This window comes from Schistocerca piceifrons, chromosome 10 (assembly GCF_021461385.2).
Source record: "Schistocerca piceifrons isolate TAMUIC-IGC-003096 chromosome 10, iqSchPice1.1, whole genome shotgun sequence".
Classification (NCBI taxonomy): domain Eukaryota; kingdom Metazoa; phylum Arthropoda; class Insecta; order Orthoptera; family Acrididae; genus Schistocerca; species Schistocerca piceifrons.
The window spans coordinates 94,710,256-94,854,434 of NC_060147.1; the positions used below are offsets into that span (position 1 = coordinate 94,710,256).

General features: G+C 44.5%; 1 protein-coding gene across 1 annotated transcript; it reads right to left on the reverse strand.

Annotated features, from left to right (window-relative positions):
* Positions 1-4,163: 4,163 nt before the first annotated feature.
* LOC124718949 (multiple epidermal growth factor-like domains protein 11) lies at positions 4,164-117,611 on the reverse strand. Its single transcript, XM_047244615.1, has 8 exons — positions 117,466-117,611; positions 77,308-77,434; positions 71,059-71,186; positions 62,122-62,252; positions 45,204-45,342; positions 35,935-38,231; positions 20,810-20,917; positions 4,164-4,489 (listed from the first exon to the last, which is right to left on the reverse strand). Exons 1-8 carry the CDS (start codon positions 117,558-117,560, stop codon positions 4,335-4,337), a joined length of 3,180 nt encoding a protein of 1,059 aa, XP_047100571.1. The 5' UTR covers positions 117,561-117,611; the 3' UTR covers positions 4,164-4,334.
* Positions 117,612-144,179: the final 26,568 nt, after the last annotated feature.

Consider the following 144,179-nt stretch of genomic DNA (forward strand, 5'->3'; position numbering starts at 1 on the left):
TACTTTAAAGAAGTAAAATGTCACTACTATAATATGTAAATAAAGTTTATAGCACCAAGATTACAGCCATATGTATCAATACCACAGTGCACTCACGTTTATAATAGAATCTCATCAACCATTAACAAATACTAGGATATTCCTACTCTTTATATTATGTTAAATTTAAATGTGCTGGTTAACATGAAATCTTTTGATTCCTTTATTTACTTAAATGTTTTTATGTACATGACATGTTTCACATACCTGTGTTACTTGCACTTATTCCTATATAATGTCCGAACACATGTAACAGGATTTACATGCCTGACAATACGTAGCCCTACATCATAAATATTACTTCAAACCTCACTCGTTATTTAATGAGTGAGTAGAATAAGTAATTGCACTGTATTGTATTAATTCTGAATTGACGCAAAATTACACAAATTATTGTTGGCTATGTGTTAATTTCATGTATAAAGCTGTATATTTACCAACTAAAATGTACTGTAAACAACATCAATGACTAGCTGGACTTTTATATTTATGGATGCAGCGAATATTATCGAGAGGTTTGTTACTATTTATGTTTATGAGCAGGCAACTACATTGTATACTAAGATACTGCAAAGATGTAACAACGACTAAAGAAAATAAATTGTTCCTAACTTTTCCTATCCTACCGGACACTGAGTCCATAGACTAAAAAAGGTCATCAGTTTTAACAGGAATTTGTTTGACAAAGACAATTTGACACTTAGCCAACTTTCATTCAGTCAGGATAGTGTACTCAGTAATGAAGCAAAGCAGTAGGCTCTGCCAGAAATATCGGCTCTTAGACAATGTGTCTAATAGCGTATTTTAATATGACAGGATTCCATCTTAGGCAATTTATAACACTTGTAAGTAAGCTTTACAAGTATGGATTGTTATGCAGTTATATCACTGGTTATGTATTTCACTGTTATTGTCTAACATGCTTCCAGAGAACTCTCGACAATGACACTTTGAAGTGAAATCATGGTTGTGTAAGTGTAAATGTGACACTGTAAATAAACAACAGTCTAATGGCGGTACTGGCTTTGTTATTTTTGACATATTGCACACATTCTAATGACCCTCTGTACTTTCCGTCGCAAATTAGAGAAGTGTCAATATGTTCGTAGCTTATAGGCACACTTAATGAGTCCAAAGTGGCCCAAATCCAGATGATCACAACTGCAGCAGCCACCATGCCCCCACTTGAGCCACGATAATTTTTAGAGCATGCTACTGCATGCTTTTCTTACCACAGTTTGTCACTGTCTTCATTGATGGACATTTTCATTGTTGCACACTGGTAGCAGTATTTAGACATAATTTCTACATCTAAAACTTTACCTTGCGCAAGGTGGAGGCATGTTCAGAAAACCACGAACTAACTTACCTCCTTCCCTGGCCTGTCTAAGGTATCTTAGAGCATATGCTAACCTAAAATTGCTTTCATCGGAACCAGTGTCAGTTTTATCTGGAAGAGGAAAATGAAAATTCATAGCCATACGGATTACAAACTAATTTAAATCACAAGCTATTCCCACTCTTCTTTCTTCAATAACAATCATGCATTCAATATTTTTATAGGTAACACATGAACATGAAAATTTTGTAGCCTGGCAGAGAAGCAGTAAATCATTAAGTCGAAATCCATAGCAACTTCATTCACTCACCTGACAATTCTCCTGTCCAAGGTTCGATGCTGAAGCTGAGAGCTTATGTTCTCCATTTCGAGCTGTTTCCTCTCTTTTGTTGGTAAAATGATTTCCATGAAACCACCGTTTCCTAAACAGTTTTCCATCATCCATTATGCATAAATTGTGACTTCCATGTAAAGGTTTGTGAATTCAACCTTCCACCTACTAATATGTGTTAGTATTGTGAAAACATAAATAAACCACATTCAAGAAAATTTTCAGGTATATGAATGTCAGCAAAGATATCGAAAGAAAATAACCTTCACACTGACAAAAATTCCGATGAAGCAAGCAGATTCCCAAATGTCGGAAAAGGTGGGAGTGGCCGCCAGTGCAGAGTTAATCAGTTTAAGAATTTAAAGGCATTTCTAAAGCTGCTATTGCGAAAAAATTCACACACAACATAGATTCAACTGTGTGGATCAATAAAATAATACTTCCGAAAAATCGATTTTTTGGACCAAACTCCATTACATTCCCCCCATTAATATTTAAATTAAGTTTGTTAGTTCATTTTTTCTTGTGGTCATATCCATCCATGTATACCTGTGCTAATTGAATATCTGTGTAATGAAAGTAGGCCGGCAGTTTAACCTCCATAACAACTTTAGATATCGCTTTATTCAGATTCTCTTTTCATTTGACGTCACTTTGGTGGCTTGCGTGTCGACGATGACTAAAATACTTTATGTATATATATATGAATAAAGCGATATCTAAAGTTGTTATGGAAGTTAAACTACCGGCCTACTTTCATTACATAGATATTCAATTAGCACAGGTATACATGGATGCACAGGCACACAAGAAAAAAATAACTAACAAACTAAATTTAAATATTAAAGGGGGCCATGTAATGGAGTTTGGTCCAAAAAATCATATATATATATATGATTTTTTGGACCAAACTCCATTACATGGCCCCCTTTAATATTTAAATTTAGTTTGTTAGTTGTTTTTTTCTTGTGTGCCTGTGCATCCATGTATACCTGTGCTAATTGAATATCTATGTAATGAAAGTAGGCCGGTAGTTTAACTTCCATAACAACTTTAGATATCGCTTTATTCATATATATATACATAAAGTATTTTAGTCATCGTCGACACGCAAGCCACCAAAGTATATATATATATACTTTACCATCTCGAGAGCAGAATGTCCCAGATCTGGCCGGGAATCGAACTTGGGACTCTGTAATAGTGTCAGCAAGGGCATGAGTTGCTGACACGACAGAGGAAAGAAGATTTTATAAAACAAATTTCTTATGAAGCAGTTAGTGAAGAAATTATTTCCAGAATGAGATTTTCACTCTGCAGCGGAGTGTGCGCTGATATGAAACTTCCAGGCAGATTAAAACTGTGTGCCCGACCGAGATTCGAACTCGGGACCTTCGCCTTTCGCGGGCAAGTGCTCTATTCACTAGATTCAACCGAAAAAATGACGTTGTGCCATTCGTGCACCCAGGTTCGTCGTCGAGTACACCGTCGCAGGCGCTCCTGTCTGTGATGCAGCGTCAAGAGTAACCGCAGGCATGTTCTCCGAGCTGATAGTCCATGCTGCTGCAAACGTCGTCGAACTGTTGGTGCAGATGGTTGTTGCCTTGCAAACGTCCCCATCTGTTGACTCAGGGATCGAGACGTGGCTGCGCGATCCGTTACAGCCATGCGGATAAGATGCCTGTCATCTCGACTGCTTGTGATACGAGCACGGCGTTCCGTATTACCCTCCTGAACTTCGCGGCCGAACTGCCCCGAATGGGGCCTCCCGGCCAACGATGCCATACTCTCATTTCATTTAAATCTGTGAAACGTAAACACCAACAGTTAAACTGAACACATCAGGCATATAGTATATGAACTCACAAGCAGCACTTGTCAGTCAGTATACGTAGAACTTAAAAGTATCTAGTTTTGAACAGCTCCAGCTGACCACCCAATAGAATCATCCGTGTATAATAGAAACCGATTTGACAACACTAAAATCTAGCCACAGACTATATCATAAACTTTAAATAAATTCTCTGCAGTACGCAAAGTCCCAACAGAAACACATATATAATTTCTTTTATGTAGCAGTTTCCACATATTTACTTAATTATATTTGCTACTCACTTAGGTTGTATTCTTAATACAATGTTGTCTTTTTTCGACTTATTTTACCACTGTATACTTCCGTATGCTCTTGCTGCTATAGACAAAAATTTACCTTTTACATGTAAAAATTTTATACTGTTTAACAGTTACCAACATTTTTATTACAATTACATAAGTACACTTGCAATTGACAATAATATGAATACACTACCGACCTCCAGTCGAGGGCCAGTTCGGCGGCGCTCTTGTATCAGTGATGTTCTCCGTGACTCGTAATATGGGACGGATGCATTTGGAGAAACACATTGTAAATAGTGGTATCATTACCCTTTATCGAGGTATGTGAATGACATTTATGGCATTTGACGCTATTCTTATAACGTAATTTGCTTTACACTTTCTGTACACTATTTACAGATTATATGATGGTAGCTCTGTTTACCGAAACCAGTTATCGTTAGTAAACAAGATCCACTGGCAACATTTATATTTCATTTTATTTACATTTAATTACAAAGCCTTCGATTTCTACAAAAACTCAAGCCGCCCGTCGGGTGATTGGCTCAGAATCCGGTGTCTGGTCTGTTCCTCGATTTCTTCCTTCCGCATATCGTCCAGTAGGTCGTCGACCTCTGATGCCGGCTCGAAAATACCGAAGGACGGATTCAGAAAAACACCGTCCCCTGGAACACAGACACGACCAAGTCATCAGTGTTGTTGGCAGACCAAATGCCATAGTGAAACATACACTAATATTTAGGGTTGCGTAAAACGACGTCGGTAGGGGCTCTGAATCGTCCTGTATAAAGACGTGGACTGTCACATACGAAGGCAAGGAAGCGTGCACGGGTAGGCGCACTGGTTAAGGCGACCGCTCGCTGTAAGTGTCGAAAATCGGGTTCGAGTCCCGATCCGGCACGTCACAAATTTTCACGTCACAATTGAGCAATACGACCGTACCCACTGCAGCTGATGTCATGAAATTCTCATTCGACGAATAGTATGGAACAGCTGCTGATCGTCAAATAATACACTACTGCCCATTAAAATTGATACATCAAGAAAATGTAATCATATGTCAGTTCTAATATAATATATTTGTCCAATGAATACCCGTTTATCACTTGCATTTATTCTTGATGTATCAATTTTAATGGGCAGTAGTGTATTATTTGACGATCAGCAGCTGTTCCATACTATTCGTCGAATGAGAATTTCATGACATCAGCTGCAGTGGGTACGGTCGTATTGCTCAATTGTGGCGTGAAAATTTGTGACGTGCCGGATCGGGACTCGAACCCGATTTTCGACACTTACAGCGAGCGGTCGCCTTAACCAGTGCGCCTACCCGTGCACGCTTCCTTGCCTTCGTATGTGACAGTCCACGTCTTTATACAGGACGATTCAGAGCCCCTACCGACGTCGTTTTAAGCAACCCTAAATATTACGTCGGTTGGAACTTAAATAGTGGCAACACTGCTGTGGAGACAATATGCAGTCGCTGACAGCACACGTTGTTGACACACCTACCTTACCTCCGAGCAAATGGACTCGCCCGTCCCACGTCACCGGCGTGCGCACAATCGAGGGAAACACAGTCAGTTGTGACCGAGCCTCTAGCGCAGCCGAGTCAGTACGTTTTCGAAACACGAACATCGGAGTTGGACATGATGGAAATGCAAGAATGGATGCGTTACGACGCTGCCCAAACGCACTTGGAGCGCTATGAGCGCGAATGAGGGGCTTTCTTACGCCGTATCTTGACACTGGATGAGACATGGGCCACATCGTACGAGCCAAAACTGAAACACCAATACAACGAATGGCGTCATTATGGATCGCCACGAAAGTCGAAAGTGCGTCAGAGCCCCAGTATGGTGAAAGTTACGGTGATTCTCGTGTACGACTGCGCCAGAGGTCGTACAGCACGACAGTCTCATCAAGGTCTTCAAGAGGCGGGCGGGGAATCGCCATTGCCGTACAGAACAGTGGCACGATGGGTAAAAGCCTTCAACGAAGGTCGGCAAACTGTGGCAGACATGCATCAGGCAGGTCGCCCTAGCGTCTCTGAAGAAGAAGTGCATGATGCTGCCGCGTTAGTGGACAGTGATCGACGCCATAAGATTCGTGAGCTCGCCCACTAAGAGGGCATATTAATACACAGCTGAAGGCCTGGCACAGTACCTGCGACCAAATAAAATGACAATCACAAACAACAAACAGTGGTGCTCAGAAGTATTCGAAGGGTCGGCCTGGGGAGGAAACTTCAACAATAGTTTAGGTGAGACGGGCAGCCAAGCGCAACGCTAAACAATCGGGTTGCATGACGACCTAGGGACGGCTGAAGAACAAACCAACAGCCTAATCAATTCCCTCTGTCGCAATCGACCAACTGCCTATTCCAGTACGCAGACAGCATTCATGTGCTCAGTGGAAATCGCAGAAGCTACACACAATTGGTCGTAAACACATTTGCACAAGAACTCGAACAATCGTACAAGCAATCACTGTGGAACAAGAAGGTCGAATCAATTCGACACACAGAGTGTTTCCACAAGCGGTCGGCGACCAAATACACGTCGTCCAATGAGACGACCGACCGAACGACCAACCCAGGTCGTTGCCACTCAAGTTACGTGTGTCGGCGACGGTCGGTCGAGTTTTGGTTGTCCGAAGTTGACTGCAGCTCCAACCTGAATCAACTAGATGTGCGTTGGGAACTCGGAGACACGGCGACCCGGGCACACTGGCTCGGACGCATCCATGCAGAGGTAACTCTTGCCCACTGGCCACGACATCTCTGCACAACCGACCCACGTCCGGCAAGATGACCAACTGACGAGGCCCTGAAACGGTCAAAAGATCAAATACACGAAGCCCGATGAGACGACCGAGCAACGGTTGTCCCGCTCGAATCTCCTTCCGTCGGACAGTTCATGTGTGTCGCCAGTGGTCGGCGAGCCCTGAATGTCAGCACCTCACTGGCGCTCCGTCCCCGACTTCATTGCTGCTGCGTCCCGACTGAACTCTCACAGACGACGACCCGGAAATACTAGCGGTCGCTCCAGAGATGGTATGACAGTGCAATTATCGATAAGCGCTACTACTACCACTCACGGCCAAGCAAACCAGTAACCAACTGACGTCAGTAAATCGACTTAAAAGAAAAAAAAAGAAAAAAAACGAGGCGACAGAACCCCAAAAACGAGATGACGAGCAATAAACGGCATGACCACGAGCCGCGCACGTCTCAAGCAGGTTTCACATTTGTAAAGGTTTATCTCGCGCTTGCATTAATCTGTGATCTTACAGTTTTGATCACTTATATATTTTACATAAACAAATGTATTTCTGAAATTTCGTTACATCAATTATTTTTTGGTGTTGCAATTTTTTTCCGTCTGTGTATTAGGAGCTCTAGACATTGTAGACATTAAAGCCATTTAGAGAATATTGTTAACTCTTCAGCCATACAATTTTATGGTGAAAAAATTTCAGTGATTTTTAAGACTAGTTATATAACGTGGGGGTGGTTAGTCCATACTTCGTTAGCCGTGCACCATCTTGTATCTTGAAATGGAAGGTCTTCTGCCATGACACATGTGATATTTATAGGTAAACGCTGTTTGCGTAATGTTTTAACAATTTTCTCTGTCTTGTAAATGGGAATGTGTATTAGTTTCCAATAGCTTCTATTTCAAATGCTTTCAACTTCTAACTGGTTTTTGGTAATACTTCTTAATTCGATTCCACTTAATGGTACTAAACGAGCCGGGCGGTGTGACTGAGCGGTTCTAGGCGCTTCAGTCCGGAACCGCGTGATTTCCTTAGTTAGGTTTAAGTACTTCTAAGTTCTAGGGGACTGATGACCTCAGATGTTAAGTCCCATAGTGCTCAGAGCCACTTGAACCCCTGGTACCGAACGAGGTGGCGCAGTGGTTAGCACACTGGACTCGCATTCGGGAGGACGACGGTTCAATTCCGCGACTGGCCATCCTGATCTGAGATTTTCCGTGATTTCCCTAAATCTCTCCAAGCAAATGCCGGGATGGTTCCTTTGAAAGGGTACGGCCGACTTCTTTCCCCATACCTCCCCCAATCCGATGAGACCGATGACCTCGCTGTTTGTCTCTTCCCCCGAACTACTCAACCCGACCCGGATTAGCTCATACGGCTGTGCTTCGCATCCTGAAGCAAGGCCTGGGCATGCGAAAAATTGCATCACGACGGGTTCCGGGTGACTTTACTGAAATGCAGAAATGCAGAAATGGATGCGTTACGAAGCTGCTCAGACGCACTTGGAGCGCCATGGGCGCCAAGGAGAGGCTTTCTTACGGCGTATCTTAACACTGGATGAGACATGGGCCACATCATTCGAGCCACAACTGAAACACCAATACAACGAATGGCGTCATTATGGATCGCCACGAAAGTCGAAAGTGCGTCAGAGCCCCAGTATGGTGATTCTCGTGTGCGACTGTGATAGTGTTATAATAACGCATTACGTTCTTCCACGGCAGACCATCAATGCACAGTATCACTGTTCGTTTTTGGAGCATCACCTGCGACGAGCTTTGAGAAAGAAGTGGCGACACTTTCTGCGCAACCCACCCATCATTTTGCACGACAATGCGCGGGCGCATACAGCGCAAGCTGTGGCTGCTCTGTTGGGTCGATGGGACTAGGTAGTACTGTACCATCTTAAATATTTTCCACATTTCGTGGCGCTGTCAGCAACTGTATAAATATTAATTTTAATTTTAAAAACCAGCAGCGTCAGTTGCATAGTTTACATAGATTTACCTAGGTTTCAGTCGGTATAGCCGAACCTTCTACAGAATAAAAGTAACTACCGTTTGTCCATATTGGACATCGTCAAGCTAAAACTACAAATCCATATTATCGTCAGACTGTAAAAACTGCCTCGGCCTCACTTCGGAACCGCGGTGCGAAAGCCACGAGTGCTGTACTTTTATTCTGAAAAATGGTGGGTTATCCCGACTGAAACCTAGGTAAATCTAGGTAAACTTTGCAACTGAGGCTGTTGGTTTTTAAAAGTCCTTGTGGCTTGATTTGATTCCGAAGATTAAGGAACCACTTCGTGGCATTCGCTTCAGAACTGTTCCAGAGATTCGACAGGCAGTAGACCGCGACATTCGCACCATCAACAGAACAGGCTCTGCTAACGGTGTGCCGGCCGAAGTGGCCGCGCGGTTCTGGCGCTGCAGTCTCGAACCGCGAGACCGCTACGGTCGCAGGTTCGAATCCTGCCTCGGGCATGGACGTGTGTGATGTCCTTAGGTTAGTTAGGTTTAACTAGTTCTAATTTCTAGGGGACTAATGACCTTAGCAGTTGAGTCCCATAGTGCTCAGAGCCATTTTTGAGCTAACGGTGTACTACGCGCTCCACATCGCTGACAATGGCTTCTGCACAACGCTGGTGACTACTCTGAAGGACAGTAACAGGTGCAAACATGTAATGCTTTTGTATCGGTTGTGAGTAAATAGTTGCCACTATTTAAGTTCCAATCCTCGTATATCTGTCCTTCAAATAGCACATGAGAGTGTTCCGTATTCTCTCGCTCGCTGTGCAAACTGTTCGTCCTATCGAAAAAAATTTACAGGACCTTTTTGTAGGAAATTTGATTTAGTTAGATTTTGCGCTGATAAACTTTTACGATAGAGGCCGTAGTTTTCGAGTTATTCAAGAAAAACGTAAAAAAGTGACCTTCAGACGCTCACCCCCCCCACAGGTGAGAATTTGTAGTATGTTGTTCGTGGCACTGTGCCCTACCACTGCACAAAAGTTTACTATTGTGCGAATTACTTACTACATTCGAACTTTTTTGCTCTTCATTGACTGGCATTATTACGTACCGGCGTAGTCGACAGCTTACAAACTGTAAAATTTGCGTTTGTGTGAATTTTGCTGAGCCGTGCGCGGCTCGTGTTCTTGCCCTTTATTGTTTGTCATTTTCTCTTTTCGATACTACCGCCTCGTTTTCTTATTCGATTTACTGGTGTCACTAAGTTCCTGTCTTACCTGCCCGAGAGTGTCAGCAGCAGCGCTTATCGATAAGAGCACTGTTGTATTATCTTTGGAGCGACCGCTAGTATTTCCGGCTCGTGGTGTGTCGGGAGTTCAGTCGGGATGGTGCTCTACTGAGGTCGCCGACCGCTGGCGACACACACGCACTGTCCGGCGGAAGGAGACTGGAGCGGGAACGACAATTAGTTGGTCGTTCGGTCGGTCGACGTCTATTTGATCTTTTGACCGTTTCTAGAGCTTGCACCCGTGGTCTAGGGGTACAGTCTTTGATTCGTAATCAAAACGTCTTCGGTCCCGGGTTCGATCCCCGCCACTGCCTAAATTTTGATAAATAATCAGCATTGGCGGCCGAAGACTTCCGGCATAAGAAGTCAGCCCCAACGGCCTTGTCAAAGAGGGCGGAGGAGCGGATAGAGTTTCAGGGCACTCTCTTGTCCTAGGGGTGGCAAATTGTCCCTAAAGGCGGAAGAATCAGCAATGATCAACGACATGAGGATGCAGAAGCCAATGGAAACCACTGCATTAAAGACACGTAACGTGTATCCACAGGACATGTGGCCTGTAGTTGAAGAAGTGTCATGATGATCTCTCCATTGGCAAAAGATTCCGGAATAGTCCCCCATTCGGATCTCCGGGAGGGGACTGCCAAGGGGGAGGTTACCATGAGAAAAAGATTGAATAATCAACGAAAGGATAACGTTCTACGAGTCAGGGCGTGGAATGTCAGAAACTTGAACATGGTAGGGAAACTAGAAAATCTGAAAAGGGAAATGCAAAGGCTCAATCTAGATATAGTAGGGGTCAGTGAAGTGAAGTGGAAGGAAGACAAGGATTTCTGGTCAGATGAGTATCGGGTAATATCAACAGCAGCAGAAAATGGTATAATGACGGACGGAGCAAGGAGGACGTCAAAAGCAGACTCGCTATGGCAAAAAAGGCATTTCTGGCCAAGAGAAGTCTACTAATATGAAATACCGGCCTTAATTTCAGGAAGAAATTTCTGAGGATGTACGTCTGGAGTGCAGCTTTGTATGGTAGTGAAACATGGACTGTGGGAAAACCGGAACAGAAGAGCATCGAAGCATTTGAGATGTGGTGCTATAGACGAATGTTGAAAATTAGGTGGACTGATAAGGTAAGGAATGAGGAGGTTCTACGCAGAATCGGAGGGGGAAAGGAATATGTGGAAAACACTGATAAGGAGAAGGGACAGGATGATAGGACATCTGCTAAGACATGAGGGAATGACTTCCATGGTACTAGATGGAGCTGTAGAGGGCAAAAACTGTAGAGGAAGACAGAGATTGGAATACGTCAAGCAAATAATTGAGGACGTAGGTTGCAAGTGCTACTCTGAGATGAAGAGGTTAGCACAGGAAAGGAATTCGTGGCGGGCCGCATCAAACCAGTCAGTAGATTGATGACCAAAAAAAAAGGGGTGGGAAGTTGGTCGGTTGCGGCGGAGCAGCAAGGAAGTGTCTGCGGGCGGCACGCGCGGTTGGAGTTGTGTAGCACTAGCTGCGAGATGTCAGTTCTTTCCTGGTGCAGGGATGTCGGTTAGCCAGTGGTCGTGTTCCCTCTGCATGGATGGGTCCTAGTTCAACAGCTTGGTGTTTCCAGAATGAGATTTTCACTTTGAAGCGGAGTGTCCACTGATATGAAACTTCCTGGCAGATTAAAACTGTGTGCCGGACCGAGACTCGAACTCGGGACCTTTGCCTTTTGCGGGCAAGTGCTCTACCAACTGAGCTACCTAAGCACGACTCACGCCCCGTCTTCACAGCTTTGTATCTGCCAGTACCTCGTCTCCTACCTTCGTGATTGGCTAGCTCAGTTGGTAGAGCACTTGCTCGCAAAAGGCAAAGGTCCCGAGTTCGAGTCTCGGTCCGGCACACAATTTTAATCTACCAGGAAGTTCCAGCTTAGTGTTGTTCTCCTTTTCTCATTGAGGCAATAAAGTTGTGTGTGTTCCTGTATAATTAACAGTAATTGACCTTGGCTCCTTTCCACAACCTGATCCCCTCTATCCTACGAAACCAGATTGCTTTTACCTATAATTATTTTTTTATTTTAACAGCAGAAAAAAAAGCAATTACATCATTGTGCCTTCTCTCTGTGCCACTACTGTGCTTGTAAGGGCTCAGTTTGATAGAACTATCAAGGTAAGTAGTTTTAGCGTAACGTTTACAAAAGTTGTTTTCTTTCATTATCCTTACGGACAAGTTTGATTTAACAACGAAACAGCGGACTATGCTGGTGTCAAACAGAAACGAAAACAGGTCGAATACTGGGAGTAAACCCGTGCAGTCGTCAGTTTTTGTACGAACGTAGGAGGGAGTACTACCAACAACATACTACAAATCCTGAGTGGTGAGGTATGAGTGTGGGGTGCAGGTGCGTTTGAAAGTCACTTTTGTGCGTTTTGCCCGAATAACTCGAAACCCTTGGCCTCTAGCGAAAGCATATCCCAGTATACAATTTTTCTACATTACATTTCTTTGTACTAATAATTTGCGTGTAGCGAGCGCGAGGGTATGAAAGTCCACCGTGTCGCTTTTGAAGGCCAGATATGGCATTGCGGGTTTGATGAAGCGACATGGGTAGGGGCAGCCGACTGACTCACTCAACCTATATAATATTCTTATGAAAGTATCTCATGAAATTCATATTCAACGAATAATTTCGAATTATATTTCATACATTGCTGGTGCAAGTATCATTAAGCCGAGACTTCCAATACGACGGCAAAAATTATATTTATTCCTTGTCGTGGTGTCTTTCTCCCTAAGCGGAAATAAAGTAGTGTTACGAGCTTAAAGGGAGACGTACATAACAAGGTCGTCCATAGTCAATAACGAGGGGGGGGGGCGGCGCCACGCCACCTCGCCCCCCCTCCTCCCACATCCCCCAGCTCTGAGGGAGAGGTAAATACAGTTCAGTCAAGTGTTTTTCTTTCAAGGAAGTTATTTAAAAGAAGATATTACGCTGGTTTTTTAACAGAGTAGTAACTTTTTTTATGGCTACTAACAAGTCTCATTTGTCTTCTCAAATATTAAAAGTACTCCATACCCTCAAGTCTAGCCTCCTCCTCCCCCCCCCCCCTCTCGTATGGGTGCTCTTGGTACCGAATAGTACTATATAAGGACACGCACTGTGACATGTTGAAGGTTTGGGTCAGGTTGGAAAGCGTCAACGTACAGCAGAAGTGGATCACGATAGGCGGGAAATGCGGATTCAAATCCAGGTCCGGCACAGGTTTCGTATGTCACAGGTAGGTAGTAGGAGGTGCATTCAAGTTCTAAGGCCTCCGATTTTTTTTCTAATTAACTACTCACCCGAAATCGATGAAACTGGCGTTACTTCTCGACGTAATCGCCCTGCAGACGTACACATTTTTCACAACGCTGACGCCATGATTCCATGGCAGCGGCGAAGGCTTCTTTAGGAGTCTGTTTTGACCACTGGAAAATCGCTGAGGCAATAGCAGCACGGCTGGAGAATGTGCGGCCACGGAGAGTGTCTTTCATTGTTGGAAAAAGCCAAAAGTCACTAGGAGCCAGGTCAGGTGAGTAGGGAGCATGAGGAATCACTTCAAAGTTGTTATCACGAAGAAACTGTTGCGTAACGTTAGCTCGATGTGCGGGTGCGTTGTCTTGGTGAAACAGCACACGCGCAGCCCTTCCCGGACGTTTTTGTTGCAGTGCAGGATGGAATTTGTTCTTCAAAACATTTTCGTAGGATGCACCTGTTACCGTAGTGACCTTTGGAACGCAATGGGTAAGGATTACGCCCTCTCTGATCCAGAACATGGACACCATCATTTTTTCAGCACCGGTTACCCGAAATTTTTTTGGTGGCTGTGAATCTGTGTGCTTCCATTGAGCTGACTAGCGCGTTGTTTCTGAATTGAAAAATGGCATCCACGTCTCATCCATTGTCAGAACCGACGAAAAGAAAGTCCCATTTGTGCTGTCGTTGCACGTCAACATTGCTCGGCAACATGCCACACAGGCAGCCATGTGGTCGTCCGTCAGCATTCGTGGCACCCACCTGGATGACACTTTTCGCATTTTGAGGTCGTCATGCAGGATTGTGTGCACAGAACCCACAGAAATGCCAACTCTGGAGGCGATCTGTTCAACAGTCATTCGGCGATCCCCCAAAACAATTCTCTCCACTTTCTCGATCATGTCGTCAGACCGGCTTGTGCGAGCCCGAGGTTGTTTCGGTTTGTTGTCACACGATGTTCTGCCTTCATTAAACTGTCGCACCCACGAACGCACTTTCGACACATCCATAACTCCATCACCACATGTCTCCTTCAACTGTCGATGAATTTCAATTGGTTTCACACCACGCAAATTCAGGAAACGAATGATTGCATGCTGTTCAAGTAAGGAAAACGTCACCATTTTAAGTATTTAAAACAGTTCTCATTCTCGCCGCTGGCGGTAAAATTCCATGTGCCGTACGGTGGTGCCATCTCTGGGACGTATTGACAATGAACGCGGCTTTATTTTAAAACAATGTGCATGTTTCTATCTCTTTCCAGTCTGGAGAAAAAAATCGGAGGCCTTAGAATTTGAATCTATGTCCTCTGTTCGTTTAACGACATGGGTGAGTGTAGTGTGAGCTCAAAAACAGAGGAGACTTTTCATAAGCGAACCATATTAAAAATCAGCCATCGCCAGGAGAGATCGCGCTGATACCGTATTAACGTCAACTGCAGCCGTATGCAGCTGAAGCGTCTCATTTACGATTACATCTCCTACAACTATGAAATTGACGTGGGGTCGATTGCCACGTTACAACTTCTGTTCGAAATAGTTGCAAACTTTTTCCGTGACATTAAGCTCGGATGATTAACCACATTGTGGAGAATTTCCAGAAATGCTGAAACACGTGGTTCTTCATTTCTGGACGAGGAATCATATACCAATTTTCATAGGTCTAGCTTCAAAAATTGCCCAAATAGCGACATTTTTTCAAAAAGCTTTTCATTTCGTTATAGGTGTATTTTCAAAAACATCCATTCTCTAACGACAGTACAAAATGAAGAGTCGCTGCAGCTTTCAAGTTTCTGTCCTTGGTGGTCTGGGCTGGGAGAGGATGGTAAGTGAACCAGTCGGAACATTCTCTTTTGTAGATAGTGAAGAAGATAACGTCAGAACTCGATGAGGCTTTCATACACAAAGCTGTCACAATGCAAGAAAACCAGCAGAGACTGCCAGGTGAAGATAAACATAAACTGATTTAACGTATTGCGATTAAACAGAAGGAAGACGTGGTATCATACGATTACTCGATTAAAGGACAAGAACGGGAAACATTCACATGCGTTACATGTCTCGAAGTATGAGTACGGAGCGATTTAATATGAAACGACCTCATAAACCTAGTCGTAGGAAAGGCATTTACCTAATCGACACCCATTCGAGGAATCCTCGGCAACTGCAGCCCATCCACGAACGGGGTAGCTCAGACAACCTAGGTCGATCGATGCTTCTGCATTCGTGTTGTCTTCGTCGTTTCTCGTAGTTGCGGACACAGAGGGTTCCTGTACTGGAGATGAACGAATCTAAAGTTATTAGCGAAAACCTGGATAAACTGAAACAACCAGAGGTTGTAGAGAGCTTCAGGGAGAGCATTGGGAATTAACAAGAATGGGGGAAAGACATACAGTAGAAGAAGAATGGGTAGCTTTGAGAGATGAAATAGTGAAGGTAGCAGAGGATCAGGTAGGTAAAAACACGAGGGCTAATAGAAATCCTTGGGTAACAGAAGAGATATTGAATTTAATTGATGAAAGGAGAAAATATAAAAATGGAGTAAATGAAGCAGGTAAAAAGGAATACAAATGTCTTAAAAATGAGATCGACAGGAAGTGCAAAATGGCTAAGAAGGGATGGCTAGAGGACTAATGTAAGGATGTAGAGGCGCATATCACTAGGGGTAAGATAGATAACGCGTACAGGAAAATTAAAGAAACCTTTGGAGAAAATAGAACCACTTGTATGAATATCAAGAGCTCAGATGGAAACCCAGTTCTAAGCAAAGAAGGGAAAGCAGAAAGGTGGAAGGAGTATATAGAGAGTCTATACAAGGGCGATATTCTTAAGGACAATATTATAGAAATGGAAGAGAATGTGGATGAAGATGGAATGGGAGATATAATACTGCGTGATGAGTTTGACAGAGCACTGAAAGACCTGAGTCGAAACAAGGCCCCGGGAGTAGACAACATTCCATTAGAACTACTGACAGCCTTGGGAGAGCCAGGCCTAGCAAAACTCTACCATCTAGTGAGCAAGATGTATGAGACAGGCGAAATACCCTCAGACTTCAAGAAGAATATAATAATTCCAATCCCAAAGAAAGCAGATGCTGACAGATGTGAAAATTACCGTACTATCAGTTTAATAAGCCACGGCTGCAAAATCCTAACACGAATTCTTTAGAGACGAATGGAAAAACTGGTACAAGCCGACCTCGGGGAAGATCAGTTTGTATTCCGTAGAAATGTTGGAACACGTGAGGCAATACTGACCCTACGACTTATCTTAGAAAATAGATTAAGGAAAGGCAAACCTATGTTTCTAGCATTTGTAGTCTTAGAGAAAGCTTTAGACAGTGCTGACTGGAATACTCTCTTTCAAATTCTGAAGGTGGCAGGTGTAAAATATAGGGAGGGAAAGGCTGTTTACAAATTGTACAGAAACCAGATGGCAGTTACAAGAGTCGAGGGGCATGAAAGGGAAGCAGTGTTTGGGAAGGGAGTGAGACAGGGTTGTAGCCTATCTCCGATGTTATTGAATCTGTGTATTAAGCAAGCAGTAAAGGAAACGAAAGAAAAATTCGGAGTAGGAATTAAAATCCATGGAGAAGAAATAAAAACTTTGAGGTTCGCCGATGACATTGTAATTCTTTTAGAGACAGCAAAGGACCTGAAAGTGCAGCTGAACAGAATGGACAGTGTCTTGAAAGGAGTATATAAGACGAACATCAACAAAAGCAAAACGAGGATAATGGAATGTAGTCTAATTAAGTCGGGTGATGCTGAGGGAATTAGATTAGGAAACGAGACACTTAAAGTAGTAAAGGAGTTTTGCTATTTGGGGAGCAAAATAAATGATGATGGTCAAAGCAGAGAGGATATAAAATGTAGACTGGCAATGGCAAGGAAAGCGTTTCTGAAGAAGAGAAATTTGTTAACATCGAGTATAGATGTAAGTGTCGGGAAGCCGTTTCTGAAAGTATTTGTATGGAGTCTAGCCATGTATGGAAGTGAAACGTGGATTACACATAATTTAGACAAGAAGAGAATAGCAGATTTAGAAATGTGGTGCTACAGAATAATGCTGAAGATTAGATAGGTAGATCACATAACTAATGAGGAGGTATTGAATAGAACTGGAGAGAAGAGAAATTTGTGGCACAACTTGAGTAGAAGAAGGGATCCGTTGGCAGGACATGTTCTGAGGCATCAAAAGATCACCAATTTAGTATTTGAGGGCAGCGTGGAGGGTAAAAATCGTAGAGGGAGACCAAGAGATGAGTACACTAAACAGATTCAGAAGGATGTAGGCTGCGGTAGGTACTGGGAGATGAAGAAGCTTGCACAGGATAGAATAGCATGGAGAGCTGCATCAAACCACAACAACAACAACAACCTCTGACAATAGATTACATGTACAACTACTACAGTTGTTAAGACTGTAGGGTAGGAAACTTTCAAAGATGGTAGTATGGACCAAAAAAATCTTAAAACGGTAAACATGGGCTCTAAAATGAGTACGTGAGTAGCTGCGAGGACTTGTTCAATACAGGTGAGGTGTTTCACACTAGTGGGGATGAACCGGTGATCGTGGCTCCTGAAGTATCCATTTTAGATTCCGCGTTGACCAGACTTTTTTCTTGGTTTGGTCCATGCTACCACCTCTGCAAGTTGTGTGCCCTACAGTCTTAGCAACAACAGTAGCAGTACATGTATTCCACTGTAAGAGGTATCAAAACGGTTTTCGCTTATAAGGTTCGACTTGTTCATTTCCGGAAATGGGTTCGCATGTAAAACTTTATCAACTAAATCCAATCTACACCCGCCAGCAATGTGCAACGCCCTGTGCAAGTTGTATAGATTGATTACCGTCTTTTGCAACTGTAATGAAAATCTCATTAAGACCACACGCGTTTCGCTTTATCCTGAAGCATCTTCAGTGGTCACTGTAACAATATGGTCTTTTGTTTCTTACAATTTTGTTTGCCGAGACCATGAGCAGTTTGCATGCTTTACTTACTGCTATAAACAGAGTTAATTCTTATCGTTACTTACGGTTTTTTTTCTTATTTACGTCATCCCTCCTGTTCTTCCACATGTAAGACTTAAGCGCACGGTACTTCGACTGCACTGAACATATTCACGATTCTATGTGTTGTGAAGAACCATTCTGAGACGTGTTTCGACTCGTGCTACACCTTGTGTTTAAATTGCGTTGGTTTTCCTTTTCTTCCCGACATGTTTGTTTGATATGTTGTCTGTTATTAAGTGGCTGCTTGGTTGTCTTTTCCCTCTGCTATCGATATCTGCGTTTTTGCTTCCGGGAAACTGCTATGGAGGAAGTGAGATCTTTGACCGATTGTAGCCTCGTGTGGTGGTGCAGAAGTAGGGGCGTTGTACGCAGAGAGTCTGGTGGACACGGGAGAGCAGTGTGGCTCTCCAGGGCGGACCAGAGGTGGTCGCCACGTGATGTATGTCGGTTGTTTGTAACGAGCGGGTCGAGGTGACGGAAGAGCTCCCCACGTGTTGGTTGTATACAGAATCGCCCCACGAGTAGTTGCTGTTCATTTCACCTTGGTGGGAGTTAAAAGGCTTCTTTAAATCCCCCATTTCAACACTGGAGTTTAAAAGGAGACACCTAACATGAAGGAGCGGTCACTACCCGTCAACGTTGCAGGGAAGACGTGAACTCCGCTGACAGCGTGTTGTCGCGTGACCGTGGCGTGTTGGGTACGCTGGCGACGCGTGCGCGGTCGGATGTGTGGAGGTCGTGTACTGCCTGTTCGAGCATAATTGCAAGTTAAGTTCGTGGAAAGTTTAATCATTAAGTAATAAGTTTGCGTAAGCAGTGTCTCTTCTGCCTTGTGGCCTCCAGCGATCGGATTTCCTGTCTCTGGCACTGGTGTAATTGAAGACAGTGATCTTTCCTCCACCTCTCGTTACTGCCCGATGGGAGGTGTAGTTTTGGCAGTTCAATTGTTTCGCTATTCTGTCGTGTGTTATGAGTAAAATCATGCTTCTTGTTGGTTGATCATGTGGTCGCTCATTCAGGACTGTGTGGTGTAATGTTTCCTTGCACGAGGTTAGCTCTAATTCTGTCGGCGAGTTAAGCCATCTTATAACAAGTTTTCGCTGGCTAAAAGTCGGTTCAGTGACCAGCCTGAGAGTGGCAATTGTGTTTACGGGCGTATTTAAATTGGTCAGTATTCTGCCTAGCCTGAGCATCCCTGAGTGGGTGTTTCGTGGCCGCCTTACACGGGTCCGTCATATCTGTTACGTTCTAATGATATTCCAGGACGCTTTTGTTTAAAAAATTTTAAATTCCTCAAAGTTTGTAAATTCCTTTAGTTGCCATTAATCGTGTGTTTGCTGAGACCTGTTTATTTTTTTTTTTTTTTTTAATGGCGGTGTTGGTAGCTTCACTACCTCACCGTACTTTATTAACAAAGTTCTGTGTTTACTTTAGTAGCCTGTTTACTAATGTTCGTTAAATTTTTTAAACTGTTGTATTGCTATAAATTACCTGATTGCCGCTAGCGGCGTGTTTTGAATGGTTGTTGATTGCCGTACTGCTAGTTTCTGTAAGATATGAATAAAACATTTGTGTGTGAAAATCTCAACTCGACAGTAAACTGCTAGAAGTTTGGCCCCGTTTCCCGACTTGTGGTGTGGCTTGTAGTAACCGTAACCACTGTGTGTGTGTGTGTGTGTGTGTGTGTGTGTGTGTGTGTGTGTGTGTGTGTGTGTGTGTGTGTCACATTCACACATCGCACTTTCGTGTGTTTTGTTTTGCTATTCTGGGATGCGTTCATCTATTGTTTGTTTTGGTAGTGGGCGAACGCAAACATACGAAATGGTGAGATGAGAAGAAAACTATATCGTTACCGTGGGCATTCAAGAGGATTTATAATAAAGCGAAACGTGTTTGCTCTTAGTAAAACCTTCATTGCAGTTGCAAAAAGACGGTAATAAAAGTACACGACTTCGGTATTGTTTGCCAGTCTGGGAAACCTACCAGACAGTGTTGTTAGAGGACACAGGGAAGATCCAAAGAAAAGCAGCACGTTTCGTTACAGTTCCATTCAACAAGTGCTACAGCATCACGCAGATGCTCAGCCAGCTGCAGTGGCAAACGCTGCAAGAGATGCTTGCTGCATCACGGTATGGTTTAGAGCTTTAAAATTCCGAGATCGTACGTTCCTAGAAGATTCGGCTAATTTATCGCCTCCTTTCCACCTAGGTCTCGCGAAAAGGCCATAGATCCCAAAGTAGGAATATTCCAGCCCACACGGTGGTGCGACGGCAATCATGCTTTCCGAGAACCATTCGCGACTGGAACAGGGTACAAAGTACCCTCCACCACACACCACAAGCTGGCTATGTAGATATAGAAACGCCCTCCACCACTCATCTTGCAGTGGCTAGCAGACTACAGTCGCAGATTTAGAGTGAACAGGAGATGAAGCACGAACATTGTTCTCACGGGTCGATAAGGAACAAAAAAGTAATTTTTTATCATAGTCGATTACAGCGCTGGTGTCACACACACTTCCTTCCTCGTGTAAAAAATCTGTTGACAACCATTGCTTCCTGGCGCGTCAGTGCTATTTAGGGAAAACCGGGAATAATTTCACAGTAACATCTGCGTGCAGAATGACTGAACCAGCGACCGTGACTCACCTTTGGCGACGTAGCTGCGTCTTCTCCGCAGGAAACAGCACACTACGATGGACGTAGTCGACATCAGGACCAGCAGCGCCGCTGCACCCGCCCCTCCTCCTATCATCCCTGAATGGAAAGTTTACTTAACATAGATGACACAAGCACTATCTCTATAAATACGAGGGTTAGTCAAATTAAAACCTTAAATTTGTTATACAAATCGAAATTTCCCGCTTTTATCCTTTTAAGTTGGTAATTGTGCTACAAACAGCGTGCAGATTGGCCTGCAGGTGACATCATAGTGCTGATGCACACATACCGTCGCAGTATCAGAATGGCCGCCCCACTTGTGACTTGCACCAGGGAAGAACAGCGTTCTGTTATTCAGGTTTTGCGTAGTGAAGGTGTGAAACCTATTGAAATTCGTCGATGAATGGAGGTTCTGTACGGTGATGCATGTTTGTCACCGCAGCAAGTCTACGAATGGAATTGGAAATTTCCAAATGGTGTGACTTCAGTGGAAGATGCTCCTCGTCCAGGTCAGTTGTGACTCCACAGAACATTGCAGCAGTTGAAGCCATAGTGAAGGAAAACCGTGGAGTGATACTGAATGACACTGCAGCATGTTTACAGATTAGTCATGGGTCAGCACACCACACTGTGCATGATGTGCTCCAGTTTCACAAAGCGTCTGCATGATGGGAGCCACGGCAGCTGACTCCTGAAACGAGAGAACGACGTGTTGATACTTGCGAAGAACTTCTTCGGTGCTTTGAACGAGAAGGTGATGGCTTCCTTGCAAGAATCGTTGCTGGCGGCGAAACCTGGGTTCACTTCCACCAACCGGAAACGAAGAGAGCGAGCAAGGAATGGCGCCATTCCTCATCACCAAAACCAAATAAGTCTCGAACAGCACCATCAGCAGGGAAGGTTATGCTGACTCTCCTTTGGGACGAAAAAGGTGTCATTTTGGAGCATTAGATGCCTAGAAGGGCCACTATCACCAATGCATCATACACAGATCTCTTAAAAAATTATCTACGGCCTGCAATCAAACCAAAGCGACGTAGATTGCTGTCAGCAGGTGTCCTTTTGCAACATGACAATGCTAGGCCCCACACTGCCCGTACAACAGTTGAAACAATCACAGACCTGCATTTTGAGTGTCTTCCTCATCCACCATACTCACCAGACCTTGCCCCAAGTGATTTCCATATGTTTTGACCACTCGAAGATGTTCCGTTCTGATGAAGAGGTACGCTACGCCGTGCATGAGTGGTTGCGTGGATTACCAAAAGAAATTTTTTCTAAAGGGATTTATGCACTTTGTAAGCGTTGGAGGACTTGCATTGAGCGTGGGGAAGATTATGTTGAAAAGTGATACAGCTTTGTACCACTAGTGCACAATAAATAATATTTTAAAAAATATTTAATGTTTTCATTTGACTCACTCTCGTATATAGACGTGGACTAATGAATTTGATAAACAAGAATACTATCATAGGTATCAATTTTCTTGCAAAAATCAAGTAATTTCAAGTTGTAACGTAATGTATTCAGATAAGTTATATAAGTATTTGTGGAAACTGGTGCATCTAGAAGGAGTCGTGTGATTACAAAGAAATTTATTCCACAAATTAGGAACATGACAGTACTGTACATGCGCACCGGCCGTGAGTATTCAGTACAGTGTGAAGCCGCCAAGCTCTGCGAACGTCGTAGCAAGGAAATGAAAGAAGGTGTGGTTATACTGTTTGGGAATACATGGTTTTCAGGTGGTTCCACAAGGCATCGGCAGTGGTCGGATTAGGATCAGAACGAACAAGTTGCCGACACACGATATCGCAGATACGCAGGCGGAACTTCTATAACATTATAGGTCGGGATTGATCTAGGAGGTCTTGAATATCTTATTTGTATCTGCCAATTGCTATGGAGAAATTGAGATTTGGGAGATTTCTTTATATAGTTTTGCGTGATTAAGTCCCGACGCAATGCAAAGCGATCTGTTATGTGTTACTTTCTGCTAATAAATCATATTTTTTTCTGATTACCGTTAAAATATAATGATGATAAATGTTTGAGATCATTTGGAATAATATTTTAATAACTATGTAGATGACGTGACGTTATTCGTTTACTTTTAGGAAAAAAAAGTGTGTTAATTGTGCGTTTATGGACGGCCAGTGTCGAGATTAGTGATTATTCCAGAAATAATTGATTTGACGAAGTTCAATTACACACAATCGTGTAGGGCGAATTACGAATTTGAAATTGGTTGTAGATGTATGCAGGTCAATTTCGTGACAGAGTGGTAAGCGTCGCGAATGTGTCAGGGTATCAAGACTGCTTTGGCGCCGCCGATGGTTTGCTTTGAACTCGCAAAAATGCAATTTATGCTCATTCTTAATCATCGCGAAAGGGTACAATATTTGATAAGCCATTGTGGAGAAAGTAAGTTTGGAGAGAAAGATCGTTTTCAAAATCCAATATAAATCCTGGTGGTCGAAGTAGCCTAGCAACCCAAAAGCTCATACATGGTTATCATCAGAAACAGTGTACTATATTTCGTGCACACGTTTACGCTCCATATCGAGGTGTGGATGATTTGTGTGCGTGAAATAAACATTTGAAAGCATTTGATTAAATAAAAAGGAAAAGTATAAAGAAGTTCATTCGTATATTTTGTTATTTCATGAACAGTGATACTTTCTTATAGTGGCGTAGAGCCTTACCTACTATTAATATTGTGACAGACAGGTCTTAAGTGCTCTCGTTATAAGTAGAGTTTTGGGCCTGATTAAGAGTAGCAGGTACTTAAAGTCTCAAAGATTAAATGAAGAATAATACACTACTGGCCATTAAAATTGCTGCAGACGCGAAATTTAACAGGCAGGAAGAAGATACTGTGGTATGCAAATGATTAGCTTCTCAGAGCATTCACACAAGGTTGGCGCCGGTGGCGACACCTACAACATGCTGACACGAGGAAAGTTTCAAACCGATTTCACATACACAAACAACAGTTGACTGGCGTTGCCTGGTGAAACGTTGATGTGATGCCTCGCGTAAGGAGGAGAAATGCGTACCATCACGTTTCCGACTTCGATAAAGGACCGATTGTAGCTTATCGCGATTGCGGTTTATCGTATCGCGACATTGCTGCTCGCGATGGTCGAGATCCAATGACTGTTAGCACAATATGGAATCGGTGGGTTCAGGAGGGTAATACGGAACGCCTTGCTGGATCACAACGGCCTCGTATCACTAGCAGTCGAGATGACAGGCATCTTATCCGCAGGGCTGTAACGAATCGTGCAGCCACGTCTCGATCCCTGAGTCAACAGATGGGGACGTTTGCAAGACACCAACGACCTGCACGAACAGTTCGACGTCGTTTGCAGCAGCATGGACTATCAGCTCGGAGACAGTGGCTGCGGTTACCCTTGACGCTGCATCACAGACAGGAGCGCCTGCGATGACGTAATCGACGACGAACCTGGGTGCACCAATGGCAAAACGTGATTTTTGCGGATGAATCCAGGTTCTGTTTACAGCATCATGATGGTCGCATCCGTGTTTGGCGACAGCGCAGTGAACGCACATTGGAAGCGAGTATTCGTCATCGCCATACTGGCGTTTCACCCAGCGTGATGGTATGGGGTGCCATTGGTTACACGTCTCGGTCACCTCTTGTTCGCATTGACGGCACTTTGAACAGTGGACGTTACATTTCAGATGTGTTACGACCCGTCGCTCTACCCTTCATTCGATCCCTGCGAAACCCTACATTTCAGCAGGATAATGCACGACCCCATGTTGCAGGTCCTGTACGGGCCTTTCTGGATACAGAAAATGTTCGAGTGCTGCCTTGGCAGCACATTCTCCAGATCTCTCACCAACTGAAAACGTCTGGTCAAAGGTGGCTGAGCAACTTGTCGCCACAATACGCCACTCACTACTCTTGATGAACTGTGGTATCGTCCTGAAGCAGCTGTACCTGTACACGCCATCCAAGCTCTGTTTGCATCAATGCCCAGGCGTATCAAGGCCGTTATTACGGCCAGAGGTGGTTGTTCTGGCTACTGATTTCTCAGGATCTATGGACCCAAATTGCGTGTAAATGTAATCACACGTTAGTTCTAGTATAATATATTTGTCCAATGAATACCCGTTTACCGTCTGTATTTCTTCTTGGTGTAGCAATTTTAGTGGCCAGTAGCGTATTACACTTAAATAACGCTGCATCGAAACCCACTGTCTTTATACTATATTAAGCTAGCTATTCAGGTGATAACGTGGCCGTGTAGTTGTGTGTTGTTGACATCAAATAGGTAAACACAAACAAACATTTCTCTTGCTCTGATGTCGACGAGGGAAAGAAGAGACGATAACGACGACATACGCGTATACATATACAAATGATAAAATATCGTGCTGCCTTACAATACGACAACACAGTGGACGTCACGGTAAACTTGCACACCAGAAAAGCGGTGGTACTCTTCGCTACATGGGGTCTGGCATTGTCCTATTGAAATTTGGTACGAGGAGCTGGTTGCGTAAAGGACACTTTTTCGGGTTCTAAACCTTCCTGATGTAGCAGATGCTGTTGAAATTGCTTTCAGAACGTAGAAGGCGTTACAGCCAATAAGGGCCCAGACTGTTACACTTTGTCCCCCGTGCCGCTTAACAATGCAAACTGCCCGACTGCATTCTCTATGGTAGCGTCTAACGCTTACCTCATTGGAGGTTGAGTTGACACGGACTCATCCAAAAACGCTATGTACAGTACGCCTGTGGCAAATTTTGCAGGCTGAGGCGTTCGCGCTTTCTAGTGAGTAGCACTGGACGAGTATTCGGAAGGAGAGCGGTTTAAATACGTGTCTGAACATTCACACTTTGATTTCTTCCAGTTTCCTTAAATCGCACCAGGAGAATCGCTGGAAGATTGTTTTTTTACAGCCGGCCGCGGTGGCCGAGCGCTACTAGGCGCTACAGTCTGGAAACGCGCGACCGCTACAGTCGCAGGTTCGAATCCTGCCTGGGGCAATGATGTGTGTGATGTCCTTACGTTAGTTAAGTTTAAGTAGTTCTAAGTTCTAGGGGACTGATGACCTCAGAAGTAAAGTCCCATAGTGCTTAGAGCCATTTTAACCATTTTTTTTGTTTAGTACAAGACACATCCCACAAGGCTTGGACAGAAATATGGAAAAGGCACAAGCAATGTGTGCCTGAAAATATATTTAAAAAAATAAAAGAAAACACTAACCACACGGATGAAACGGAAATCGCTAGATGCGCTGTAGATGTACAGACTAACAAATGTATGAAGATAGTAACTGTTTTCAAAAGAACAGGTACCATTGATGAGCGAGCAGCTTCTCTAGAATAAATTATAATTAATTGAAACCCTTAGCTGCCGCCAGGTGTTGTTGATAAACCTCGATGGGGACAAATGGCTCAAATGGCTATGAGCACTATGGGACTTAACATCTGAGGTCATCAGTCCCCTAGAACTTAGAACTACTTCAACCTAACTAACCTAAGGACATCCCACACATCCATGACCGAGGCAGGATTCGAACCTGCAACCGTAGCGGTCGCGCGGTTCCAGACTGTGGGGTCTAAAACCGCTTGGCCACTCCGGCTGGCTCGATGGGGACAGCTGAAATTCATCTGTTTAGTTGATGCAAGTTATGTTGACAATGATCTTCTACCCAGTGCTGTGGTGACTGACTGACTGTGTTAACATGCGGAGCAGCATGGTAGGCAATGTCTGCCGAACAGTGTCCTTTGAAACAATTGTGCCCACACCAGCACTGATCTCTGGTGTGAGATTTGTGTCCTCCGTGGCTCAGATGGATAGAGCGTCTGCCATGTAAGCAGGAGATCCCGGGTTCGAGTCCCGGTCGGGGCACACATTTTCAACTTTCTCCGTAGATGTATATCAACAACACCTGGCGGCAGCTCAGGGGTTCAATTAATTATCATTTAGACCAACAAATGTTTACAAGTTCAGAAAAACTGCAAGATTTATTCAGGGGAAAGAGCGTCACGAATTAAGCAAGTCAATAACGCGTTGGTCCACTTATGTCCCTGATGCAAGCAGTTATTCTGCTTGACGTTGACTGATAGAGTTGTTGGAGGGCCCTGTCTATAATGATCCAAACGTTCTCAATTGAGGAGAGATGCGGCAACCTTACTGGCCATCGTAGGGTTTGGTAAGCACGAAGACGAACAGTAGAAACCCCCGCCGTGTGTGGGCGGGCATTATCTTGCTGAAATGTAAGCCCAAACTGGCTTGCACAAAGGACAACAAAAGGGGGCGTAGAATATTGTCAACGAATCGCTGTGCTATAAGGGTACCGCGGACGGGAACCAAAGGGGTCCTAGTATGAAACGAAATGGCACTTCTGATTGTCAGGTCGTATGGGAGGGGGGGGGGGGAGGGAGTGGTAGGGGGGGGGGACACAGTCTGGTTGATATGACATCGCTGTCCGGGACGTCTCCATGCACGTCTTTGGGGCTCAGTTAGAAACGAAACTCATCGCTGAAGACAATTCTAGTACAAGCTGAAGACCTCAGATATAAAATTCCGAGAACAGGGAGCGTGGTGTTTGATATCCAAGGGGATAATAGAAAAGACTAAGGAAATCATGGGGGTACAAGTAGGGGATAAATATGCAATTAGGAGAAGGGGCGAAGAGTTATGGCAACAGCAATGGGAAAATGAGGAGACGGGAAGAAGGGTATATCAACTACTGTCAAACATCAGGGAAAGGTTACAGATGAGCTACTTTGAGCCGAGCAGGGGTCTGCTGCACTTTCTTACAGGACATGGGCCGTATCCAACATATCTACATATGTCGATTTGGAAAACGGGCAACACCAGCGTGCGACTGTGGTGCTCCGGACGGAACACCCGAACATGTCGTCTATGACTGCACGTGATACGACGATGTGGCGCTCGAACTCAGGAACCAATCACCGAACAGAGATACACATGGACTAATACGACGTGCCGAGACCTTTAATGTCCTAAACAGTTTGGCTTGTGAAATATCCCAAAAGATCAGGAGGGATTTTATTAGAGACCGACATGGTTAGAGACCAAAGATAACCCGATGAAGACAAAGGTACACCTGCAAATGCCGCCGAGCGCGGAACTGGTTGGCCGCTTCACGACCGGAATCCACCGCGCTGCAGGACTAGGAGGGCAGGTGTATCATTTCCGGACTTGACATTATGCACTAGACTCCTTAGAAAGTAGTTACGCTATAATAATGTAAAATTAGAACACTAACATTACTAACATAGGTAGGGACTGCAGCGATTTTCAAGTAGATGGCCATCCCAGTGCCAGCACACGCTCACTGGGATTAGCTCATTGAGCAGGCCTTGATGGTAGGTTTGTATATCATCTGGCACACCTGTAACGCTGCAGGGTAGATTAGTCTTAGAATAACCCAGTGTAATTAACTAGTAAGATCTACCCTGTCCATAGGCAGTGCCATTAACCAATTAGTATAAGCTGCTTTGATATGTATGATAAAAGGACCCACTAATTAAATAAGGTGACGGGTTATTGTGTGAAACCAATGTTGTTGTTTATGAATCATTTGTATCATAATATTTCTTTTCAATTGTACTAATATCTTGTGTTAAAAAAAAAAAAGAAAAAAAAAGCTTAAGACATGGCAGCCAAGCCGACTAACTGCTTGCGTAAGGGCCGGTCGCAGACCAACGCGTTATTGACTTGCTCAACTTGAGAAGCTTTTTCCCTTGAATAAATTCTCCAGTGTTTTTGAAATTGTTTGTCTGTACATGTACAGCACATCTACCGCTTTCATCCCATTCGGATACAGAAGGTGTTGCATCGACTTTTACGAAAACAATGCAGAAGCTAGACAAACATGCAGGTTGTACTGATGTATTTGACCAGGAAAGGCAGCTGCGCAGTGTCCTCAACACGCTACCGAAGAAGAATAAAGTCGTCTTCCGTTCTCTCCTATGGAAACGCTTGTTCACAGATACAAGCGAATAGTAGTGAACACTGGCGAATTGTGTGCTGAATGCGCATTGGCTCCGGGTTAAAGGTTGCTCAAAATCGAAAGTAACTTTTATAGAGAAAACGGATGTCAGCTCCCCGCCATATATGAGTATAAAAACCCACCTACGGAGTGCAAGGGATAATAAACAACTATTACTCGACCACAATATTATTGAAATTACAAATAAATCAATACCATTAGCTGCTGAAGGGCGTTGATATACATCAATGGGGACAGTTGAAAATGTCTGACCCGATCGGGGCTCGAACCCTGGATCTCCTGCTTACACGGCAGACGCTCTATCCATCTGAGCCACCGAGGGCACTGAGGATAGTGCGACTGCAGTGATTTGTCACCGGCACGCTTCCCGTGAGGTCCACATTCTCAACTTATAGTCTACACACTACATCCGTAGTGTCCCTGCCATTATACCCATTACACGCGGCACGCACCAAGTCCCGTAAGAGTTCAGGCAAATTGTGTGCACCCGCACTGAAGGAGGTCATCAGCCGGTTAGCCTTAAACGATATGAAGATGGCATCTGTTCTTTCGGACATATCATCTTCTTACAATATTATTGCACTTGGGAGTGAGGGCGATTCGGCTGGCTTGTCTCGAGTTTTCATCGTGATATTTCACGAGGACACGTTGAACCACTTAATAGTTGTGCATTTATTGTCTTGAAATCATTTACAACGCTATGCGCTTTCCTTAGTAACCAATGCACTTGTTTACTGTAACACCACCTCATGTTTACGATAACGATAACGGGAGGAGAAGTGCAAAGACAACATGGTCGGATAATACCAGGAAGCGACCAGTTGCCACGCCGTAATATGTTGGTAAACATTCTCGCTCTGACGAAATAAATCTCGGGTGAACAGCCTGGTATGAGTGTGCATAGGACACAATATTTCGGCAATCGACCACGTTGCCATCATCAGGTGCGCTGATGTACTGACCGGCGGTGGGCCGGCGCCTTGTATATATACCGGCTGATCAAAAAGTCAGTATAAATTTGAATAAATCACGGAATAATGTAGATAGAGAGGTACAAATTGTTGACTAGAACCAAAAAAAAATACGAAAGTTCAAAAAATGTCCGACAGATGGCGCTTCATCTGATCAGAATAGCAATAATTAGCATAACAAAGTAAGACAAAGCAAAGATGATGTTCTTTACAGGAAATGCTCAATATTTCCACCATCATTTGTCAACAATAGCTGTAGTCGAGGAATAATGTTGTGAACAGCACTGTAAAGCACGTCCGGAGTTACGGTGAGGCATTGGCGTCGGATGTCGTCTTTCAGCATCCCTAGAGATGTCGGTCGCCCACGATGCACTTGCGACTTCAGGTAACGCCAAAGTCTATAATCGCACCGACTGAGGTCTGGGGACCTGGGAGACCAAGCATGACGAAAGTGGCGGCTGAGCACACGATCATCACCAAACGACGCGGGCAAGAGATATATCACGCGTCTAGCAAGATGGGTTGGAGCGTCATCCTGCATAAACATCGTACGTTCCAGCAGGTGTTTATCAGCCAAGCTGGGGATGATGTGATCTGTAACATATCGGCGTACCTCTCACCCGTCACGGTAGCAGTTACAAAACCAGAATCACGCATTTCCTCGAAGAAAAAAGGCCCGATAACGGTAGATGTGGTAAATCTAATCCATAGCGTGACTTTCTCGTCGTGCACTGGAGTTTCCAAGACAGTTCTAAGATTTTCGGCAGCCCAAATTCTGCAGTTGTGGGCGTTGACAGACCCTCGGAGCGTGAAATGAGCTTCGTCGGTCCACAACACGTTACTCAACCAATCGTCATCTTCCGCCATCTTTTGAAACGCCCACACCGCAAATGCCCTCCGCTTCACTAAATCGCCAGGTAACAGTTCATGATGCCGATGGATTTTGTACGGATAGCATCGGAGGATACGCGTAAGTGCCAACCGAACAGTAGTGTAGGGAATGCCGGTGCGACGTGCGACTGCACGAGCGCTGACTTCCCCGTGCATAGACGAACCCGCTACAGTCTCCATTTCTTCCTGAACTGTCTCAGCAGCATTACGCGTTGTGCTCGGTCGGCCACTGCGGGGTCTATCGTCTAAAATTCAAATGTGTGTGAAATCTTATGGGACTTAACTGCTAAGGTCATCAGTCCCTAAGCTTACACACTACTTAACCTAAATTATCCCAAGGACAAACACACACACCCATGCCCAAGGGAAGACTCGAACCTGCGCCGGGATCAGCCGCACAGTCCATGACTGCAGCGCCTTAGACCGCTCGGCTAATCCCACGCGGCTATCGTCTAAACAACCCGTAGTTTCGAACTTCGAAATCATTCTCTCCAAAGCTGCATTTGTCAACGGACCTTTACCCGTTGGAATCCCCTTCCTATGGCGATAGGATCGTAACGCTGAAGTAGCACATTCCCCATTCTGATAATACAGCTTCACTAAAAGCGCCTTTTCAGGTAATGTCAACATGCTGCGACTGCTGGCACATCTCTCTCTCTCTCTCTCTCTCTCTCTCTCTCTCTCTCTCTCTCTCTCTCTCTCTCTCTCTCATTACAGCTCATTTTATACACGATTGTCATGCGCAGTCACTGACGTTTTGCTGTCCAGCGCCATGTGTCGGACATTTTGTGAACTTAGTTTTTTTTGTGATCTAATAAAACCCCATGTCATTCCAAGCATGTGTGTCAATTTTTACCTCTCTATCTACATTATTCCAGGTGATGTGTTGGTAAATGTGCCAACACCTTGTAGATAGAGGAGGCCGAAATGGAAGCTATCTAACGCAGACGGGCGTAAATTCTGGAACAGGATAATAAGTGAATGCTAATAAGAAAAGTATGCAGCTCCACGAATACTTAACTTTATATCGTCCTTTGGTTTACAACGTTCGTGATGAGACATTTCATACGATAACTATCAAAACTATGTAAGGCTAATGGCGCCTTGCTAGGTCGTATCCATGGACTTAGCAGAAGGCTATTCTGTCTCTCGGCAAATGAGAGAAAGGCTTCGTAAGTGTAGTCGCTAGCAAAGTCGTCGTACAACTGGGGCGAGTGCTAGTCCGTATCTCGAGACCTGCCTTGTGGTGGCGCTCGGTCTGCGATCACACAGTGGCGACACGCGGGTCCGACATGTACTAAATGGACCGCGGCCGATTTAAGCTACCACCTAGCAAGTGTGGTGTCCGGCGGTGACACCACACCAGGGTTTATTACGTTTTCAAATTTATACTGACTTTTTGATCACCCATTAGGACAATCCCCCTCCCGCTCCTCCCTCAGGCGCTTCCTATGAGCCGCTGCGGTCCAGGTACAGCGTCCATTCTCCCGCCGTCTGGGCGCTGCGTCCTAGGTCTTCTCCTTCAGGAGGGTCTGCCGGCGCCTCTCACGTTATTCTTCGCTCCTCCCCCGAAGTCGGTACACTCTGGGAAAAATTGGACGCATTTTACGTAAACACCAAGTGAAAACCATCTTCCGTCCTCCAAGCAAAACCAAGAGCCTTCTTGGTAGTGTCAAGGACAACCTTGGTCTACGTAAATCAGGGGTTTATCAGATACCTTGCCAATGCGGTAGTGTATACATAGGGCAGACCATTCGTACCACTGAGGACCGATGCCGAGAACATCAACGGCACACTCGGCTGCAACAGCCCAGTAAGTCGGCAATCGCTGAGCATTGCCTGTTGGAACTCCACAGCACGGATTATGACCAAAGTCCTGACACAGACTTCCAAATAGTGGGACTGTGTCATCAAAGAACCCTTAGAGATCAGAGTAAGGGAGCCACAACTAAATGGTGACAGTGGTTACATCCTTAGCAAGGCGTGGGAACCCGCGATCACCCGGATTAAGAAGAAAAAGAATATTTCCCAGTGTCCTATGCGCACTCATACCAGGCTGTTCACCCGAGATTTATTTCGTCATAAAATACTCCTGGAGAAATTGAAGAACCACATTCTCGCTCTGTTGCTCTACCTTTGGTCACCGGAAGGACTTCACCCGATAATCCCACTTCCTCAGAACAGTGCATCAAGAAATTGGAAATTTGTCGTAAGGTCTAATGGGACTAAACTGCTGAGGTCATCGGTCCCTAAGCTTACGCACTACTTAATCTATCTAAAACTAACTTACGCTAAGGACAACACACACACATTTATGCCCGAGGGAGGACTCGAACCTCCGATGGAGGGAACCGAGCGGACCATGACAAAGCGCCCTACACCGCGTGGCCACTTTTTATAAGCGTTCAGTTAACTTGGAATGCCAGAAGATGCTGAAGAAGATCACAGCAGAACGATCGAAAAGTCGGTTGAGTAACAAGAAACTGGGGAGACCTGAAAGCTTTTACCTTCAACGACAATGCACACGAGAGCCTGCACACTTACGTAAGAAGCAGAGTGCAGAATGAGATTTTCACTCTGCAGCAGAGTGCGCGCTCATATGAAACTTCCTGGTAGATTAAAACTGCGTGCCGGACCGATACTTGAACTCGGGACCTTTGAATTCCCGCAGGCAAGTGCTCTACCACCTGAGCTACCCAAGCACGACTCACGACCCGCACTCACAGATTCAATTCTGCCAGTACTTCGTCTCCTACCATCTACATCTACATCCATACTCCGCAAGCCACCTGACGGTGTGTGGCAGAGGGTACCGTGAGTACCTCTATCGGTTCTCCCTTCTATTCCAGTCTCGTATTGTTCGTGGAAAGAAGGATTGTCGGTATGCCTCTGTGTGGGCTCTAATCTCTCTGATTTTATCCTCATGGTCTCTTCGCGAGATATACGTAGGAGGGAGCAATATACTGCTTGACTCTTCGGTGAAGGTATGTTCTCGAAACTTTGACAAAAGCCCGTACCGAGCCACTGAGCGTCTCTCCTGCAGAGTCTTCCACTGGAGTTTATCTATCATCTCCGTAACGCTTTCGCGATTACTAAATGATCCTGTAACGATGCGCGCTGCTCTCCGTTGGATCTTCTCTATCTCTTCTATCAACCCAATCTGGTATGGATCCCACACTGCTGAGCAGTATTAAAGCAGTGGGCGAACAAGCGTACTGTAACCTACTTCCTTTGTTTTCGGATTGCATTTCCTTAGGATTCTTCCAATGAATCTCAGTCTTTACCGACGATCAACTTTATATGATCATTCCATTTTAAATCACTCCAAATGCGTACTCCCAGATAATTTATGGTATTAACTGCTTCCAGTTGCTGACCTGCTATTTGTAGCTAAATGATAAGGGATCTATCTTTCTGTGTATTCGCAGCACATTACACTTGTCTACATTGAGATTCAATTGCCATTCCCTGCACCATACGTCAATTCGCTGCAGATCCTCCTGCATTTCAGTACAATTTTCCATTGTTACAACTTCTCGATACACCACAGCATCATCCGCAAAAAGCCTCAGTGAACTTCCGATGTCATCCACAAGGTCATTTATGTATATTGTGAATAGCAACGGTCCTATGACACTCCCCTGCGGCACACCTGAAATCACTCTTACTTCGGAAGACTTCTCTCCATTGAGACCTTCCAAACTACATAGAATCTCTCCTGCGAACTAGCATTCCTGGGGGAAAGGATATAGTGGAGACAGCCTGGGGATGTTTCCAGTTTGGAAGGTAGGAGACGAGGTACTGGTAGAATTGAATCTGTGAGGGCGGGTCGTGAGTCGTGCTTGGGTAGCTCAGATGGTAGAGCACTTGCCCGCGGGAAGACAGAGGTGCCGAGTTCGAGTCTGGGTCCGGCACACAGTTTTGATCTATATCTACATCTACATCCATACTTTGCAAGCCACCTGACGGTGTGTGGCGGAGGGTACATTGAGCACCTCTATCGGTTCTCCCTTCTATCCCAGTCTCGTATTGTTCGTGGAAAGAAAGATTGTCGGTATGTCTAAAAAAATGGCTCTGAGCACTATGGGACTTAACATCTGTGGTCATCAGTCTCCTAGAACTTAGAACTACTTAAACCTAACTAACCTAAGGACATCACACACATCCATGCCCGAGGCAGGATTCGAACCTGCGACCGTAGCGGTCACGCGGTGCCAGACTGAAGCGCTTAGAACCGCACGGCCACACCGGCCGGCGTCGGTATGTCTCTGTGTGGGCTCGAATCTCTCTGATTTTATCCTCATGGTCTCTTCGCGAGATATACGTAGGAGGGAGCAACATACTGCTTGACTCCTCAGTGAAGGTATGTTCTCGAAATATCAACAAAAGCCCGTACCGAGCTACTGAGCGTCTCTCCTTTAGAGTCTTCCATTGGAGTTTATCATCTCCGTAACGCTTTCGCGATTACTAAATGATCCTGTAACGAAGCGCGCTGCTCGCCGTTGGATCTTCTCTATCTCTTCTATCAACCCTATCAGGTACGGATCCCAAACTGGTGAGCAATATGCAAGCTGTGGGCGAACAAGCGTACTTTAACCTACTTCCTTTGTTCTCGGATTTCATTTCCTTAGGATACTTCCAATGAATCTCAGTCTGACATCTGCTTTACCGACGATCAACTTTATATGACCATTCCATATCAAATCACTCCTAATGCCTACTCCCAGATAATTAATGGAATTAACTGCTTCCACTTGCTGACCTGCTATATTGTAACTAAATGATAAAGGATCTATGTTTCTGTGTATTCGCAGCACATTACACTTGTCTACATTGAGATTCAATTGCCATTCCCCGCACCATGCGTCAATTCGTTGCAGATCCTCCTGCATTTCGGACAATTTTCCATTGTTACAACCTTTCGATATACCACAGCATCATCCGCAAAAAGCCTCAGTAAACTTACGATGTTATCCACAAGGTGATTTATGTATATTGTGAATAGCAACGGTCCTACGACATTCCCCTGCTGCACACCTGAAATCACTCTTACTTCTCTTACCTAGGAACTCTTCAATCCAATCACACCATTGGTCTGATAGTCCATATGCTGTTACTTTGTTCATTAAACGACTATGGGGAACTGTATCGAACGCCTTGCGGAAGTCAAGAAAAACGGCATCTACCTGGGAGCCCAGGAAGTTTCAAGAATTACAGTGTTACTCACATGACATGTGTGCGATGTTGTAGCAAACGGACTTGGTCTCATCGCCTGGAAGCATTCTGAAGCCATCGAAGCACGTGCAAACCCCCGGCTTGGTGCAGTTGCCGTTGACGCAGCCGTTGGAGCAGACAGGAAGACACGTGGAATTTGTCTCGTCACCAGGGTCCATCTCGTACCCTTCCAGACACGTGCACGTCCACGGCGCAGAGCAGTTGGCGTTGGTGCAGCCGTCGGGGCACAAGGGTACGCATGTAGAGTTGAAAGAGTCGTCCGGATCGGCTTCATAGCCGTCCCAGCAGGTGCACGTTTCCGGTTCCGTGCAGTTTGCGTTCACGCAGGGAAACGAGCAAACGGGCAGGCACGTGGACGCGGTCGCATCTTCCAGATCCAGCTCGTAGCCCTCGAAGCAGGTACAAATCTCGGGCTCTGTACAGTTGGCGTTGGTGCACGGATTGGAGCAAATGGGGAGGCAGGTGGAACCGGACAGGTCCTCGATGTCCACCTCGTAGCCGTCGAAACAAGTGCAGATGTCAGGGTCTGTACAGTTGGCGTTAGTGCACGGAGTGGAGCAAATGGGAGTGCAGGTGGAGTTGGTCGCGTCGTCGGGATCTTTCTGGTAGCCGTCCAAACAAGTGCAAGTCGCCGGAGCCGTGCACTCGGCATTCACACAGGGGTCCGGGCAGATGGGGATGCAGGTAGCCCCCGACAGGTCTTCGGGGTCCCTCTCGTAGCCAGCGAGGCAGCTGCAGGTGTCTGGGGCTGTGCAGTTGGCGTTAGTGCAAGGATTGAAGCAAATGGGAGTGCAGGTGGTCGCTTCCTCGGGATCCTTCTGGTAGCCTTCTAAACAAGTGCAGGTCGCCGGGGCCATGCATTCGGCATTCACACAGGGGTCCGGGCAGACGGGGACACAGGTAGCCCCAGACAGGTCTTCGAGATCCCTCTCGTAGCCAGCGAAACAGGTGCAGGTGTCTGGGGCTGTGCAGTTGGCGTTAGTGCACGGATTGGAGCAAATGGGAGTGCAGATGTAGTTGGTCGCGCCCTCGGGATCCTTCTGGTAGCCGTCCAAACAAGTACACGTCGCGGGGGCAGTGCACTCGGCATTCACACAGGGGTCTGGGCAGACAGGGACGCAGGTAGACCCAGACGGGTCTTCGGGGTCCCTCTCGTAGCCAACGAAACAGGTGCAGGTGTCTGGGGCTGTACAGTTGGCGTTAGTGCACGGATTGGAGCAAATGGGAGTGCAGATGTAGTTGGTCGCGCCCTCGGGATCCTTCTGGTAGCCGTCCAAACAAGTACACGTCGCGGGGGCAGTGCACTCGGCATTCACACAGGGGTCTGGGCAGACAGGGACGCAGGTAGCCCCAGAGAGGTCTTTGGGGTCCCTCTCGTAGCCAACGAAACAGGTGCAGGTGTCTGGGGCTGTACAGTTGGCGTTAGTGCACGGATTGGAGCAAATGGGAGTGCAGATGTAGTTGGTCGCGCCCTCGGGATCCTTCTGGTAGCCGTCCAAACAAGTACACGTCGCGGGGGCAGTGCACTCGGCATTCACACAGGGGTCCGGGCAGACAGGGACGCAGGTAGCCCCAGAGAGGTCTTCGGGGTCCCTCTCGTAGCCAACGAAACAGGTGCAGGTGTCTGGGGCTGTACAGTTGGCGTTAGTGCACGGATTGGAGCAAATGGGAGTGCAGATGTAGTTGGTCGCGCCCTCGGGATCCTTCTGGTAGCCGTCCAAACAAGTACACGTCGCGGGGGCAGTGCACTCGGCATTCACACAGGGGTCTGGGCAGACAGGGACGCAGGTAGCCCCAGAGAGGTCTTTGGGGTCCCTCTCGTAGCCAACGAAACAGGTGCAGGTGTCTGGGGCTGTACAGTTGGCGTTAGTGCACGGATTGGAGCAAATGGGAGTGCAGATGTAGTTGGTCGCGCCCTCGGGATCCTTCTGGTAGCCGTCCAAACAAGTACACGTCGCGGGGGCAGTGCACTCGGCATTCACACAGGGGTCTGGGCAGACAGGGACGCAGGTAGCCCCAGAGAGGTCTTCGGGGTCCCTCTCGTAGCCAACGAAACAGGTGCAGGTGTCTGGGGCTGTACAGTTGGCGTTGGTACACGGCGTCGAGCAGACTGGGAGGCACCTGGAACGGGTACCGTCTCCCGGGACCATTTCGTAACCGTCCAGACAGGTGCAGGTCTCCGGCAGGACACAGTAGCCATTCTGGCAACCGTGGTGACACGTTGGCCAGCAAGTGTTCTTGTACGGCGCCTTCGGTGAGAGCTGGTAACTGGCTTCTAGTGGTGACCCCCTGGTAAGAAACGAAGACTCGTCTGTTAATCTGCTCCTTATGTCATAATGAAAGTTTCTTAAATAATTTAATGTTAAACTTTGTGCACAACAACCATTATGATAAAGCGTGGCACAGTAATTCAGAAGGAAACAGGGATAAAATGTGAGCACCCAAAGAATCACAAAGTACTATACATTTCTGGTTATTTGGGACATTTTGATCAACGAGGTTGACGAAAAAGAATTTTACATGGCCTTTTGACATTTTCCCACGTGTGTCAGCCTATGAATGTTTGTTTGATGGAAGATCTTTTTTTTTGTTAGTTTTCCATACATTAGGATTCCAACATCTAGTGTTTAGCTAGCAGCTGGATTGAATGCAGACTGGGTCAAGGCAACTGTTGATTGTTTTCCTGTTTTCTCGATAGTATCGTACTAGAACCTAGTACATAATTAAATCCACTTTGATCAGTGTTCCAAACGCAGTGTTGCTGTGCATAGACACTTGCAGTTTACTTCTTCGGTGCAATGGATCCAAACCTAAAAAAAAAAAAAAAAACTGGAAGCTCATACTCTCCAGGACAGTTAGCTTATTTCTGAGGGATACCTACTCTTCCTGCCACTAGATATTCAAGCTTCTGAATAATCAGATCAACTACAAACATTGCGAAAGTGTCATCATTCTGTCCTATGCCTTCTTAATTTGGGTGGCACAATATTTAAATTATATAAACAATATAAATTAATGATTTTGTTCATTTTTTCTGTATGTGTATGACAATATTAAACCAGTCAACTGCTTGCTGAGGTAACACAGGTGTGTAAACCCCCCCTCCCCCACTGTTGTGTTCAAACCAAAAGCTACACAATCACACCCCACTGCACATTAGAAATGTGAGATGGGTCCGTGTTTAAATACAACCAACCTGTAGTCTCATTGTAAGGTGGCAGATGTAATGAAGGTCAATTTCGCACATTTCATAAGAGTTTTATACATGTAACGAAAAGGTGAATATGACACCTAACTTACTTCGCTGGTAATGAGCAGATTTGCCTGTAAGTATGTAATGCAAAATGGATGACACTCAATTGACGGTATTAACACACTGCTCCTATATAATGCATTTCAATGAGCAGAAGGTGAAAGAAGCAGCGGGAGGAAACGTTTTTTTTATGGAAGCAGAGGTCGCACCACGAAAACCTCTTAGGGGGTGTCCCATGGCGGAAATCAGCGACCGGACAAGTGACGCATACTGGAGAGCAAGTAATGGGTCACCAGTAGCAGGACAGAAAGAAGCTTTAGAAAACTGCATTTTGGAATTGCAAATGAATACGAACAAAACCAGTGATGCAGCTGATCACGTTATGTACGCATTTAACTTCTAGGTGTCTGGAGCGGGCGGAAACGAATTAGGAAGGACTAAAGAGCAGAGATTTCGACGCAGTTTAGTGGTAGGGCCCTTGCGATTGGCAGAGAGTGTTTCCACAAAAATAAGAGGAACGCTCCTATTGGTCGAAAAAGGCTGTGACGTGGAGAATTAAAGAAGACAGGTGGGAAGACAGTTCGGCTACGAGAAAGACAAGAGCGAAATTTTCTGGTGGTACTCTTCTCTGAACTGACAAAGTGCAGAACGGGGCGCATAACGCTCTGTACTAATAGGAGATATTTGTGCGGCTCACATTCAGCTAGATATTAGCTGTAGCGTCATTGAGCCCCAACTGTGCAAAAACGAACCAGCCAGTTAGTTAATTGTTCTTGCGAGGATTGAGAGGGCATTTTAATATGCACGCTGCTCCAGCCATGCACATGCATATTTCCATATTCCAAGAATAGGGATGAGTACATGTTTTCTCGCATAACCAGAAACAGGGAGTTTCTGCAGCAAAGGCTTAATTAGTTTTTCTCGGAATTTGGAATTTCAGAGGACGACAGCAGCCATGCAGACGACAGCTCATCGCAGCTAAGGTAAATACTGTGAACAATGGTGTAAACTATTTGGGTCACCAGCTTGCATCCCCTGTAAACTCGAGCGAGCTTGTGTAATCTTTTGCTCAACTTGTCACAAAACTAACCATCCTCCACAGACTTGATTGTCCTCCTAAATAAAACCAAACTTTGATCCGGAATCAGGTGATTTATCGTAGTACTGTCCAACATCATAACATACTAACAAGGGAACCTCCCCATCGCACCCCCCTCAGATTTAGTTATACGTCGGCACAGTGGATAGGCCTTGACAAACTGAACACAGATCAATCGAGAAAACAGGAAGAAGTTGTATGAAAGTATGAAAAAAAAGCAAAATACACAAACTGAGTAGTCCATGTGCAAGATAGGCAACATCAAGGAGAACGGAATCTGAGGTGCGCCGTGGTCCCGTGGTTAGCGTGAGCAGCTGCGGAACGAGAGGTCCATGGTTCAAGTTATCCCTCGAATGAAAAAATTGTTATTTTCAGACAATTATCAAAGTTCAGGCACTCACACATAATCAACTTCGCTCTCCAAAATTCCAGGACATGTTCATATTTGCTTGGACATATGCAGGATTTGACGGTCTACACATGGAAAAATTTGAAAACGTTAAAAACATATGTTTTGACAGAGCACAGGGAAAACTGTGCGACTGTGAAACTGTTGCATTCATTTGTTGCAGTTTATGTGACAAACTCTTATGTTTTCATCACTTTTTGGGAGTGATTATCACATCCACAAGAAAACCTAAATCGGGCAAGGTAGAAGAATCTTTTTACCAATTCGCCAAGTGAACAAGTTAGGTGGGTCGACAACATACTCCTGTCATGTGACGCACATGCCGTCACCAGTGTCGTATAGAATATATCAGATCTGTTTTCCTGTGGAGAAATCGGTTGACCTATGACCTTGCGATCCAATGTTTTCGGTTACCATTGGAGAGGCACATCTTTTCGTCTACTAATCGCACGGTTTTGCGGTGCGGTCGCAAAACACAGACACTAAACTTATTACAATGAACAGAGACGTCAATGAACGAAGGGACAGATCATAACTCTGCGAAAATAAAGAAAGTAAACTTTTCACTCGAGGGAAGACTTGAACCAACGACCTCTCGATCCGCAGCTGCTCACGCTAACCCCGGGACCACGGCGCTCCTGAGCTCACGTTATCCTTGATATTGCCTATCTTGCACATGGACTACTCAGTTTGTATATTTTGCTTATTTTTTCATAGTTCCATACAACTTCTTCCGGTTTTCTCGATTGGTCTGTGTTCAGTCTTTCAAGGCCTATCCATTGTGCCAACTTATAACTAAATCTGAGGGGGGTGCGATGGGGAGGTTCCCTTGTAAGAATAATTTCGTAAAGAAACTTCTAGTTAAAATTTACCATTGTTCCGTTAACTTTCGGGTGTGCAGCCGCAAGAATTCTCCTTCTGCTTCCAATATTTCGGCCGTATAACGTTCAGCCATCTTCAGAGTGAGCCCCAAGACTGTTGTCCAGTGCTCGTTTCGTCCCTTTATACTCGTGTACGGCGCCACTGCGCATGAGCATACCGAGCGAGGTGGCGCAGTGGTTAGACACTGGACTCGCATTCGGGAGGACGACGGTTCAATCCCGCGTCCGGCCATCCTGATTTAGGTTTTCCGTGATTTCCCTAAATCTTTCCAGGCAAATGCCGGGATGGTTCCTCTGAAAGGGCACGGCCGACTTCCTTCCCCATCCTTCCCTAATCCGATGAGACCGATGACCAAGCTGTCTGGTCTCCTTCCCCAAAACAACCAACCAACCAACCGCATGAGCATGAAAGAAGGTTGTATACATGGAAGAACCCTGGAGATACTAAAAGGTATCAGATAGATTATATAATGGTAAGACAGAGATTTAGGAACCAGGTTTTAAATTGTAAGACATTTCCAGGGGCAGATGTGGACTCTGACTACAATCTATTGGTTATGACCTGTAGATTAAAACTGAAGAAACTGCAAAAAGGTGGGAATTTAAGGAGATGGGACCTGGATAAGCTGAAAGAACCAGAGGTTGTACAGAGTTTCAGGGAGAGCATAAGGGAACAATTGACAGGAATGGGGGAAAGAAATACAGTAGAAGAAGAATGGGTAGCTTTGAGGGATGAAGTAGCGAAGGCAGCAGAGGGTCAAGTAGGTAAAAAGACGAGGGCTAGTAGAAATCCTTGGGTAACAGAAGAAATATTGAATTTAACTGATGGAAGGAGAAAGTATAAAAATGCAGTAAATAAAGCAGGCAAAAAGGAATACAAACGTCTCAAAAATGAGATCGACAGGAAGTGCAAAATGGCTAAGCAGGGATACCTAGAGGACAAATGTAAGATTGTAGAGGTGCATATCACTAGGGGTAAGATAGATACAGCCTACAGGAAAATTAAAGAGACCTTTGGAGAAAAGAGAACCACTTGTATGAATATCAAGAGCTCAGATGGAAACCCAGTTCTAAGCAAAGAAGGGAAAGCAGAAAGGTGGAAGGAGTATATAGAGGGTCTATACAAGGGCGATGTACTTGAGGACAATATTATGGAAATGGAAGAGGATGTAGATGAAGATGAAATGGGAGATATGATACTGCGTGAAGAGTTTGACAGAGCACTGAAAGACCTGAGTCAAAACAAGGCCCCCGGAGTAGACAACATTCCATTGGAACTACTGACGGCCTTGGGAGAGCCAGTCCTGACAAAACTCTACCATCTGGTGAGCAAGATGTATGAAACAGGCGAAATACCCTCAGACTTCAAGAAGAATATAATAATTCCAATCCCAAAGAAAGCAGGTGTTGACGGATGTGAAAATTACCGAACTATCAGTTTCGTAAGTCACAGCTGCAAAATACTAACACGAATTCTTTACAGACGAATGGAAAAACTAGTAGAAGCCAACCTCGGGGAAGATCAGTTTGGATTCCGTAGAAATATCGGAACACGTGAGGCAATACTGACACTATGACTTATCTTAGAAGATAGATTAAGGAAAGGCAAACCTACGTTTCTAGCATTTGTAGACTTAGAGAAAGCTTTTGACAATGTTGACTGGAATACTCTCTTTCAAATTCTAAAGGTGGCAGGGGTAAAATACAGGGAGCGAAAGGCTATTTACAATTTATACAGAAACCAGACGGCGGTTATAAGAGTTGACGAACATGAAAGGGAAGCAGTGGTTGGGAAGGGAGTAAGACAGGGTTGTAGCCTCTCCCCGATGTTGTTCAATCTGTATATTGACCAAGCAGTAAAGGAAATAAAAGAAAAATTCGGAGTAGGTATTAAAATTCATGGAGAAGAAATAAAAACTTTGAGGTTCGCCGATGACATTGTAATTCTGTCAGAGACAGCAAAGGACTTGGAAGAGCAGTTGAATGGAATGGACAGTATCTTGAAAGGAGGATATAAGATGAACATCAACAAAAGCAAAACAAGGATAATAGAATGTAGTCTAATTAAGTCGGGTGATGCTGAGGGTATTAGATTAGGAAATGAGACACTTATAGTAGTAAAGGAGTTTTGCTATTTGGGGAGCAAGATAACTGATGATGGTCGAAGTAGAGAGGATATAAAATGTAGACTGGCAATGGCAAGGAGAGCGTTTCTGAAGAAGAGAAATTTGTTAACATCGAGTATAGATTTAAGTGTTAGGAAGTCATTTCTGAAAGTATTTGTATGGAGTGTAGCCATGTATGGAAGTGAAACATGGACGATAAATAGTTTGGACAAGAAGAGAATAGAAGCTTTCGAAATTTGGTGCTACAGAATAATGCTGAAGATTAGATGGGTAGATCACATAACTAATGAGGAAGTATTGAATAGAATTGGGGAGAAGAGAAGTTTGTGGCTCAACTTGACCAGAAGAAGGGATCGGTAGGACATGTTCTGAGGCATCAAGGGATCACCAATTTAGTATTGGAGGGCAGCGTGGAGGGTAAAAATCGTAGAGGGAGAGCAAGAGATGAATACACTAAGCAGATTCAGAAGGATGTAGGTTGCAGTAGGCACTGGGAGATGAAAAAGCTTGCACAGGTTAGAGTAGCATGGAGAGCTGCATCAAACCAGTCTAAGGACTGAAGACCACAACAACAACAACAACAACAACAACAACCTTGGTCAGCGGCAGAGACGTTGGTCGGCGGCAGAGACGTTGGTCAGCGGCAGAGACGTGTACAATGCGCGAGTTGCATCTATGACTCCGCAGTCGATCTGTGTTGGCATATCGATGTATCCTTCTGAGCTGCACTGTGACGACGTCTTTGTGAGTTTATTACACCAAGTGCCGGATTCCATGATTTATCAAGGTTGACACTACCATCTCTATTAATGACGTTCGTCGTCAAGCGAATCTTAATTGCCTCCTTCACTATCGAGTCCCAAAAAGACGATGTAGTTGCCAAAATTTCGACGTTGTCATACAACATAGATGGCTGAACGCTATACGGCCGAAATATAAGAAGAAGAAGAAGGAGATTTCTTGCGGCTGCACACCCGAAACTCAAAGGAACAGTCTTTGCGCCACCAAAACCTGAAGATTCAAAAATTTACCATTGTTGTGTTTAGGATTATTTCACTTTCTGAGGACGAGATGCGTTCGTTTGACAACTGTCGTAACATTGTCACATTGTTAACTGTGTAAATGAGTGTATTTCTGTGATAAGATGGCAACAACATTAAAACAAAAATATTTACGGCTTACACAGTTGTTCTGTCCTCAAAACTTCACATCATCATGAACCTAATTTGGTTTTATGATAATTTAATCTTGTTGTGCAATGGCCTTGCCCCAGTTGATATATCAGTTCCCGTCAGATCACCGAAGTTGAGCGCTCTCGGGTATGGCTGGCACTTGGATGGGTGACCATCCGGGCTGCCACGCACTTTCCATTACCAAATTGAAGGCTTCCTTGAGGCCTTAGGGTGTTTTCTAGCGACCGACTTCTTCTTTTTGTCAAGCTATGCTACAAATAATACAATAAACGCAATGTACATACCAGAGTCCTGGCCTACCTGTGCGATGGTAGTGGCCCATGGTCACTGTATCCGGGCAGGCAGCTACAGGTGTCCGGCGCAACGCAGTCTGCGTTCACACATCCCGAGCTGCAGACCGGCCGACACACAACAGGTTTGTTCTCAGCTTCTGCCTCACCTGGAAATACAGATGCATGGCTGTCATCAAGTCATTCTACTTTCTACACACTACTGTGTAGTCAATGACCGGCCCAGAGGACCCACTCCATTCCATGCAAACACAGCAGCACCATTATGGGGCCACCACCATCTTACACAGTGCCTAATTGGGTCCATGGCTTCATGAGCTACACTCGATCCTATCATCAGCTCTTACCAACTCATATCGGGACTCATCTGACCAATCGTCTAGTGTCCATCCGATATGGTCGTAAGCCCAGCAGAGGAGCTGCAGGCAATATTATGCTCTTAGCAAAGGCACCGCATCGGTCGCCAAATTTCGCTGCCCTGTCCTAACGGACACGTTCGTCGTCCGGCCCACACTGATTTCTGCGGTTATTTCCAGCAGTGTTGCTTGTTTGTTAGCACTGATAACTCTATCCAAACACCACCACCCTCGGTCGTTACGTGATGGCCGTCGACCACTGTGTTGTACGTGCTGGAATGGGGTGGGGGATAATGCCTCAAATTTGGTATATTCGGTATACTCTTGACACTGTAGGATAGGATAGGAATATTGAATTCCCTTAAGATTTCTGAAACGGAATGTCCTGTGCGTCCAAGTACAACTACCATTCCGTGTTCGAAGTCCGTTAATGCCCATAGTACGGTCATAATCACGCTGGAAACCTGTTCAAATGAATCATCTGTGTACGAATGTCATCTTCGCCAACGCACTGCTCTGTTATACCTTGTTCAAATGGCTCTGAGCGCTATGGGACTTAACTACTGTGGTCATCAGTCCCCTAGTACTTAGAACTACTTAAACCTAACTAACCTAAGGACATCACACACATCCATGCCCGAGGCAGGATTCGAACCTGCGACCGTAGCAGTCGCGCGGTTCCGGACTGCGCGCCTAGAACCGCTAGACCACCGCGGCCGGCTGTTATACCTTGTGTACGCGATACTACCGCCATCTGAATACGTGGATATCGCTATCCTACGACTTTTGTCACGCTGCACGAGTACTTTAGCAGCTCATTTTATATCTCTCACTACATTTTTAACTTTTGGTAAGCTCTACTTTCATTCATGTGTGATAAGAGTTTAGGATACGAACCAGCTACGCTGTGTTTATGTTTTAGTATACTTTAATTAATTGTCTTCTTATGCCGGCCGAAGTGGCCGTGCGGTTAAAGGCGCTGCAGTCTGGAACCGCAAGACCGCTACGGTCGCAGGTTCGAATCCTGCCTCGGGCATGGATGTTTGTGATGTCCTTAGGTTAGTTAGGTTTAACTAGTTCTAAGTTCTAGGGGACTAATGACCTCAGCAGTTGAGTCCCATAGTGCTCAGTGCCATTTGAACCATTTTTTTTGTCTTCTTATGACGTGTTAATAGGGCAATACCTCAGCCTCCGAATCTGACTGACTGATAGATTTAGAGGGGTTATTTGACTAACAGCGAGGTCATCAGTCCCACAATCCAAAATGTACGTGTGTAAGAGGCGTCCGCGAAAAGTTGACGAGTTCGAACTACAAAGTAAGGAATAAAAGGAATGTCAAATCTAAGAACTGGAAAAACAGAGGGATAAAAGAGTGGTCCTTGCCGGGGGGAGTGGTTGTGGGTTCCAAACCCAGAAAACAAGAAGAGAGGCCCCCGACCACAACCACGCTGTCTCTGATCCAGAAGGAAAGCAAAACCTTATAACTGAAAATAAAAAAAAAAAACTTTCCGTGAATCGTCCGCTAATATTAAAGACAAGGAATTCATACGTCCATACTTACTACGAAGGGGCATTCCACTAGTATATGGGATACCCTCCGAAGCTGAGTGATCAGTACGGCTGACTGGCGTGCAGAGGATCCGAATTCGAATACCGGTACTGCGAATGATTTTTCCTTGGTGGAAGGACTGGTACGGGATGCATTCATCCTCCTGAGCCCAACTGAGGAACTGCTTGACCAAGCAGTAGCGGCTTAGGTCAGGAAAAACGAGCGCGGTGTGCTGACAACATCCAGTGAAGCCATCGGTAAAGGATGATATGGCGGTTGGGCGGGCTATAATGCTCCATGTCGGACCACAACGCGGTGAAGGGGGAGCGGTCGAAAAACACTGACATTTTTTTATTGCGGAATATGAATGTATATATATTGAAGAATTATTTGACAAAACGTTATGCGCGAAATCCTAAAAGTAACGATTCTTTGTGCGTTTGAAGCCCTCCCTTCGTTGCGTGAGATGTTTATTGCCGATTGTAATGGTGAAAATGTTTAGCAAGGTCTCGAACACATAGCAAACTTTCACCCGTTGGTAGACGCTCAGTCAGCTGTTTCATGGCTGGGTTAGCGTCAGCCGACGTCATTCGCAGACGAGTGTTTTTATTTCCGATTTGAAATATGGAACAGTAGCAGTTCGCCTGGAATTATGATATCTGCAACTAAAATGTTACGGCCCTATAATTTGCAGTATTCTCAGAAAAATGTGTTATACATAATGCGGATATTTTATGAAATTACGCCATTACTAGACCTTCCATAAGAAATGTGACTTCACAAACGTTCCACTGCTTAAGTCTCTCAAAACTTTTTTCCCAAGGTAATGATCTCAATGACAGCCATCCATTTGTGTAATACTGACATGCTCGGTCAATTACAGTTTTGATCTGGAAAGGGCTGGTCTTCGGAGACAGCTATTTATACATTCACTGAGCCATAATCAAAATGTGAAGGTGACAAAATATCATGAACTGGAACATGTCCTGAGTTACGGAACGCGTTTGACTAAGTCAGTGATTACTAACATATTGTATCACAGAAATTTTTATAGGATGTACATTCCACGGATTAGTTCCAGATTAAGAAAGAAGAAGCACAAAGACTTTATAAAAGACATATTTACGCCAGTGACTGTAACACGTTCTTTATTCCACGATTTCAATTTCGGCTTTAGGCCATTATCAAGCGAAGATGTTATGGCTGTTAGGCCACGTCAATCTAAAATGAGCTGACACATTTATATGGCCTAAGGCTGAAATTGCAATCGTGAAAAAAGGAAGTGTTACAGTCACTGACGTAAATATGATGTCTTTTATAAAGTTCTACATGACTGCCAATCCCAGTGTAAAAAGTTAATTAAGAAGCACAAGGAGATCCAGTATCGCGAAAGGTGAGTCACATCTTCTGCAAAGTGAGAGATCAGAATGTGCGTTCGGCAGGTTTCCATCAAAGGTCCAATACTGTACCGTCTCTTAACGATTTATCATTTTGTTTGTTTCACGAGAGCAAAATAGTGCTTTCCTTCGGATGCTCCAGAAATCAAACTGCAAAATATCAGAGCAGCCAAAATCAGTCATTCAGCTCTGATGGCCAAAATGTAGAGCACAAGTGAATACAATTCAAAAGCATTGTACAATACTCCGTAACCAAATATCTGCCCAGTTAAAGTTGTGAGCAGTGAGAAAGAGTTAATGTGGTTCTTTATACGCGTTGAGAACGTTCCTACAAAAGGAAAGAGACTCTTGCCACAGATTTAAGCGATTGGCAGTGCATAGTTAAGATAAAAACTGAACAAGACAAACTGAGCGTAGGAAGAGCAAAATATTTCCAACTGATCTGACTAAAATTCCTAAGAGTTTCTGGTCCTACATAAAGTCAGTAAACTGATCGAAACCAGCTATTTAGTCCTCTGATTAACTTACCGACCAATGGGAACGTATAGTGTGGTTCTTCCGTACTGTCCCTCATGCTGAAGAACGGCGGGATAGAGAACAGCCACGCGATTGGTTAGAAGCGCCATGTCACGGATTGCACGGCCCCTCCCACCGGAGGTTAGTTATGTGTGTGTGTGTGTGTGTGTGTGTGTGTGTGTGTGTGTGTGTGTGTTGTTGTTGTTGTTGTAGCGTAAGTTAGTTTAAGTAGTGTGTAAATCTAGGGACCGATGACCTCCAGTTTGGTCCTTTGGGAATTAAAAGACTGTAAGTAAGCTGATTCGGTTTCAATGTTAGTAACGCCACGTAGTGCTCTGTATGAAAATCACTGACTGTGCCGTGTGCAGTCTGTGGCTGGTTGGACTCATCGTTAGAATATTCGCTTGTGTAGTGTTGGGCAGTTGGAGGTGAGCCGCCAGCAGTGGTGGATGTGGACAGAGAGATGCCAGAGTTTTGAGAGGTTACTATAAGCGTACGATCTGGACGTGTGTCCGTCAGAAAAAGGAAATTTGTAAGATTGGATGTGATGAACTGATATATATATATATATATACAATGACTTTTGAACACTATTAAGGGCCGGCCGGTGTGGCCGAGCGGTTCTAGGCGCTTTAGTCTGGAACCGCGCCACCGCTACGGTCGCAGGTTCGAATCCTGCCTCGGACATCGATGTGTGTGATGTCTTTAGGTTAGTTAGGTTTAAGCATTTCTAAGTTCTGGGGGACTGATGACCTCAGATGTTAAGTCCCATAGTGCTCAGAGCTATTTCAACCATTTTTGAACACTATTAAGGTAAAATACATTGATTGTTCTCTGTCAAAATCTTTCATTTGCTAACTATGGCTATCAGTAGTTAGTGCCTTCAGTACTTAGAATCTTTTATTCAGCTGGCAGTATTCGCGCTCGCTGTATTGCAGTGGTTCGAGTAACGAAGATTTTTGTGAGGTAAGCGATTCGTGAAAGGTATAGGTTCTTGTTAGTCAGGGCCATTCCTTTGTAGGGATTATTGAAAGTCAGATTGAATTGCGATAAAAAATATAGTGTGTCAGTTCAGTGATGATCAGAATAAGTAAAGAGAGAACTGTCTGAGTACGTTCAGTTTTGCTCAGCTGTTTGGAAATCAAGGTTCAACATTTGAACACTTGATAGAGAACAATTCTGGCAATGTTTTTCCAACAATGAAGTATGGTGTGAATGGGGCCTATGGTTAGAGACAAAAGAAGTGTACCGGAGAAAGTCTATGAAATAATATTAATTTACCAAATTCGTGGAGACATAAGAATGGATGTGTAAGTCTCCAAATTGATATGCCCTAAAGAAAATAAAATAATGCAACATTGAAGATCAAATTTTCTCAGGTGTTTTGTCGTGTTGCTGATCCTTCACAGGTCCTATAGTTGCAAGGAAAAAGACAAGAATCTGATGTCTATGAACTCATTTTGTGTAACGAATTGGCGGGGTTATCAGCTAGGGACTGTCGCCTAACGAAAGACTATAAAGAGTAACGAAGGACCGTCTGTGCGGATTTGATTGCACTTTACGAGGCTGACTGTCTCATTTTTTGTCGAACTACGTCCGAGGGGAAGAAAGATTCGGTTCATCACTTCGCATCGGAAACGGAACTGGAATCCGTGGAGTAACGCCACACCACATGTACTCCGAAGAAAAAGTTCGAAACCGCACCGTCAAACGTTAAAGTTATGGCGGCGGTCTTCTGGGACTCTGAGGGCCTTATTCTGTTTGACGTGCTCCCTCACGGTGCAACATTCAAGTCGTAAGTATTTTGCTACCTTCAGGAACCGCCTTCAGCGCGTTCGTCGATACAAAAATGCAAAGGAACTTCTCAGTGACACCGGAAGTCCGCACCCACGGGGAGCTCACAAAACTTCACTCGACTTTTCTTATTCATCCACCCTACAGCCATTTGTTTGGCCCCAATGAAGAATGCACTTGTAACACCAATATCGATCGTGAGTAGTTTATACTGTGTAATTATGTGTATGTGACTGTGAAGTGTTTATTCTTTACTAATGAAGGTCGTTGAATTGAAGTTTGTAATATATGTATTATGAAAACTAAAATAATATTTAAAATCTTTGTGAAGTAAGTATGTTCAGTATGAGAAATTGTACTTTGAATGCTAGTTCATGCTTAGGGAACCTGTATAGTATAAAAGGTGTAGGGAACCCCCTCCGTTACGGAAGTGGCTTGGCGAGCATTAAAAGGTGGATTTGGTGGTCGATCTGGGCAGCTACGGGGCGAGCATGCTACTTAGTCAGTGGCTAGCCGTTGTACGGTTGACATCGACGGTGCCAAGTGAGGCATTTGGAAGCTAATCTACACTACTGGCCATTAAAATTGCCACACAACGAAGATGACGTGCTACAGACGCGAAATTTAACCGACAGGAAGAAGATGCTGTGATATTCAAATCATTAGCTTTTCAGAGCATTCACACGAGGTTGGCGCCGGTGGCGACACCTACAACGTGCTGACATGAGGAAAGTTTCCAACCGATTTCTCACACACAAACAGCAGTTGACCGGCGTTGCCTGGTGAAACGTTGTTGTGATGCATCGTGTAAGGAGGAGAAATGCGTAACATCACGTTTCCGACTTTGATAAAGGTCGGATTGTAGCCTATCGCGATTGCGGTATACCGTATCGCGACATTGCTGCTCGCGTTGGTCAGCGTCCAATGACTGTTAGCAGAATATGGAATCGGTGGGTTCAGGAGGGTAATACGGAACGCCGTGCTGGATCCCAACGGTCTCGTATCACTAGCAGTCGAAATGACGGGCATCTTATCCGCATGGCTGTAACGGATCGTGCAACCACGTCTCGATCCATGAGTCAAAATATGGGGACGTTTACAAGACAACAACCATCTGCACGAACAGTTCGACGATGTTTGCAGCAGCACCGACTATCAGCTTGGAGACCATGGCTGCGGTTACCCTTGACGCTGTATCACAGACAGGAGCGCCTGCGATGGTGTACTCGACGACGAACCTGGGAGCACGAATGACAAAAAGGAATTTTTTCGGTTGAAACTAGGTTCTGAGTACAGCATCATGATGGTCGCTTCCGTGTTTGGCGACATGTCGGTGAACGCACATTGTAAGCGTGTATTCGTCATCGCCATACTGGCGTATCACCCGGCGTAATGGTATGGGGTGCCATTGGTTACACGTCTCGGCCACGTCTTGTTCGCATTGACGGCACTTTTAACAGTGGACGTTACATTCCAGATGTGTTACGACCCGTGGCTCTACCCTTCATTCGATCCGCATGTTGCACGCCCTGTACTGGCCTTTCTGGACACAGAAAATGTTCGACTGCTGCCCTGGCCAGTACATTCTACATCCACATCTACATTTATACTCCGCAAGCCACCAAACGGTGTGTGGCGGAGGGCACTTTACATGCCACTGTCATTACCTCCGTTTCCTACTCGCGTATGGCTCGCGGGAAGAACGACTGTCGGAAAGCCTCCGTGCGCGCTCGAATCTCTCTAATTTTACATTCATGATCTCCTCGGGAGGCATAAGTAGGGGGAAGCAATATATTCGATACCTCATCCAGAAACGCACCCTCTCGATACCTGGCGAGCAAACTACACCGCGATGCAGAGCGCCTCTCTTGCAGAGTCTGCCACTTGAGTTTGCTAAACATCTCCGTAACGCTATCACGCTTACCAAATAGCCCTGTGACGAAACGCGCCGTTCTTCTTTGGATCTTCTCTATCTCCTCCATCAACCCGATCTGGTACGGATCCCACACTGATGAGCAATACTCAAGTATAGGTCGAACGAGTGTTTAGTAAGCTACCTCCTTTGTTGATGGACTACATTTTCTAAGGACTCTCCCAATGAATCTCAACCTGGCACCCGCCTTACCAACAATTAATTTTATATGATCATTCCACTTCAAATCGTTCCGTATCCATACTCCCAGATATTTTACAGAAGTAACTGTTACCAGTGTTTGTTCCGCAATCATATAATCATACAATAAAGGATCCTTCTTTCTATGTATTCGCAATACATTACATTTGTATATGTTAAGGGTCAGTTGCCACTCGCTGCACCAAGTGGCTATCCGCTGCAGATCTTCCTGCATTTCGCTACAATTTTCTAATGCTGCAACTTCTCTGTATACTACAGCATCGTCCGCGAAAAGCCGCATGGAACTTCCGACACTATCTACTAGGTCATTTATATATATTGTGAAAAGCAATGGTCCCGTAAAACTGCCCTGTAGCACGCCAGATCTCTCATCAATTAAAACGTCTGGTCAATGGTGGCCGAGCAACTGGCTCGTCACAATACGCCAGTCACTACTCTTGATGTACTGGGGTATCGTGTTGAAGCTGCATGGGCAGCTGTACCAGTACACGCCATCCAAACTCTGACTATATGCCCAGGCGTATCAAAGCCGTTATTACGGCCAGAGGTGGTTGTTCTGGGTACTGATTTCTGAGAATCTATGCACCCAAATTGCGTGAATATGTAATCACATGTCAGTTGTAGTATAATATATTTGTCTAAAATGTGAAGACATCGAAAAAGATATGATTGTCGGAAGGACAGACTCAGCATACAGGAAAGTCTAAACAACCTTTGGTGGCATTAAAAGCAACGGCGGTAACATTCAGAGTGCAACGGGAATTCCACTGTTAAATGCAGAGGAGAGAGCAGATAGGTGGAAAGAATACATTGAAAGCCTCTATGAGGGTGAAGATTTGTCTGATGTGATAGAAGAAGGAACAGGAGTCGATTTAGAAAAGACAGGGGATGCAGTATTAGAATCGGAATTTAAAAGAGCTTTGCAGGACTTACGCTCAAATAAGGCAGAAGGGATAGATAACATTCCATCAGAATTTCTAAAATCATTGGGGGAAGTGGCAACAAAACGACTATTCACGTTGGTGTGTAGAATACATGAGTCTGGCGATATACCATCTGACTTTCGGAAAAGCATCATCCACACAATTCCGAAGTCGGTAAGAGCTGACAAGTGCGGGAATTATCACACAATCAGCTTAACAGCTCATGCATCGAAGCTGCTTATAAGAATAATATACAGAAGAATGGAAATGAAAATTGAGAATGCGCTAGGTGACGATCAGTTTGGCTTTAGGAAAAGTAAAGGGACGAGAGAGGCAATTCCGACGTTACAGCTAATAATGGAAGCAAGGCTAAAGAAAAACCAAGACACTTTCATAGGATTTGTCGACCTGGAAAAAGCGTTCGACAATATAAAATGGTGCAAACTGTTCGAGATTCTGAAAAAAGTACGGGTAAGCTATAGGGAGAGACGGGTCATATACAATATGTACAACAACCAAGAGGGAATAATAAGAGTAGACGATCAAGAACGAAGTGCTCGTATTAAGAAGGGTGTAAGACAAGGCTGTAGCCTTTCGCCCCTACTCTTCAATCTGTACATCGAGGAAGCAATGATGGAAATAAAAGAAAGGTTCAGAAGTGGAATTAAAATACAAGGTGAAAGGATATCAATGATACGATTCGCTGATGACATTGCTATCCTGAGTGAAAGTGAAGAAGAATTAAATGATCTGCTGAACGGAATGGTCTAATGAGTACACAGTATGGTTTCAGAGTAAATCGGAGAAAGACGAAGGTAATGAGAAGTAGTAGAAATGAGAACAGCGGGAACTTAACATCAGGATTGGTGGTCACGAAGTCAATGACGTTAAGGAATTCTGCTACCTAGACAGTAAAATAACCAATGGCGAACGGAGCAAGGAGGACATCAAAAGCAGACTCGCTATGGAAAAAAGGCATTTCTGGCCAAATGAAGTCTACTAATATCAAATACCGGCCTTAATTTGAGGAAGAAAGTTCTGAGGATGTACGTCTGGAGTACAGCATTGTATGGTAGTGAAACATGGACTGTGGGAAAACCGGAACAGAAGAGAATCGAAGCATCTGAGATGTGGTGCTATAGACGAATGTTGAAAATTAGGTGGACTGATAAGGTAAGGAATGAGAAGGTTCTACGCAGAATAGGAGGGGAAAGGAATATGTGGATTGGTTGGTTGGTTGGTTTGGGGAAGGAGACCAGACAGCGAGGTCATCGCTCTCATCGGATTAGGGAAGGACGGGGAAGGAAGTCGGCCGTGCCCTTTGAAAGGAACCATCCCGGCATTTGCCTGGAGGGGATTTAGGGAAATCACGGAAAACCTAAATCAGGATGGCCGGACGCGGGATTGAACCGTCGTCCTCCCGAATGCGAGTCCAGTGTCTAACCACTGCGCCACCTCGCTCGGTGAATATGTGGAAAACACTGATAAGAAGAAGGGACAGAATGATAGGACATCTGCTAAGACATGAGGGAATGACTTCCATGGTACTAGAGGAAGCTGTAGAGGGCAAAAACTGTAGAGGAAGACAGAGATTGGAATACGTCAAGCAAATAATTGAGGACGTAGGTTGCAAGTGCTACTCTGAGATGAAGAGGTTAGCACATTAGCACAGGAAAGGAATTCGTGGCGGGCCGTATCAAACCAGTCGGTAGACTGATGACAAAAAAAAAAAAAAAAAAATGGATACCCGTTTATATTCTGCATTTCTTCTTGGTGTAGCAATTTTAATGGCGAGTAGTGTATATTGAAAACTTGCATCGGATGTGGATTTGTCTGTCGAATGGTATTACGGAATGCCTCTAAAACGAGAAAAATACGTCGCCTAGAAGAATTCCTAAAGAGCATGGGACCAGTCAGCCGCCTCATTTCTTGCCACCCCTATTGCGCCACTGCTCCGCCAACTTCAGGAACACAGATATGTAATATAGCATGGACCAGTATATTTGTGTGAGTGTTTGCAATAATAATCGAAGTGCTATAAACTTGTGTTTTGAACCCTAACTTTATTCAGATCATGAACCGATGCAGGATGCTTTCCTAAGTGCGCAGAAAACCGAGTACCCTGTGTCTAATCAAACGATGATTTGTTTGTGTGTGTTAAATGTGCAATAATTCAGTGCCAAAGTGTATAAAATACCTGCTTCACAGGTGATGAAAAGGCACACAGAACTAAACTTATTTGAAAAGTAATGTAGCCTTGATTGCTGTCATGAATGTTTTTGTTGAGATTAATCGAGTACAGCGTTGAGTAATTAGCTTTGAAGGATGAAAATTTAAACTATTCGAAGTAGGACTAATAATTAATTATGACAGAACTGAACTTAACTGCAGAAATTATCGTAGAGTTTGCCTAATGAGACAGTATCAGTTTATGGGTCCACAATTATATTCTTCTCATACCAAAAAGATATTTGGAATATTAGCTTTACTAAAGAAATCAGATATTTGCATATTAATGAGAATATAAAAATTGTATATGTGGTATTGTTTAATTATATTTGTAATATTTCTAGGCCAGTTAAGTCAGAACTCTTTCCATACCCAAATTTAGTTCAGTGTCCCGTACAGTTTCATCTTAATACTGTGTTACGTAATGATTGTGATTACGACTGTTACTATGAGGGCTGAAGGAAAATCTTTCATTCTATGATTACTAGCTGGTGCATTAATAGTAACTATTGCTACCCACCACTTAGATCGTCCTGTATTCTTGTGTATCCAATGCACTGTTCAAAGGGAGTGTTAATGAAAGTTACTTTAGCTGCGCATGTTCAATTTCCTTGAACATAATGTTTCTAATTATTATGCCAAGTAGGCTGGCGACCGTTTGTTATTTCATTTTTATGCACTTCTCAACTCTCATTAACCCCAAAGTAATGTTTTCTATTAATTGCCAATGATACGAAATTACTGTTTGATACCCTCTCTCCATTAGGTAAAAACACGGTCAAACATCAAATTCCTCCCAGAAGGTAACGCTAGTTTGTGAGCATATTGTTACACTTGGCGCAAACTTGCAATATAGTGTTATACACTCTGTGGGAAGCAGTACGTAGATGATGCAAGGTTATTGATGCAGTTGACCAGTAGAATGGCACCGTGCGGTCATACAGGCCCAATAAAGTGGCGCAAGGCCGTCGCATTGAACGGAGATTAGGTTGAAAAGTGGCTTTTTGTAGCCAAAAGAGTGGGGACTGAGGTGGTGTAGTGGAATGGTCAATAAAACCAATCTTCTTTTGGGAAAAAAAGTATTACATTACTTACTAAACGCCGATGGTATGATGCCGGTGGATATAGTACAGTACTTTTAAACTGCAGATTGTGTACAGTAAAGGCAACCTTTCTTTCAAAAAAAATGGTTCAAATGGCTCTGAGCACTATGGGACTCAACTGCTGAGGTCATTAGTCCCCTAGAACTTAGAACTAGTTAAACCTAACTAACCTAAGGGCATCACACACATCCATGCCCGAGGCAGGATTCGAACCTGCGACCGTAGCGGTCTCGTGGTTCCAGACTGCAGCGCCAGAACCGCGCGGCCACTTCGGCCGGCCAACCTTTCTTTAAAAACTGTCGAATCGTCATTGCTTTTCTTTTATTGTGGTCTAAGAGAAGCGAAACGGTGCCCTGGTAGAGGATGTCTGCAGAGAGCTATGCCATGACAGGAACTCTTTTCGTGCTTCAGGGAACTGGAAGCTTCAACCCAAGGACACTCAGTCCTCGTATACTGAGCCGTGCTGCAGCTCGCGTTGGTACTGTTTGTAGGTTTCGTTCCTTCGTTGGAGGCCAGACCACATCGTTTGGTTGACGTGGTTGCGGTTTTTGTCTACGTCTCGTGTTTACTGGCGCCACTTGGTTTCACAAGCAGTGCCTATCTGCTAGTGGCAGCAGCGGCGGTTATCTGTATGTAGTAACTGTTGCCCTATCTTTGGGGCGACGTCGTGGTTCTTCCGGGTCGTGTCAGTGTGAAAGTTCGGTTGGGGACTCAGGAGGAGCCAGGTCCGCGCTGTGCCAGAACACGCCGGGACCGCTGGCGGGCACGCATGGACTGCCGGATGGAAGGGCTGTGGTCACGAGGGTGCATGACCTCGTCGTAAACCGGATCCTGCAAGCTTCAAGCTGAGTGCATTTGGATTCAAGTAGAGAAACCTCCTCCATTGTGAGATTCTCCAGTGACTTGGGTTCATGTTGCTGCTCGTAGTGTCGCTGAAGCGAAGAGCAGCGAGTGGAGTGCTTGGGGAACGAGGATCTGATTGGTTTACCTCGACTTCTTGTTACTACTTATTGCGTTCAGTTTGTTACTATTTGTTTAGTTCAACCAGCGGTATTTTTCCTGCCTCATGGCCGCTAACGCCCCATTTACCCCCCCATGGGGTTGTGTATGTAACGGCAGTGTACGTTTCCTCGCTTTGCCGCTGCTGTCTGGTGAGGCGTGTAGTTTTGCTTTCTTGATTGTAGGCCGGTTCGCGATTCTTCTACCTTGGTGGTAGTGGTTCCTTTCTCGTTCCGGGCGCTCTAAGCACAGTATTATGCAGGCGGAGTCCAGACCGCCGGTCCCGGCTTTGGCGTATTGTTCCATCGTTGCATTTGGTTTTTCGGACGTCAGGTAGCTTCAGCAAGATTATTATTACTCACTCGTTAGACTGCCACTAGTCTGAGTTACCATCTTGCGAAGTGAATGCGACTCTTGGCTGCCTATATCATCGCTCGAAACCTACTCAGAGGTCGATTCCTGGAGCACCGTCTGTGATTGGCCCTTGTGTGTTTTATTATTGTATTATTTATTGCAATATTTCTAAATTTTGTAATATAATTGCCATTCTTGGCGTTACAGCAGGTTTAAATGGTTGTGCTACCAAGTTTACTATCCTTTTGTCTCACCCGTTTGGTGATCAGTTGCCTATCTTTTTAAATTAACCTTACTATTGGATTGCTGTTTTACACTATGTTCGTTAATTTTTTTTTGTAATTGCCATTCTTGGCGTTGAAGGCCTTCAGCCGTGACTGTGGTTACTTGCCTGAAAATTCTAAATGCTTCTTTCTAATACATTATTTGCTGAGTCTGTATTTTATGCTCGTTCGATAAATTGTAACTCACTGAAAGCACTATTAATTACACAGTTGTTTATTCCTTCATTAATAAAGCGTGTTATCTCTATTTATTGCTGAGTCTGGAATTACCGTTTTAAAATAAAGGTGCGTAATTGCAAAAAGGGGAACCAATAGTAACTGATTACAGCGTCGTCCACACTCGTAACCGAATCCAGCCTTCCTTGACTACCAGATTTCATAGACTTTTCATAGACAAAGCCGCAGACGTTAGTGGTGTCGCTTCTATTCCAGTGGAACAGAGTTTCAAGTCAAGGCGGCTCACTGAACGGTATGCATTTTCCTTGTGTCTTAACTTGTTTACTGCTGGCTCCAAGAAGAGTACGACTTACGCTTCACTGGGTATTTGCAGTGTGTCCTAGAAGTGGAGAGGAGGAGGAGGAGATTAGTGTTTAACGTCCCATCGACAACGAGGTCATTAGAGACGGAGCGCAAGCTCGGGTGAGGGAAGGATGGGGAAGGAAATCGGCCGTGCCCTTTCAAAGGAACCATCCCGGCATTTGCCTGAAGCGATTTAGGGAAATCACGGAAAACCTAAATCAGGATGGCCGGAGACGGGATTGAACCGTCGTCCTCCCGAATGCGAGTAGAAGTGGAGAGACACAGTCAGCTTCGTCTTACGGTTTGAATAATGTCGTGTTTACGTGAATAGTACACTGTAATATACCGTCGAACAGACCTTGACGAGACAATATGGAATAAAAACACACACACACACACACACACACACACACACACACACACACACACACACACACACACACACAAAAAAAAAAAAAAAAAAAAAAAAAAGCGTGTGCGGCTCACGTTGATGCCGTTCATAGCTTCGTGTATTGTAATAGCGATAGTGGCGTCTCGTTTCCTTAGTGTGTTCACTGGCGCCACTACATTTTCTGACCTTGTCTGTCCGCGAGTGGCAACAGCTGCGCTTATCGATAGCGCGTACTGTAGTACCATCTTTGGAGCGGCCTCTAGTATTCGCGGCTCGTCGTGTGTCGGGGGGAGTTGAGTTGGGGCGGACCAGCAGTGAGGGCCGGACAGCCAGTACTCGCACGACTGCTGGCAGCACACATGGACCGTTCGGCGGAAGCATGTAGTCACGAGAGTTTTAGCTGAATGGACCGTGATATTACAGGGAAACTTTCACCTGTGTGTTTGTCTGCCTGTCGAAGTGCCCGCATGGCAATGAGTTGTCAGTCGACGGTTTATACTGGGATCTTTCCCGTGCCTGACATGAGTGGGGACGACCGTTGGTTGTTCCTTCAGTCGGTCGTCACAGGGCACAACGTGCATTTGGTTTTCCGACCGCTTCTGGCTTCTCTGTGTTTGTGACAACTTATAATTCTTCCATGGTGTTTCACAGTGACTTTTAGTATTGTTTGAGGCATTGTGGAATTGTCTTCGCGGATGCGTGTGTATCTTGTGTGTTTTTTTAATGTCCAGTTATTTAAATGATGCCTGCTTTCTGGTGTCGGTAGTGAGGCTTCGGACGGAGCAGCGAGGAGGTCCACAGCGCGAGGGCAGGCCGGGGCCGCTGGCGGCGTGAGGGCACTGTCGGACCGAGGGGCTGTAGCCGAGCACAGAACCCAGGACGTTTGAAGTTGAGTGAACCGTGTCCAGTACTGAGACTTCCATTGTTTGAGATCTCGCTGTTGTTCGCATGTTGCTGCTCCTGGGGTCAGTGAGACCAACCGCAACAAGTGGAGTCTGATAGGTTGGTGGAAGCTATTAGCCGCCTTCTACTGCCTGATGTTAGTTTGCATTTAGTGTTATTATGGCCGAAGTGCAACCATCGGTATCTTACTGCCTAGTTGCCGTTAACGCCCCAGTTACCTGCCCTGGAGGTTAGCGTATTTTGCAGCAGCATACTTTCCTCGTCTTGCCGATGCTGTCCGGCATGGCGTGTAGTTTGACAGCTTCCTTGATTGAGGGTATGGATAACTGTTTTCTTTGTCCACCTTGGTTATAGTGGTTCCTTCTGCCTTTTGGTGTTTCAGACACCGGACTCTGGAGACACAGAACTGTCTGTCACTTCGCTTTCGCCTGAATTATTCCATCGTTGGAATGGTTATCTGGTGTTAGGTGGATTTGCTAAGAAGGTTGGTTGGCTTTTAAACCGTCTCCACTTTGAGTTGCCATCCTTAGGTGAACATAACTCTTGACTGCCTGTCTCACTGCTTACACAGCTGTAGTCACCTTCCTCAGGTCGATCCAGGGACCACTGTCTGTGGATCACTCCGTCTTACGTGCTCAAATTATCACAATTGTTTAAAATTTGCCGTAATGGTTTAATTTGTAACTGCCTTCCTCACTTGTAATTCAGGCCTTCAGCCGTTGTGTATTCCGAAATTGCTTGTGGCTTTCAGCCGAGAAATAGTTTTAAATTGTGTCTTACTAAGGCCGGCAGCAGTGGCCGAGCGGTTCTGGGCGCTTTAGTCTGGAACCGCGCGACCGCTACGGTCGCAGGTTCGAATCCTGCCTCTGACATGGATGCTTCTGATGTCCTTAGGTTAGTTAGTTCTAAGTTCTAGGGTACTGATGACCTCAGATGTCGACTGCCATAGTGCTCAGAGCCATTTGAACCATTTGTCTTAGTAAGGCCTTCAGCTGTCACTGTAACTTGTTACAGTTTATTAACGTTGTTTAAAAAAGGGTTTTAGTATTTTAACGTCTAATTGTCAACCTTATTAGTAATTCAGGCCTTCAGCCGTTGAGTATTCTGAAATTGCTTCCTAGTAAGGTCTGCGACCGTCAGTGTAGTAAAATTTCTTAAAATGATTTTTGAGAGTTATTTTTTAAAGAAAGTGTGTTTTCTGTGCGACCAACGGTAACTGATTAGGCCCCGTCCACACTTTTCCTGCTTTCCTTAAATCCAACGTCTTAAAAAAAAAAAAAAAAAAAAAAAAAAAAAAAAAAAAATGCAGCGTGCTATTTAAAAAGCATGTATAAAGCACAGTAATGCTTTAACCAACTTTCGGGTGGACTTACACTGTACTAATTGGCTGCTGCCAGGGATTTCCGTGTTCCTGTAGTGCTGCACCGTGAAGAGAGAGAGAGAGAGAGAGAGAGAGACCACCTGTACACTCACTCACCTGGCTTCTCGTATCCCGCGTCGCACGTGCAGGTGTTCAGGTCGGTACACGAGCCGTGTTCGCAGCCGCGGACTTCGCAGGGTGACCGGCACGTCCCGTTGGTTCGCGCGTAGCCAGCCTTGCACGTGCAACTGAAGAATACGAGGCCGTTTAGCGCCACTTACAGTGAAGGCAGGTGTAACTCAAGCAGCAGATTTCGATCAAATAATTCGAAATTGTATCGCGAAAGGGAAGCCGTTACCTTGTGCCTCAGCTAAAATCGCATTCGGGAGGACGACGGTTCAATCCGATCTCCGGCCATCCTGATTTAGGTTTTCCGTGATTTCCCTAAATCGTTTCAGGCAAATGCTGCGGTGGTTCCTTTGAAAGGGCACGGCCGATTTCCTTCCCAACCCTTCCCTAACCTGAGCTTGCGCTCCGTCTCTAATGACCTCGTTGTCGACGGGACGTTAAACACTAACCACCACCACCACCACCACCACCTCAGCTAAAAAGTGTGCGTATCTTTCCTGAATACAGACATCTCATCTCAAGATGTAAACCCGACACAGATCTACATTTCTAATCCCTTCACAAAGTACACTACTGGCCATTAAAATTGCTACACATCGAAGATGACGTGCCACAGACGCCAAATTTAACCGACAGGAAGAAGATACTGCGATATGAAAATGAGTAGCTTTTCAAAGCATTCACACGAGGTTGGCGCCGGTGGCGACACCTACAACGTGCTGACATGAGGAAAGTTTCCAACCGATTTCTCATACACAAACAGCAGTTGACCGGCGTTGAATGGTGAAACGTTGTTGTTATGCCTCGTGTAAGGAGGAGGAACCCGTACCATCACGTTTCCGACTTTTGATAAACGTCGGATTGTAGCCTATCGCGATTGCGGTTTACCGTATCGCGACATTGCTGCTCGCGTTGGTCAGCGTCCAATGACTGTTAGCAGAATATGCAATCGGTGGGTTCGGGAGTGTAATACGGAACGCCGTGCTGGATCCCAACGGCCTCTTATCACTAGCAGTCGAAATGACGGGCATCTTATCCACATGGATGTAACGGATCGTGCAACCACGTCTCGATCCCTGAGTCAACAGATGGGGACGTTTACAAGACAACAACGATCTGCACGAACAGTTCGACGATGTTTGCAGCAGCACCGACTATCAGCTTGGCGACCATGGCTGCGGTTACCCTTGACGCTGTATCACAGACAGGAGCGCCTGCAATGGTGTACTCGACGACGAACCTGGGTGCACGAATGGCAAAACGCCATTTTTTCGGTTGAATCTAGGTTCTGTATGCAGCATCATGATGGTCGCATCAGTGTTTGGCGACATCGCGGTGAACGCACATTGTAAGCGTGTAATCGTCATCGCCATACTGGCGTATCACCCAGCGTGATGGTATGGGGTGCCATTGGTTACACGTTTCAGTCACCTCTTGTTCGCACTGACGGCACTTTGAACAGTGGACGTTATATTTCAGATGTGTTACGACCCGTGGCTCTACCCTTCATTCGATCGCTGCGAAACCCTACATTTCAGCAGGATAATGCACGACCGCATGTTGCGCGTCCTCTACGGGCCTTTCTGGATACAGAAAATGTTGGACTACTGCCCTGGCCAGCACATTCTCCAAATCTCTTACCAACTGAAAACGTCTGGTCAATGTTGGCCGAGCAACTGGCTCGTCACAATACGCCAGTCACTACTCTTGATGAACTATGCTATCGTGTTGCAGCTGCATGTGCAGCTGTACCTGTACACGCCATCCAAGCTCTGTTTGACTCAATGCCCAGGCGTATCGAGGCCGTTATTACGGCCAGAGGTGGTTGTTCTGGGTACTGATTTCTCAGGATCTATGCACCCAAATTGAATGAAAATGTAATCACATGTCAGTTCTAGTATAATATATTTGTCCAATGAATACCCGTTTGTCATCTGCATTTCTTCTTGGTGTAGCAATTTTAATGGCCAGTAGTGTATTTTCAATAAAGGATTATTTAGTAATAAATTTTTTATGTAATTAATGATTTTGGTGATGGCATCAAGAAAATTTCGCGCTTTTTTTAACCGAAATGGGACGAGAAAAACCATGCGTTGTCATTTTAATTGTATCAACTATGGGTTCTTCGTGAAACATTGTAAATTACCTAAACAATGTCGTTCACCCTTGTTTCACAAATTTGTGAAACAAGGCAAAAACAGTATTTGTTTGGTTAAAAATGTGTTTCATTACTTATTGAACGCCTCTCGCACATCATCTCACTGAAAGCCATAACCAACTCTGAGCGAAACTTTTGTTTCTTACTTTCATTCTATTATGTCATACGGGATGATATTGTGGCGGTAACTCGTCAGACCGGGTAAAAGTTTTTAACGTGTAATAAGACTGATTTTTGGCGTAAATTCAAGAGCATCATCTAGGAATCTGTTGAAGCAAATTTGTATTCTAACCACTGCTTCTCAGGATATTTATTCCTTAATGAAATTTGCTGCAAGTGATATGTCTCTATTTACAGCCAATAGCTCAATACATAGTATCAATACTAGGAATACGAACAATCTATAACGCGTAAAGCCCGCATCTCGTGGTCGTGCGGTAGCGTTCTCGCTTCCCACGCCCGGGTTCCCGGGTTCGATTCCCGGCGGGGTCAGGGATTTTCTCTGCCTGGTGATGGCTGGGTGTTGTGAGATGTCCTTAGGTTAGTTAGGTTTAAGTAGTTCTAAGTTCTAGGGGACTGATGACCACAGATGTTAAGTCCCATAGTGCTCAGAGCCATTTTTTTATAACGCGTAAAACTTTGCTTCCACCGTTTGCCTATAGGTGGCGACAATGGTGAGTAGCGGTCGAAAGAAACAGATCTCAGACGTCAGGCAGTTAGCTTGGACCTCGATCAACGTAACTTCATTTAAACATTAGTCGATTTGTGTCGGCATCATAAAGTTGTCCTTCATTGAAAATGTCAGTATACTAGCCTAATTATCGGCATTTGCGGGACGTGTTACTGTTTTGTTTCAGTACGAAGAAAACAGCGGCTGAATCTCATCGAATGCTCTCAGGTACGTATGGTAAGGACGCTGTTAGTGAGAGAACGTGTCGTGAGTGGTTTCATCGCCTCAAGAACGGTGATTTTAACGTCGTAGACCGGCATAGTGGTGGAAGAGAGAATGTTTTCGAAGATGCAGAATTGGAGACATTGCTGAGTGAAGACCCGCGTCAGACTCAAGAAGAATTGGCAGGATTAGTGCGAGTGACACAGCAAGCCATTTTAAAACGTCTCACGGCTATGCGCATGATTCAGAAAGAAGAAACTTGGGTCTCGGGTGAGCTGAAACCAAGAGACGTTGTACGGCGTCTTTGTGTTTGTGAACAGTTGCTTCAGAGGCAGAAACTGAAGGGATTTCTGCATCGCATTGTGACCAGCGACGAAGAATGGGTTCATTATGATAACCCTAAACGCAAAAAAATCATGAGGATAACGGTTCAAATGGCTGTGAGCACTATGCGACTTAACTTCTGAGGTCATCAGTCGCCTAGAACTTAGAACTAATTAAACCTAACTAACCTAAGGACATCACACACATCCATGCCCGAGGCAGGATTCGAACCTGCGACCGTAGCGGTCGCTCGGCTCCAAACTGTAGCGCCTAGAACCGCACGGCCACTCCGGCCGGCTCATGGTGATATACCGGCCATGCTTCCACGTCGACGGCCAAACCGAATATTCACGGCTCCAAGGTCATGCTCTGCATTTGGTGGGACCGGCTCGGCGTCGTGTACTACGAGGTGTTAAAACCAAGTGAAACAATCACAGGTGTTCGTTATCGAACGCAATTAATGCGTCTGAGTAGAATATTAAAAGACAAACGGTCGCAATACAGGGAGAGGCACGATAAAGTCATTTTGTGGCATGGCAAAGTTCGACCCCACGTTACAAAAGAGCTCAAAACGTACTTGGAAACGTTAAAATTGGAAGTGCTAACCCACCCGCCGAATTCTCCAGCTATTGCTCCCTCTGACTATCACCTGTTTAGATCAATGGTGCATGGCCTGGCAGACCAACACTTCCGATCTCTCAGAAATTGGATCGATTCGTAGATCGCTTCAGAAGATGAACAATTTTTTTCGATGCGGGATTCGTACACTGCCCGAAATATGGGAGAAAGTAGTGGACAGCGATGGAAAATTCTTTGAACGATAGATGTGTACGCAATTTGTTTTATTCAAGCCTCAAATGTTGGGGAAAAAACGGCGGAAGCAAAGTTGTACATCTTGTACATAAAGTCTCTTATCTTGGTCCAATACAAAGGAAGACACATTTTCGCCGGCCGGTGTGGCCGTGCGGTTCTAGGCGCTTCAGTTTGGAACCGCGTGACTACTACGGTCGCAGATTCGAATCCCGCCTCGGGCATGGATGTGTCTGATGTCCTTAGGTTGGTTGTTGTTGGTTGTTTTTGGGGAAGGAGACCAGACAGCGAGGTCATCGGTCTCATCGGATTAGGGAAGGACGGGGAAGGAAGTCGGCCGTGCCCTTTGAAAGGAATCATCCCGGGATTTGCCTGGAGCGATTTAGGGAAATCACGGAAAACCTAAATCAGGATGGCCGGACGCGGGATTGAACCGTCGTCCTCCCGAATGCGAGTCCAGTGTCTAAGCACTGCGCGATGTCCTTAGGTTAGTTAGGTTTAAGTAGTTCTAAGTTCTAGGGGACTGATGACCTCATATGTTAAGTCTCATAGTGCTCAGAGCCATTTGAACCATTTGAACACACATTTTCAATAAAATTAAACCATTGAAAAGTTCGTTTCAGATAAAGCACAGTTTAAACAGAGTTCGAAAGACTTTTTGACAGACAACTCCTTCTATTCAATAGATGAATACCTCGAAAGTGATTGTTTGACCAGTTGAAGTAGAAATCAGATAGATTTCATTTTTGATAGCACTTGGTCACAACAGTGAATATTAGGTATTTTTTGTATGATAAGTTTATTGAAAGTGCATAACTACTGTATATTTAATTCTGACAGCGTATTAATTCTGTAAATATTAGCAGTTCCCGTTTACTGTAATTACAGTGGTGTCCAAAATTAAAGGAGCAAATTGCTATTTCCCCATTCTGTGTTTATTTCGCGGTATAATCATACAAACTGTCAACAGACGATCATGTTCTGCACGGAACGTGGCACACCCGGCCAACGGACAACCACGGCAACAATGATGTCAGGGGATCTATCAAACTGGTTGGTGTTTGCGGGAAGTCCCTCTTCCACAACTACAGTGCACACAGTACCACTATCGCACAGAGAAGGCGCCTAACCAGAACTCTGCAGTGAAGGGCCTGCAAGGTGTCAGCCAAATCCAACACCTTCCATGAAAACCCTGGCATGATAAGCAAATCCAGTAGTATGTCAACTAGCTCCGAATAAATCGTGACATTAAATTAACCAAAGTGACACGAGTAACGAGTGAGCAAATGGAATACCACAGACTAACACATGAATGCCTAAATGCATTTCATACCTTCCCACCGTGAGACACGCAGTTCCGAGGGGAGAAACGAGAACAGAAGCCGAGAGCAGAACCGTGTTAAGCTAGAAGGCCCTACGATAAGGAACGGACACCCACGTTGCCAGCTAACCACCAGGACCACCCCCCAGCCCATGTTAAAAGCTAGAGCCCTCCAGAAGAACAGTATAGATCTTACGATAACACTAAAAGGGCCACACCAGCCGCAAGTTTTACCGTGAGACTTTTTCGCGTCTCTGTTACGTTGCGAACTTTAAAAACATTGCCCCACCACGAAAAGTGTAACGTTTCTCATTGGATAGACAGAATTTTTGTAGGTGGAGCTTAAGGTTAACATTGAGACCCTAACTGGTCAGATGAAAACACAGCCAGACAGTTTTTTTTTAAACCAACTTCGGTAAATTGTAGTAAGGAGAAGTTCAGAAACAGTTGCTTCCGAGACGGCGAGCTGGATGGAGCTGCGTCGTCCGCCGCCCTCTGACGCTGCATAACCAACGACAAGGTAATGAACGCACGCGATGCCGAATCTTTCAGCGCATAAGGCTTCACTCAGAACTGCAGAAGTCTCATCTGTTACATCCCCGTTTTGCATAATACTAGTGTCGATCGTCAATTAAAGCTCATGGTATTCACATTTGCTACGTAAGTTAAAATCTGAAACGCGATGATTTTTCGGTTATATAATTATTGAGAATCCACATCAGCCATTGTAATTTACGACAAGTTAGATAAATAATTAAAGATAATTGAGGGTCACTGTAGACCATTTTGATAGTTTTCTCTTTTGTGAAACTTAATTTAAACCTAGATTATAGATGTGATATGGCAAAGGTCATCCTTCGATCCATTGTAGAACTTGGAAACCCACTCAGGGAATATTCGTTCACATTTTTGTTGAACGCAGTTGGTTTCTATGATCCTGTATTAAAACATTTCCTTTTATCAATAGTGCAATTTTTAAACAATGTTTTGTGAGTAGAATAAAATTTCCAGTGGTAAACTTAACTGCTTTTTCGACGTGATTTTACCAGATAACTAAAAATAGGAAGGCCTCGAACCCCTTCCACTAAAAATTTAGTTAATATTAAGATTCTTTTACAGGGAGTGCAGTGGAACTGACGCTGGAATCATTAAGTATTTGGTTATATCATCGCTAGTCTCACTGAACTCTTCTGAACTCTACATATCATGTGTGGTCTGGCGTCTCCTTACCAGCAACAGGTCCCAGGTTCAAAGTAGTCAATTCCCCTAAAAAACACGCTCAGAGCGTCGTTGCGCAAAAGTGGTATGGAGACACGACATAGAACAACAGACACCACGCAGAATGTTAGAGGCCGTAGGAAGAATGGAAGTAGGACAGTGGCAAACTGGTGTAGCCCTATGGTTGAATGTGAATCGTTGTGTTGTTTCTCGGATGTGGCGACAGTTTATAGAGACAGGAACTGTATCGCAAAGGCCACGGCGTGGCCGACTATTTGTAACGTCAGAGAGAGTCGACCGTTATTTGACCGTAAGGGCAGGACGGTACCGCCTTAGTACTCCACAGCAACTAGCATGTGATCCCGCAGCATCCACTGGACGTGTTGTATCGAGGTAAACGGTGTAGAGAAGTGTTCGGCAGACAGGCCTTTACTATCTCACACGTCTTCACGGAAGGGAACGTCTAGAATGAAGTCGTCAACATGCTACCTGAACGATGCAACAATTGGCCAACATTCTTTTCACGTATGTCCCGATTTGGTCTGGAGTGATTCTTGACGGATTCGAATCTGGATGGAATTTGGAACACTATTTCGGGACACAAAAGTTGTGGACTGAGACCGATATCGAGGAGAATCCCTAATGGTGTGGGCAGGGATTATGTTAGCCACTGTAACACCTTTTCACGAAATTGTATAGGGGGAACTGGCAAGTTTTAATATCTCTCAGTTATCGTGACGAGATCTTGGGGCCTCATGTGTGGCTGTTGTGAGCTGCTTTGGGCCCAGACTTCCTACTGATGGGCAATAATGCTCGACCTCAGAGCACAGATCACTGACGTTTTCTTTGAATCGTAAGATATTGCACATATGGCGTGGCCTGTTCGATCTCCCGATTTGAATCCCGTAGAGCATGTCTGAGATGCACTAGGGAGACGAGTTGCATCACGTGATGTTCCACAAATCACTCTCCAAGGCTTCTGAGCGACTCTGCAGGTAAAATGTTCGCCAGTACATCAACATGAGATTGATGACAACATTCAAAGCATGCATCGTCGTTGTCACGCGAGTATCGCTGCCAGAGCTAGTCAAACGTGATACGGAGCACATTAACCAGATGTCTGTGAAAATCTGTTAAGTTGGAAAAAGCGAACATTATTGTCTACCATTACCGATGCTGCAGCCATTTACGTTCTGTGTTGATTACATTATTTCTACTTTACAATCATCTGTTCACATTGTTTTGTTGCAAAATTTCCATTTGTTGCTTGAATTTTGGACACGAGTGCAGTCGCCTATTTTAATAGTCTCCTAACAAATGGTTCAAATGACTCTGAGCACTATGGGACTTAACTTCTGAGGTCATCAGTCCCCTAGAACTACTTAAACCTAACTAACCTAAGGACATCACACACATCCATGCCCGAGGCAGGATTCGAACCTGCGACCGTAGTGGTCGCGCGGTTCCAGACTGCAGCACCTAGAACCACTCGGCCACTCCGGCCGGCGGTCTAACAAATGACCAGTGTAGTGAGTATTATATTCATATGTTTTACGTTATACTGTAACCCGCCAGGGTAGCCGCGAGCGCTAATGCGCTGCTTCCTGGACTCGGGTAGGCGCGCCGTCCCCGGATCGAATCCGACAGGCGGATTAACGACGAGGGCCGGTATGCTGGCCAGTCTGGATCTAATTTCTAGGCGGTTTTCCACATCCCGATAGGTGAATACCGGGCTGGTCCCCACGTTCCGCCTGAGTTACACGACTCGCAGACATTTGAAAACGTTCACACTATTTCACGATCTACACTAGACGCAGACAGCTAGGGGACACTACTTCCGTCCCGGGGGGGGGGGGGGGAGGGGGGGGAGGGGAGGGGTTCGGGGTGGCGGCAGGAAGGGCATCCGACCACCCTCTGCAATTAACACTGCCAAATCCGCACTAACAAGGTCGACCCCGCGTTGGAGCGGGACAAAGGACCCGAGAAAAATAAAGAAAGTTTTACGTTATACTTTCTGACTTGTTCCACACTCACTAGAATCATCTCATTTTTGGGTCTATGGAACGAAAGCTTAAGCTGATCTAATCTTAAAAAGAACACGACGGCTCTATCACATACCAGGCAGTGTTTTATGGAAGGTGTTTGGCGAAGCCTTGGCGCGCATAGTTTTAATGCTGGGACACAAGTCAGCGAGCGGCTTACCTGTATGGTTGGCTGCACTCCTCCCTGGGCCCACAGCCTCCTGGACAGACGGGGTCGCAGCCCCACAGGTCGGGGTTCCCCTCGTAGCCGGAACAGCAGAAGCTCTTCTCCGAGTACACCAAGTAGTTCTGCGGACACAGAGCGCCAACTGAATATCTGCTCACCAACTGGAACTCTCGCCCTAACCAAAAAGTACCGCAGAGCCCTTAAAACACAACTGGCAAGACCACAGCAAATTATGAACAGTACAGTTCCTACGCCTAATCCGCATACACAAAAAAGAAGCGAGCGGAGGACTTTGGTTTATGGATCTAGATATACAAGACTTAAACAAATATTTTATTATTTACAGGGTTCCTCACTCTTACAATTACACGAGGGTTGGAACTTTAATAGTGGCAACAATTTACTTACAGCTCTTACAAAATACATACGTGTTTCAAAGTTTTACTGGCCTTCACAGTAGTCACCAGCATTGTGTATAACCCGTTGCCAGCGATGTGGGAGTCGTAGGATACTCTTAGCAGTGCCAGTTGTGTTGACAGTTCGAGCGGCGCGGTCTATTGCCTGGTGAATTTGTAGCAGTTCTGAAGCGAGTGCCGTGAAGTGTTTCCTTCAGTTTAGAAGTCGAGTTGAACTTACGAGGGCTTAAGCCAGGGGAGTGCAGTAGGTGGTATAGTTCTTAGCAGCCCCATCAGTCAAACAAATCAGTAACAGCTTGCACCGTACGTGCTTGAACATTGTCCTGCAAAATGATGGTCAGGTCTTGGAGAGAGTGTCATCATTTCTCTCTCTAAGTTGGTCGCAGGTTGTGTTCCAAAAATGAACAGCATAGACACAGAAATGATGACACTTTCCGCAGGATCTGACCGTCATTTTGCAGGACGATGCTCAAGCACGTACAGTGCAAGCTGTTACTGATTTGACAGATGGGGCTGCTAAGTGCTGTACCACCTACTGCACTCCCCTGACTTAAGCCCTCGTGAGTTCAACTCGATTTCTAAACTGAAGGAAACACTTCACGGCATTCACTTCAGAACTGCTGCAAATCCTTCGGGCAACAGGCAGCGCCGCTCGAACTGTCAACACAATGGCACTGCTAAGAATATCCTACGACTTCCAAATCGCTGGAAACGGGTTATACACAATGCTGGAGACTATTTTGAAGGTCAGTAAAACTTTGAAACACGTATCTATTTTGTAAGAGCTGTAATTAAATAGTTGCCACTATTAAAGTTCCAACCCTAGAACTCGGTGTTGACCTCAATCTACCCTCGATATGCTGGAAAAATTATACGCTTAAAGCCGGCGTTAGGCATAAATCATCAATCGAAACTGTACTGAAAGCCTTCTAAGAAAATTATTTTGAAGAGTTAGTTCATGAGGCCACTCTAAGCTTAAATGGTTGGGAAAGCATACTTGACCTCTTAGCAACAAATAATCCTGGATAAATAGGGAGTATCGTGACGAATACAGGGATTAGCGACCACAAAGCAGTTGCCGCTAGGCTGCATACCGCAACACCTACAACCATCAAAAGAAAAGCAAAGTATATCTATTAAATAAAAAAATAAAAAAAACCAGCTGATGAACATGCTCTTAACGCGATTTTAAGAGAGAGTTCTCACTCCTTCCAATCGGATAATGTAAACGTAGAAAACTTGTGGAATGATTTCAAACACTTAGTATCGACGGGAACTGAGAGATATACAGGGTGTTACAAAAAGGTACGGCCAAGCTTTCAGGAAACATTCCTCACACACAAAGAGAGAAAATATGTTATGTGGACATGTGTCCGGAAACGCTTACTTTCCATGTTAGAGCTCATTTTATTACTTCTCTTCAAATCACATTAATCATGGAATGGAAACACACAGCAACAGAAAGTACCAGCGTGACTTCAAACACTTTGTTACAGGAAATGTTCAAAATGTCCTCCGTTAGCGAGGATTCATGCATCCACCCTCCGTCGCATGGAATCCCTGATGCGCTGATGCAGCCCTGGAGAACGGCGTATTGTATCACAGCCGTCCACAATACGAGCACGAAGAGTCTCTACATTTGGTACCGGGGTTGCGTAGACAAGAGCTTTCAAATGCCCCCATGAATGAAAGTAAAGAGGCTTGAGGTCAAGAGAGCGTGGAGGCCATGGAATTGGTCCGCCTGTATCAATCCATCGGTCACCGAATCTGTTGTTGAGAAGCGTACGGGCACTTCGACTGAAATGTGCAGGAGCTCCATCGTGCATGAACCACATGTTGTGTCGTACTTGTAAAGGCACATGTTCTAGCAGCACAGGTAGAGTATCCCGTATGAAATCATGATAACGTGCTCCATTGAGCGTAGGTGAAAGAACATGGGGCCCAATCGAGACATCAACAACAATGCCTGGCCAAACGTTCACAGAAAATCTGTGTTGATGACGTGATTGCACAATTGCGTGCGGATTCTCGTCAGCCCACACATGTTGATTGTGAAAATTTACAATTTGATCACGTTGGAATGAAGCCTCATCCGTAAAGAGAACATTTGCACTGAAATGAGGATTGACACATTGTTGGATGAACCATTCGCAGAAGTGTATCCGTGCAGGCCAATCAACTGCTGATAGTGCCTGCACACGCTGTACATGATACGGAAACAACTGGTTCTCCCGTAGCACTCTCCATACAGTGATGTGGTCAACGTTACCTTGCACAGCGGCAACTTGTCTGACGCTGACATTAGGGTTATCGTCAACTGCACGAAGAATTGCCTCGTCCATTGCAGGTGTCCTCGTCGTTCTAGGTCTTTCACAGTCGCGAGTCGTAGGCTGGAATGTTCCGTGCTCCCTAAGACGCCGATCAATTGCTTCGAACGTCTTCGTGTTGGGACACCTTCATTCTGGAAATCTGTCTCGATACAAACGTACCGCGCCACGGCTATTGCCCCGCGCTAATCCATATACAATTGGGAATCTGCCAACTCCGCATTTGTAAACATTGCACTGACTGCAAAACCACGTTGATGCTACGTACTGATGTGCTTGATGCTAGTACCGTAGAGCAATGAATCGCATGTCAACACAAGCACCGAAGTCAACATTACCTTCTTTCAATTGGGCCAACTGGCGGTGAATCGAGGAAGTACAGTACATACTGACGAAACTAAAATGAGCTCTAACATGGTAATTAAGCGTTTCCGGACACATGTCCACATAACATCTTTTCTTTATTTGTGTGTGAGGAATGTTTCCTGAAAGTTTGGCCGTACCTTTTTGTAACACCCTGTATAACACACAAAGTAATAAGTGATGTTACTGATCCCCCATGGTACACAAAACTGGTCAGATTGCCGTTGCGGAAGCAGCGGAAAAGGCATGCCAAACCTAAAACAACGCAAAATCTCCAAGACTGGCAAAGTTTTGCAGAAGTTCGAAATATAGCGTGCACTTCAGTGAGAAAAGCTTTTAATAATTTCCACAACTAAACTCTATCTTGGAATCTGGCAGAAAACCCAAAGAGATTCTGGTCACACGTAAAGCACACCAGTGGCAACACGTAATCGACACCTTCACTGTGCGATAACAGCGGTGAAGCCACAGATGGCAGTGCCACTAAAGCAGAGTTATTAAACACGGCTTTCCGAAACTCCTTCACCAATGTAGACGAAGTAAATATTCCAATCAAGAACAACTGCCACGATGAGAAACTTAGAAGTATATATCCTCGGTGTAACAAAGCAGCTTAAATCACTTAATAAAGGCAAGGTCTCCGGTCCAGATTGTATACCAGTCAGGTTCCTCTCAGAGTACGCTGATGCAATGGCTCCATATTTAGCAACTGTATACAACCGCTCACTCATAGAAAGATCCATACCTAAAGACTGGAAAAATTCTCAAGACGCACCAATACCCATATCACGTCGATTTGCAATAGGCTTCTGGAACATATGCTGTATTCGATCATTGTCAAGTACCTCGAAGAAAATGATTTATTGACACATAGTCAGCACGAATTCACAAAATATCGTTCTTGCGAAACACAACTAGCTCTTTATACTTATGAAGTAAGAAGTGCTATGGATAGGGGTGCCAAATTGATTCTATATTTTTATATTTCCAGAAGGCTTTCGACACCGTTCCTCACAAGCAATCTCTAACCAAACGGCGTGCCTACGGAATATCGCCTCAGCTGTGCGACTGGATTCGTGATTTCCTGTCAGAAAGGTCAGATTTTCGTAGTAATAGGTCATCGAGTAAAACAGAAGTAATATCCGGTGTTACCCAAGGAAGTGTTATAGGCCCTCTATTGTTCCTGATCTATATTAACGACATAGGAGACAATCTGAGTAACCTTCTTAGATTGTTTGCATATGATGCTCTCATTTACCGTCTTGTAAACTCATCAGATGACGAAAACGAATCGCAAAATGATATCTATATGTTGCGAAACGTGGCAATTAACCTTGAATAGCCAGTCGGTGTGGCCGAGCGGTTCTAGCCGCTTCAGTCCGGAACCGCGCCGCGATACTGCTACGGTCGCAGGTTAGAATCCTGCCTCGGGTATTAATGTGTGTGATGTCCTTAGGATAGTTAGGTTTAAGTAGTTCTAAGTTCTAGGGGACTGATGACCTGTGTGCTCAGAGCCATTTGGACAATTTTTTTACGCCTCGCCTAGGCACGACAAAACAGACATTTGACTGTCGATGACTGGAAACATGGTGCCTTTTCGGACGTCTCTCGTTTCAAATTGTTTGGACCTCGCCATGGACGTCGGGAGTGAAGTTGCGTATCATGCAGCCTTTTGCTCTCAGTTTGAGTCGTAACACGACGTCCTGTGGCTGCACGGGAAGCATTATTCAACATGGTGGCGTTGCTGTCAGGATTCCTCCGAGCCATAATCCGTAGGTAGCGGTCATCCACTGCAGTAGTAGCCCTTGAGCGGCCTGAGCGAGGCATATCATAGACAGTTCCTGTCTATCTGTATGTCGTCCATGTCCGAACAACATCGCTTTGGTTCACTCCGAGACGCCTGGACACTTCCCTTTTTGAGAGTCCTTCTTGGCACAAAGTAACAATGCGGACGCGATCGAAATGCGGTATTCACCGTTTAGGCATGGTTGAACTACAGACAACACGAGCCGTGTGATATGTCTGCGTAAGCAGAAGAAACTAACGATCAAAGTCCGAAAACAATTTATTGGACTGTTCAATTAACCAAAACAAATTCTCCAAGTATAACATCAACAGAAAACAGTGATCCGTCTTCGAATCACAACTACATACAAGAATAAGATAGAAAACAACTGAAATAATTTCCCAGTAGGCTCTGCCAGAGACTTCTTCGATATACCAAGCCTAATCCAGAGATCAGCGAGAAGATCCAAGCTGGGCTGCCGGGGCGGCAGCTATCCAAGTCTGCTGGCGGTCGATGAACTGCCCATGTGCGGCCGAGCGCCGGCCTTTCTAGCGCTTCGGCGGACGAGTACTTCGGAACTATTTTCCATCACGTGGTTTGACGTGTGAAAATAGTTCCGGGATCTGCAGCGACCTCTTCCTTATGTTTATGTGGGTTGGTAGTGGCCCCTGGTGGCCGCTGGTGTCTTTGCTGTGGTGTTGTTGCTGTGGCCGTTCATCAATATTGCCTGTCGGTTGTGTAGTGCTTCGGTGTGCCTGCGAGGCGGGCAACCCGCGGCTGCAAGCTGTCAGTTTGGTTGCTGATCCTATAGGTGCCGTGATGTCTGGTGGAGAAGGCCACAGCACCTTGTACTTCCTTCCTGGTGGAATGACTGGAAGTGATCAACTGTCGGACCTCTCCGTCAAAGAGGCGCTGCTCATGGATGGTTGTTTACATCTTTGGGCGGGTTTAGTGACATCTCTGAACAGTGAAAGGGACTGTGTCTGTGATACAATATCAACAGTCAACGTCTATTTTTAGGAATTCTGGAATCTGTGGTGATGCAAAACATTTTTTGAAGTGTGTAAACCGAAACGAAACGTGTCTGGTCTAATTCTTTTAATTAAATTACAGTCAGCTCAAGATAGATAACTAATATTAAGACATTGACAATAAATCACTATGCAACATTTATTTTGACATCCGTACGTGATTCACCTGCATGTCGATGTCACTGAGCTTTATACTAACCTAGAAAAGTGCAATATACTATCGGTTACGCTGCAGCTGGCATACCTGTTGGGTAAACTTGGACCCATCACGTACGATGGTCGAGTGTGCAGAGATGCCGATAACAGGCGAGTCTACTCACCGCGTAGCGCGTGTAGGAGTACGTGCGGTAGCCGTACTTTGTGCACGACCCGAACACCCACCAGCACTTCTCGTAATACACGTAGGTCCGTCCTGAGTACCCGGTGTACGTGTAGGGCACTTGTCGCCTGCAACAGAAAATGAATGTTACCAGGTCACCTGCTCTTGTTCCGCTTGATGATTCCAGTGTAAGACTGCACCACTATACAAGGTGGTCCATTGATAGTAACCGGGCCACATACCTCACGAAATTAGCGTCAAACGAAAAAAACTACAAAGAACGAAACTCGTCTGTCTTGAAGGGGGAAACCAGATGGCGCTATGGTTGGCCCGCTAGATGGCGCTGCCATAGGTCAAAAGGATATCAATTGCGTTTTTTTTAAACAGGAACCCCCAGTTTTATTACATATTCGTGTAGTACGTAAAGAAATATGAATGTCTTAGTTCGACCACTTTTTTCACTTTGTGATAGATGGCGCTGTAGTAGTCACAAACATATGGCTCACAATTTTAGACGAACAGTTGATAACAGGTAGGTTTTTTAAATTAAAATACAGAACGTAGGCACGTTTGAACATTTTATTTCGGTTGTTCCAATGTGATACATGTACCTTTGTGAACTTATCATTTCTGAGAACGCATGCTGTTACAGCGTGATTACCTGTAAATACGACATTATTGCAATAAATGCTCAAAATGATGTCCGTCGACCTCAATGCATTTGGCAATGCGTGTAACGACATTTCTCTCAACAGCGAGTAGTTCGCCTTCCGTAACGTTCGCACATGCATTGGCAATGCGCTGACGCATGTTGTCAGGCTTTGTCGGTGGATCACAATAGCAAATATCCGTCAACTTTCACCACAGAAAGAAATCCGGGGACGTCAGATCCGGTGAACGTGTGGGCACGGTATGGTGCTTCGACGACCAATCCACCTGTCATGAAATACGCCATTCAATATCGCTTCAACCGCATGCGAGCTATGTGCCGGACATCCAGTATGTCGGAAGTACCTCGCCATTCTGCCATGCAGTGAAACATCTTGTAGTAACATCGGTAGAACATTACATAGGAAATCGGCATACATTGCACCTTTTAGATTGCCATCGATAAAATGGGGGCCAATTATCTTTCCTCCCATAATGCCGCACCATCCATTAATCCGCCAAGGTCGCTGATGTTCCACTTGTCGCAGCCATCGTAAATTTTCCGCTGCCCAATAGTGCATATTATGCCGGTTTACGTTACAGCTGTTGGTGAACGACGCTTAGTCGCTAAACAGAACTCTTGCAATAAATCTGTCGTCGTCCCGGACTTTCTCTTGTGCCCAGTGGCAGAACTGTACACGACGTTCAAAGTCGTCGCCATGCAATTCCTGGTGCATACAATTATGGTACGGGTGCAACCGTTGTTGATGTAGCATTCTCAACACCGACGTTTTTGAGATTCTCCATTTCCGCGCAATTTGTCTGCTACTGATGTGCGGATTAGCCGCGACAGCAGCTAAATCACCTACTTGAGCATCATCATTTGTTGCATGTCGTGGTTGACGTCTCACATGTGGCTGAACACTTCCTGCTTCCTTAAATAACGTAACTATCCGGCGAACAGTCCGAACACTTGGATGATGTCGTCCAGGATACCGAGCAGCATACGTAGCACACGCCCGTTGGGCATTTTGAACACAATATCCATACATCAACACGATACCGATCTTTTGCGTAATTGATAAACGGTCCATTTTAACAGGGGTAATGTATCACGAAGCAAATACCGTCCGCACTGACGGAATGTTACGTGATACGACGTACTTATACGTTTGTGACTATTACAGCGCCATCTATCACAAAGCGAAGGAAGTGGTCCAAATAAACATTCATATTTCTTTACGCGCGACACGAATATGTAATAAAAATGGGGGTTCCTGTTTAAAAAAAAAGCAGTTGATATCCGTTTGACCTATCTCAGCGCCATCTAGCGGGCCGACCGTAGCGCCATCTGGTTTCCCCCTTCAAGCTAGACAAGTTTCGTTCTTTGCAGTTGATTCGTTTGACGCTTATTTCGTGAGATATTTGCCCCGGTCACTATCAATGAACCACCCTGTATACTGGGCGGTTATAATTAAACTTTCATTATTTAACACATTATAACACGTAAACTCATTACTGTACGAGTATCATACCAGGTAGTATTTATGTCAAGGACCTTGGGAAGAGAAATAATGCAGAATAAATTCAACTGAAACACTTTTACTGTGCTGCTACAGTACATCATAGCATTAAATACCGGTACCATTACTGCTACAAGAGATGCTCAATATGGAACCCATCAATGTCCAGAAGAATCAAAGCGCAGGACAGCATTGTATACAGGAGAACGAATCATGTCTGTATATATGCTGGCTACCTCTGTCGACATGCAGCGCTTCAGCACACGTGAGAAAGTTTACCTGGAAAAACCCTGTTTTTCACCTGTGATCAGGTGATCGTGTCGGCCAATCATTTGGAATCGATCGGCTAATAATTCGATTATTTCCAAATATATTTCGAGAGGCAGGTGAACTTCACAAGTGACGTACAATGGGGCTCCAGCTTTCATGAAACTGCCCAGTTCGATGCTGGCGATGTTTGGTTTGCGGGGCTCTCAACTGCGCGGATGTCAGCGCCCGTATAAATTCCCAACATTTGCTCAGTCCAATCTCGCCATTTTCATGAATAAAGATGAAATGATAAGGACAGCACAAACACCTAGTCATCTCGAGTCGGATGAGAATCCCTGCCCGCATCTCGTGGTCGTGCGGTAGCGTTCTCGCTTCCCACGCCCGGGTTCCCGGGTTCGATTCCCGGCGGGGTCAGGGATTTTCTCTGCCTCGTGATGGCTGGGTGTTGTGTGCTGTCCGTAGGTTAGTTAGGTTTAAGTAGTTCTAAGTTCTAGGGGACTTATGACCACAGCAGTTGAGTCCCATAGTGCTCAGAGCGACTTGAACTTGAACTTGAGAATCCCTGACCCCGCCGGGAATCGAACCCGGCACCCCGTGCTCGGTAAACGAGAACGCGACCGCGAGACCACGAGCTGAGGACGTCCAATTCGATGGATCTCTCTCCTGTAGGGCAGATATGACATGCTGGCGAAGCATATCGCGGTTCAAATGGTTCAAATGGCTCTGAGCACTATGGGACTTAACGTCTATGGTCATCAGTCCCCTAGAACTTAGAACTACTTAAACCTAACTAACCTGAGGACAGCACACAACACCCAGCCATCACGAGGCAGAGAAAATCCCTGACCCCGCCGGGAATCGAACCCGGGAACCCGGGCGTGGGAAGCGAGAACGCTACCGCACGACCACGAGATGCGGGCGCATATCGCAGTAACTCTGGCCAGTCACACTGCAAGTCTTTGGTCATTGAGCGGCAACCTGAGCAAAAACGAATAGGCCAATGATGAACAGAACCGTGAAGGCACACCGTACAGTGACACATTCACCATACCGAGGAATTTCATGCACAGTGACTGGAGGTGAAGACCCCCCACACTCAGCAATTATGTGTTTTCACCTCACCCGTCAGAGAACAATTAGCTTCGTCTGACCATAAGATGGTCCAGGGCTAGCCCTCGTATATTTGAATCATTTCGAGAAACTAGCGAAGCCAACACGTCGTTGTGCGTCCTGTGGTGGAAGATGCTGAACGATATGGATCTTGTAAGGATACCATTTGAGAGTGGTTCGAAGCACCTTCCGTACAGTGGACCACGGGATGATCGACTGTCGTGACACGGCACGCGCATTACCTGACGACCGGGAATTGCGCTTAGCGTTGTCAGCCATAGCAACAACGATTTCATCAACCACCGGTGGTGCAACCGGTCGTCGGCCTCTTCCCAAAGTGATTCCCAGTTTTCCATTTGATTCGAACTACTGCATCACGCTCAGCACAGGAAGTGGAGAAAGAGGACCCTTCCGTAATCCTTTCAGTCGGTGATGTCCTTGAATTGCAGCTGCTGCATTACTGTTTTGATAATAGAGCTTCATCAGTAGTACTCCGCTCCTCTAGTCCAAGCTCGTGTTGACACGCCAGGAAGTGCACTGCGACTGGACAGGCTGTGAGACTATGAATCACGATGACTGATCACGGCACCTGGTAGCCATGGTTGAAACTGGATGGTGGCTCTGTGACGCATGGAAGTCATGCACCCCATACTCTGGACGTTAATGCTACCACGTTTGCTACTGGTAAAGCAATTAGATTCCGTGTTGTAACGTGTCGAATAGCGAAAGTTTAATTATAACCACCCAGCACATTTACACCAGTACTCCGTAAGTTACCACACGTATACATAAATAATCTGTAAGCTACTGTAAAGAGTGTGGAATAATATCATAATCGACTACCGAAGTCGTAATGGCTAAAGACAAACTTTTTGAACCCAGCCAAAAATGTACACTCCTGGAAATTGAAATAAGAACACCGTGAATTCATTGTCCCAGGAAGGGGAAACTTTATTGACACATTCCTGGGGTCAGATACATCACATGATCACACTGACAGAACCACAGGCACATAGACACAGGCAACAGAGCATGCACAATGTCGGCACTAGTACAGTGTATATCCACCTTTCGCAGCAATGCAGGCTGCTATTCTCCCATGGAGACGATCGTAGAGATGATGGATGCAGTCCTGTGGAACGGCTTGCCATGCCATTTCCACCTGGCGCCTCAGTTGGACCAGCGTTCGTGCTGGACGTGCAGACCGCGTGAGACGACGCTTCATCCAGTCCCAAACATGCTCAATGGGGGACAGATCCGGAGATCTTGCTGGCCAGGGTAGTTGACTTACACCTTCTAGAGCACGCTGGGTGGCACGGGATACATGCGGACGTGCATTGTCCTGTTGGAACAGCAAGTTCCCTTGCCGGTCTAGGAATGGTAGAACGATGGGTTCGATGACGGTTTGGATGTACCGTGCACTATTCAGTGTCCCCTCGACGATCACCAGTGGTGTACGGCCAGTGTAGGAGATCGCTCCCCACACCATGATGCCGGGTGTTGGCCCTGTGTGCCTCGGTCGTATGCAGTCCTGATTGTGGCGCTCACCTGCACGGCGCCAAACACGCATACGACCATCATTGGCACCAAGGCAGAAGCGACTCTCATCGCTGAAGACGACACGTCTCCATTCGTCCCTCCATTCACGCCTGTCGCGACACCACTGGAGGCGGGCTGCACGATGTTGGGGCGTGAGCGGAAGACGGCCTAACGGTGTGCGGGGCCGTAGCCCAGCTTCATGGAGACGGTTGCGAATGGTCCTCGCCGATACCCCAGGAGCAACAGTGTCCCTAATTTGCTGGGAAGTGGCGGTGCGGTCCCCTACGGCACTGCGTAGGATCCTACGGTCTTGGCGTGCATCCGTGCGTCGCTGCGGTCCGGTCCCAGGTCGACGGGCACGTGCACCTTCCGCCGACCACTGGCGACAATATCGATGTACTGTGGAGACCTCACGCCCCACGTGTTGAGCAATTCGGCGGTACGTCCACCCGGCCTCCCGCATGCCCACTATACGCCCTCGCTCAAAGTCCGTCAACTGCACATACGGTTCACGTCCACGCTGTCGCGGCATGCTACCAGTGTTAAAGACTGCGATGGAGCTCCGTATGCCACGGCAAACTGGCTGACACTGACGGCGGCGGTGCACAAATGCTGCGCAGCTAGCGCCATTCGACGGCCAACACCGCGGTTCCTGGTGTGTCCGCTGTGCCGTGCGTGTGATCATTGCTTGTACAGCCCTCTCGCAGTGTCCGGAGCAAGTATGGTGGGTCTGACACACCGGCGTCAATGTGTTCTTTTTTCCAGTTCCAGGAGTGTATATCAGATTATTCCATTTTTTCCTTCTTCACGAAACACAGAACAGTACTGCTGATTGAGGATGTCGAATTAAACACCTTTCAGCGGTCTGTTTTCCAAACTTATTTTATATGGCTACCAGTTCCTGCGTTTTACTACGCCATCTTCAGGCTCCTGACCGACTTGTAGGAATATTCTGCCTCGGTTCTGAGCAAAACAGAGGGCAGCAATACTGGTATTAGTAGATTTTTGCTATAACGATCACTTCAACCATTATCTGCCGCTGAAGCTGGCAGCCAAATAAAATGTTTGGAAACTACACTATGTGATCAAAAGTATCCGGAGTTTTTCATATTAGGTGCATTATGTTGCCACCTACTACCAGGTAATCCATATGAGCGACCTCATTAGTCATTAGACATAGTGACAGAGCAGAATGGGGCGCTCCGCGGAACTCACGGACTTCGAACGTGGTCAGGTGATTGGGGGTCACTTGTGTCACACGTCTGTACGCGAGATTTCCACACTCCTCAACGTCCCTAGGTCCACTGTTTCCGATGTGACAGTGAAGTGGAAACGTGAAGGGACACGTACAACACAAAAGCGTACAGGCTAACCCCGTCTGTTGACTGACAGAGACCGCCGACAGTTGAAGAGCGTCGTAATTTGTAATAGGCAGATGTCTATCCAGACCATCATACAGGAATTGCAAACTACATCGGGATCCACTGCAGCTACTATGACAGTTAGGCGGGAAGTGAAAAAACATTGACTTCATGGTCGAGCGGCTGCTCATAAGCCAAACTTCACGCCAGTAAATCTCAAACGACGGCTCGCATGGTGTAAGGAGCTTAAACAGTGTGTAACGCCGGAAGTGCATATCCTCCTATTTCCATCTATTGCACTGCAAATTTTTTTCCTTATTTTGTTACTTGAAGATATAACATTTCTGTGTCTTTGTATATTGTAATTGTTTTTGTATATATATGCATTTATGTCGATGTGTAATTGGTTTGTTTTGTGAATATTATTTGTATTTATACGCTGGGTCTGGCCTAGGGAAAACTATGCTATCGAACGAATACATCAATAGGTCGTGTGGAGAACCAAAGTGTTTAGGATCTTTGGTAGTGTGAACTCTGCCGCGTGGAGCGCGGGCAGAGAGGGAGTCTGGCTGGTGTGGTGCAGTGGAGCAGGTGTGTTGTGTGACGCTACCGCGAGTTGCCGCGCTTTCGGGGTTTGGCAGCATGTAATTGCGCTCGACTTGCTATGATAGTTTCTGACACGGTGTCGCGGACGGGAAGCATTAGCTGGTGCACATCAAGAGCCCATTTCGCCTGGTGACCGTGTCGAGAAGAAGGCGCGCCAACACCCAGCTTCTGCAACAGCGACGGCCGACAATGAGTGACTGTCGCCACCTCCTCGATCGACGGCTTCAAACCTTCAATCAACCGACAAGGAAGACTGGAAGCACGTGAAGTTTTAGAACTGTATGGCAGACCTCAGCTTTTCAAACTGTTCCATTTTGATAACTAAAATTACAGCAACTTAGCATGAACATTTTTTGCTCATTATCCCAATTGCATTACCAAGCAAGGTCCCTTCCTTTTCCGGAATGAACCCGAGTGTCGTTGAAATTCAAACGCCAGCATTGAAGTAATATCAATCCATTTCACTGTGTTAATTTCAAAGTTCAGTTAAGTATTCATAGCTGGCTACAATATTTAGATTACACAAGCACAAATTAAGAGTGCGAGTTTTGTTACCATATTTTAGCTTACCTGTGACTGCAGCTCAGCTTGGTACGTACTAAATTTTACTATTGTTAATTGTTCAGAATCATTTAATTCAAGTTAAAAGTTAAATCTCTTATTTCTAAATTGCGTAGATTCAAGTAGCTTTTGAAATGATTGTTGAGGTAGCCCAAGACTAACCTTATTTTACTGAATTTCGTAGTGCTTCAGAAACAAAGCTCACTATTAATTTCAGTCACTAAATTAACTTTCAATTTTCCGGTTTTATTAATTCTTTTGCTAAATTAAGTCTGAGAGTAGCGAAATTTATTACTTCTGACAAACTTTCAGTTTTCACACAACACGTGTCAACCTTCAGTTTCCACGCTTTTAGTGCTAATTATATGTGCAATAACCTTTCTTTTTCAGTTATTACAGTAGTTGTCCATAGGACTGGCGACCGTAATTTTCCCCAAATCTCAAATATCTAATTAACGCCAATTAATTGTTAACGTGACGACCGCACATTTACTTTCTTTATTAATTTTACGCTTTTCTCAAAATTAATTTCCACTAATTTCATTTGCATTTTTCCTTTCATTTAAATGTAACCCTTTCCTCCCTCTTTACCGACAGATTAACTACGGTGACGATTGCTTTTCCCAAATTTCCATTAGGTACACGCGGTTTAATTTTTCACTGTCATTAAGGTCGATAAGTGAGGGGGAGGTTACAAGTGGGCGATTGAACAGTGGAAAAATGTTGTGTAGAGTGACGGTACACAATGTGGCGATCCGATGGCAGTGTGTGGGTATGGCGAATGCCCGGTGAACGTCATCTGCCAGCGTGTGTAGTGCCAACAGTAAAATTCGGATGCGGTGGTGTTATGGTGTGGTGGTGTTTTTTATGGAGGGTGCTTGCACCTATTGCTGTGTTGCGTGGCACTATCACAGCACAGGGCTACATTGATGTTTTAAGCATCTTGCTTCCCACTTGCAATTCGGGTAAGGCGACTGATTCTTTCAACACGATCTAGCACCTGTTCATAATGCACGGCCTGTGGTGGAGTGGTTGCACGACAATAACATCCCTGTAATGGACGCGTGCACAAACTCCTACCCTGAATCCTACAGAACACCTTTGGGACGTTTTGGAACGCCGAATTGGTGCCAGGCCCCACCGACCGACGTCGATACCTCTCCTCAGTGCAGCACTGCTTGAAAAATGGGCTGCCATTCCCCAAGAAACCTTCCAGCACCTGATTGAACTTATATCTCAGACAGTGGAAGCTGTCATCAAGACTAAGGGTGGACCGACTGCATTACTTGATGGAGGGCGCCACGAACTTGTCATTTTTAGCCAGGTGTCCGGATAATTTTGATCACATTGAGTAGCTGGCTGAAAGGTGTTTAATTTGACATCCTGTACGGAACAGTCGCGTCCCGCAACCATCTCTAAAAATATGGACAGACAGAATACTGCTGATTGTTCACTGAATCCATTGACAGTTTACAGTTCTTCCAAAATTGTATTTTGGGATCCGTGTAAGAAATTCATGTTTGAAATGTTGAAATCAGTAGAATACTTCACCCGATTGTTTGCCACCACGAACTTGCGGTCTACGACAAGTAAAGACCATAGGCTTCGAGGCATACGAACTCAGTTGTTTAATTCCAGAATTGCATCACATATGAACAAAGGAAATTGATGTGTAATACTCCGATTCAGTTACATGACTGTTTTGAAATACAACATTTTTTCAAGAAACACAAGAATGGAAATAGAAGTAATACGCTGAATCATAGGCCAATATAATTGACACACATTCACAGTAGTATTTAGCGTAGTATAGCGAAATGTGAAATGATTTGGGTGAAGGTCACGGTTAAAGCAGGCTCAGACATGGTAATTGTATGTCTCTATAGGCCCCCTGGCTCAGCAGCTGTTGTGGCTGAGCACCTGAAGGATAATTTGGAAAATATTTCGATTAGATTTCCCCACCATGTTATAGTTCTGGGTGGAGATTTTAATTTGCCGGATATAGACTGGGAGACTCAAACGTTCATAACGGGTGGCAGGGACAAAGAACGCAGTGAAATTTTTTTAAGTGCTTTATCTGAAAACTACCTTCAGCAGTTAAACAGAGAACCGACTCGTGGCGATCGCATATTAGACCTTCTAGTGACAAACAGACCCGAACTATTTGAAACAGTTAACGCAGAACAGGGAATCAGCGATCACAAAGCGGTTACGCCATCGATGATTTCAGGCGTAAATAGAAATATTAGAAAGGGTAGGAAGATTTTTCTGTTTAGCAAAAGTGACAAAAAGCAGATTTCAAAGTACCTGACGGCTCAACACAGTACAGATAGTGTTGAGGATCTGTAGACAAAGTTCAAAACCATCGTACAATATGCGTTAGATGAGTATGTGCCAAGCAAGATCGTGAGAGATGGAAAAGAGCCACCGTGGTACAACAACCGAGTTAGAAAACTGCTGCAGAAGCAAAGGGAACTTCACAGCAAACATAAACATAGCCAAAGCCTTGCAGACAAACAAAAATTACGCGAAGCGAAATGTAGTGTGAGGAGGGCTATGCGAGAGGCGTTCAATGAATTCGAAAGTAAAGTTCTATGTACTGACTTGGCAGAAAATCCTAAGAAATTTTGGTCTTATGTCAAAGCGGTAGGTGGATCAAAACAAAATGTCCAGACACTCTGTGACCAAAATGGTACTGAAACAGAGGATGACAGACTAAATGCCGAAATACTAAATGTCTTTTTCCAAAGTTGTTTCACAGAGGAAGACTGCACTGTAGTTCCGTCTCTAGATCGTCGCACAGATGACAAAATGGTAGATATCGAAATAGACGACAGAGGAATAGAGAAACAATTAAAATCGCTCAAAAGAGGAAAGGCCGCTGGACCTGATGGAATACCAGTTCGATTTTACACAGAGTACGCGAAGGAACTTGCCCCCCTTCTTGCTGCGGTGTACTGTAGGTCTCTAGAAGAGCGTAGCGTTCCCAAGGATTGGAAAAGGGCACAGGTCATCCCCGTTTTCAAGAAGGGACGTCGAACAGATGTGCAGAACTATAGACCTATATCTCTAACGTCGATCAGTTGTAGAATTTTGGAACACGTATTATGTTCGAGTATAATGACTTTTCTGGAGACTAGAAATCTACTCTGTAGGAATCAGCCTGGGTTTCGAAAAAGACGGTCATGTGAAACCCAGCTCGCGCTATTCGTCCACGAGAGTCAGAGGGCCATAGACACGGGTTCCCAGGTAGATGCCGTGTTTCTTGACTTTCGCAAGGCGTTCGATACAGTTCCCCACAGTCGTTTAATGAACAAAGTAAGAGCATATGGACTATCAGACCAATTGTGTGATTGGATTGAGGAGTTCCTAGATAACAGAACGCAGCATGTCATTCTCAATGGAGTGAAGTCTTCCGAAGTAAGAGTGATTTCAGGTGTGCCGCAGGGGATTGTCATAGGACCGTTTCTATTCACAATACACATAAATGACCTGGTGGATGACATCGGAAGTTCACTGAGGCTTTATGCAGATGATGCTGCGGTGTATCAAGAGGTTGTAACAATGGAAAATTGTACTGAAATGCAGGAGGATCTGCAGCGAATTGGCGCGTGGTGCAGGGAATGGCAATTGAATCTCAATGTAGACAAGTGTAATGTGCTGCGAATACATAGAAAGAAAGATCCCTTATCATTTAGCTACGAAATAGCAGGTCAGCAACTGGAAGTAGTTAATTCCATAAATTATCTGGGAGTACGCATTAGGAGTGATTTAAAATGGAATGATCATATAAAGTTGATCGTCGGTAAAGCAGATGCCAGACTGAGATTCATTGGAAGAATCCTAAGGAAATGCAATCCGAAAACAAAGGAAGTAGGTTACAGTACGCTTGTTCGCCCACTGCTTGAATACTGCTCAGCAGTGTGGGATCCTTACCAGATATGGTTGATAGAAGAGATAGAGAAGATCCAACGGAGAGCAGCGCGCTTCGTTACAGGATCATTTAGTAATAGCGTAAGCGTTACGGAGATGATAGATAAACACTAGTGGAAGACTCTGCGGGAGAGACGCTCAGTATCTCGGTACGGTCTTTTGTTAAAGTTTCGAGAACATACCTGCACCGAAGAGTCAAGCAGTATATCGCTCCCTCCTACGTATATCTCGGGAAGAGACCATGAGGATAAAATCAGAGAGATCAGAGCCCACACAGAAGCATACCGACAATCCATCTTTCCACGAACAATACGAGACTGGAATAGAAGGGAGAACCGATAGAGGTACTCAGGGTACCCCTCGCCACACACTGTCAGGTGGCTTGCGGAGTATGGATGTAGATGTAGATGTAGTAGATATTCTGTTAGAACATTATGAAAGAGCCGACGACTGGCGGTGGTAAGTTCCTATGAGACCAAACTGCTGAGGTCATCGGTCCCTAGGTTTACACACTACTTAAACTAACTTATGCTAAAGACACCCATGCCCGAGGGATGGTGGCGGCCGCGCGAACCATAGCAAGGCGCCGAAGACCCCTCGTGGCTGCTGCAGCGTGTATGCAAAGTTGCGCGACTCCGATGCGGGTATGTAAGCACTGACTGTAAGCAAACTATTAGTGTGGCATTCGTGTCTTTCCGACGTGCGTTCGGCTAATGCGGAAACGTCACATATGGCGATTGTTACGTCTGCCACAGACGGCCCCTGCCAGTCAGACTACACTCAAGACACCCCTGTGTACCATGTAACAAACAGAAGCACTTGCAGGCGCAACCAAGAGGAAAACAATTCTTCAAAACAAACAGAACTTGCTGGAGACTAATGCGTACCTTTTTCTGCAGAGGTCGCCTCACAGACACAGGGAAAGTTGGAGTACTCCGCCGACCTCCGCCGGCTTTATAAGGTCAGCGCAGCAGCAGTACAGCCAGTTCCTCGCCGAGCTAGGATCAGCTACGACGGACCTCACCGACGCTCTTGATGAATGGTCGTCTACAAGTTATTTGATTTCTTTGTGTGTATATAGTGATTGTTCGAGAAGTTTAGTTCAATTTCAATAAACGACATTATACTGAGTGTTCTACAATACTGAGTATTCTTCAGCGATGTTGTTATCAAATGCGTAAAAATCGACCAACGTGCTGTTACTCTCCCTTTGGCTGCCGAAGAACAAACACTGGTAGACATTTATCGGACAGTGAAGAAGGTGTATGTGGCAGCATGTCTGTGGAGAACAACAGTTTTGGAATACTGCGCTAAGTCCCGTGCTGCTTCGTGAGAAGTCATCTCCCCATGTCAAAAATGTCGTGACGCGGAAGTTAGAGCCAACTCAGGTGGGAGACACTAGACCACTTGCCCAATAGTCCTGATCCCCATCTCCATCCTATAACCACGCCTTCGGTCCCTTGAGAATGGGCGTTGAAGGGTTACTGATTCATGTCGGTCGAGGTTGTGTTGCAGGGAGATACGGACTTCTTCACGCAACAGGGCACGACGTTTTTACCAAACGGATATTTTCAACCTGGTGTGTCGATGAAATAATGCGTGATTGGCATACCGATGCTGGAGCGTACAGCCTGCGAAGGGGAACTTCTCGATCGCATTTCATAAACACATACATGGTGATTCAGTAGCGCCTACTTATCGCTTTTATGCAACCTGCAACGCCTTCAAACAATATGTGTGAGATTTTCACATTCTTTTGGTCGCAAGGTGCCAACTATTAGAACCACTGAAAAAATGAATGGGACCTTTTTGTTAGAAATTTGATGTAGTTAAATTTTGTGCTGGGATAAGTTTCCGTCAGAGGCAGCAGTTCTCAAATGACCTTGAAACGCGTTTTTCTTGAATAACTCTAATACCGTGACCTCCAGCAGAAACGTGCCCCAGCACAAAATTTATCTGCATTAAATTTGCTACAGTAAGGTTCTGCTCATTTTTTCTGTAGAATTAAGAGTTTCTGCACAGCGAGGGGGAGAACATCAATATTTTGTGCGTGGTTTTTGAAGGAGTTGCGGGTTGTATAAAACTCATAGGTGGCGTCAGTTAATTTATTGTATAAACAACATTAAATCCTCCATGTCTTTGGAAATATTACAGAATCATTACAACTATTCCTTTAAAATTAGTCATTTACACGAAAAATTCCCAGTTGTTAAAAATTCCGTGGAAAAGTCTTATTTATTTCTGCTAAACTAGCACACAGGTTTCCTCGATGTAATAGTGACACGGGCGACACCACAATAATATGCACTCAGACAAATTTAAGTTACTGCTGAGGTAAAAGAAATTTGAGCTAGTCTTACTACTACGATGTGAACAGGCCCAGTGGACTGCACGCATCTACAAGTTTCCTCCTCCACTGTATTCTGTACATTGCTGCTATCCGCCATCCGTCCACATCTATTGACACTTGGTTTAAATCTTCATGGAGTCCATCCCTCCAACGCTTCTTGGGTCTCCCTGGCGGTCTCTTTCCTGTAGGTGTGAAATCCAGGAGCTTCCGAGGCCATCTGTGATCCTCCATCCGGGCCACATGGCCAGCCCACTGCATTCGTTTGGCTTTGACAGTTTCTGCTATGCTGGGTTGCTGGTATATTTCCTCAAGCTCTTGGTTGTACCTGATCCTCCATTCCCTTGTATCTGCATCCAGAACCGGGCCGAAGATCTTCCGAAGCACTTTTCTCTAAAAAACAAGGAGCTTATGGAAGTCCTGTTTCCGGATACTCCATGTCTCACAGCCATATAGAACAACAGGCTGGATCAGCGTTTTGTACAGTCGAATCTTGAACTGTCTGGAGAGATATCTGGACCGAAGCAGTTGCGCTAGGCTGTGGTAAGATCGGTTTTCAGCTTGTATTCTGGCATTGATCTCTGCTTCACATGACGAGTTCTCAGTGAAAATTGCCCATAGGTATTTGGATTCATGCACTCTCTTGTAGGACTGGTCCCCAACCTGCAGTGATTGTAGATGACCTGCAGTCTGACAATGACCACGCGTCATAACGAGGTACTCTGTCTTGGCTTCTTTTATGTTTAGCCAAAATTTGCTGGCAGCCTCCTTTAGTGCTTTGGTCATTTGCTAGTTTTACAGTAGCATAATATAATTATCAATTATATAGTCATACTTCGTTTCGTGCTATCACACATTTAAATTGCTGGGGAGAGGAATTCTTTAAACAGATTTTTCGTAGACGCGAAGCGTCACTTGGACTGAGTTGATCTCAGTCATTAGCGACTTCTGTCATTGACTTACAAAATAAATGCTGAGCTTCAAAGCCATGTTTTGATTTAGCAACATTTACATTCACATTTTTGGAGCACTTGTGTTATATTGCATAGGGATTTAGGGTTCTTTTTTAACCACTGCAAGTGTAGGTAGCGCTAGAATGCATAGTGGAAGAAATATCAAACCAACAATGCCTACTTCCTTTCATATTCTATTACTTTATTGAGTGAGGGGAAGACGACTGCCTGAATGTGTCTTCACCCACTTTAATTCCTCTTGGGTGTTCAATAAGGAATGCAACACGCTATTTTATCGAAAGTCGAGATGTTGAGAAACGTGGCTGTTGTACTTAAGGTTTATAATTTATGTAAAAAACAGCTACCAGCCACATGTATGGTTTGAAAAGGTTGGCCAAACAGGTAGAGCTTTTGAAACAAGATTCAAGGAACACCTTGATGCCCTACGTCTGAAAAAGCTAAGCAAATCTGCTTTTGCCACCCATCTTGCAGAGAACAATCACACAGTTGAGAATATAGAAAACAATCTGCAGATATTACACCTCAAAGACAAAGGTTTCACATTGAATCTCCTAGAGGAGATTGAGATTCACACACATAAAAATAGGTTCCCTGATCTCATTTTGAATGAACAGACAGAGTCACTTAACACCTCCTTCCTAAATAACTTTGAAGAAGCTTTCACTTTTTTAAAATAACTTAAGCCCAATATTCCATCAAAATTAATTTCATACAATAGCAAAGAGATATTTTACTGTACCGATATCGACTATACAGCATCTGTAAGTTAACATCGTTTTGACTGTAAGCTCTTTGCAAATATTGTTCTCGTTTGTAATGTGAAGCTGGGCCACGTTTTGCAAACGTTATTCGTGTGTGCTGCGTGTGTAATTAAGATGATGAGGTTGAAATTGACGTCCATTGACTGGAATAGCACTCACATAGTGCATATTGAAAAGTGTATTAAGCTTGCGATGGAAAACATAAACGCACGAATATTTTGTCAGGCAGAACTACACAACTCGTAAGTACACTAACCTGCAGGTTTACTAATGTTTATAAAAACCATCTCATGAGCAATTACATCTTGTAAAAGAAGTAAATCTTTCGTAAAAATACCATTACTGATATGACAACAAAAATATTTCTTTCCTTTCCCAGTGCAGCAAACGAATAACACAAACAAAACTAGGTCCAACTAAGAATGCTTGTAATCTGCCATCTGAAGCTGGATTTGTAAAGAAAAATCCGAAACCGGTCATTGTCTGAAGATAATAAACCTTTTTAAACCATACATGTGGCTGGTAGCTGTTTTTTATATAAATTATAAACCTTTAGTAATGGAACAGTTTTCTTTTCTGAAAGCACGTAGGTTTTATTTCAGGGTTTCAATACATCATATTATTCCCTAGTCTTTTGGCCATAAAACCCTGTATTTCAGCATAGTATCCGTTCAATGCGATGGCCTTGCGCCGCCTTACTGGGTGGGTCTGTTTCCCCACATGGTGTCACTCTATCCGGTAAACATCGGGGCCACCTCATCTGCGTACTGCTTCCCGCGGATTGCATCCTTCATTGCGCCAAACAGATGCAAGTAGGAAGCTGCGAGATCCGGGATGTTGGATGAGGAAGAGCGGCCCAGCGAAATTCTGCGAGCTGTGTCAGTGTTCGACAAAAAACTGTCTCGATCAGCCTCGTAACGCGCAATCAACTCCGCGATGGTGGTCCTTTGTCGCCTTTTTTGGTCTTCTGTTTGGGAACCCAGCGGGGGCACACCTTTGAGTACTCCAACTGGTGGACGAGTTTGTCAGCACCACCAACAGAGACGTCCAGTTGTGCAGAGAGGTGTTTGTTAGTGATCCGTCAATCACGTTTGGACAGTTTTGCGCTTCATTGTTGCGATGATTCACACACCACGCCCAACGATTCACCATAGTTTTGTTGACTGCCAGGTCTCTGAAGACATTCTGCAGCGCCTTTGAGTAGCTGCGATGCTCTAGTTTCCCGTCAAGCCGGCCGTGGTGGCCGAGTGGTTCTAGGCGCTACAGTCTGGAACTGCGCGACCGCTACGGTCGCAGGTTCGAATCCCGCCTCGGGAATGGGTGTCTGTGATGTCCTTAGGTTCGTTGGGGATAAGTAGTTCTAAGTTCTAGAGGACTGATGACCTCAGAAGTTAAGTCCCATAGTGGTCAGAGCCATTTTTTTCCCGTCAAAAGTAACTGAATGACAGCTCTCTACTAGCAACACACCCTGCTTACAGACACCATTTTGGGGACTACGTATAGCGTGCTACGAATCGGATACGAAACTATGTGGAGGAAAGCGAAAATATTCCGCGATGTCGCACAACAAATGCCTCATTCTTTTTCAACCGAAACTGACCCTGGAAAGAGTGTTGCATTACTTATTGAGCACCCCATTTAATAAGCAAATGCGACACAAATGCAAATGAAATATTTCTTTGATGATTTGCTAAGGGACAAATGGTTCTCCACATGTGTGGACCTCTAGTCTCACTTGGTGACGTACTAGACTCTATATTTTCTTTCTCCTTTCTTCAATAAAAACGGTTTATTAAGCAATATATACACATGCGGATAAAGATCACAACATCAAGGAGGAATTGTGCGACATAAACGTAAGTTGGTAGGCGTGTCTCTTCATCTGAAAAATGACGTCTCTTCAAATTTCGCGCCAGTCGCGTAAGAGTGGCGTTAGTAGCACCTATGCCTTGGCCTGCTCGATCGTCAGACATGTCTCCAGGTGAGCACATACGGGACACCACCCGAAGACACCTCCACTGTCATTCACAAACAGCATTGGTTCAAATGGCTCTGAGCACTATGGGACTTAACATCTGAGGTGATCAGTCCCCTAGTCTTAGAACTGCGCAAACCTAACTAATCTAAGGACATGACACACATCCGTGCCCGAGGAAGGATTCGAACCTGCGACCGTAGCAGCAGCGCGGTTCTAGACAGTAGCGTCTAGAACCGCTCGGCCACACCGGCCGGCAAACAACATTACCCGTCTTTGTATTGACCGAGCAAGTGCAATAGGCATGGACCTCCATCGCACAAACTGACATCTGCCTCCTGTAAGACAAAACGCACGCACGTTTGCATGCTTGCATTCAACATTCTGGCGGTTACATCCGTTATTAATGTACCACGATTTCACATTTGCAGTGGCTTATTTCGCACTGACATTAGGCTGTCATCGTGCAACGCCGATCACTCAAATATGTTACCCAGACAAATGAATTCCCGAAATTTATTGATTGGCGACTCAGTAGAGTGCTGTGTGCACAACGACCATATGATAGATAAAATTAGAAGGTAGGTGAGCGTTAGCCGTAATTTTGATGATTTGTCAACAGCGAAATCGATTTTCGATCACATAATGGTCATCTTCAGTGCTTTAGCGAACAAATTAAAGCTCTTAGGCACTGGTGTCTATTTATTAGCAGTAACAGAAGCTATGAAACGATCGCAGTAATTAAATAGGTTCTGTTACTGCTAATAAATAGACACCAGTGCCTGCGAGCTTTAATTTGTTCGCTAAAGCACTGAAGATGATCATTATGTGATCAAAAATCGATTTCGCTGTTGACAAATCATCAAAATTACAGCCAACGCTGACCTTCCTTCTAATTTTATTCCCAAAATTTAATTAATCTACATTAATTACTTTTTGATGTTGTCTTTTGTTGCATCAGTGTATATATTTTATTTGAAGCAACAAACTTTAAAAATTAATGTTTAGAGAAAACAGGATTCTTAATGTTAACATTTTTGAAATTTCCAATACAGGTGTTCTAAAACAACTTCATAAACGCAAGAAAATAATAGTCATACAATAATTTATTGCAAGTAATAATTTGCTATTTCCAGTCACTAAATCTTTACAGTACGCTTTATGGAAAGTTTAAAAACAACTACTTATTACAATACATAAACACATTTCACATTCGACACATAAGTCCCTAATCTTGGAGCTGCAGTCAGGTTTCCTGCATTTTGAGGCATTCCTTATCTCAACAGATTTTGGTAGTTGGCCAACATTGTAAAATCTAACTTCTGAAAGTGGATGGAAAACATGTCGTCTCGGCTTTTTGTTCACATTTTCTACATAATCTATATCTTCACTTTCTGAGGAATTCTCTGTACAAGCAAGGCCTCTTCTCCCCGCTACTGGCACGTTCGTCTTGTTTACCTGTCAGTTTCATCAAGCGGAGCAGGACAATCCTCAGACAAAAAACGAGAATTGTCATTTTCTCAATCAGATAATTCTGTATTGCTGTCATTAAGAAGAGCTTCTAATTTCTCATCAGTTCATATTTTATGCATTGCTGCAGGTTAATACATTATTCCATTATGGAAGACCAGACTGAAATAAGGAAACATGCATTATGGCGTGAGGTCCATATACGAAAACCTTCAGAAGGCCGGTTGTCTCATACTAACGAACAAAATTTATACACACCTGAACTAATTATGAACGTTAGGTAAAAACACATTCTCAGTCTAATATTTAAGCTTAATACTTATTTCTATACCTTTACGAGTTAAAGAAACATAAATCGTAAAGGTAACAAACATAAATAGTAAATGTATAGATATGTTTGAAAGGGACTTTGATTCGATCTGTCACCTAGCCATCTTTGAGGCTCTAAAAGAATAAGGAGTACAACAGGGCTATATCAAAATCCTACATAACATTTACAAAACCTCCACAGCCTTTGTGATGGTTGGTGAAGATATTGATGAATTTCCCTTTGAAAAGGGTGTAAAGTAGCGTGATTCTATATCTCCCAAACTATTTTCAGCGGTCTTAGAAAAGGTCATGTCTAAATTGAATTGGGTAGAACCGGAAAATCAAGTTCTCGGCAAAAGGCGAAACCACTCAAGGTTTGCGGATGATATTGTCCTATTTGCAAATGACATAGAAGAACTTCAAGTATTAGTTAACGAACTTGCATTACTTTGCTATGAAGTTGGGCCAAAACTGAACATTGATAAAACCAAGATAATCATAAATGAGGGAAGTATATCAATTGGAAGTACACAACTCCAAAAAGTCACTGAATATATCTGTCTGAGTCAACTGATAAACATAAAAAGAAATTTAAAACTAGAAATATTGCGACTAATTAAACAGGGCTGGCAAATTTATGGGAGGCATTCTTCAATTTTAAAATCTGAGATGTCGGTTGAGCTGAAGAAATCTATTTTTGACCAATGTATATTGCCAGTAACAACTTACGGCTGCTAAACATGAACATTAAATAAGTTCATTGTTAGGAAGCTAACAGCAGCCCAAAGAGGAATGGAAAGATCAATGTCGGGGTACACGAAAAAAGACTGGAAGAGAGCAGTTGAAATAAGACGAACAGTGAAGGTCACCAACATAATGGAAAGAGTGAATACATTGAAATGTCAGTGGGCTGGTCACATTGCTCGAACAAAAGACTGGAGCCCAATTCATCCAAAAAGACCTAGAGGAAGACCAACAGACATATGGGACACAGATATAAGGAAGACAGAGGGATTCAATTGGCAGCGGGAAGCTCCGGATCGCAAGATATGGAAGATCTTACTGGGATGCTTTGTTGCACATCGACTCAAAGAGGCCACATCATTGATAGAATTGGCTGATGATGATGATGATGATGACGATTTAAAGAAATTACCGTTTTCTGTACGTGACCAACTGTAAAGTAACACACAAATCGTTCCTTGCAACGTGTTGCGCCCTGGGATAAAAAGTAAGAATTAGGTGGTCCACTCTCGCGGACTATGAGTCGATAAGCGTGAAAATACGCCAGTTTATGGAAGGAAAACAAAGGAACGACGGTCCACGAGATGCTTAACTATATGATAAGCTGTTCCTGTTGGCTAACAATCATCGTCAGGTCATGCTTTCACAATGATTATTTCCTATGTCGCCATGCAGCATTAACCGTTTACAAAATCGATACTACTAGTAACTTCCAAAAATGTTGTAAGTCTAGTTAGAGGATGTCAGTCGGCACATAAAACAAAACGACTGCTATTATTCACTATTGCAAATAATTTTATGTTCACCACATGATACCACCTCATGCATTGTCCGCAGGTTGAATTCCAAAATGTGATCCTGTAATTGACGTCTAAAGATGAGATTGCTAAGTTCGAAACTAGGCGTGATGCCCCCGATGTTAGCCGTAAATTTCCTTATAATAAACAAACTACCAACTTTGCCAATAAACATGCAGTCAACTCTTTCAACTTACGAATATTTAATTTTCACGCCTCAAAAGCGTATTTAGCGCCGAGATCTCAATTTTCTTGTCCCTAACTTGAACCTAACTTCTACATAATTTCACAGTATTTCCACTCTCAGCGCCGTACAAAGTAGAAATAATATGCTACTGGCCATTTGCTACACCAAGAAGAAATGGAGATGATAAACGGGTATTCATTGGACAAATATATTATTCTAGAACTCACATGTGACTACAGTTTCACGCAATTTGGCTGTACAGATTCTGAGAAATCAGTACCCAGAACAACCACCTCAGGCCGTAATAACGGCCTTGATACGCCTGGGAATTGAGTCAAACAGAGCTTGGATGGCGTGTAAAGGTACAGTTGCCCATGCAGCTTCAACACGATACCGCACTTCATCAAGAGTAGTGAATGGCGTATTGTGACGAGCCAGTTGCTCGGCCACCATTCACCAGACTTTTCAACTGGTGAGAGATCTGGAGAACGTACTGGCCAGGGCAGCAGTCGAACATTTTCTGTATCCAGAAAGGCCCGTACAGGACCTGCAACATGGAGTCGTGCATTATCCTGCTGAAATGTAGGGTTTCGCAGGGATCGAATGAAGTGTAGGACCACGGGCCGTAACACATCTGAAATGTAACGTCCACTGTTCAAAGTGCCGTCAATGCGAACAAAAGGTGACCGTGACGTGTAACCGATGGCACCCAATTCCATATCGCCGGGTGATACGCCAGTATGGCGGTGACCAATACACGCTTCCAATGTGCGTTCACCGCGATGTCGCCAAACACGGATTCGACCATCGTGATGCTGTAAACAGAACCTGGATTCATCCGAAAAAGTGACGTTTTGCCATTCGTGCACCCAGGTTCGTCGTTGAGTACACCATCGCAGGCATTCCTGTCTGTGATGCAGCGTCAAGGGTAACCGCAGCCAAGGTCTCCGAGGTGATAGTCCACGCTGCTGCAAACGTCGTCGAACTGTTCGTGCAGATGGTTGTTGTCTTGCAAACGTCCCCATCTGTTGACTCAGGGATCGAGACGTGGCAGCTCGATCAGTTACAGCCATGCGAATAAGATGCCTGTCACCTCGACTGCTAGTGATACGGGGCCGTTGGGATCCAGCACGGCCTTCCGTATTACCCTCCTGAACCCATCGATTCCACACTCTGCTAACAGTCATTGGATCTCGACCAACACGAGCAGCAATGTCGGGATACAATAAACCGCAATCGTGAGAGGCTACAATTCGACCCTTATCAACGTCGGAAACGTTATGGTACGCATTTATCCTCCTTACACGAGGCATCACAACAATGTTTCACCAGGCAACGCCGGTCAACTGCTGTTTGTGTATGAGAAATCGGTTGGAAACTTTCCTCATGTCAGCACGTTGTAGGTGTCACCACCGGCGCCGACCTTGTATGAATGCTCTGAAAAGCTAATCATTTGCATATCACAGTATCTTCTTCCTGTCGGTTAAATTTCGCGTCTGTAGCACGTCATCTTCGTGGTGTAGCATTTTTAATGGCCAATAGTGTAGGTCTACTCCCTGAGTGTGAATATGTGCTGTTTGACAGTATTCGCCCACTGTTTTACGTGAAGAAGACTGTATCGTACACACGCAATAAATAAAATTTGCATGGTTTCTCGGAACAGTTTTCCTTAACAACAGTTCCAATCATGCAGCTCTGACCAATGTTTTCGTGAGGTTTTCCTTCGTTGTAAGACAATTTCAGTAACGGGGAACATTTCCTGTTAGCAATTACACTCCATCTTAGTGTCATGTTGTTGTTGTGGTTTTCAGTCCAGAGACTGGTTTGATGCAGCTCTCCATGCTACTCTATCGTATGCAAGCTTCTTCATCTGCCAGAACCTACTGCAACCTACATCCTTCTGAATCTGCTTAGTGTCTTCATCTCTTGGTCTCCCTCTACGATTTCTGCCCTCCACGCTGCCGCGCAATACTAAACTGGTGATCCCTTGATGCCTCAGAATATGCCCTACCAACCGATCCCTTCTTCTAGTCAAGTTGTACCATAAATTTCTCTTCTCCCCAATTCTATTCAATACCCCCTCATTAGTTGCATGATCTACCCAGCTAATCTTCAGCATTCTTCTGTAGCACCACATTTCGAAAGCTTCTATTCTCTTCTTGTCCAAACTATTTATCGTCCACGTTTCACTTCCATACATGGCTACACCCCATATAAATACTTTCAGAAACGACTTCCTGACACTTAAATCTATACTCGATGTTAACCAATTTCTCTTCTTCAGAAACGCTTTCCTTGCGATTGCCATTCTTCATTTTATATCCTCTCTACTTCGACCATCATCAGTTATTTTGCTCCCCAAATAGCAAAACTCATTTACTACTTTAAGCGTCTCATTTCCTAATCTAATACCCGCAGCATCACCCGACGTAATTCGACTACATTCCATTATACCTACTTTGCTTATGTTGATGTTCATCTAATATCCTCCTTTCAAGACACTGTCTATTCCGTTCAGCTGCTCTTCCAAGTCCTTTGCTGTCTCTGACAATTACAATGTCATCGGCGAACCACAAAGTTTTTATTTCTTCTCCTTGGATTTTAATACCTACTCCGAATTTTTCTTTTGTTTCGTTTACTGCTTAGTGCCATATTGCCAGGTATTTGGCCCAGAAGTCCCTGAGTCCACATTTGTCTTTACTCTTTGAGCCATGGTAAAAATTGCTGTTTTGAAGAGCGCGCCGCAGCGCATAGTGTGAAGCAGTCGCCCTCCGTTTCTGGCGGTGGCGCCGCTGTGACAATCGCAGCTTTGGTGTCTCCCTCTGGTGGGAAAGGGGAAAAGGTAGCCTGTTCACGTGCATGAGCTCGCTAATCGATCAGTCTGGGTCAGTCTCTCGTCCCCAGCTTGCTAGTCTGTCTTTTGTCCGAATTTGTGAGGCAGTTGGTGTCTGTCTGTCGTTCGGAGTGCTAGTATGTCTTTCGTTCGGATCAATCTTTAAAGCCGGATAAATGACTTTCCACTCCGCCCGTAAGAGAACTCAGCGAGTGGTCGCCCGGTCGGGGCTTAGTTCCTGCATCTGAGTCTGCGCGTTAAGCCGCCAGTCTGCTCGAGTTGCTCAGACAATGGTCATTCGTGGTTAGATCGATCGGTTGGTCGGTCGCGCATTGAGACACAAGACGACTTGTCCGCCTTGAGCGTCGGCGCATGTGAGGTCGCCACGTGAGTCCAGTGGGCCGCGCCGTATAGCGAGGGGTAGTGGCTTCGCGGCCGACACGAGAGCAACAGGAGTCAAACCACGACATCGGTCTGGCCGGTGCGAGCTGCGACGCCGTGAGACGGGAGATCGGCGTGCCTTCCTGCGTCCGTTGAAACGGCTGGCAGCGGACGGTTCGGGAGAGCGATTTGGGGGTGCTGCGCCAGATCTTCACCAGAAATCGCAGTTTATTAGAAGTTAAGTGATTGGTGATATGTTGTTTCATTTACTCTTGTTAAATTCGGCTTGTTTTCTTGGTGAGGCCACCAGCCGTTTTGCTTTGGGGTCGTCGCACCATTCTTCTCCCCCCCCCCGCGGGAAGGTGGTTATTTATGAATTGGGTGGTCCGTTTTTCCCTTGTGGAGTAGGGGCGGGTTAGAGCAACCTGCGGTTCGGGTTGTTCGGTAATCTCGCTATCAATCTGCCATTCGTTAGTAGCTGCCTCTGTCATGTTTGTCGGATTCGGCGTGTTAACGAATTTATTGCTTGGAGTGTAACGGCCTAGTTCCTGAAATATGTTTTGATCTTGCCTATCATCTTGATAGGCGGTATCTGTGTACTGTAGAGCATGTTAACGTGTTTGGCCAACCTTGTATAATTTTATATAAGATTGCATTTCATGGGTTTTTATTTAAATGGTCATTTTAGTATATTAAGTTGCCACCCTTCCACCGTAAGACTTTTCTTAGGAGTTGCCTTCGGTGGCAAAGTTAAATATTTTAATTTTAGTGTTTCATACCATATTCATCACTTCTATGGGGTGCATAGTTTGTGTGCTTGTGTGAATTGTTAAAACGTTTAGTTTAAAGTAATCTGGTGTGTTGCAGATTTGCAGCAGTGTAGTCTTTCAGAGATTAATGTGAGCGGTCGTAACTACGGCCGTGTCAAAATGTAGCGGCAAGGTTCTCAGCCCGAAAGCTCATACAGTCAAAAGTTTGTTTCTTTCTGCCTCTGAATAAATTGTAACTTGATATTTAGAGGGTGCTTTCTGATTATAATTTTAAATCTGTTTCTTTTAAAAAACTCTTTAGGCATCATTAAAGTGAATAAATTACCGTTTGTTAAAAGGGAGTTTACTTACGATTTCATCAGTTACTCCCTGGCAACTACTTCCATGCTCACATAGTGTGATTAAATGTGTTAATGTTCTTGATGAATCGCTAGTAAGTAAATTCTCAAGAAAGTTCCTTGATAATAAATGGCGGTTCACTCTTACAGACATGTTTACCCTGAGAATGAAGACAGTATTTCGCAGACTGGTTGCAGCGACTATACGTAACAACCACAACAAACGGAAGTTTGTGTTTGTTAATGAAACGGTTCGTGTAGAGAACGAAGAGCCGCATTCGAACGCAGGTTAATCAGATTCACTTGTGTGTTTACGTGCTGTTTATAATGGAACGTGTAGCACGGTTCCCCTGTTGTTTATGCAACCAACAAAACACCTTTGTGCAGTGGGTGGCTTCCGGAACGATGGTAGGCTTAGTTAGTAGCATATACGTGCTAAGAGAGGGAACCTGATGTCAAAAGTTTAACACAGAAAGTTAATTATCGAGGTAAGTAATAGTTTATTCCTCTTGAGACAGGGTAACCCACGCCGCACAAACCCGGACTATATTCATGCAGCATTTGAATGAGAGCATCAGCAACTTCTAAAAGCCAAACACATTGAGGTGCGTGAAACACCAGCTTTTACTTCAAATGGGGCATAAAGTACCTAGATTATTTTCATCCTGTGTTTGATAATGAGAGCACCTAGCGGCTCCCGACAACCTTTAAACGTAATTTCAAACCTTATGTAAGCTCTTCCTCGCTTACATGCTTAACGGCAAATATTTAACGCATTAACTAATTTGTAAAGTAATCAAAATGTGTGAAAGTATTTTATACATGGTGATTTACCAGTTGCCACGCATTTGGCAATGGTTCGTGTCAATACCAGATCTGCATTCCAACACTGGTTAGGTTGAAATACTTGTAGGGCAACGTACTGCCTTGAAATGAGGGGGCAGCATTAGTTAACCTGCTGTGTAGGCAACCCACCAAACACAATTGTGCGGCTGGTTGGTTACAGAACCTTGGTAGGCGTAGACTAACAGGGGCAACGAAACTCCGTGTATCGAAATATGGGATCTTTGGCTGAAAACGAGAAGAAAAAAATAGAGTTTTAATGATTGCCAAATGATTCTCAAAAAGACCCCTGAAGACATAACTTCTACACTAGGCCTGTAGCCTTTTATAAATAAAATGTACATTTCTATACTAGAAAGAACTTTCCTTGTCAACAGCGCTGTAATTCCTTGTCTGGCCGACAAGCACGACAGTTCGTAATTAAAAAGTGTGCCAGGGGAGAAAACTAACTTTCCTCTCATTTTCTACAGGTTTCTTTTTTTCCATTTTTAGTCCATTTCAATATTGGATTAAAATAGCACGCCATTCATATTCCACAGAGTCACGTTTGTTTTACATTAATACTCTAACGTAATTTAATTTAATTTGGATTATATGTCCGCAATTTCGCGCAAACTGGTAGACACACACACACACACACACACACACACACACACACACACACACGAGAGAGAGAGAGAGAGAGAGAGAGAGAGAGAGAGAGAGAGAGAGAGAGAGAGAGAGAAGTAAAATTATTCTTTTAAACTTGAGATTCCACGAGGCTGTTCGTCAGGAAGTGAGAAAGAAACATAGGCTTTAATGATCTACAACGAAAATGTCATTACTGCCACCACAGAAGATTTTCTTTTTAAATTAAGATAGAAACGTTTTCTGGGTTTATTATAAGTAAAGTATGCATAATTATAAAATACTCTGTGACCAAAATGGTACTGAAACAGAGGATGACAGACTAAAGGCCGAAATACTACATGTCTTTTTCCAAAGCTGTTTCACAGAGGAAGACTGCACTGTAGTTCCTTCTCTAGATTGTCGCACAGTTCACAAAATGGTAGATATCGAAATAGATGACAGAGGGATAGAAAAACAATTAAAACCGCTCGAAAGAGGAAAGACAGCTGGACCTGATGGGATACCAGTTCGATTTGACACAAAGTACGCGAAGGAACTTGCCCCCCTTCTTGCAGCGGTGTACCGTAGGTCTCTAGAAGAGCGTAGTGTTCCAAAAGATTGGAAAAGGGCACAGGTCACTCCGGTTTTCAAGAAGGGATGTCGAACAGATGTGCAGAACTATGGACCTATATCTCTAACTTCTATCAGTTATATAATTTTGGACCACCTATTATGTTCGAGTATAATGACTTTTCTGGAGACTAGAAATCTACTCTGTAGGAATCAGCGTGGGTTTCGAAAGAGACGATCGTGTGAAACCCAGCTCGGGCTATTCGTCCACGAGACTCAGAGGGCCATAGACACGGGTTCACAGGTAGATGCCATGTTTCTTGACTTCCGCAAGGCGTTTGATTCAGTTCCCTACAGTCGTTTAATGAACAAAGTAAGAGCATATGGACTATCAGACCAATTGTGTAATTGGATTGAAGAGTTCCTAGATAACAGAACACAGCGTGTCATTCTCAATGGAGAGAAACCTTCAGAAGTAAGAGTGATTTCAGGTGTGCCGCAGGGGAGTGTCGTAGGACCGTTGCTATTAAACGACCTTGTGGATAACATACGAAGTTCACTGAGGCTTTTTGACGATGTTGCTGTAGTATATCGAGAGGTTGTAACAATGGAAAATTATACTAAAATGCAGGAGCAACTGCAACGAATTGACGCATGGTGCAGGGAATGGCAACTGAATCTCAATGTAGACAAGTGTAACGTGCTGCGAATACATGGAAAGATCCCTTATCATTTAGCTACAATAAAGCAGGTCAGCAACTGGAAGCAGTTAATTCCATAAATTATCTGGGAGTAGGCATTAGGAGTGATTTAAAATCGAATGACCATATAAAATTAATCGTCGGTAAAGCAGATGCCAGACAGATTCATTGGAAGAATCCTAAGGAAACACAGTCTTAAAACAAAAGAAGTAGGTTAAAGTACACTTGTTCGCCCACTGCTTGAATACTGCTCACCAGTGTGGGATCCGTACCAGATAGGGTTGACAGAAGAGAGAGAGATCCAATGGAGAGCAGCACGCTTCGTTACAGGATCATTCAGTAATCGTGAAAGCGTTACAGAGATGATAGATAAACCCCAGTGGAAGACTCTACAAGAAAGACGCTCAGTAGATCGGTACGGGCTTTTGTTGAAGTTTCGAGAACACACCTTCACCGAGGAGTCAAATAATATATTGCTCCCTCCTACGTATATCTCGCGAAGAGACCATGAGGGTAAAATCAGAGCCCACGCATAGGCTTACCGACAATCTTTCTTTTCACAAACAATACGAGACTGGAATAGAAGGGAGAACCGATAGAGGTACTCAGCGTACCCTCCGCCACACACCGTCAAGTGGCTTGCGGAGTATGGATGTAGATGTAGATAACAAATCCAATACACATTTGAATAAAATAAACGTGTGCAACTATGAGGGTTATTCGGAAAGTAAGGAACGATCGGTCGCGAAATGGAAAAGACAGCGGAAATCTGATGAAGCTTCGTAGAGATGCGTTAGGCACAGTGCCTAGAACGCCCGTCGATCGCATCATGTCGCTCTTTTCTGTTCAGAACTCACAGTGAGAACGAAAAAGATGGCTAGAAATTGGCGTCTCCTGCCAAGTATGAGGACTGGGCGAGAGAATTCGCCTGAAGCTACGCAATCCACATAGCTGTCATGCGGTTCGTTCTACACGACAATTCTCGACCGCACTTTGCAGGGGCAATGAAGATGCTCCTGCAGCATTTTCGATGGGAAGTGTTTGATCACCCACAATACAGCTCGTAATTGGCTACCCCTGAGGTTCATCTCTGCTCAAATGTACCGCAGGCTATGTAGACAGTATTTTGACACAAACAACGAGCTGCAGTCCAGAGGGTATTGAAAAGTTGGTACAACGCTACGACAGATGTCTAAGCGGCGACTGCGTAGAGAAGTAGCTGGAAGGTGTAGCTAACCGCTGGAAATAAAATAGTTTTGATTTTCACTGTAGTTTCCATTTCGGGATCTTTCGTTCCATACTTTCCGAATAGCCCTCGTATTTACACTTCATAAATATTAAACGGCCCAAAGCAAACACGAATGTCAGAAGAAACAAACCACTGGAGCGCCTTGTTGGATGCATCGTGTAGCTGCAGACTCTTGATGGTCCCCACTCACTCATCCACCATGGGGCTCATTCATCTACTTCTACATCGAAATGGTTACTCTGAAATTCACCCTTAAGTGCCTGGCAGAGGGTTCATCGAACCATTTTCATACTACTTCACCATTCCACTCTCGAATGGCGCGTGGGAAAAAGGAACATCTAAATCTTTTTGTTCGAGCTCTGATTTCTCTTATTTTATTATGATGATCATTTCTCCCTGCGTAGGTGGGTGTCAACAAAATTGTGTGAATGTCGCCACAATCACACGTACTGTAAGTGCAAAAGCCCCCTTTCTGCATGTTGTATTTGCTCATGCCCTCTACAGTCCGGTATTTGTTAAGCTAGACCCACCTCTGATGATGAAAGCCTGGAACATTGACGGGTTGTCAATAACTCAGAGGTTCCGGTTTTCCATGGCTTACTACTCACATTTCGACTGAGCGTCGCCGTTGAATCCAGTGAAGTGCATTTTAACTAGTCCATCATTTGCTGATGTCCTCGATTTGAGGCGTTTCCTAGATAATGGAATGTAGTCGAATTAAGTAGGATGATGCTGAGCGAATTAGATTAGGAAACGAGACACTTAAAGTAGTAAAGGAGTTTTGCTATTTGGGGAGCAAAATAACTGATGATGGTCGAAGTAGAGAGGATATAAAATCTAGACTGGCAACGGCAAGGATGGCGTTCCTGAAGAAGAGAAATTTGTGAACATAAAGTACAGATTTATGTGTCAGGAAGTCGTTTCTGAAAGTACTCGTATGGAGTGCAGCCATGTATGGAAGTGAAACATGGACGATAAATAGTTTGGACAAGAAGAGAATAGAAGCTTTCGAAATGTGGTGCTACAGAAGAATGCTGAAGATTAGATGGGTAGATCACATAACTAATGAGGAAGTATTGAATAGGATTGGGGAGAAGAGGAGTTTGTGGCACAACGTGACATGAAGAAGGGTCCGGTTGGTAGGACATATTCTGAGGCATCAAGCGATCACAAATTTAGCATTGGAGGGCAGCGTGGAGGGTAAAAATCGTAGAGGAAACCAAGAGATGAATATACTAAGCAGATTCAGAAGGACGTAGATTGCAGTAAGTACTGGGAGATGAAGCTTGCATAGGATAGAGTAGCATGGAGAGCTGCATCAAACCAGCCTCTAGACTGAAGACAACAACAACAACAGCACCTAGACAGCGAGAGTAAATCTTCCTTGAGAGGATTTGCTTAATTTTTAGAAGCCTGCTGACAAAGGTTGTAGACACTCATCTTTCGAAGAAGATGAGCTGGACAGGTGTTTGACAGTACTGGTAGCCAGCATGTAGGTATACATCTGACTGTGCCGGTAATAGTTATCGTAGCTGCGTTCAAATGAACATCAATTTGCTTCATAGGAGCGCTTCAGTGCCGAACTGGTGCGCAGTATTCTCCTGCAGAGTCTGTCAGAGCAAGGCAGGCTCCACGGACAAGTGTTGTATTTGGTCCACATGTGCTACCTGCCAGGTATTTATGAGGAGTCAGCGTTGCTTTTGTGACACCAAGGTAGTTTGGCTTATCGTTGTACTAGGCTATGCCAAGTGGGCCACACTGTGGGGTGATCTATGCCGATGCTATAAGATTACAGAGGTACCAAAGACACGTCTCTGTTTTAGAAATATTAGGTCTGAGTCGCCATGTCTGAAAATATTGATGAAGTTTAGGGAGGGTATTTCTCAGCTGTTCTTCAGATTCCGAAAGATCTTCACCCTGATATGACATTGCAAGGTGATCTGCATATTGGAATTTGCGGCAGGTTTGCTATGTACAGATCGAATAACATCAGAGCAGACATAGAGCCTTGAGGCAAACCATCATTGAGTACATGCCATCTGATCATCTTTTCACCTTGGTGTACTTTAAACTGCTAAACATTTTGCTTAAGAGGTTACCTAATGTTTTACAAGGTACTGATTTAAGACATTTCAATATTACGCCCTCTTGCCACAGCCTGTCATAAGCCGCTGACAGGTCAGCGAGAAGTACCCCAGTCTTTCTTCTGGTAGCCACTTCCTGTGTCAATAGTCAAGGAGAGCTCTTGTTCACACCTCCTATGAGGTCTAAATAGAGCTTGTTCAAATACTACCACAGAATTAATCTGCTCTTGTATTCGGTTTAGTGTCGTTCTTTCCAGGCGTTTCTAAAGACATCTAAGCAGAGATAATAGGCCGACTAGCTCTGTATATGTCCATTCTTTTCCTGTCTTTTCGATAACAATAAATTTAGGTCTCTTAAATCTTTCTTGTAATGTTCCTGAGGGAAGAAATTTCGTTAAAAAGGAGAACTTCCCACATTCGCGTTGTAAGTCCACTTTGCACTAAAAAATTATGGGTGCAGCCCATCTACTCCTCCAGATTATCTACATTTACTGGGTGAAAATATTCGTTACATGATTATACGCGAAAAATCTGTTTGATTGATCATAAAGAGATAAAGACTTAGCCTTACACATACTTACGAATTCGAGCCAAAGCTTATTCTGGACTAGGTTTTGAGTATTTTGGTGTAATGGACGAGCTTCCTCTCATAGTTACAGGGTAATAATGTAATTGTCAGTTATTCAGTCTGTTGCATTAGTTACCTTCGTTCTCTGTATAAAACCCCTTCGCAGCAGTATGTCTGTAAGACGCACCGAAATTACAGCACGAAAGCCAGAGCAATGCAAAGACCCTCAACCAGATGCAAATAAAGGTGCAAGTGTTGTACCTTGAGGACAGTGGATCTAGCAACGCGTAAATGTTTCACACATTATGTTTCAATCTAGTGACTGACTTTAGAAGCACCTGGTAATCAAGGACGGCAGGATTCGGCTACGATTGTGGACGGGGCCATAATCAGTTACTGTTGGTTCCCTTTGCACTTATACACATTTATTTCAAAACGGTAATTCCAGACTCAGCAACAGAGAAAGATATCACACGTTGTTAATGAAAGAATAAACAACTGTATAATTAGTAGTGCTTTCAGAGCATTACAATTTACTAAATGAGCATAAAATACAGACACAACAAATAATCAGAATGAGATTTTCACTCTGCAGCGGAGTGTGCGCTGATATGAAATTTCCTGGCAGATTAAAACTGTGTGCCCAACCGAGACTCGAACTCGGGACCTTTGCCTTTCGCGGGCAAGTGCTCTACCATCTGAGCTACCGAAGCACGACTCACGCCCGGTCCTCACAGCTTTACTTCTGCCAGTACCTCGTCTCCTACCTTCCAAACCTTACAGAAGCTCTCCTGAGAGCGTGTTGGTTTAGCAGGAGGCCAGTTGAGGACTTTATGCTAGACACACTGGACCTACACCTGGAGTTCGCAGAACGATTTCGTGTGACACTAGGAGCACTCTCGTGGTTATACCACGCTCCCTGAATGCATGTTTCTATATCAGTTAGGTTGTGGTGCCATTCGTCAACAGCATTCCAGGGGGTGTTTTCCAACAGGATAACGCTCACCCACACACCGCTGTTGCAACCCAGCATGCTCTACAGAGTGTCGACATGCTTCCTTGCCCTGCTCGACCAACAGATCTACCTCCAGTCGAGCACGTTTGGGCCGGCCGGTGTGGCCGAGGGGTTCTAGGCGCTTCAGTCCGGAACCGCGCGACTGCTACGGTCGCAGCTTCGGATCCTGCCTCGGGCATGTCTTTAGGTGTGGTGTCCTTAGGTTAGTTCGTTTTAAGTAGTTCTAAGGGGACTGTTGACCTCAGATGTTAAGTCCCATAGTGCTCAGAGACATTTGAACCATTTAGAGCACGTCTGGGACATCATCAATAATAAGCGTTATCCACAACCAGCGATTATTAGTGTACCAGCATTTCACATTTGCAAAGGTATATTTCGCGCTTACAGTAATCTGTTATCGTACAGTGTTAATCACTTATATATTTTACATGAACAAATATCACGGTATATTTATAATTTTTACTTATGGACCGTTTGACAGGAACTGAATAAAACACAATTTTAGTGCCATACGCGTTTCGCCTTTATTTTCTACAAGGCATCATCAGTGACAGATTGCGTGGACAATTTCGTACATATTACGTTCCTGTTCAAATGGTTCAAATGGCTCTGAGCACTATACGACTTAACTTCTCAGGTCATCAGTCGCCTAGAAGTTACAACTAATTAAACCTAACTAACATAAGGACATCACACACATACATGCCCGAGGCAGCATTCGAACCTGCGACCGTAGCGACTGTAGCGCCTAGAACCGCACGGCCACCATGGCCGGCTACGGTTCTGTTGCATTTTCGGTGTTGTTGTTCTTCTTCTTATGAATGCCAATTTGCGGTTTTTTTCCCACATTCCACACCACTATGAACTGAACGCTTGTTTCAATGTCAAACGGTCCATAAGTAAAAATCATCAATACACCGTTGTATTACACGCAACTGAGGAAGAAAGGACTACAAAAGTTGATGAACAAATAAATATATTCCCGAAATTTCATTACATTAATTATATTTTGGTATTGCGATTTTTTTCCCTCAGTGTATTACGAGCTCTAGACATTCAAGTGCTGTATAATATATTAAAGCCATTTATTGTTAACTTCAGCTATAGAGTTTTGTGGTAAGTTTCAGTGGTTTTTAAGACTAGTTACATAACGTGGTGGGCAACAGCCTTGCCTCAGTGGATACACCGGTCCCCGTCAGATCAGCGAAGTTAAGCGCTGTCGGGTGTGGCCGGCACTTGGACGGGTGACCATCTGGTCCACCATGCGCTGTTGCCATGTTTCGGGGTGCCCTCAGCCTCCTCATGCCAATTGAGGAGCTACTCGACCGAATAGTAGCGGCTCCGGTCAAAGAAAACCATCGTAACGACCGGGAGAGCGGTGTGCTGACCACACGCCCCTTCTATACGCATTCTGATCTGAGGATTACACGGCGGCCGGATGGTCCCGATGGGCCACTTGTGGCCTGGTGACGGAGTGCTATATAACGTGGTGGTAGTTAGTCCATACTTCGTCAGTCGTGCACCATCTTGAAACACCGATCTACCATGAAACATCTGGTATTTACAAATAAACGGTGTTTGCGTAATATTTTAAGAATTATCCCTGTCTTGTACATGGGCAGTTGTAAGTAGGTTGTTTAGGTTTTTATATTGGTAACGCCACCGCCACGTAGCGCTCTGTATGAAAATCACTGGCTGTGCTGTGTGCAGTCTGTGGCTGGTTTGCATTGTTGTTGGCTATTGTAGTGTTGGGCAGTTGGCTGTTAACAGCGCGTAGCGTTGCGCAGTTGGAGGTGAGCCGCCAGCAGTGGTGGATGAGGGGAGAGAGATGGCGAATTTTTGAGAGCGGATAATCTGGACGTGTGTCCTTCAGAAACAGTACATTTGTAAGACTGGACGTCATGAACTGCTATATATATTATGACTTTTGAGCACTATTAAGGTAAACACATTGTTTGTTCTCTATCAAAATCTTTCATTTGCTAACTATGCCTATCAGTAGTTAGTGCCTTCAGTAGTTTGAATCTTTTATTTAGCTGGCAGTAATGGCGCTCGCTGTATTGCAGTAGTTCGAGTAATGACGATTTTTGTGAGGTAAGTGATTTGTGAAAGGTATAGGTTAATGTTAGTCAGGGCCATTCTTTTGTAGGAATTATTGAAAGTCAGATTGCGTTGCGCTAAAAATATTGTGTGTCAGTTTAAGCACAATCATGTATAATTGTTCAAAAAGGGGACGTTTCACAGTTATTAGTTTCCAACAGCTTCTATTTCAAAAGCTTTCAGCTTGTAATTGGTTTTTGGTAATACTTCTTAATTCGATTCCGCTTACTGGTACCGAACAAGGTGGCGCAGTGGTTAGCACACTTGACTCGTATTAGGGGAGGCGACGGTTCAAATCTGAGCCCGGCCATCCTGATATAAGTTTTCCGTGATTTCCCTAAATCGCTTCAGGCAAATGCCGGGGTGGTTCGTTTGAAAGTGAACGGACGACTTACTTCCCACCCTTCCCTAATCCGATGGGACTGATGACGCTGCTGTTTGGTCCCCCATACCAACCAACCGACCACTTATAGGTGCATAGTACATTAATAAATGAGACATACACAATTAAGGGGGCAGAGCAGGGCAGAACTTTTTTAGACTGATTTTTCATTGGTTTAAAATTTTCCTTATAGCGTCTACTTCTATGGTTGATTCGAATAAAGTGTGCCATATAGTTTGAATAGGCTAAAATCGCGATTTGCTGCACTCGAATGCAACTGGTGTAGTACTACAATAGTTACCGATGAAACAGGGGACCTGTTAGGGTCGGATATTATCTCAGAGGGCATTAGTATCAATTAAAATATTATTTGATGGTAACTGGGTACACAGTGAATCTTTTGAGTGAAATCATTCTACTTCTTGCCTTTAAAACATTATTTAGTCGACACGAGGTCATTTTCGAGAATAGTGGGTACAACATCCCATTAGGCTTTAAAATGACATCGTGCCGAAAATCTAGTCGCAATAAGTAATGTTGTAGCAACCTAAAGCGGAATGATTTCATTTAAAATACTGTTCTCAACAAGATTTCTCTTCGTAGCAGAATTCACTTACGATAAAAGTCTTGTCTCGCGCCTGCTTTACTTCTCATTTCGTTTTTTTTATACGAATTAAATCGTGAGTGTTTGAAAGTCACAAACTAACGTATTTATACCGATAGAAAAGGTTCGAAAAGTAATCCCAGTCATACATAAAATACTCCGATTGGTAAGCGCAATCCACTTAACCGATATAAATTCGTCAAATGAAAGTTCTTCGATATCGGGATGAAAAGGCCAATTGCACCGTGCTGGCACTTCTGATTGAAGGTTTCTTGAATTTCAGTAGGACAACAAGTTGAAACTCAATAAGCTTTTTTCTTCAAGACAGTATTTGTGAATTTTATAGGAGCTATGACTCATTAAATTTTAATGCTCGTTTTGCCACTACAATGCAGTAGGTTATGGGTATTTACCGACGGTTTTTTTAAAACTGATCTAAATACACCATACAGAGTACTGTGATCTGTATATATTATTTTTCCCTGTCCTTCCTTACTAAAATGTTTATAACTAACAGGCAGTTTACCGATTGCAGCTTCGCCCATAAAGGAAAACTACACAATGTGAATTTTTGGAGGGTATGCTTGTAAAGTAATAGGTTTACAGCGTTCTCCTTGTTTTAAAAACATAGGTTTATACTTTCAACTACGTTAATGAGTGTGTTTTTAAACGTATTTTTAATTATGAAAATAAAAAAAATCCGCTTCAGTTGTCAGTATTAACTTCACATTTACAGCACAAACGGCTTCGAAGGCGAAACCTTCATCCTCAAGGCCATAAATGTGTGAAAGCTTCCATGAGTATTTGGTATCACCTGAAGATGAAGCTTCATTGTTCAAAACCGGTCGTGCAATAAACTCGTAATTACTAGCAACTGAAGCGGAATTTTACTTTAATTTTATTTTTAGCGTTTCAAAGGTACGCTAAATAAAATTGTGTATGTGATAGGTTAGCTATTTACAATTCCAATAAAAATTAACCACAATTTCCATTTAAGAACTTTTCGTTTGAAATAGTTTCCACATTTGCTTAGAGTATAAAACACAATAAGCACATTTACGCCGTCAATACATTTAAATGTTAATATAATATAATTTGTATATTCGGAAGTCCCAAAATATATTTTAGTCCAGGCTTAATTTGTCACGCGTTAGAAGTTTTAAGTGCCACTAAAATGTGTGGTCTGAGAGATGCGGAATGATCCAATTTTTTTTTCAACTTTTTTCAATCGGATCTCCCGTTCAGACCCCCTTGTGCTATGTACCCCATCTAAAGAATCATGCCTTCTCCACCCCACCTTCGACCCCCCATATAATTTAGTGCTGGTAATGCTCATACTATAGACTATAAGAACCGTGAGTGTATGGAAGAAGGTTGTTTCGAGTGTAAAACAGGAGCGGAAGCACGATGACAATCCGCATCCCTCCACCGCTGATCTTTTTCGCTTAGGCGACGGCGTTGCCAGTGGGAAAACCGCCCACGTTACAAAGCCAGAATAGTGCTTCAGTGGTTTGGGCGGCACGATAGTGAACTCATGCCAATATCCTGACCACAAGATGGGCGTGGTCCGAACCCAGGACAACACATCCGGCGTCAGCGGTGCTACCACAGACCACCGGCCCATAATTTACGAGAAATGGGTGACCTGTGCCTACATATTTGGCTCCACATACTGAAGCAACACGTTAATGAGAAGCGAATAGGTCATCGGCTTAACACTGTATAATTACAAAGAGATACACTTCCACGTACACTAGGCATGCATAATTATTTCTTGGCCATATTTTTACGAAACATAACTAAAAACAGTTATCTCATGTTTCTGACCAGCGTATTCCAGAGATTTCTCTCGGCTATAGCGCAATTTTCAAAACAGGAAAGCTGCTGCCAAACATTCCGTATTTCGAGTTACTCCACCCCAGTATTATCCCGCTGGTTATCCAGCTGAAAAATCTCTGTCTACATTCGTTTTTACTCGTACACACAGCACTACCCAGACAATAACGGCAACACCGTTTCAATACATTCTTTGAGGGACATCCACAACTGTTGCTAAATTTTTTCATGGTGAATTAATCCACTTCAGCTGTACCTGACAAATCCTTAACGTAATGTCGTATCAACTGTTGGTGGAGCGAAAGCCGGATGGACGACTGGGCCATTCTGTGTACAGGAAGCCAACCCATACAGACTCATATCTGCATAGCCACAGCTTCCATCATCCGTCTCAGAAGAGAGCTATGCTGAGTACTTTAGTACACAGAGCCAGGACTATTTCCGACAAGGACCACCTCGGTCCCGAGATTAACCATTTGACTACTGTTTTCAAGAGGAATGGTTATTCTGACGGTGAAATTAAATCAGTATTGTCCAAGAAAGTAAGACACGATGCAGGCCATATACAAGAAGAGGACCAACACATAGCGCGGCTTCCTTTTTGCGGGCCGGCCGGAGTGGCCGAGCGGTTCTCGGCGCTTCAGTCTGGAACCGCGCGACCGCTACGGTCGCAGGTTCGAATCCTGCCTCAGGTATGGATGTGTGTGATGTCCTTAGGTTAGTTAGGTTTAAGTAGTTCCTAAGTTCTAGGGGACTGATTACCTCAGATGTTAAGTCCCATAGTGCTCAGAGCCATTTGAACCATTTTGATCCTTTTTGCGGTGCTACAACGAGCAAGATAGCCAGGGTTCTGAAGAGGCAAGGAATAAAAGCAGTTTTCCGACCACCTAGGAAAATTAAGGAAATGTTGAGGTGAGTCAAAGATAGTCTCGGCTTAAGAGTGCCGGGCATTTATACTATTCCTTGCGAATGCGGTAAGAATTACGTGGGCCAGTCTGTAAGAACCGTTGCCGACCGCTGCATCGAGCACCAGCGCCACCTGAAATACAGGTATTTGGAAAAATCAGCGGTGGCTGAACATAGTCTGCTTAACAAGCATAAGATTTTATTTGAAGAAACCGGAGTAATAGCCCACGCATCGGGGGTCTCTGTTAAAGTTATTATCGCTAAGTCTAATTTCGACTGCTTCCCGGATCACAGAGTTGTCTCTGTTAAAGTTATTATCGCTAAGTCTAATTTCGACTGCTTCCCGGATCACAAACGGCTATGCACTTAGAAACACTTGGAAGAGTGCACTGGATAAAGAAAAATCGCAGAGAAAAACTTCCCGCACATTAGCTCCTGATTCAAGGGATGGCGCTGCAAGCAACGCAAGGTAGAAACTACATCTATGGAAGTAGAGGGCACCACTTCACTACGCGCCATATCGCTGTTGCTATGACGTATTCCAGCCAATCAGAAGCCGTCCTTTGCATACAAAAGTGGGAATCTCGCTAGTTCACGACAGTCAGTTTTAGCCCTGACGACCATGGAGGTAGTGGTCGAAAGCTTGGAGTTTTATCCTGAATTGACGCGGAATGTACACCGAGATATTTTTATTCAAGAAATACGTCGCGAAAGACTTTGTAGCCACATAAGTTTCCTTTAATTTACGTCTATGGTCACAATCCGTTTTGTTTAACGGATTACCGGTTTCGGTCTTTAATGACCATCATCAGCTCTGGTGGTGCTGTTAGGACTTTGTTTTTATGAAGATTTTATTTGATGATGGTCATTATAGGCCGAAACCGGTAATCTGTTAAACAAAAAAGATTGTGACCGTAGACGAAAATTAAAGGAAACTTATTACATATACGGGTCACTGTGTTTTTTCGCGACGATGTCGCAGCTTGTGAAACAAACAAACTATCAGCTACACTCTCTGCGGCAGTCGAATATTTGAACACTTCAAATCAACCTGACGAAGACAAATAAATCTACCAATAACTCCACCAGATAAACCTAAAGACAATCAAAAGTAATTAAACCTTAAACCTAAATAATAAATAACCTTTATAACACGAAAAATACCACAAACGCATTGACAGTTCTCGCTAGTGTGGTAACTTCGGGTGGCGACTGAATGAGCTGACGAGACGGGGGCGGACCCTGCAGTACTCACGACTCTTTGCGGGTGCAGACGCCGGTGCGGGCTTCGACCCCCGTGGACAGCAGGTGGAGGAGCATCCACGCGACCACGGCGGCTGCTGGCGCCATCTCGCGGCGGACATCCACTGACCGTCTGGTCGTGGGACGGACAGAGAGCTCCATGCAGGCAGCAGACACTAGACAGGAACCGTAGGAGACCCCCAGCTCAGCGGCGCGGCTTCCGCGTCTTGTCTCTGCTCGCCTTATCCCAGGCCCGCTTATCACTGCAGCTGCTGGCTCATCCTCAGCTGCATGGAAACCAGGAAGTCCCCCTCCTGCCTATTGCTGCAAAGTGGCCGGCGCGGAAATCACCCAGCAGACTGTATACTGAGCGCAGGAATGCTTCCTGCGTCGAGGCGGCAAAACGTAGCCACCTGTCTGATTTCCTGTTGCCCCGCCTTCGGAACGTAGTACAGGGGGGCGTAGGGGAACGGGAAATTTTGAACGTTACAGTTGGCAGCACTGTAGCGCCGGCAGATGTTCGAAACTTTGCACAATAGATGTGAACGCATTGCCATTTAGTAATCATGGAGAACTGAACTGGTGCGGAACGTGCAGTAGCTGCGAGAGCGTTTTACAAAAATGGTGATAGTGCGACTGCCGCGCAGAGAACATTTCGACAGCATTACCAGCTTGGACGTCATGGACGTGTCCCATCTGCGCATGCGATTACGACGTGGGTGCGATCTGGCTTGAAAAAGAAACCCCCAGGTGGCTTTCCAACGGTGCGTACCCCAGAGAACATTGCAGCTGCTAGAGCTGCAATCGAGAGAAGTCCTCGCCGCTCCGTTCGACACCATGCATCTTCGCTAGGGATTAAGCGACGAAGCTTACAAAGAATACTGCACGAATTAGACTTCCATCCCTATAAGTTGCAGATTGTGCAACACTTACATGAACGAGACCCAGCGTCACGTATGGACGCGAATTTCCTTGGTAACTTGTGGATATCAGACGAAGCCCATTTCCACCTGAACGGATTCGTGAACAAACAGAATTTTCGTTATCGGGCACAGGACAATCCTTGTGAGTTTCACCGGCGACCACTACATAGCGCCAAGGTCACAATATGGTGTGCTGTATCATGTCATGGTGTTATCGGCCATTATGTTTTTGAACGTGAAGATGGTAGTGCAGTGACAGTAACATCCGCTCGATATGTTGAAATGCTTCAAACATTCTTTACACCGAGACTGTACGAGCTTAATCTTAACGTCGAAAACACGTGGTTTCAGCAGGAGGGAGCCACGTCACACACTGCTCCACAATCGATGGCAGCAGTTCGTCAATTGTTTGGAAGACGCATTATTTCACGTAACGGTGACATTGCATGGCCTGCGAGATCCCCTGATCTTAGTGTGTGCGACTTCTTCCTGTGGGGATATCTTAAAGGCTAGTTGTACCGTACACGTCCTGCAACAATCGATGAACTGAAGGAGAACATTGAAAACGAAATCACTGCCATTCCCCAAGATTTGCTACACCGCGCATTCCAGAGTGTTCATAACAGGCTGTTAGAGTGTGAACGCCGAATGGGAGCACATCTTTCCGATGTCATCTATAAAAAGTAAAGAGACACTTTTGGACATTTTGATTGTAAAGCATAATGGCATACTGAATACATTCACTTTCGTTAATAAATTACTAGTTTTATGAATTTATTCATGGAAATGGCGTTATTTCGAAATTTCCCGTTTCCCTGCGCCACCCTGTACAACAGCTACTTCGCGTGTCGTGGATTCGACAAGTTGTCTCAACATAATGAGATTTTTCACTCTGCAGCGGAGTGTGCGCTGATATGAAACTTCCTGACAGATTAAAACTGTGTGCCGGACCGAGACTCGAACTCGGGACCTTTTCCTTTCGCGGGCAAGTGCTCTACACTCCGCTGCAGAGTGAAAATCTCATTGTGGAAACATCCCTCGGGCTGTGGCTAAGCCATGTCTCCGCAGTATCCTTTGTTTCAGGAGTGCTAGTTCTGCAAGGTTCGCAGGAGAGCTTCTGGAAAGTTTGGAAGGTAGGAGACGAGGTACTGGCGGAAGTAAAGCTGTGAGGACGGGGCGCGCTTGGGTAGCTCAACCGGTAGAGCACTTTTCCGCGGAAGGCAAAGGTCCCGAGTTAGAGTCTCGGTCCACCACACCGTTTTAATCTGCCAGGAAGTTTCAAGTTGTCTCAAGTTTGTGGCATCAAATGGCACCAAATACAGAGGCCAGAGTAACTCAGGGGCCGATATTAACTGCGAACTACCAAAAAATACTGTGGTGTTTTAAGAAAAGTCATTAAAATATCCAGCAGTGTGCATGCACTGACAGAAATAAATAATGCCTATGTTGTGGTCTTCAGTCCAGAGACTTGTATGATGCAGCTCTCCGTGCTACTCTATCCTGTGCAAGCTTCTTCATCTCCCAGTACCTACTGCAACATACATCCTTCTGAATCTGTTTAGTGTTTCATCTCTTGGTCTCCCTCTACGATTTTTACCCTCCGTACTGCTCTCCAATACTAAATTGGTGATCCCTTGATGCCTCAGAATATGTCCTAACATCCGATCCCTTCTTCTAATCAGGTTGTGCCGCAAATTTCTCTTCTCCCCAATTCTATTCAATACCTCCTCATTAGTTATGTGACCTACCCATCTAATTTTCAGCATTCTTCTGTAGCACCGCATTTCGAAAGCTTCTATTTTCTTCTTGTCCAAACTATTTATCGTCCTCGTTTCACTTCCATACAAGGCAACACTCCATACAAATACCTTCAGAAAAGACTTCCTGACACCTAAAGCTATACTCGATGTTAACAAATTTCTCTTCTTCATAAATGCTTCCCTTGCCATTGCCAGTCTACATTTTATATCCTCTCTACTTCGACCATCATCAGTTACTTTGCTCCCCAAAAAGCAGAGCTCATTTACTACTTTAAGCGTCTCATTTCCTAATCCCCTCAGCATCACCCGACTTAATTCGGCCACATTCCATTACTCACGTTTTCCTTTTGTTGATGTTCATCTTATACCCTCCTTTCAAGACACTGTCCATTCCGTTCAACTGCTCTTCCAAGTCTTTTGCTGTCTCTGACAGAATTACCATGTCATCGGCGATCCTCAAAGTTTTTATTTCTTCTCCATGAATTTTAATTCCTACTCCGAATTTTTCTTTTGTTTCCTTCACTGCCTGCTCAATATACAGATTGAACAACATCGGGGAGAGGCTACAACCCAGTCTCACTCCTTTCCCAACCACTGCTTCCCTTTCATGCCCCTCGACTCTTATAACTGCCATCTGCTTTCTGTACAAATTGTAAATAGCCTTTCGCTCCCTGTATTTTACCGCTGCCACCTTCAGAATTTGAAAGAGAGAATTCCAGTCAACATTCTCAGAAGCTTTCTCAAAGTCTACAAAAGCTAGAAATGTGGGTTTGCCTTTCCTTAATCTATTTTCTAAGATAAGTCGTAGGGTCAGTATTGCCTCATGCGCTCCAACATTTCTACGGAATCCCGAGGTCGGCTGCTACCAGATTTTCCATTCGTCTGTAAAGAATTCGTGTTAGTATTTTGCAGCCGTGGCTTATTAAACTCATGCCTATAACAATTTTATAACTGTATTGGAAATTGTCTAAGGAGACAGGACAGCCAGCCACTGTCCAAGACACCATGACAAATTAAATGGCATTGTTATGACTTGCGAGCTACTACGGACGAGAAATACCCATTTGCGAGCTTCGCTGTGTCTAGAAAAATTTGCTACGCGCTACGGTTTCTCTCTATCCGCGAGATCGAGAGAAACACACTGGTTGCATTGGGTGATCAGAATAATTTTATTTCAAAGTCAGTTATCTAGTAAAACTAGATGGCTCCAGCCCACACGTGCTTCTGCACGAAAAAACAAAAACAAAAAAAAAAACTGTCATTCTAGCACCTACATATCATGCATCCCCTTGGGGATGAAATTATTAACTAAATTGGCTACGTTAGGTCTGAGGGGTGCCAACCACATCCGTTGCACTATCCCCAGTAATTTTAAATTAATGTTAAGTTTTTAAAAAGAAGCGTTAGCAGTCAGGAATAATTTTTAGTGAACACAACACACTGTTAACAAACTGGAGTTTATTTTAACTTTCTCAGGACAGATTTGACTGAAATACTGTTAAGTTTCCTTGATTCGACCTCAGATATTTACCAGGTTAGTTCAACAGCGCCACTCAAATATTAATCAGTATCATTCAGCAATTATTCACTTAATGTTTCTTTGTAAATAGCTGAAACCCCAAGATGAACAAAGTTCCGAGCGGAGAATACTTCTCAAAAAAAAAAAATAAAACAATACTTCGCGGTACGAAAAAATTCTAACGCGTGCGCAAAATTTACACAAGTCTCACAAACGCACCACCAAGAATTCTTCAAAGTCCAGCAGCACCCAACTGCTGAAGATCACAAGTTCCACGCGACTTCGCGGTCCAGTTCGTGGACGGACCTTTTGCCAGTCACATTCTGGATCGTATATTCACTTTATGCTAAAAGCGGTCCGGAGAAAGCCCGCCATGAGCCAGCATGCCGGCCATTGAGTTTCCCCGTCACGTGGCTGGACACCAAACCGTACTCATTTTAAAGTACCACCATGCGTCGGTCAGTGCCGAAACTAGGACGATTCTGCTGCTATCAACATGGCTGACACACACCCATCTTAGATGTAAACACGCCAGATTCTCGACTGCCTCTTTCTGGCGATTTTTACTGCAGAAACTGCGGTCTTCACGTCCGCCCCCCAAAGCCTGCCACCTCACAGACTGACTCACAAGTCGCAACTACTTTTAACAATCAATTTCTAAACGTAGCAGCAAACGTAGGATTAAATGGATCAGTTGAAGAAGCAAGATAATGTATCAAAAATATCACTCCACAAAACTTTAAGCAACTAGAAGTAGGAGCAGCTTTCTTCATGGAAATTAATACAATTCTAAAAAATCTATAAAGAAACTTTTCTGGGGCTGATGAAATTTAAAATAGAATTCTGTAAAGCTATTACAACTAAATAAATATTGTCCTTATTGATATATGCAGTGCAATACTGGCACAGGAAATTTTTCTGAGAGACGTTCAAACCTACAAGTATTGAACTATTTCGTGAGAAAGGTGACAAGACAGACGCGAACAATTATCGTCCAATTTCCTTACTGGAATCTTTTTGCAAAATATTCAAAAAGCGGTATACTGAAGAGTAGTCTGACACTTAAGTGGAAACAGTATTCTTATCCTGTCACAATTTGAATTCCAGAGAGGTTACTCGACTGGGAATGCTATTTATACATCCACTCATTAAACAGTACAAGTCTTAAATAATATATCGCCAGTTGGTATTCTTTAGATCTCTCCAAGGCTTTCGACTGCGTGGATCATAATACTCTCTCAGAAAAATTCAAATTTTATGTAACTAGTGGCTTTATACACAGTTGGTTTGAGTCATACTTGACATAACAGATTCAAAAGACTGTGCCGAAGAATTCAGGGTCGGAAAGGTAGAAAATTTTAGAGTGGGATAAAAATTCGCAAATGGACTCCCAGAGAGCCCAATTTTGGGTCCACTCCTATTCCTTGTATATGTGAATGATTTTCCAGCTTACGTTCAAGCAAAACTGCCACTTTCAGGAGACGATACCAGTGTAATAAAAAAATAACATGAGAGAGAAAGCAACAGAAGATTTAGTAAGTGATATTTCCAAAGGAAATATTAACTGATACCATAAAAAAGGACTCCACCTAAATTCAATTCTGTACAAAAAATAGTCATATCAACAATCGATGTAGCACCAATCGATGTAAGAAGGGTAGAAGGCTCGAAAGTTTTCGGTATTCATATTGATGATAAATTGAAACTGCAGGAAGGATGTTACAGATCTTCTCCAACAATAAAGTTCAACTTCTTTTGCTCTTTGTAACTGCTGATCCTGGAAACAAGCGTATCAACGTCTTGACATATTTTGCATATTCCCACATAGTAATGTCGTACGGAGTAATTTTCTGGGATAACTTCTCATGACTTACAAATAAAGTGCTGATTACACAATAGCGAAGTCAGAAAAAAATGTGTTCATCCACGGACGTCCTGTAGGTACCTCTTCGTGGTGCTAAGCATATTCACTGCATTGTCACAATACATATTTTCGGTAGTGAAATTCGTCATAAATAATCAATCACAATTCTAGAATATAAGAGATACATGTACTTACAACACTTGAGGGAAAAATGGGTTTTATTACCCCATTGTTAAAGGTGTCAGTGGCTCAGAAAGGAGTTCATTATGAAGCAATAAAAGTTTTTGATCATTTGCCTAGTAACATATAATTTCTGGCTGTAGCGAAGGAAGATTTGAATCTAACTTAAAATACTCTCTCCTGGACAACCTCTATTCAACTGACAGATTTCTACTTAAAAACTGGCAGCCAGTAAAAACAAAAATATTTTTAAGCGTTGCTGCATGAGTAGGAATTAAATGTTAACGTAAATCGTATATACATATCAAGAACACTGACTCGTTGCACATCATTTCGACAAAAGAATCGTTAAAATCATCTACGAGACGTGTAACTAACCTACTGCAGAGATAAATTACGTGTCGGTGGTTACCCAGCTACGCAGCTGTCGCACATTAGCGTCCCAGATGTGTCGCAACGGGTTTACACCGGGCGAATCAAGTGTCGAAGACAGCGACACGAGTTGGATATCACACCCTGGAATCTCTGTAGCACGATTCTGGTCTTATGACGCGAAAAGTTATCGTGCTGGAAGATGTCTTCACCATCGGGGAAGGCGCCGAAGAAATGCAGCTGGCAATAAAGCTCGCGACGTTGACAGCTCTCACCGATGCTTTCGATCGGTTAGAAAGGACTCACAAAACCCCAGGTGAACATCTTCCCACAGCATAATACCGCCCAAAGAGCCTAGGTGTCCAAATACTTTTGGCCGCATAATATCTAGGAATACTATGAGTGGTGAACAAAAGGTTTCCTTTCAAAGGCCGTATAATCCAGAATCGGGATCCAGAATCGGCATCCCAACGATGCACCAAGTTGAAGCTTCAAACGGTGTATAAAAAGTTTTGAACAGTCGTCTCTAATTTTTTATTTTTTGCAGGAGGAGAGCGAAATTTTTTGTGAACATACTTGGAACTTTTAGGTATAAGTTGGCATATAAAAGCATTTTATTTTACTTACAGGTGAGCCATAATGGACCTTAAAGTGGATGTCAGGTGACAACGGTCGGTGATGGAGTTCCTCTTCAAGACCGGCGATGAGTCTACCACATCGATTCACAGGTAGTTACTACCTGTTTATGGGGAGAACACAGTGGATCGCAGCAGTATCCAGCGGTGGTTGCAGAGGTTTAAAGACGGTGATTTCTCTCTACTGGACAATCCACGATGCGGTAGACCATCGACGGCAGTGAGTGATGTGAATAAGGAGACCATTGATCATATCATCCAAATTGACGGATGTGTGACGACACGACAGCTTGCTGACATGACTCGTTTGTCATTGGGTAGTGTGGTATCACTGGTACAGAAAAATCTGTGCACGTCGGGTGCCTAGATTCTTGACAAGAGAAATGTAAACGATGAGGAAGAATGTGTGCGAGGGTCTCATGAAGACCTTTACTGAAGAGTGGAAAAAGGGTTTAGACGACATCATTACCCAGGATGACTTTTACCCCTTTGATCGTCTGAAGGCCCACCTGCGCGGTAAAACATTTGATAGTGAGAAAGACCTTATTTCCTGTGTCAAGCGATGGTGTCAAAAGCCAATCCCTAGAATTTTACCACAGTGTATTTACATCATGGAAAGAACATTGGGCCAAATGCGCCACAACTGATGGAGGCTACGTTCAGTAGGCTCAATGTATAGCTAAATGTTCCAAGTATGTTCACAAAAAAATTCATTCTCCTCCTGCAAAAAATACAAAAATTAAAGATGACTGTTCAAAACTTTTTGGACGCCCTTTGCACCAGTTTGGTATAGCACCATGTCCTGCTGCGTAAGTCCGTATTATTTGCCTGCTGCACGTCCTCATCCGATAGGAATCATTGATCTTACAAGGGGACGGAAGCTTGCTGGGGACAGATCATGACTATAGGGCCGGAGCTCGAATTTGAGTAGGCGTAATTTCTGTGTTACGACATTTGCAATGATGTTGTTGTTGTCTTCAGTCCAGAGACTGGTTTGATGCAGCTCTCCATGCTACTTTATCCTGTGCAAGCTTCTTCATCTCCTAGTACCTACATCCCTCTGAATCTGTTTAGCGTATCTTGGTCTCCCTCTACGATTTTAACCCTCCACGCTGCCCTCCAATGCTAAATTTGTGATCCCTTGATGCCTCAGAACATGTCCTACCAACCAATCCCTTCTTCTAGTCAAGTTGCGCCACAAATTTCTCTCCTCCCCAATTCTATTCAATACCTCCTCATTAGTTATGTGATCTACCCATCTAATCTTCAGCATTCTTCTGTAGCACCGCACTTCGAAAGCTTCTATTCTCTTCTTGTCGAAACCATTTATCGTCCATGTTTCACTTCCACACATGGGTACACTCCATACAAATACTTTCAGAAACAACTTCCTGACACTTAACTCTATACTCGATGTTAACAAATTTCTCTTCTTCAGAAACGCTTTCCTTGCCATTGCCAGTCTACATTTTACACCCTCTCTACTTCGACCATCATTAGTTATTTTGCTCCCCAAATAGCAAAACTCATTTACTGCTTTAAGTGTCTCATTTCCTGATATAATTCCCTCAGCATTACCCGATTTAATTTGACTACATTCCATTATCCTCGTTTTACTTATATCCTCGTTTCAAGACACTGTCCATTCCATTCAATTGCTCTTCCAGGTCCTTTGCTGTCTCTGACAGAATTACAGTGTCATCGACGAACCTCAGAGTTTTTATTTCCTCTCCATGGTTTTCAATTCCTACTCCGAATTTTTCTTCTGTTTCCTTTACTACTTGCGCAATATACAGATTGAATAACATCGGCGATAGGCTACAACATTCACTCCAAAAATGTTCAAATGTCTGTGAAATTTTACGGGACTTAACTGATAAGCTTACACAATACTTAACCTAAATTATCCTAAGGACAAACACACACACACACCCATCCCCGAGGGAGGACTCGAACCTCCGCCGGGATCAGCCACACAGGCCATGACTGCTGCGCCTTAGAGCGCTCGGCTAATCCCGCGCGGCTGTCTCACTCCCTTCCCAACTACTGCTTCCCTTTCATGCCCCTCGACTCTTATAACTGCCACCTGGTTTCTACGCTGTAACAAAGCACCTGCTCTCCTTGGCGTACCGTTTCACAACGGTTGTTTTCGATAGACACATTCTTCTTTCTCCGATGGATGTCTACTGTTGATTGTCCTGAGGCAGCCGAGAAAAGAAAAACAGTACAGTGGTCCTGTTTGGACGCACTTGGTGATAAGGTCTCCATAGTTCACGTTTCCGCATTTAGTGCACACACTTCTAAATGGAACGAATGTCAAACTAATCATTGCCTACATGTGCTTATACGAGGTGCGGCCAGAAAAAAACCGGACTGATGCTGGAAAAAACATTTATTTACAATTATTTACAATTTCATGTTATCTCCTTCAATGTACTCTCCTCCTCGGTCTCTACACCGCTCCATACGAATTTTCCACTGTTCATAGCAATGCTGCAGATCATTTTCGGTAAGTCCATACATTACTTCCGTCGCTTTTTCTTTTACTGCTTCAACAGTCTCAAATATAGTTCCTTTCAAAGCTGACTTGACTTTAGGGAAAAGAAAAAAGTCACAGGGGGCCAAATCAGGTGAGTAGGGTGGATGATCTAAGATGAGAATGTTGTGTTTTGCCAAAAACGTCTTCACTGACAACGCACTGTGAGCTGGGGCATTGTCTTGGTGAAGGATCCATGACTTTTATCTCCACAAATCGTTCCGTTTTCTCCGTACTCGCTCACGTAGGGTAGCCAGGACGCTAACGTAGTAATGCTGATTCACTGTTTGTCCCTCTGGTACCCAATCAATGTGCACAATCCCTTTGATGTCAAAAAAAACAATCATCATTGCCTTGAATTTCGATTTTGACATTCGTGCTTTTTTTTGTCGTGGAGAACCAGGAGTTTTCCAATGCATCGATTGGCGTTTAGTTTCGGGATCGTAAGTAAAAAACCACGATTCATCGCAAGTAATAACATTTTGTAAGAAGGTGGGATCACTTTCAATGTTTTCCAGGATGTCAGAACAAATCATTCTTCGGCGTTCCTTCTGTTCAATTGTGAGACACTTTGGAACCATTTTTGAACACACTTTGTTCATGTTGAAACTTTCATGAAGAATCTGCCTAACACTTTCCTTGTCAACTCCTGTTAACTCAGACACTGCTCTGATTGTTAAACGGCGATCTTGTCGAACAAGTTTACCGATTTTTTCAATGTTTGCATCAGTTTTTGCTGACAATGGTCTGCCAGTGCGAGTGTCATCACTGGTGTCTTCGCGGCCATCTTTAAATCGTTTAAACCACGCAAGCACTTGTGTTCGCGATAAACAATCATCGCCGTACACTTGTTGTAACATTACAAACGTTTCACTTGCAGATTTTCCTAGTTTGAAACAAAATTTGATGTTAACACGCTGTTCTTTCTGTACACTCAACATTTTCCGACGCACAGACAAAACGTCAACTACTTAAAACAGACGCCACGGGCAGACTGAGTGCAGGAGGCAGATGAAACTCGAGCAGTAGGCGGAGCGAGAGTCACGTGACAGGCCACGCGACTTTCAGCCTTATTTCATTCGTTTTATTGTTTCACCAGCACTAGTCCGGTTTTTTTCTAGCCACACCTCGTATACCTGCATCGGTATCACGCTACGTTGCATACATGCCGTAGTAACACTCTCAAACAGAAACTTTTTGATCGCCGCTCTTTTAAATGATTCATTCGTCTTCAGAGCTCTACATTCTCTGAAGTTTAATATTTACAAATATGAATGACGCAGGAATAGAATCGTAGACTTTCCGGTTTTGGATTATGTCTACCACTTGGAGTTATGAGTGCAATGCCTTGACAGAAAAACGACAAATCAAGGGAAAACTTTGTATATTGAAATGTTGTTTATTTGTTGTTGTTGTCTTCAATGCGAATACTTGTTTGATGCAGCTTTCATGTCACTCTTTCCTATGCAAGCCTCTTCATCTCCGAGTAATTACTCTAACCTATATCCTTCTGTGTCTGCGTGCTGCATTCATCTCTTGGTCTGCTTCTACGATTTTTACCATCCACACTTCCTCCGCTACTAAACTGGTGATCCCTTAATGTGCCAGAATGTGTTTTATCAACCGATCCCTTCTTCTGCTCAACTTCTGCCACAAATATCTTTCCTCCCCAATTCTGGCTCTGAGCACTGTGCGACTTAACTTCTGAGGTCATCAGTCGCCTAGAACTTAGAACTAATTAAACCTCACTGACCTAAGGACATCACACACATCCATGATCGAGGCAGGATTCGAACCTGCGACCGTAGCGGTCTCTCGGTTCCAGACTGTAGCGCCTAGAACCTTACGGCCACTCCGGCCGGCCCTCCCCAATTCCATTCAGTACTTCCTCATTAGTTGCATAATCTACCCATCCAATCTTTAGCATTCTTCCGCAGCACCACATTTCAGAAGCTTATATTCTCTTCTTGGCTAAACTGTTTATCGCCCATGTTTCACTTCCAGACATGGCTATGCACCACACAACTACTTTCAGAAAAGACGTCGCGACACATAAATCAATATTCGATGTCAACAAATTTCTTTTCTTCAGAAACGTTTTTCTGGCCTTTGCAAGGCTACATTTTACATCCTCTCTACTTCCGCTATCATCAGTCTTTTGCTGCCTAAACTCATCTACTACTCATGTCCCGTATCTAATCTAATTCCTTCAGTATCACCTGCTTTAATTTGTCTACATTCCATTATCATAATTTTGCTTTTGTTGACGTTCACTTTACCCATTCCATTCTGGCCAACTTATCTTCCAAGTCCTTTACTGTCTCTGATAGAATTACAGTGTCATCGGTAAACATCAAAGTTATAATTTCTTCTCTCTGGACTTTAACTCCTACTCCAAATTTCTGTTTTGTTTCCTCTACTGCCTGCTCAATGTACAGATTGGATTGCATAAGCTACAATCCCCCCCCCCCATGAACCATGGACCTTGCCGTTGGTGGGGAGGCTTGCGTGCCTCAGCGATACAGATAGCCGTACCGTAGGTGCAACCACAACGGAGGGGTATCTGTCGAGAGGCCAGACAAACGTGTGGTTCCTGAAGAGGGGCAGCAGCCTTTTCAGTAGTTGCAGGGGCAACAGTCTGGATGATTGACTGATCTGGCCTTGCAACGCTAACCAAAACGGCCTTGCTGTGCTGGTACTGCGAACGGCTGAAAGCAAGGGGAAACTACAGCCGTAATTTTTCCCGAGGGCATGCAGCTTTACTGTATGATTACATGATGATGGCGTCCTCTTGGGTAAAATATTCCGGAGGTAAAATAGTCCCCCATTCGGATCTCCGGGTGGGGACTACTCAAGAGGATGTCGTTATCAGGAGAAAGAAAACTGGCGTTCTACGGATCGGAGCGTGGAATGTCAGATCCCTTAATCGGGCAGGTAGGTTAGAAAATTTAAAAAGGGAAATGGATAGGTTGAAGTTAGATATAGTGGGAATTAGTGAAGTTCGGTGGCAGGAGGAACAAGACTTCTGGTCAGGTGACTACAGGTTTATAAACACAAAATCAAATAGGGGTAAGGCAGGAGTAGGTTTAATAATGAATAGGAAAATAGGAATGCGGGTAAGCTACTACAAACAGCATAGTGAACGCATTATTGTGGCCAAGATAGATACGAAGCCCACGCCTACTACAGTAGTACAAGTTTATATGCCAACTAGCTCTGCAGATGACGAAGAAATTGAAGAAATGTATGATGAAATAAAAGAAATTATTCAGATTGTGAAGGGAGACGAAAATTTAATAGTCATGGGTGACTGGAATTCGAGTGTAGGAAAAGGGAGAGAAGGAAACATAGTAGGTGAATATGGATTGGGGGACAGAAATGAAAGAGGAAGCCGCCTGGTCGAATTTTGCACAGAGCACAACATAATCATAACTAACACTTGGTTTAAGAATCATGAAAGAAGGTTGTATACATGGAAGAACCCTGGAGATACTAAAAGGTTTCAGATAGATTATATAATGGTAAGACAGAGATTTAGGAACCAGGTTTTAAATTGTAAGACATTTCCAGGGGCAGATGTGGACTCTGACCACAATCTATTGGTTATGACCTGTAGATTAAAACTGAAGAAACTGCAAAAAGGTGGGAATTTAAGGAGATGGGACCTGGATAAACTGAAAGAACCAGAGGTTGTAGAGAGTTTCAGGGAGAGCATAAGGGAACAATTGACAGGAATGGGGGAAAGAAATACAGTAGAAGAAGAATGGGTAGCTCTGAGGGATGAAGTAGTGAAGGCAGCAGAGGATCAAGTAGGTAAAAAGACGAGGGCTAGTAGAAATCCTTGGGTAACAGAAGAAATATTGAATTTAATTGATGAAAGGAGAAAATATAAAAATGCAGTAAGTGAAACAGGTAAAAAGGAATACAAACGTCTCAAAAATGAGATCGACAGGAAGTGCAAAATGGCTAAGCAGGGATGGCTAGAGGACAAATGTAAGGATGTAGAGGCCTATCTCACTAGGGGTAAGATAGATACCGCCTACAGGAAAATTAAAGAGACCTTTGGAGATAAGAGAACAACTTGTATGAATATCAAGAGCTCAGATGGAAACCCAGTTCTAAGCAAAGAAGGGAAAGCAGAAAGGTGGAAGGAGTATATAGAGGGTCTATACAAGGGCGATGTACTTGAGGACAATATTATGGAAATGGAAGAGGATGTAGATGAAGATGAAATGGGAGATATGATACTGCGTGAAGAGTTTGACAGAGCACTGAAAGACCTGAGTCGAAACAAGGCCCCCGGAGTAGACAATATTCCATTGGAACTACTGACGGCCGTGGGAGAGCCCGTCGTGACAAAACTCTACCATCTCGTGAGCAAGATGTATGAAACAGGCGAAATACCCTCAGACTTCAAGAAGAATATTATAATTCCAATCCCAAAGAAAGCAGGTGTTGACAGATGTGAAAATTACCGAACTATCAGCTTAATAAGTCACAGCTGCAAAATACTAACACGAATTCTTTACAGACGAATGGAAAAACTAGTAGAAGCCAACCTCGGGGAAGATCAGTTTGGGTTCCGTAGAAGCACTGGAACACGTGAGGCAATACTGACCTTACGACTTATCTTAGAAGAAAGATTAAGGAAAGGCAAACCTACGTTTCTAGCATTTGTAGACTTAGAGAAAGCTTTTGACAATGTTGACTGGAATACTCTCTTTCAAATTCTAAAGGTGGCAGGGGTAAAATACAGGGAGCGAAAGGCTATTTACAATTTGTACAGAAACCAGATGGCAGTTATAAGAGTCGAGGGACATGAAAGGGAAGCAGTGGTTGGGAAGGGAGTAAGACAGGGTTGTAGCCTCTCCCCGATGTTGTTCAATCTGTATATTGAGCAAGCAGTAAAGGAAACAAAAGAAAAATGCGGAGTAGGTATTAAAATTCATGGAGAAGAAATAAAAACTTTGAGGTTCGCCGATGACATTGTAATTCTGTCAGAGACAGCAAAGGACTTGGAAGAGCAGTTGAATGGAATGGACAGTGTCTTGAAAGGAGGATATAGGATGAACATCAACAAAAGCAAAACAAGGATAATGGAATGTAGTCTAATTAAGTCGGGTGATGCTGAGGGAATTAGATTAGGAAATGAGACACTTAAAGTAGTAAAGGAGTTTTGCTATTTGGGGAGCAAAATAACTGATGATGGTCGAAGTAGAGAGGATATAAAATGTAGGCTGTCTATGACAAGGAAAGCGTTTCTGAAGAAGAGAAATTTGTTAACATCCAGTATTGATTTAAGTGTCAGGAAGTCATTTCTGAAAGTATTTGTATGGAGTGTAGCCATGTATGGAAGTGAAACATGGACGATAAATAGTTTGGACAAGAAGAGAATAGAAGCTTTCGAAATGTGGTGCTACAGAAGAATGCTGAAGATTAGATGGGTAGATCACATAACTAATGAGGAAGTATTTAATAGGATTGGGGAGAAGAGAAGTTTGTGGCACAGCTTGACCAGAAGAAGGGATCGGTTGGTAGGACATGTTCTGAGGCATCAAGGGATCACCAATTTAGTATTGGAGGGCAGCGTGGAGGGTAAAAATCGTAGAGGGAGACCAAGAGATGAATACACTAAGCAGATTCAGAAGGATGTAGGTTGCAGTAGGTACTGGGAGATGAAAAAGCTTGCACAGGATAGAGTAGCATGGAGAGCTGCATCAAACCAGTCTCAGGACTGAAGACCACAACAACAACAACAACAACAACAACAAGCTACAATCCTATCTTACTCCATTCTCAATTACTGTTTCCTTTTCATACCATTCGACTCTCATGACTGCCGTCTGGTTTCTATACCCCTGATAAATTGGAAACGGCGACGGATGTCTCTTACCTTCCTCTGGTACAGCTGTTGTTTGTTTCCACAAATGACTGCTAATTGAGAGAATTTAATCTCCAACAAGACGGGACACACCCCTCCTCTCCCCCCCCACCCCTCCCCGCCCTCACTGCAGCATCGATGTTCGTCGCTACCTAAACGACCAACTTTCGTATCGCTCTATTGGGTATAAGGATGAAGGTAGTATGGCTCTGTCCCCTTAGGCTGTGGCTTATCACTTTGGAAGAACCTCAATGGAAATTTATGGTAAGGTTTCAGGGGACCAAACTGCTGAGGTCATCTGTCCCTAAGCTTACATACTACTTACACTAACTTACGCTGACACAGACACCCATGGCCTAAGGAGGACTCGGACCGTGACAAGACGTCCCAGACCCCGCGGCTACCCTCAATGCCAAGAACAATGGAACAGGGCAGAGAATTCATCAATGCCGCTGTGATGATCATTGGCATGATGTCGCTACAGAAGCTCGAAATTTAGAGCGGACTTCAATGCGAGATGCTTGTAATAGTTTCTACAACGAAACTTTGTGTCGAAACCTATCAGAAAATGCAAAGAGATTCTGGTCGTATGTGAAGTATGTTAGCGGCAAGAAACAATCAATGCCTTCTCTGAGCGATAGCAATGGAGATACTATCGAAGACAGTGCTGCCGAAGCAGAGTTACTAAACACAACCTTCCGAAATGCCTTCACAAAAGAAGACGAAGTAAATATTCCAGAATTAGAATCGAGAACAGCTGCCAACATGAGTAACGTACAAATAAATATCCTCGGAGTAGTGAAGCAACTCAAATCACTTAATAAAAGCAAGTCTTCTGGTCCAAACCGTAAATCAATTAGGTTCCTTTCGCAGTACGCTGATGCATTACCTCCATACTTAACCATATACAACAGTTCGCTCGACGAAAGATCCGTACCCAAAGACTGGAAAGTTGCACAGGTCACACCAATATTCAAGAAATATAGTAGGAGTAATCCACTTAATTACAGGCCCATGCAATTAACGTCGATATACGGAAAGATTTTTGTATATGTATTGTGTTCGAACATTATGAATTACCTCCAAGAAACTGTCTATTGACACACAGTCGCCGGCCGCGGTGGTCGTGCGGTTCTAGCGCTGCAGTCCGGTACCGCGGGACTGCTACGGTCGCAGGTTCGAATCCTGCCTCGGGCATGGATGTGTGTGATGTCCTTAGGTTAGTTAGGTTTAAGTAGTTCTAAGTTCTAGGGGACTGATGACCACAGATGTTAAGTCCCATAGTGCTCAGAGCCATTGTTGACACACAGTCAACATGGGTTTAGAAATCATCGTTCCTGTGAAACACAACTAGCTCTTTATTCACTTGAAGTGTTGAGTGCTATTGACAAGGGATTACAGATCGATTCCGTATTTCTGGGTTTCCGGAAGGATTTTAACACTGTACCACACAAGCGGCTCGTAGTGAAATTGCGTGCTTGTGGAATTTCGTCTCAGTTATGTGAGTGGATTTGTGATTTCCTGTCAGACAGGTCACAGTTCGTACTAACTGATGGAAAATCATCGAGTACAACAGAAATGACTTTGTCGTTACCCAAGGGGGTGTTATAGGCACTTTGTTGTTCCTTATCTATATAAATGATTTCGGAGACAATCTGAGCAGCCTTCTTAGGTTGTTTGCAGATGACGCTGTAGTTTATCGACCAATAAAGTCATAAGTTCAAAACAAATTGCAAAACTATTTAGAAAAGATATCTGAATGTTGCGAAAATTGGCAGTTGACCCTAAATAACGAAAAGTGTGAGGTCATCCACATGAGTGCTAAAAGGGATCCGTTAAACTTCTGTTACACGATAAATTTAAAGGCCGTAAATTCAACTGAACACCTAGAAATTACAATTACGAACAACTTACCGATAGAGGTACTCAGGGTACCCTCCGCCACACACCGTCAGGTGGCTTGCCGAGTGTAGATGTAGATGTAGAAATTGGAAGCAACACACAGAAAATGTTGTGGGGAAGGCTAACCAAATATTGGCAGGACACTCAGAGAATGTAACAGATCTACCAAGGAGACTGCCCACACTACGCTTGTCCGTCCTCTTTTAGACTACTGCTGCGCGGTGTGGGATGCTTACTAGATAGGACTGACGGAGTACATCGAAAAAGTTCAAAGAAAGGCAGCACCTTTTGTATTATCGCAAAATATGGGAGAGAGACAAAGTCATAGAAATGATACAGGATTTGGGCTGGACGTCATTAAAAGAAAGACTTTTTCGTTGCGACGGAATCTTCTCACGAAATTACAATCACCAAATTTCTCCTCCGAATGCGAAAATTTAGGGAAACACGATAATCACGATAAAGTAAGGGAAATCAGATCTCGTACTTAAATATATAGGTGTTCGTGCTTTCTGCGCACTATACGAGATTGGAATAATAGAAAATTTTGGAGGCGGTTCGATGAACCCTCCGTCAGGCGCTTAAATGTGATTTGCAGAGTATCCATGTAGACGTAGATAAGGTGTGGAACGAACTTGACTGCCGCTTGGACGTGTCTTGTGTGACCAGAGGGGCAGACACAGAACTTATAGAATGAAAGCTCGGTTAGTTTATAGTTATATTCATGCGTAGATCATACGGGGTGTGTGGAACAAGTAGTGACGCTGGCTTTTTACCTATCAAAGTTTTTTTCTCTTCTTTTCAGACAACAATAGTGTCCCATTCAGAGTAGTTTCCTCGGCAGCTAAACACCGGCGTAGTGCTGTTCTATTTTTGGTGATAGCGCTTGTAAACCCTCGCTATACATCTGCTCTTTTTAGAACTAAAATTTATTCGAACTGACTATGAAGAATCCGCATATTTCATACAAAATCATTAATTCCGGTTTTAAAGTAGAGAAATTAAATAAAAGAATGATAGAGTATTGTGTGCAGAGTTGCAAGGATCTTTATTCAAAGAGTTTCTAACGTCGTTCCTTTTGTTTCACTACTAGATAAATCCAAACCACCTATTGTTAACGTCTTCAGCGTCTGGGGTTCTTTAGTGTTCGAGTCCTGAACATTCGCGTCTCTTAAGTTCATGCGCCACTACGTGAAACAGTTAACCATACAGGAAGCTGGGGTAAATAAAAGTACATTTCTGTACGTTTAAATTATTGTCAAAAATAACTGACAGAACTGAGATAACGCTAACTTCTAGCGCACATCTCAATCGGTGAAAGATTGACATCATTAATTCCGATTTCAGAACTTCAGCTGTTGCCGAAGTTACTATTCAAACATCGCGTCGAACTTGACTTTCGTTTACAGACATTGTTTGGACATTTATTATCGGGCTTAAGTATGACCATTCATAGTAGTGAATCATATCAAAGAAACTGTGTTAATAAAAACTGAGTTAAGGGAAGACTATTGTGTCCTACGATTTCGAAGAGAGTATCACGAGAAGTGAAACGTGTTCAAAATGGTTCAAATGGCTCTGAGCACTATGGGACTCAACTGCTGTGGTCATCAGTCCCCTAGAACTTAGAACTACTTAAACCTAACTAACCTAAGGACATCACACACATCCATGCCCGAGGCAGGATTCGAACCTGCGACCGTAGCAGTCGCACGGTTCCGGACTGCGCGCCTAGAACCGCGAGACCACCGCGGCCGGCCAAGTGAAACGTGTACTGAATCCTCTCCGGACAACAATAATAACAATAGTTTATTCCACATTAATATCAAAGAGAATAATTTTCAACGGAGAAAATATTGTACTGTGTCAAATGAATCCTGTGAGTTTTGAAGAAATTAATTCGCTGTGGATGTACTACGCAAATCAAAGATATCAATTCATTTTGAAACGCCAATTGTCCACTTAGTAACGGTTAACGAGCGTCTTTGGCGGCAACCGCTAAACAACGCAGTTAGCAGATGGTAATAATTTGAATCTAAAGTCATTGATCAACAAATATTGACCCCAGTGACTGTGTTGTGTCGCCTCGCTTTCGCGTAACTGGACGAGGTGAACAATATTTGCTGGACATAAAAGAACGACATTATACACTCCTGGAAATTGAAATAAGAACACCGTGAATTCATTGTCCCAGGAAGGGGAAACTTTATTGACACATTCCTGGGGTCAGATACATCACATGATCACACTGACAGAACCACAGGCACATAGACACAGGCAACAGAGCATGCACAATGTCGGCACTAGTACAGTGTATATCCACCTTTCGCAGCAATGCAGGCTGCTATTCTCCCATGGAGACGGTCGTAGAGATGCTGGATGTAGTCCTGTGGAACGGCTTGCCATGCCATTTCCACCTGGCGCCTCAGTTGGACCAGCGTTCGTGCTGGACGTGCAGACCGCGTGAGACGACGCTTCATCCAGTCCCAAACATGCTCAATGGGGGACAGATCCGGAGATCTTGCTGGCCAGGGTACTTGACTTACACCTTCTAGAGCACGTTGGGTGGCACGGGATACATGCGGACGTGCATTGTCCTGTTGGGACAGCAAGTTCCCTTGCCGGTCTAGAAATGGTAGAACGATGGGTTCGATGACGGTTTGGATGTACCGTGCACTATTCAGTGTCCCCTCGACGATCACCAGTGGTGTACGGCCAGTGTAGGAGATCGCTCCCCACACCATGATGCCGGGTGTTGGCCCTGTGTGCCTCGGTCGTATGCAGTCCTGATTGTGGCGCTCACCTGCACGGCGCCAAACACGCATACGACCATCATTGGCACCAAGGCAGAAGCTGAAGACGACACGTCTCCATTCGTCCCTCCATTCACGCCTGTCGCGACACCACTGGAGGCGGGCTGCACGATGTTGGGGCGTGAGCGGAAGACGGCCTAACGGTGTGCGGGACCGTAGCCCAGCTTCATGGAGACGGTTGCGAATGGTCCTCGCCGATACCCCAGGAGCAACAGTGTCCCTAATTTGCTGGGAAGTGGCGGTGCGGTCCCCTACGGCACTGCGTAGGATCCTACGGTCTTGGCGTGCATCCGTGCGTCGCTGCGGTCCGGTCCCAGGTCGACGGGCACGTGCACCTTCCGCCGACCACTGGCGATAACATCGATGTACTGTGGAGACCTCACGCCCCACGTGTTGAGCAATTCGGCGGTACGTCCACCCGGCCTCCCGCATGCCCACTATACGCCCTCGCTCAAAGTCCGTCAACTGCACATACGGTTCACGTCCACGCTGTCGCGGCATGCTACCAGTGTTAAAGACTGCGATGGAGCTCCGTATGCCACGGCAAACTAGCTGACACTGACGGCGGCGGTGCACAAATGCTGCGCAGCTAGCGCCATTCGACGGCCAACACCGCGGTTCCTGGTGTGTCCGCTGTGCCGTGCGTGTGATCATTGCTTGTACAGCCCTCTCGCAGTGTCCAGAGCAAGTATGGTGGGTCTGACACACCGGTGTCAATGTGTTCTTTTTTCCATTTCCAGGAGTGTACATTCGCTGATCGTGGAAATGGCAGTAGGCAGCAATAGGAGGCGTACACGCTTAAAAATTTAACTGACATGGCCTTTAACATGTCGTTCTCGTTCTTTTCAATGTTCTCCAAGGTCCCAAACTGACACTCTTTTAGGTCAGTTTTCAATTTCAGGAAAAGAAAGTCACGAAAACTCAGATCAGATGAATAGGGGGGCGTGGAACAAGAGGAATGCCTTTTGAGGTCAAAATTTCCATGGTGCAAGTGGCTGAGTGGTCTGGCACGTCGTCCTGATGCAGCATCCTCTGGACTGCTATGTGCAGACTCTCGATTCCCCCTGTTCCCGTGTCTCTGAAGGATATTTTTTTTTAATATTTGGTTGACCGTTTGTCCCTGAGACCAAATTCTTTATTCAGGATTCTCCTGCTGTCAAGAAAGCAAACCGGCATAGTTTTGATCGTTGATTCGCTTATTCCATCTCTTTTCGGCGTGTTATTTGTTCGGAACCCTATTTTAACGTCCGATTTACGAAACTACCTTTAAATTTTATCTGTAATTCTTCCACAGTAGCCGCACGGAATTAGCCGAGCGGTGTAGGGCGCTGCAGTCATGGACTGCGGCTGGTCCCGGTGGAGGTTCGAGTCCTCCCTCAGGCATTGCTATGTGTGTTTGTCCCTAGGATAATTTGGGTTAAGTAGTGTGTAAGCTTAGGGACTGATGACCTTAGCAGATAAGTCCCATAAGATTTCACAGACATTTGAACATTTTTTCTTCCACAGTAAGTGAGAGCTAAGTATTTTTTCTTGTTGTTCCTTTTAATTCCGACTTGACCTATTTGTTTCATTTGCCTCTCCTTTATCTCATTATAAATATTCATCACCGCCTTACCCGTATATCCGTTCGCTAGGGCCACTCATTTTAAAATAGTTCTTTTTCTACTTCCTGTTGGCATAGTGGCAATCTTAGTAACCTGTATACCATCGAAGTAAATTATGCCCATTTGTATCGCGGTGGGTGGCAAGAGCACTCATTAATAACTAAATCTGTACACGTATGTTTTCTGAATATGCTAAATTCATGTTTCCGATCTTTCTTTATTAGTGTTAAATCTAAGTAATATATATGTTTGTCTTCTAAAATTGAAGCTCAGGTTGGTTCAAATGGCTCTGAGCACTATGGGACGTAACATCCGAGGTCATCAGTCCCCTAGGACTTAGAACTACTTAAGCCTAGCCAACCTAAGGACATCACACAAATCCATGCCCAAGGCAGGATTCGAACATGCGACCGTAGCAGCAGCGCGGTTCCGGACTGTAGCGCCTAGAACCGCTCGGACACGCCGGCCGGAGAAGCTCAGGCACAAAAATATGTCATAGTAGGAATAAATTTCAGGATTCAGGTGTACCATATATAAAATTAAATGTGATTGATGTAAACAATACAAAGGGCAGACTGGTAGGTACTTTGAAACCAGATTCAGGCAGAACACCTATTCTCTAAACAAAACAGCGTTTGGGGCGCATATGGTTGCCTTACAGCACTCAAACTTTGAAAATTTAGACATCCTACATAAAGCTCATAAGGGACGTTTTCTTAACATTTTGGAAGACGTTGAAATATACACCCACAACAAGAAAGATGGGGATTTAATCCTCAGCGAGCAAAGCGAGTTCAATCATAACGCCTATTTTAGTATTTATGACGACTTACTGAGATGATCACTGTAGCGTATAGAAGTCCAAGCCGAAGGATAAGAGATGGTGCATGGTGGGGAACCTGGAAGATGCGTGCAGCGCCTGGCGTCGTTGACGGAGCCCTCCTGCGCGGCCCTCTTGCCCACGGCGATGGACGTCAGACGACTGAACGGATCGCGGCACAACACCAAAATGGCGGGAACCACGGAAGCAGACCGCGAAGGAAAACAAGTCTACACCAGCACCATGGATATAGAAATTGCCCTTTGTTTTCGATGGTACAAAAATGATAATTTTATTGTGTATTTTAATTTTGACAAGTACAGATTTTAACCTTGACATCTATAAATTTTAATTAGGTATTTTTAGAGATAAAAGTAAATTACAAAAATCTACACTCCTGGAAATTGAAATAAGAACACCGTGAATTCATTGTCCCAGGAAGGGGAAACTTTATTGACACATTCCTGGTGTCAGATACATCACATGATCACACTGACAGAACCACAGGCACATAGACTCAGGCAACAGAGCATGCACAATGTCCCCACTAGTACAGTGTATATCCACCTTTCGCAGCAATGCAGGCTGCTATTCTCCCATGGATACGATCGTAGAGATGCTGGATGTAGTCCTGTGGAACGGCTTGCCATGCCATTTCCACCTGGCGCCTCAGTTGGACCAGCGTTCGTGCTGGACGTGCAGACCGCGTGCGACGACGCTTCATCCAGTCCCAAACATGCTCAATGGGGGACAGATCCGGAGATCTTGCTGGCCAGGGTAGTTGACTTACACCTTCTAGAGCACGTTGGGTGGCACGGGATACATGCGGACGTGCATTGTCCTGTTGGAACAGCAAGTTCCCTTGCCGGTCTAGGAATGGTAGAACGATGGGTTCGATGACGGTTTGGATGTACCGTGCACTATTCAGTGTCCCCTCGACGATCACCAGTGGTGTACGGCCAGTGTAGGAGATCGCTCCCCACACCATGATGCCGGGTGTTGGACCTGTGTGCCTCGGTCGTATGCAGTCCTGATTGTGGCGCTCACCTGCACGGCGCCAAACACGCATACGACCATCATTGGCACCAAGGCAGAAGCGACTCTCATCGCTGAAGACGACACGTCTCCATTCGTCCCTCCATTCACGCCTGTCGCGACACCACTGGAGGCGGGCTGCACGATGTTGGGGCGTGAGCGGAAGACGGCCTAACGGTGTGCGGGACCGTAGCCCAGCTTCATGGAGACGGTTGCGAATGGTCCTCGCCGATAGCCCAGGAGCAACAGTGTCCCTAATTTGCTGGGAAGTGGCGGTGCGGTCCCCTACGGCACTGCGTAGGATCCTACGGTCTTGGCGTGCATCCGTGCGTCGCTGCGGTCCGGTCCCAGGTCGACGGGCGCGTGCACCTTCCGCCGACCACTGGCGACAACATCGATGTACTGTGGAGACCTCACGCCCCACGTGTTGAGCAATTCGGCGGTACGTCCACCCGGCCTCCCGCATGCCCACTATACGCCCTCGCTCAAAGTCCGTCAACTGCACATACGGTTCACGTCCACGCTGTCGCGGCATGCTACCAGTCTTAAAGACTGCGATGGAGCTCCGTATGCCACGGCAAACTGGCTGACACTGACGGCGGCGGTGCACAAATGCTGCGCAGCTAGCGCCATTCGACGGCCAACACCGCGGTTCCTGGTGTGTCCGCTGTGCCGCGCGTGTGATCATTGCTTGTACAGCCCTCTCGCAGTGTCCGGAGCAAGTATGGTGGGTCTGACACACCGGTGTCAATGTGTTCCTTTTTCCATTTCCAGGAGTGTATTTAATACAGTATGTGCGTATGCAATGTTACAAATGTACCAGTCGGTAATAGATTTATAATTAATATTCCTGGCAACCAATTTTATGTGACGCAGCATGTGAAGGTTGCTGTGTGTGGACGGGTTACTCCTGTAATCGAAATTGCAGGTACGTTCTGGTATATTTGATGTTGATAGGATAGGATGAAAAAGGTTGGCATTTGTGAAATAATAAAATAGTATCATTATCGTTTCATATCTGAAGATGATTCGAGAGGAATCGAAACCGGTCATGTGAATAAACATTTTTGCAATAAAAACGGATTATAAGTAACATTGTATAACCAATGATTGCGGTATCCCACCAGACATTGTCTGTGTTTCCAACCGTCCAATATCCTTGACATAGATTTGTTGTATAGTCGTACAACATATTATGAGCTGAAACATGATTAAATCTCTATAACACCTTCTCCATGAACACCAGCATGACTTCCGAAAACATCGACCATTTGAAACAAAACTCGCACTTTTCTCACATGACATACTGAAAACTTCCCATCGAAGCAGCCAGGTGATGCGGTATTTCTTGATTTCTGAAAAGCATTTGATTGAGTACCACATCTACGCTTATGATCACAAGTCCGATCGTATGGCTTACCCAGCGAAATTTTTGGTAGCGAGGGTGCAACAAATTATTTTGGATGGCGATTCATCAAGTGTAGAAGCACCTTCGGTTGTGCACCAGGGAAGTGTGTTGGAACCCTTGCTGTTAATTTCGTATACTGTACTTACAGACTATATTAGTAGTAACCTCAGACTATTTGCAGACGATGAAGTACTCTGAAAGAAGCTGCGTAAATAGTCAGACCTTGATAAGGTTTTACATTGGTAAGAGGATTGGCAAGTTGTTTTAAATGTAAAACTGTGCATGTCACAAAACGGGAGAACCTAATGTCTTGTGTCTATAATATCAATAAGCCACGGTTGGAATCTGTTAACTCGTACAAATACCTGAGTGTGGCACTCTATAGGGATATGAAATGTGTGACGAGGGCCTCCCGTCGGGTAGACCATTCGCCGCGTGCAAGTCTTTCGATTTGACGCCACTTCGGCGACTTCCGCATCGATGAAATGACGATGATTAGGACAACACAACAGCCAGACCCTGAGCGGAGAAAATCTCCGACCCAGCCGGGAATCGAACCCGGGCCCTTAGGACTGACATTCTGTCGCGCTGACCACTCAGCTACCGGGGTCGGACGGGATATGAAATGGAATGATCACGTAGTATCAGTCGTGAATAAAACAAGTGGGAGAGTTCGCTTTGTTGGTAGAACACTGGGGAAGTGCAATCGGTTTACAAAGTAGATTGCTTACAAATGTCTCGTGTGGGCCATCCTACAATACTGCTCAAGTGTGTGGGACCTGTCCCAAATATGACCAACAGGGGATATTAAGCGTATACAGAGAAAGGTAGCACAAATTGTCATAGATTTGTTTGATCCACGGGAGAACAAACTGAACTGATAGATCCTTGAAGAAAGGTGTAAACTATCCCGAGAAAGGCTGTTTACAAAGTTTCAAGAACAGGCTTTAAGTGATGACTCTAGAAATAAATGCTTTCTCAGAGAATTACTTTAAACAATTAGTTCGTGAGCCCACACGAATTGTAAATGGTTGCGAAAAGACACTTAACCTCTTAGCCACAAATAATCCTGATCTAATAAAAAGCGTCATGACAGATATAGGTGCTAATGAACACAAGGTCATTGCAGCGAGGCTCAAAACCATATCAACCAAAACCACTAAAAATGAACGCAAAATATAACTGCATATAAAAATTCACTTGATTCCTTCCTAAGAGAGAGTCTCCATTCCTTCCAAGCTAATTATGTAAGTGTACACCAGATGTTGCTCAAATTCAAAGATACAGTGTCGACAGCAATAGATAGATTCATACCGCATAAGTTAATAAGAGACAGGACTGATCCACCATGGTACACAAAACACGTCAGAACACCGTTGCGTAAGCGACGAGAAACCCGACTAGTAAAATCAACAGACGATCAATTCCAATTACAAAATGATCTAGAGAGAATTTCTGTATGGTGCGAAAAGTGG

Excerpts from the sequence above, each read along its gene's own strand:
- LOC124718949 (XM_047244615.1), bottom strand. The coding sequence starts at position 117,560 with ATGGCGCCAGCAGCCGCCGTGGTCGCGTGGATGCTCCTCCACCTGCTG. Across the intron at positions 71,187-77,307 it reads ACTCCTACACGCGCTACGCG|AACTACTTGGTGTACTCGGA; the intron begins GTGAGTAGACTC and ends CTGTGTCCGCAG. Across the intron at positions 4,490-20,809 it reads ACGCAGCTACGTCGCCAAAG|GGGACGGTGTTTTTCTGAAT; the intron begins GTGAGTCACGGT and ends TCTGTGTTCCAG.